This window comes from Aquarana catesbeiana, unplaced genomic scaffold, assembly GCF_042186555.1.
Source record: "Aquarana catesbeiana isolate 2022-GZ unplaced genomic scaffold, ASM4218655v1 unanchor215, whole genome shotgun sequence".
In the NCBI taxonomy this organism is placed as follows: domain Eukaryota; kingdom Metazoa; phylum Chordata; class Amphibia; order Anura; family Ranidae; genus Aquarana; species Aquarana catesbeiana.
The window spans coordinates 1,587,469-1,731,647 of NW_027362641.1; positions in this window are offsets into that span (position 1 = coordinate 1,587,469).

The following is a 144,179-nucleotide window of genomic DNA, read 5'->3' on the forward strand; positions in this document are numbered from 1 at the left end:
GAAATGGTAAGGGGGTACTTACCCCTACCATTTCACTAAAAAACTGTCAAAATAGTTAAAAATGACAAGAGACAGTTTTTGACAAATCCTTTATTTAAATGCTTCTTCTATCTTCCTTCATCTTCTTCTTCTTCTGGTTCTTCTGGCTCTTCTGGTTCTTCCTCCGGCGTTCTCGTCCAGCATCTTCTCCGCGGCGTCTTCTATCTTCTTCTCCTCGGGCCGCTCCGCACCCATGGCATGAGGAGAGGCTCCCGCTCTTCTCTTCATCTTCTTCTTCATCCTCTTCTCTTCTTCATCTTCTTCATCTTCTTCATCTTCATCTTCTCTTCTTTTCTTCTCCGGGCCGCTCCGCATCCATGCATGAAGGGAGGCTCCCGCTGTGTGACGGCGTCTCCTCGTCTGACGGTTCTTAAATAATGGGGGCGGGGCCACCCGGTGACCCCGCCCCCCTCTGACGCACGGTGACTTGCGGGACTTCCCTGTGACGTCACGGGGAATGCCACAGGGAAGTCCCGTCATGTCCCGTGCGTCAGAGGGGGCCGGGGTCACCGGGTGGCCCCGCCCCCCGTTATTTAAGAACCGTCAGACGAGGAGACGCCGTCACACAGCGGGAGCCTCCCTCCATGCATGGATGCGGAGCGGCCCGCAGAAGAAAAGAAGAGAAGATGAAGATGAAGAAGATGAAGAAGAGAAGAGGATGAAGAAGAAGATGAAGAGAAGAGCGGGAGCCTCCCCTCATGCCATGGGTGCGGAGCGGCCCGAGGAGAAGAAGATAGAAGACGCCGCGGAGAAGATGCTGGACGAGAACGCCGGAGGAAGAACCAGAAGAGCCAGAAGAACCAGAAGAAGAAGAAGATGAAGGAAGATAGAAGAAGCATTTAAATAAAGGAATTGTCAAAAACTGTCTCTTGTCATTTTTAACTATTTTGACAGTTTTTTAGTGAAATGGTAGGGGTAAGTACCCCCTTACCATTTCACACAGGGGGGGGGCCGGGATCTGGGGGTCCCCTTGTTAAAGGGGGCTTCCAGATTCCGATAAGCCCCCCGCCCGCAGACCCCCACAACCACCGGCCACGGTTGTGGGGATGAGGCCCTTGTCCTCATCAACATGGGGACAAGGTGTTTTGGGGGGCTACCCCAAAGCACCCTCCCAATGTTGAGGGCATGTGGCCTGGTACGGTTCAGGGGGGGGGGCGCACTCTCGTCCCCCCCTCTTTTCCTGCGGCCTGCCAGGTTGCGTGCTCGGATAAGGGTCTGGTATGGATTTTTGGGGGAACCCCACGCCGTTTTTTTTTTTTTTTTTTGGCGCAGGGTTCCCCTTAAAATCCATACCAGACCTGAAGGGTCTGGTATGGAATTTAGGGGGAACCCCACGTCATTTTTTTTTTTTTATTTTGGCCGGGGTTCCCCTTAATATCCATACCAGACCTGAAGGGCCTGGTATGGAATTTAGGGGGACCCCCCCACGTCATTTTTTTTTTTTTAATTTTGGTTCGGGGTTTCCCTGGGGGGAATTCCCATGCCGTTTTTATCAATGAACTTCTATGTGTATTGTCGGCAATGCAATAGCCGCGGGTAGTTTTAAATGTGTTTTTTCCTTCCAAATGTCATTTTGCTGTCAGACTGTTCTAAACACGGGAAACATGCGCCCCTTTACAGGCATACTATAGACACCCCCCAGGTACGAAATTTAAAGGGATATTACACTTTTATTGTTTGACTTTAAGCATTATTAAAATCACTGCTCCTGAAAAAACGTCCGTTTTTAAAACTTTTTTTTGCATTGATACATGTCCCCTGGGGCAGGACCCGGGTCCCTAAACACTTTTTATGACAATAACTTGCATATAAGCCTTTAAAATTAGCACTTTTGATTTCTCCCATAGACTTTTAAAGGGTGTTCCGCGGCATTCGAATTTGCCGCGAACACCCCAAATTGTTCGGTGTTCGGCGAACTTGCGAACAGCTAATGTTCGAGTCGAACATGAGTTCGACTCGAACTCGAAGCTCATCCCTATCCAAGAGGACCTTTATGTGTTTTGCACCGAGGAGAGGTTTCCATCTATCCACTAGACATGTGCAATTAATTTATTTATGAATCAAAATTCAGACAAAATTTTCATTAATTGGAGATTCGGATGTATCTAAATTTCCAAATCACAGTTGTAACAAATGTCAACTAATCTGAAATAAATCTAAATAAAATGAATGATACACATTTGCAAATGAATTTGAAATAGAAACATATTGCAATAACTCTGGTCTACAAAGAGTAGAAATGAAATGAAATGAAAGTAGATAAATTGTACCAGAATTGGGTCACTAATAAAGGAAAACTAAATCCTGAGTATTAATTGGCTCCAGTTTTGGATACAGCTTCAGGTCAAAATTGCATCAAAATAATTCAAAATTATGAGGGGATGTGTGATTATGTACCATGGGGTAAAGGATACAGAGTGGATGGAATGTTTGGATATTCCGCTTCTTCTTTTTTGAGAACCCTTTTACAATTGGGGAACCATGCAAAAATAGCAGTCACTACTATAATTGGTGGGTTCCCTCCACACGATTGGGACTGTGAAAGGTATGGACTTTTTTTTCTTGTTTAGCCAATGACGTAAATAAGTTGCACAGGTAATGCAACAATAATAAGGGGCCTGACTCTTGTCCTGATCCCCTATTTTGCCTCCAAAATAAACGTGGTGTGCCTTTTTTTTACCACTGCTGTCCCTTTTGGGGTACAAATGTAACATTGCCACAAATGTATCAGAAGTTATCTGCGTTGTTTACACAGTTTGGAGGCATCTTGGCAAGACATGTGCACTGCCGAAAAATTTGTTGACATTCATTTTCGTTTCATTCACTTTTTTTCTGTGTCATTTATTATGATCGCAATTCGTAAATTTTGAAATTCAAAAATTCATAAATTCGTAAGTTTGAAAATTCGTAAATTTGAAAATTTTTAAATTCAGAAATTCATAAATTAGAAAATTTGAAAATCCGAACATAAGAAAGAAAATATGAAAATTTTAAAGAATAATAAAATAATAATAATTGTTTTATTATTATTGTTATTTGTTACTATTAATTTGTAATGTTCCATTTGTTTAGATGCAGCATTCATTGTTTCAGATAATTTGTAACTTCGGATAAATTCATATTCACTACGTTCACTAACAGACAAATTTGAAAGGAAATTCCAATACCTATAATATAATAGTTAGTAACAGTTAAGTTAGTATTAGTAAGTAATTATTTCATATTTTAAAATTTTCGGGTTTTCAGATTTTCTAATTTCAAACTTCTGATTTTCCAAATTTACGAATTTACGAATTCTCTAATTTTTGAATTTTGGAATTTATGAATTTTCGAATATTTAAATTTACGAATATTCGGGAAAATTTGTTAAACAGGTTTTCGTTAATTTGGATATTAACAGATTTGTCGAAATTTGTTAAAAAACAACTGCAGAATGAAACAAATTGCACATGTCTAATTTTGGCTTCTGTGGGAAAATATCACACAACTGTATGAGGCGTAGATCTGACCAAGACAAATGTACCTTGTAATAAAAGAACAATAAATTATAGTCAGGTAATAATCTTTAGTCTCACAGTGAAGATACATTTATATACTTCCATGTGGTGACATTTTCATTGTTCTACCGTACTTTGTGGAGAAGTTATGAGACATCATGACCATCAGACACCTCCCTCCCTTGTAGGCAAATATATTCGCCTGTGTATAAATCTTTATTATGAAATATCTTGAAAACTTTATCTAACAAGCATCTTTATCATCTGTTTTCTAATTCATCTAAACAAAATATGTAAGAATTAGCACAAATTTTGATAATCTCCCAAAATTTGAAAACCAAAGTAATTAAATTAAGATTTAAAAGAAAAAACGATGCTGGTTCCTACTTGGGCTGCTTTATAAAAATAGAATAGAGTATAATAGAAATGAATAGAAAATAATAGAGTAAAACATAATAAAATAAAATAGGATATAAAAGAATAGAATATAACAGAATAGAAGAGAATATAACAGAATAGAATGGAAAATAAAAGAATAGAATAGAATATGATAGGATATGATATAATAGAATAAAACGTATATAAATAATAGAATAGAATATAAAAGAATAGCATAAAACAGAATATAATAGAAAATAAAAGAATAAAAAAGAATAGAATAAAATAACAGATTAGAATACATAGGAATATAATAGACAATAGTTTAGAATAGAATAGAATACTCACCTCCTGGGTGGGACTTCCCCCTTCCCTTTTCCACATAACCTCTCCCCCCCCCCTTTTTTGTTATCTCTCTCTCACTTTCTTTCTTTGTCCTCCCTTTTATTTATTTTCTCAATTCTAATTTGAAAATTGCTATGTTTCGACCCCAGTGTGACACCCCGCATAACACTTCCCCCACGTACTAATAACTGTTTTTCAAGAATAATGGGACTTACCTCTATTGAAGTGCAAGTGATTACACAATCCACCTATGCAGATCCCTATTCTTACATATCCTAGGTACTTGGGTTCCCTGCACACCTACAACTTCATTCTCTGGTAATTACCCTGAGTGGCCCTATATTTGGTAGGATGCATTCTGATACTGATCATTTATATGCTATTTTTGTTTGGACCACCTATTCTGTAAAGTTATCTTTTCATTGTTTATGTCACATACCACAAAATAAAAAATGTAAAAAAAAAAGAATAGAATAGAATAAAATGAAAGAATATAACTCTCTTCCAATATTTTAATTTTGAATAGAAAAGAATAAAACAGAAAGAATATAGCCATTTTCTGAAATTTGTATTTCAAATATAAAATAATAAAAAAATCTATGTTCGGAAATTCACATTTTGAAAAAGAATTTTGAATAGAAAAAAAGAGAATTGAATAAAATAGAAAGAATATAACTATCTTCCGAAATTTGAATTTCAAATTTAGAAAAAAAATGACTAGAATAAAATAGAAAGAATACAGCTTTCATTCAAAATTAGAATTTTTGAATTTCAAAGTTTGAATTTTGAATTGAATAGAATAGAGTAAAAGAGAAAAAATATAGCCACCTTCCAAGAATCAAATTTAGAAAATCAGATTTAAAATCAGTTTTCGAATAGAATCAAAAGAATATAGCCTTCTTCCGAAATTCAAATTTCAAATAGAATAGAATAAAATAGAAAAATATATAGGTGACGTTCACGATTTGAATTTAGAAATTCAAATTTAGAATTTTGAATATAATAGAATATAATAAAATAGAAAGAATGTAGATGGTTTCCAAAATTAGTATTTTAAATAGAATAAAAAAATAGAAAAAATTAGATCTGTCTTCCAAAATTCTAATTAAAATTTAAAAATTTGAATTTTGAATAGAAAAAAATGGAATAGAATAAAATAGAATAAATGTAGCTGTCTTCTGAAATGTGAATTTCAAATTTTTATTTGAATAGAACAGAATAAAATATAAAGCATATAGCCCTCTTCGGAAATGCTAATTTTGAACAGAAAAGAATAGAATAGAAAAGAATATATAATTTAATAAAATAAAAAGAATATATCATTCTTCTGAAATTCAAAATTAGAAATTTGAATTTCAAATTTTGAATACTTGATTTGATTGTAGCCGTATTAGTGCAATTGTGACAGAGAAAATTGAGTACTGTCCGTGATACTTTTTTTATTTGCACTAACATACAATTTTTCAGGACAAGCTTTCGGGGTATGTCCCCTTCTTCAAGGTCCAAGCAGTACTGATTTAAAAATTTTTAAGCAGAATCTTAAAGAAGAAGAAAAAAAAAAAAAAGAGAAAACCAAACACATACAAATCAATGGTAATAAAGATAGCAGCAGAGTTAGTGAGATAAGACAGAGGGAGAGCTAGGGGGGAATGCAGGGGGGGATACTAATCACAGAGCGGTCGTAAAACTTTAGCATAATGGGTAAGGAAACCAATATCTAAATTCAGGCCATTATTCTTTGTGTCAAAAAGAAGTATCATTCTTAGTTCAAACGTTTTCCTTTCCTGGATAGTTCTGAAATTCCCTTTAAGAACTAAGACATTGAGGTCTTCTATAGTGTGGTCCGATTGTGAGAAATGATGTCCCACAGGTGTGTATAAACTATCTTCTTTATGTTCTTTGATGGTATGTCTGTGCAAATTCATCCTCACTTGCAACTTCTGTCCTGTTTCACCAACATAAGATCCTTTGCTGCACCTTTTGCATTGGATGAGGTACACAACATTACTTGAGGTACAGCTGTAAGATCCCATGATATTGAAGGTCCCATTTGTGTGTGTAACACTTTTGGATAGATTTATCTGGTTGCATAGTTTGCAGCATTTTTTATTGCAGGGTTTGCTACCATTATTTGTGACTTCATAATCAGAGTGAAGTTTCCTGCTGATTAGTTTGTGTCTGAGGTTGGGCGGTTGTCTGAAAGCCAATAATGGGGGTTGTTGGAATATTCCTTTCAGAGTTTCATCCTCTGTTATAATGGGTTGTAAATCTTTGATTATCTTTTTGATCCCTTCAAGTGCTGGGTTGTATGTGGTGACTAGAGGTACTTGGTTATTTGTTTTTTTCTCTGTGTATTGGAGGAGATTTTCTCTTCGGGTTTTCAAGGCTGTGTTTATGCTGTTGTTGATGGTTTTGTCTTTGTAACCTTTCTTATGGAAGGAGTCTGCCAGTGTTCTGAGATGTTTACCTCTGCTTCTGGGTCTGAACAAATTCGGTGGTATCTGATGGCCTGGCTGTTTATGATGGCCCGTTTGGTGTGTTGGGGGTGAAAACTGGAACTATGAAGATAGCTGCATCGGTCAGTCTGTTTTCTGTATATTGACGTGTGTAGCTTGTCATCCCTGATGTATACTGTAGTGTCCAGGAAGTTGACATGTGTGTTCGAATAGTCCATTTCTAGTTTGATAGATGGGTGAAAAGTGTTGATCAATGAGAAGAATTGGTTTAGATTTTCTTCACCTTCAGTCCATATCATGAATATATCATCAATATAGCGGTAATATCTGTATGGCTTTTGTATGCACATGCACACCTGTGGGACATAATTTCTCACAATCGGACCACACCATAGAAGACCTCAATGTCTTAGTTATTAAAGGGAATTTCAGAACTATCCAGGAAAGGAAAACGTTTGAACTAAGAATGATACTTCTTTTTGGCACGAAGAATAATGGCCTGAATTTAGATATTGGTTTCCTTACCCATTATGCTAAAGTTTTACGACCCCTCTGTGACTAGCATCCCCCCCTGCATTCCCCCCTAGCTCTCCCTCTGTCTTATCTCACTAACTCTGCTGCTATCTTTATTACCATTGATTTGTATGTGTTTGGTTTTCTCTTTTTTTTTTTTTTTCTTCTTCTTTAAGATTCTGCTTAAAAATTTGTAAATCAGTACTGCTTGGACCTTGAAGAAGGGGACATACCCTGAAAGCTTGTCCTGAAAAATTGTATGTTAGTGCAAATAAAAAAAGTATCACGGACAGTACTCAAATTTTGAATACAATGGAATAGAACGTATATAGCCATCTTTAAACTACATAATTTAAAATACAATAGAATAGAATAAAATCTATAGCCAAATTCCAAAATTTGAATTTCAAATTTTAAATAGAATAGAATAAAATTAAAAGAATATAGCTGTCATCCAAAATCCAAATTCAAATATCAAAATTCGAATTTTGAAAAAAATAGACGAAAATAGAAAGAATATAGCTGTTTTCCAAAAATTTAAAGTTGAAAAGATTAAAATAGAATGAAGTTGAATAAAATAAAAAGAATATAGCCGTCTTCCCAAATTTAAAATTTGAAAAGAATAGAATAAAATAGAAAGAATATAGCCATTTTCCAAAATTTGTATTTCAAATATAATAAATTAAAATATAAAAATATATATATCTGTGTTTGGAAATTCAAATTTTGAAATATTAATTTTGAATAGAAACAAATAGAATAGTATAGAAAGATTATAGCCATCTTGCGTAATTTGAATTTCAAATTTAGAATAGAATAGAATAAAATAGAAAGAATATAGCTTTCATCCAAAATTTGAATTTTGAATTTCAAAATTTGAATTAAATAGAATAGAGTAAAAAAGAAGGAAAGCAGTCATCTTCTTAAATTCAAATTTCAAATAGAATATAATAAAATAGAAAAAATCCATAACTAACTTTCAAAATTTGAATTTTCAAGTTCAAATGTTGAATAGAAAAGAATAAAGTATAAAGAATGTAGCCATCTTTTGAAATGTAATCTTCAAATTTTGAATATAATAAAACAAAATAAGATAGAAAGAATATAGCTTTTTTTATAGCAATATAATGCTGCGCTATCCAAATGTAATCATACAGTAATCGTACTAAATCCTAATATTACTGACTGCAGTTAAATATTGGTGTTGAGATATTCCATTCCTATGTAATAAATCTAGTGAACATAATAATGAAATCTTATGTGATTATAAGTTGCGATCATAAACAATAAAAAAATTGCAATCCTATGCAATCCTCCCAATGACAACCTGTGTAGCATACACACCTCTATATCCACATGTAGCATTCATATGCAATAGAGAAATATGCAACCCTGTGCGATAATTGCGATAACTGTGATAATTGCAGTGACAACCTGTAATTTACATCAATCTATATAAAAGTGCATCGATATACAATAATCAAGATAGAAATAAAGTGAACCGTGTTTAAAGTGCTCTTGTGCCAAACTAATTCATGCATTAATCTGTGTCCATAAAATCGCAGCATAAAGTTCATTCATTACTCCTCCATTCTTCTGGTGCTCATTGCAGATGATATAACAGTAAAGTGCTGGTGTCCACTCCTGTGCTCCCCCTTTGGTGTATGCGCTCACCTTAGAGCGTGTGACCTCACACCTAAGCTCGGTCAAAACTCGCTTTTAAACCACCTCTGGGTTTATGATCAGCATTCCGATCCTTGGATGGTTGCTTGAAACAATATTCATATGAAAAACAGAGGAAACTGGATAGTGTATTACCGTTTTAAAAGTTTTATTTAAAATGACAATATTCCCTATATTAGGGTACTCACATTTAACCACTTAAAGAGGAAGTAAACCCTGATGGGTTTTACTCCCTCTTTGTTTCCCTGCAAAGGTAAAGCATAATGGGCTACTATGCATCGTATCGCATCACATAGTAGCCCATTATGTGTCACTTACCTGAAACCCAAGCCTGCAATGTCATCGATTTCCTCACTGGCAGGAAGCGTCCATTCTTCACCCCTCTTCCCTCCGGGGTCGAGAACTCTGGCTTTGTGACTGGCCAGAGTCACGTGACGTCACTCCCACGCATGTGCACGGGAGCCACCAGTTACGGCATGACCCCAGCTTGAAACGGCACAGCGTGCCCTGTCAAGAGTGCGCAAGAGCTGAATACATCGGTGCATGCGCAGAAGACAGCATAGTTCGGGGACATAGTAAATATCTCCTAAACCGTGTAGGTTTAGTTGATATTTCAAGCACCTACAGGTAAGCCTTAATCTAGGCTTACCTGTAGGTGAAAATGGTCTGTAAGGGTTTACAACCACTTTAAGGATGGAGCCTCTTTTTTTTTAGATGTGTTGTTTACAAGATAAAAACAGGAAAATAACCTGTTATCCTGTGGACAGATTCTCCCACCTGAGCTGTGGATCTCTGCAGCTCCTCCAGAGTTACCATGGACCTCTTGGCTCTTCTCTGATGAATGCTCTCCTTGCCCGGCCTGTCAGTTTAGGTGGACGGCCATGTCTTGGTATGATTGCAGTTGTGCCATACTCTTTCCATTTTTCGATGATGGATTGAACAGAGCTACGTGATATGTTCAAAGCCTGGGATATTTTTTTATAACCTAACCCTGCTTTATACTTCTCCACAACTTTATCCCTGACCTGTCTGGTGTGTTCCTTGGCCTGCATGATGCTGTTTGTTCACTAAGGTTCTCTAACAAACCTCTGAGAGCTTCACAGAACAGCTGTATTTATACTGAGATTACATTTCACACTTGTGGACTCTATTTACTAATTAGGTGACTTCTGAAGGCAATTGGTCCACTAGATTTTAGTTGGGGTATCAGAGTAAAGGGGGCTGAATACAAATGCCCCCCACACTTTTCACATATTTATTTGTATCATTTATCATTTTCCTTCCACTTCACAATTATGTGCCACTTTGTGTGGGTCTATCACATACAATCCCAATAAAATACATTTACATGTTTGGTTGTAACATGAATGGGTATGAATACTTTTTCATGGCACCGTACATCTGGTGGCTTGTGAAAGTGTCATTGCCAAGGAACAGTTGTGTGCCTCAAAACTGTGTAAACAATGCAGATAACTTCTGCTACATTTGTGGGGAGGTTATATTTGCACCTCATAAGTGCAGTATGACGGCAGTGGTAAAAAAGACATACCACTTATATTTTGGATACAAAATAGGGGATCAGGATAAGAGTCGGGCCCCTCATTATTGTTGCATTACATGTGCAACTTATCTGCGTCATTGACTAAACAAGAAAAAAAGTCCATGCCTTTTACAGTCATATAAATATAAAATAATAACATAACTTTTAGATAAAAATGAACTTTTTTATTAAATCAGCTGATAATAGGGGGTAAAATAATTTTAATTCATATGCAGTTTTTTTGATAATAAAAAAAAATTGGTATTTTTTAAGATTCCACTTTATTCCAATGTTTGTCACTAGAAGAACATATTTAACTACGTCACCTCTCACACTCATCCCCTATGGACAGAGCATTTCTGCTATGGACCTGTTTATTCCGTGATATTTTTGACATTAATTAAGATAACAAGGTTATACATAAATTGTTGATTTAACCGGTTCCCACCTGACCTATGGGTGAATGACACCGGGCCGGCCTCTTGTTGATCTGGGTGGACGACATATGATGTCCACCTGGATTGTGCCTCGTGCATGGCCACAGTGCCGCACAGCGGCGGGATCTGTCACCAGACACAGCCGATAACTGATCACTGTACTGGCCCTCTGCCGGCACCATGTGACTGCTATAACCAATCACAGCAGGTCACATGACAGTTGTAAATAGAGTTGGGCAAATGGTTCAGGCCAAGCAAACGTTCGGCCTGAACATTACCTGTTCGCTGGTTTAGCAAAATTTAATTTCATTCTATTCAGTAATTTAGGCCAAAATGTATTCTGTTACATGAGGCAAGTGCTGGCAGTGATCAGGGGGATCCTGCTAACACTATACTATTGGGGACACTATACTATTGGGGACACTATACTATTGGGGGACACTATACTATTGGGGACACTATACTATTGGGGGACACTATACTATTGGGGACACTATACTATTGGGGGACACTATACTATTGGGTACATTATACTATTGGGGGACACTATACTATTGGGGACACTAGAATATGTAGTTCTGACCATGACCCGGATATGGACCCGGACAGACACTATGCTAGTAATGGGGGTGATCAGTGACTTATAGAGTGACTGTGATAGTGTGGTGGGCAATCAGGGCCCGGCACTAACTGACACTTTGCTATCTGACATCACTAGTGACGCTAATACAGAGATCAGTGATAATACTCTGCATAGTAACTGTATTAATGGCACTGGCTGGGTGATCAGGAGGACAATCGATGGGGTAACTGTGTGTCTAACAAATGTCTGTGTTCTGATTTTACTCACTTACTAAACATGTGCACTGACAAAAAATGTGTTTTTTTTTGTTTCACTTGTTTTTTTTGCTTTTTTCAGAAATTCAGAAATTTGGAATACGGAAATTCAGAAATCGTTCTTGTGAATGTTCAGATTTTCATTCTTATTTTTGGATTTTTGAATTTCCAAATTTTCGAATTTTCGAATTTCCTAATTTCTTTTATCATGTGTAGAATTAAAGCCCAAGTCCGGTCATTTTTTCCCACGCCTGCATTTTATTGCTTGTTATGTCTAGGGGTGAACACAGAGAGTATCCTCTGGTAAACAGAACTCCCCCACATCCAGTGGTGGACTCTTCCTAATGTTTTCACATCAAGATCTGGTCTATAGACATGAAGACATCAGGAACATTCCACCACACAATGTGGGGGGGGCAGATGGTGCAGGAACCGGTCTTGCACTGTGAGGATTACATGAGTATATCTCGGATGTCTAATCCTCTAGACAAAAACTAGCATATAACCCATGCAGTGCTGGCACAGCTCCACTAAATAGGGAAACACATTGCCCGGAGTTCAACTTTAATTTAAAGAATGGAAACAGAAGATATCGGGATAAAATGCAGCAGAGAATTGTGAAGGAGTCTCCTCCATGTTCATTATGACATCACTGATAATATTCCGTCCACCAGTTCCCTTTTAGTAAAAGAAATGCAAAGATTTTACAACCCAACCCGACCATTTTTATTTCTGGTGGAGGGAATGTCAGGTGAATGTGAAGGGAAGGAGATCTGCTCAGGTGATTCTCATTAAGGCAGAACCTCCCATTCAGGAAACAGTCTGGGATAGAAGGACAGCACACAGCGATATCTTCTCAACAAACAAAGATTTCTGTGGCTGAGGACTGCTGTCTTTGCTGCCTCCACCAACTTCTCCTGCGTCCACTCCGCTGTCCTCGTTCAGAGTCTGCCCACTGTCAGAGAGCTGGGAGAGAGAGACCGGGGGGGAAACAGGCAAGACGGCTGCAGAGACCAAGAACATGTCGGTGAAGGGAATTTGTACAGTACAGAAGAATAACACAGGAATGCACTAATAGTTGCGCCCATCTTCTCTGGAGTCCAAGGGATGCCTTTGGGACCAACATTGCAGACATCTGGTGTACCTGCCAAACAAAGTGTAACTACATGCGTATTACCCCTGCAGGGGTGATTGGATCCGGTGATTAGAGACCCTTGAGGGGGAGCACAAAAGTCACCTGGAGATACTGCAAGCACTCAAGTCACCTGTGATGGTTTTTGTTATATTCATGTACACAACCTGATCAATACCTGTATGTGGACAGTTATTTATCTTTCATTCATCTATCATTTTTTTACTCACATATATAGACGTACATATAGCTGCCTTGATATTGGATATCAGCTCTTCCAAAGATACCGTGTTTCCTGTTTGCATTGAAAATTTGGGTCCACTTTTACAGTTCAAGGTGTTGGAGCCTGATGAGATCATTGTCCAGTGTCTGATCCCGCTGCTATCTGGAATTTTACAGCCCAGTCTGTTGGAGCATGGTGGGATTAATACACAATACTTGAAACTACCGCTATCTGACCAGCTATGGTCCTAAAGGATTTTTTGAGAACTTGGATTAAACACGAGCACCCAGCCAAGAAACTATTTGAAATCAGTGCTAAGGAGTGCTAAGGATGCAGCAGGTTGGGACACCCACATAGGTTTTTGGGAGACCGAATTCCCTGTGCTTGATGAGGCCACTGGTGTGGTCATTTTGTCTGGTAAGGAGACTACATATCCACCTTGGGTGATCAGGTTGTTTGGAAGAAGGGTCCCTCATTTCTTCACAGCTTGGTGCTTTCATCAAATTTCTTTACTTGCATGGACTCTTCTTGAATATACTGGGACTTTATTGACTTCCTTCATAATGTCACAGAATTCTTAACTTATGGTTTCTCACTATTATTTATTGTGTATTTTTATAGATCATTGATATTCAATATCCTTTGTGAATTTTACTTTATTTCTGACATCACAATGTTTATACTGAATTGTTTGTCATTTTTAAAGTTCAATATTGTATTCACAAGCTTTTTATATTTCACACATATTAATGCTTTGCATTTTCAGTCATAGTTTTCCACTATTTTACAGAATTTTCACAATTTCTGAATATTTGAAATGCACTTTTAATTCAAGTAAATTATTTTTGCATTCTTCACATATTATCATTAGCGCTGTACCCACTCCATGTTTTTCATAGATTTGAGTCTTGTACTTAGAACTTTTTGGTGCTGGCAGCTTAATATATTTTTGATTTATTTCAAACTCCCATATCACACACTGTTTTCAAGCGCAGCGTTAAACCGTTTTCTTTTTTTTTCATAGACATACATAAGTCTGTTTTATTGGGACTTTACCACATCTTCAATCCAGTTTTTTGTTTTTTTCTCTTTTTTCATATTGTAACATATTATTTATTTTTCATATGCTGGATACAACACTACTGTATATCTATTTATAGATTTGTTTGATTATATTAGACACTTTATATGCACGTTTGCACAAATGTATCACTATAACTGGTTAGGATGTATATGTTATATGTCTCTTTCATTCATACTGGTATTTACGGTCTTGTGTATACAATACACTACATACCTCCAGGCTAGACCCTGTGGTTACCTCATCAGGGGCCACTCTGCATAGCATTCCATCTATATCATTTTTAAGGATTATGCCTTTTATATTTACACCCCCACACACACTGTTAAGTAATACCCCATATGAGATGTTGGTGTGGAGCTTTGGGCTGGAATATCTGTAGCTGAGTTCTGGTGCACATTGCACACTGAGGGTACAACCTCCTGCCCCCTCTTATATATTCTGTGCCCTTAGATATTAGGTAGCGCCATCCAACCCCAACTCCTTGTTTCTGTAAGGGAAGGGAACGTTCACCTTTCTCACACATCGGGTGAAAGTTACAATAAAGACCTTTTCTATTGAAGAAGAAATGTGACCACATGCCGGGAAATCTGAATCTCACCAGGAGAATGTTGGGGGGTGTCCACCATTTCTGATCGATTAATATGGTGATCGATGATCAATGGATATCGGGCACATTTTGGGCCATTGTCAGATATATTGGATATCAAATTGATTACAGATCCACTTCTGTGACCTTTTTTATTTAATAATCATCTGAAAAAATATATTTATTTCTATTTATTTAGCTTCTTTTGACTTCTAAACAAACAATCTTGTAAGACAATATCACGGAATGAAAGCATTCACCCCAATAACTAAATAATCGATCACCTCACTTCTGTATGATAACTAATAAAAGTGATCGATGAATGGATCGGCCCGGAGCTGGAATGTGAAAATAGATCTGGAGCTGAACTGGTTAATAATAATGATATCAGTTTGATCAGAAATGTCCTTTTCTGTAAACTTTCTCATGTAAAATCACAGAGGGACGTCTCCTGTCTGTCTATCTGTATAATCCGATCCGAGAATAGAATTGTCAGACTGCCCCTCCCCCATCCTCACCGGGATCATTCTATCAGTACACAGGAAGACAGATCACAGCTCCTCCCCCTTCCTCCCTGGGGCCCCTCCCACATAACTCATCATTATTCATTACAATCAATGGCAATGGGATTGTTTTTATTATAACTTTATCTGTACCTTCCCGGGGGACACTGAACAGACTCCCAGCACAGCGAGGAGCAAATGAAAGACACAAGAAAATACTTTCCACTACAGAAACTAGAGATGTGCAATTTGTTTAATTCTGAAGTAGTTTTTTAATAAATTTTGACAAATTTGTAAATTTTCCGAATTTTTCAATTTCCAAAATTTCGAATTTCTACATAGTTACATAGTAGGTGAGGTTGAAAAAAGACACAAGTCCATCAAGTCCAAACCTAAGTGTGTGATTATGTGTCAGTATTACATTGTATATCCCTGTATGTTGCGGTCATTCAGGTGCTTATCTAATAGTTTTTTGAAGCTATCAATGCTCCCCGCTTAGACCACCGCCTGTGGAAGGGAATTCCACATCCTTGCCGCTCTTACAGTAAAGAACCCTCTACGTAGTTTAAGGTTAAACCTCTGTTCTTCTAATTTTAATGAGTGGCCACGAGTCTTGTTAAACTCTCTTCTGCGAAAAAGTTTTATCCCTATTGTGGGGTCACCAGTAGGGATGAGCCGAACACCCCCCTGTTCGGTTCGCACCAGAACATGCGAACAGGAAAAAAGTTCGCTCGAACACGCGAACACCGTTAAAGTCTATGGGACACGAACATGAATAATCAAAAGTGCTAATTTTAAAGGCTTATATGCAAGTTATTGTCATAAAAAGTGTTTGGGGACCTGGGTCCTGCCCCAGGGGACATGGATCAATGCAAAAAAAAGTTTTAAAAACGGTCGTTTTTTCAGGAGCAGTGATTTTAATAATGCTTAAAGTCAAACAATAAAAGTGTAATATCCCTTTAAATTTTGTACCTGGGGGGTGTCTATAGTATGCCTGTAAAGGGGCGCATGTTTCCCGTGTTTAGAACAGCCTGACAGCAAAATGACATTTCGAAGGAAAAAAAGCCATTTAAAACTACCCGCGGCTATTGCATTGCCGACAATACACATAGAAGTTCATTGATAAAAATGGCATGGGAATTCCCCACAGGGAAACCCCGAACCAAAATTAAAAAAAAAAATGATGTGGGGGGTCCCCCTAAATTCCATACCAGGCCCTTCAGGTCTGGTATGGATATTAAGGGGAACCCCGGCCAAAATTTAAAAAAAAAATGACGTGGGGTTCCCCCTAAATTCCATACCAGACCCTTCAGGTCTGGTATGGATTTTAAGGGGAACCCCGCGCCAAAAAAAAAAAAAAAACGGCGTGGGGTTCCCCCAAAAATCCATACCAGACCCTTATCCGAGCACGCAACCTGGCAGGCCGCAGGAAAAGAGGGGGGGACGAGAGTGCGCCCCCCCTCCTGAACCGTACCAGGCCACATGCCCTCAACATTGGGAGGGTGCTTTGGGGTAGCCCCCCAAAACACCTTGTCCCCATGTTGATGAGGACAAGGGCCTCATCCCCACAACCGTGGCCGGTGGTTGTGGGGGTCTGCGGGCGGGGGGCTTATCGGAATATGGAAGCCCCCTTTAACAAGGGGACCCCCAGATCCCGGCCCCCCCCTGTGTGAAATGGTAAGGGGGTACTTACCCCTACCATTTCACTAAAAAAGTGTCAAAATAGTTAAAAATGACAAGAGACAGTTTTTGACAATTCCTTTATTTAAATGCTTCTTCTATCTTCCTTCATCTTCTTCTTCTTCTGGTTCTTCTGGCGCTTCTGGTTCTTCCTCCGCGGCGTTCTCGTCCAGCATCTCCTCCGCGGCGTCTTCTATCTTCTTCTCCTCGGGCCGCTCCGCACCCATGGCATGAGGGGAGGCTCCCGCTCTTCTCTTCATCTTCTTCTTCATCCTCTTCTCTTCTTCATCTTCTTCATCTTCTTCATCTTCATCTTCTCTTCTTAATTTTCTTCTGCGGGCCGCTCCGCATCCATGCATGGAGGGAGGCTCCCGCTGTGTGACGGCGTCTCCTCGTCTGACGGTTCTTAAATAACAGGGGGCGGGGCCACCCGGTGACCCCGCCCCCCTCTGACGCACGGGACATGACTGGACTTCCCTGTGGCATTCCCCGTGACGTCACAGGGAAGTCCCGTCAAGTCACCGTGCGTCAGAGGGGGCGGGGTCACCGGGTGGCCCCGCCCCCCGTTATTTATGAACCGTCAGACGAGGAGACGCCGTCACACAGCGGGAGCCTCCCTCCATGCCAGCATGGATGCGGAGCGGTCCGCAGAAGAAAATTAAGAAGAGAAGATGAAGATGAAGAAGATGAAGAAGATGAAGAAGAGAAGAGGATGAAGAAGAAGATGAAGAGAAGAGCGGGAGCCTCCCCTCATGCCATGGGTGCGGAGCGGCCCGAGGAGAAGAAGATAGAAGACGCCGCGGAGGAGATGCTGGACGAGAACGCCGCGGAGGAAGAACCAGAAGAGCCAGAAGAACCAGAAGAAGAAGAAGATGAAGGAAGATAGAAGAAGCATTTAAATGAAGGAATTGTCAAAAACTGTCTCTTGTCATTTTTAACTATTTTGACACTTTTTTAGTGAAATGGTAGGGGTAAGTACCCCCTTACCATTTCACACAGGGGGGGGGCCAGGATCTGGGGGTCCCCTTGTTAAAGGGGGCTTCCAGATTCCGATAAGCCCCCCGCCCGCAGACCCCCACAACCACCGGCCACGGTTGTGGGGATGAGGCCCTTGTCCTCATCAACATGGGGACAAGGTGTTTTGGGGGGCTACCCCAAAGCACCCTCCCAATGTTGAGGGCATGTGGCCTGGTACGGTTCAGGAGGGGGGGGCCGCATTCTCGTCCCCCCCTCTTTTCCTGCGGCCTGCCAGGTTGCGTGCTCGGATAAGGGTCTGGTATGGATTTTTGGGGGAACCCCACGCCGTTTTTTTTTTTTTTTTTTGGCGCGGGGTTCCCCTTAAAATCCATACCAGACCTGAAGGGTCTGGTATGGAATTTATGGGGAACCCCACGTCATTTTTTTAAAAAATTTTGGCCGGGGTTCCCCTTAATATCCATACCAGACCTGAAGGGCCTGGTATGGAATTTAGGGGGACCCCCCCACGTCATTTTTTTTTTTTTTAATTTTGGTTCGGGGTTTCCCTGTGGGGAATTCCCATGCCGTTTTTATCAATGAACTTCTATGTGTATTGTCGGACCGGCAATTCATTAATAGCCGCGGGTAGTTTTAAATGAGTTTTTTCCTTCAAAATGTCATTTTGCTGTCAGACTGTTCTAAACACGGGAAACATGCGCCCCTTTACAGGCATACTATAGACACCCCCCAGGTACGAAATTTAAAGGGATATTACACTTTTATTGTTTGACTTTAAGCATTATTAAAATCACTGCTCCTGAAAAAACGTCCGTTTTTAAAACTTTTTTTTGCATTGATACATGTCCCCTGGGGCAGGACCCGGGTCCCCAAACACTTTTTATGACAATAACTTGCATATAAGCCTTTAAAATTAGCACTTTTGATTTCTCCCATAGACTTTTAAAGGGTGTTCCGCGGCATTCGAATTTGCCGCGAACACCCCAAATTGTTCGCTGTTCGGCGAACTTGCGAACAGCCAATGTTCGAGTCGAACATGAGTTCGACTCGAACTCGAAGCTCATCCCTAGTCACCAGTACGGTATTACGGTATCTGAATTTCGAATTTCCAAAATTCGAAAATGTGGAAATTCGAAAATGTGGAAATTCGAAAATTTGGAAATTCGAAAATGTGGAAATTTAAAAATTCAGATATTTGGAAATTTGAAAATTCGGAAATTCGAAAATTCGGAAATTTGGAATTCGAAAATTTGAAATTCGAAAACTTGGAAATTTGAAAATTCGGAATTTGTAAATTCGAAATTCAGAAATTTGGAATTTGAACATTTAGAATTAGAAAATTTGGAAATTCGGAATCCGAAAATTCGAAATTTGGAAATTCGAAATTTGGAAATTCGAAAATTCGAAATTTGGAAATTCGGAAATCTGAATTTTCGGATTTCCGAATTTCCGAATTCCAAATTTTCAAATTTCTGAATTTCATATCACTTTTCTGTGTTTTCATATCTGCTTAATTCATACAGTACTAAGGTACTTCTACTCGGCTCTGGTTCTCATCCATTGAGACCGTCTTCCCCTCCCCAGACCCTAAACATCAATAATCTTCTATCTAAGATTAGAAACTTTTGACTTTTACTTGGCCTTCTCGTTTCTTTTTAATCTCCTCTCCTATTTTCCTAGCTCTTTTCTCCCTCCCTTTCCTTTTTTCCTACCCCCTCCCCCCTTTTCCCTCTCCTTCCTTCTTTCCCTCACCTTTCCCCCCTTCTCTTTTTTCTTACCTTTTTCTCCCTGACTTCCCCTCCCCACACCCTATGTCCCCTCCCCCCTCTTCCCTCTTCCCTCCCCCCTCTCTTTTCCCTCCCCTGTGCCCTTGCCCCCTCAGGCCACTTCCCCATCTCAGGCCGATGATCTGTTTGTGTTCTCCCCATTTTAATTGTTTCTTTATGAGTGCAGTTTACTTACCTATCTATATACGATTATTAAATAGTAAATTACTAAATGCCCAAAACAGAAAAAACAGACTATCTTGGTACCGGCATTAACAGCATAAATTCAAAAGCAATAATAAGTAAGTCAATCATTTTATTAATACAAAATTACAATCACATAGTTAGGTACATGAAAACTGCATAGTAACAATCCATATGTATCACCAGCATTATGGTCTCCTAGGTGGGAAGATCACACTGAGATGTGTGTTTACAGATATAATTTCTCAACATGTTTCGCGGCCTTAATACCGCTTCATTACGAGAGTATCTGCAATTAGATTGATAGAATATTAAACAATACGTGTCATAACATTACAATGTGTGAAAAATGTATTTAACAATAAAAGAAAAGGGGGGAATAGAGCAATGTGGCTTACCCGCATCCCAGGTCCAACCAGGGTAAAAAGAGCCACCAGGGTTCCCCCGCGGCAGCTAAGGGGGACGTGCAAACAATTGATGTGTATCTAGGTGTAATAATAATAATAGTATATAGATAGGTACGTAAACTACACTCATAAAGGAACAATTAAAAAGGGGAGAAAACAAACAGATCATCGGCCTGAGATGGGGGAAGTGGCCTGAGACGGTAGCAATGTGAGTGGACGTCTCCAACATACCCACGCTGTGCCGCCATTCCCATCATGAGAGGATGAACACCATTGGAGCACTATTCCTATCCCTACCGTCCTAACCTTCTTAATCATCATCCGAATGATTAGCCGCACTAGGGCACTGGGACCGTTCTGGAGCTATCTGGGAGCAGAGTGGAACGGTAACATACCGGAATGGTAATATACCCGGAATATATCCGGAGCACAGCAGAGCAGAGTGGAGCATATTTAGAGCATATTCAGAGACAGAGCGGAATGGAGTGGAGCGATAATATCTTGATATACTAACTTTGAGCTCCGGGCCCCATGTCCTGTGCTTCCACATCTCCTATACTCTAGACCCTCTACACTCCCATGTCGTGTCTTGGATTTTGAGGTTGGATCCTGAAGCTAGGGAGCGGAGGAGGAGGAGAGGGGAGGAGAGGAGTCACCCGCCTGCCTGCCCGATCTTCTGACAGTGTGGCCAGTGTGAGTGTCAGCCTGTGCTATGATCATAGCAGCGTTTAGAGGACTGGAGTCAGGGAGTGCAGGTCAGTGATATACACTGTACACTACACACTTTATATACTATTATATATACTGCACATTGCATACCAGTGCATCCTGACTATACTGTAAGCCAGCGCTATCCAGGAACCCATAAGTACAGTACTACAGCATTACATTACATAGCAACACTATTAACAAGCCAGCCAGGAGACCTTTTATATACCTGACATCTGCTCTTATTTTATCTGCCTTCCTGCTGGATTGCTGGACTGTGTGGATGATCCCGGGGCTCGGGCTGAGAAGTGGGGGAGTCGCGTACCTGTGTCTTCATACTGCTGTCGCCGCATACCTATAAGAAAGCCAGAAATCAGCCTTTCCATGGCCAGTATGTTAGCAGGCTGTTAGTAGCCGTTTATTTAAACCTGTCTGAATTGATGTAGGTCAGGAGAAAACTCCCAGTGAACTCACCAAAGATCTCCACAGGCCAAGAGAAAACTCCCGGTGAACCCACTGTGAAGATTTACACAGGTAAGAGCCTGTTGGCAATATAAACTGCTGGAGCTGCTGGGAAATTACATTGAATGTACTAAATGCTATGCTGAATATTGAATACTGAACTGGTACTGATACTATACACTGTGCTGAGTGCTGAATACTGAATTGGTACTGATACAAAACACTGTGCTGAGTGCTGAATACTGAATACTGAATCTTTACTATTAGTGAGTGCGGTACTGAGTGCTGAATATTGAATACTGAATACTGAACTGACGTTGTTATCGAGTATTGCACAGAGTACTGAATACTGAACTGATGCTATTTCTGACTACTGTGCTGAGTACTGAATACTGAATGGACACTGTTATTGAATACTGTGCAGAGTACAAAATTATGAATACTGAGTACTAAATACTGAATACTGAATGGACACTGTTTTTGAATACTGTGCAGAGTATCAAATTCTGAATACTGAACGGATACTGATACTGAACATTGTGCTTATTTCTAAATACTGGATTGATAGGGATGGTGAATAATACACTGAGCGCTGAATATTGAACTTAATTTTTTTCTGATTACAGTACAGTACTCCAGGAAAGCGCTGAGAGCACAGCTAAAATACAAACGCAGGATATCCCTAAAAAAGGTGCTGCGGTAGATATGATAAAGTTGATGTCTGAAACCCATAGTATGTCCCGGTGGGAATCCAAGGATAAAAAAGACCCCCAGGTCTCAAAGGAGAACATACAGGAAGATTTTAATAAAATGCAGCAGCCGAGGGTTCCCCAGGTCTTCTGGGGTCTGGAGGGAAGATGTGTATCTGACATGGTATCGGACATTGTATCCAATGGAGACAATATTCAAAATCATGATCAAAAAGAAAGTATTGAGAAATTTGGCCAACAGGGCACAGGTGGGAACAAAGCTGCAGGAAGTTTAAATCAGTATGGTAGCAATGCTGGTAAAACCTTAATAAAGGAACCAACACTGAGTGATGCAGGCATGTAACAGTTCTTTATTATCTCTAACAAGTCAAATGCTGGATTTACAAAAGGATATCACTTTTATAAGGCAGGAACATCAAAACATTTGTGAGTGCACCACGGACCTGGAGAACAGGGTTAGTACAATGGAGGGTGCCTTGCCTTCCATAAAAAGGGAACTCCAACAAACCAAAGTACAAATTAAGGATCAAGCACAGAGACTAGATAATTTGGAAAATAGGCAAAGACATAATAATGTCCACATTCAGGGCTTTCCTGAGCAGGAAGAAGGCCAATCAATGACTGTTTTTTTTTAACCACTTCAATACAGGGCACTTATGCCGCGTACACACGAGCGGATTTTACGGTAGACTTTGTCAGCTCCTTGCGCCGGACTTAAAAACGGACGGACTTGGACACACACGATCACTCCAAAAGTCTGCTGGTTTTGAACGCGGTGACGTACAGCAGTAGAACGGGACTATAAAAAGGAAGTTCAAGCCCCACTACGGCGCCCTTTGGGCTCCTTCTGCTAATCTCGTGCTTATCTCGTGTTAGTAGAAATTTGGTTAGAGACGATTCGCGCTTTTCACACTTCAGCTTATTTTGATCGTTTTCTGCGGTTCAGTTTGTGCTTGTGAGGTTTGTATCTGCTTTTCAGTGCGTGTTGGTCAGTTTGTAACCTGCCTAGCAGGCCATTTTGGTCCGCTCGTTCCTGATTTTCCGGTCGTTCTTCATAGGCCTTGCTGTTCTTCAGTGCGTTTGTTATAAGTTTGTTTGTTTGACCAGCCGACCGTTTTGAAGCCATGTCACGTGGATGTACTTGTTCTCGAGTTCGTGCTGCGTGGGGACTTGGTGTTGGGGTTAATACTTTGACCAGAGTCCAGTCCATGAACAGGGTGAGGAGGAGTTCATGGATGAAAAATTGGTTGCGCCAGCGCGACCAATTCTCGCATATGCCTTTGCTCCGTGAGATCCGTGAGAATAATCCTGAGGATTTCAGGAATTATCTCCGGATGATGGACCCCGGTTTTGAGCGTCTGCTGGCTATGCTGACCCCCTATATCAGCAGGCAGGATACCTGCATGAGGCAAGGCATCAGTGCGGAGCAGAGGCTAGTTGCCACGTTACTTGGCGACTGGGAGAAGTCTTCAGGACTTGAAGTTCTCGACAGGCATCTCCCCCCAGGCTCTGGGGATAATAATCCCAGAGACTTGTTCTGCCATCATTCAGGTCCTACAGAAGGACTATATGAAGGTAAGTTTTATCCTTTAACATTACATGATATGTATTAAATGTTTGCTAAAGTATTGTCTAAATGTCCTCGTTACCTAATTACCATGCTTGGAATATGCTGTGAATGTCCCCTTTATCTTCATGCATGCCTGTTTTTAGACATTAATCATTTTTTGCCCTACATGCATATTTACCTTCAATAACCTCCCCACCATGCAATCCTGGGTCCATTTATATCTCTAGCCTCTAGTCCCTTGAACAATGTATATTGCCAGCTCCATTGTACTGTTTGACCCTCCCCCACCCCCTCAAATGTTTGAAACTGTCAGGTGTGTTTTTAACCCTAATTAGACCCCCCACCCCCTAAAAGGTTTGAAACTGTCAGGTGTGTTTTTGACCCTAATTAGTACCCCTCCCCCACCCCCTCAAATGTTTGAAACTGTCAGGTGTGTTTTGGATCCTAATTAGTACCCCTCCCCCACCCCCTCAAATGTTTGAAACTGTCAGGTGTGTTTATTAACCTAATTAGAACCCCTCCCCCACCCCCTCAAATGTTTGAAACTGTCAGGTGTGTTTTTGACCCTAATTAGAATCCCTCCGCCACCCCCTCAAATGTTTGAAACTGTCAGGTGTGTTTATTAACCTAATTGGAACCCCTCCCCCACCCCCTCAAATGTTTGAAACTGTCAGGTGTGTTTATTAACCTAATTAGAACCCCTCCCCACCCCCTCAAATGTTTGAAACTGTCAGGTGTGTTTTTGACCCTAATTAGAACCCCTCCCCCACCCCCTCAAATGTTTGAAACTGTCAGGTGTGTTTATTAACCTAATTAGAACCCCTCCCCCACCCCCTCAAATGTTTGAAACTGTCAGGTGTGTTTTTGACCCTAATTAGAATCCCTCCCCCACCCCCTCAAATGTTTGAAACTGTCAGGTGTGTTTATTAACCTAATTGGAACCCCTCCCCCACCCCCTCAAATGTTTGAAACTGTCAGGTGTGTTTATTAACCTAATTAGAACCCCTCCCCACCCCCTCAAATGTTTGAAACTGTCAGGTGTGTTTTTGACCCTAATTAGAACCCCTCCCCCACCCCCTCAAATGTTTGAAACTGTCAGGTGTGTTTATTAACCTAATTTGTACCCCTCCCCCCACATTCAAATTGATCAATGGTCCATCAGAGGGGGTGAGTCATCTTATAAGTGGGCCTTATGTTTTTTAGAATTAAAATTACAAACACACATATTAATAATGTTCGACTGCTGTTGTTCAATAATGTTTTTGTGTAATCTGATATCCAAGTTATGTTTAAAAGTACTTATCTTAATTTTTTTTTCACTCCACAGTTTCCTTAAAGTACACAGGAATGGCAGACTGTGGCCTCCCAGTTCGCTGACCGTTGGGACTTTCCCAACTGTGTTGGGGCGATTGATGGGAAGCATGTCCGCATTGTGCCACCACCCCATTCGGGGTCTTATTTCTATAACTACAAGGGGTTCCATAGTGTAGTTTTGATGGCGGTGGTCTCGGCACATTTGGACTTTCTGTTTGTGGACATGGGGAAGAACGGCCGGATGTCTGACGGAGGGGTGTTTGCACAGACCGAGCTGTGCCAGCGTCTCCAGACTGGTGGCCTGGGATTGCCACCTGATGACCAGAATGTGGATGGACTCCCCTCAGTTTTTATCGCTGATGAAGTGTTTGCTCTCGGTGAGCACTTGATGAGGCCGTTCCCCCAAAGGACACTCACCCCTGAGAGAAGGGTATTTAATTACCGACTGGCCAGAGCAAGAAGAGTTGTGGAGAATGCCTTTGGGATTCTGGCCAGCCAGTTCCGTTTGTTCCTCTCAGCCATAAATCTGGCGGACTATAAAATTAATCACTTCATACTGGCTTGCTGCATACTCCATAATTTTTTAAGAAGACATTCGGCTACATATATTACCTCTGTTGGGCCTGAGGCCGGACTTGTACTTGATCATACATTGACAGGCCTGGAAATTGGCTGTATTGGCTTGGCCCCCCAAACCGCACGTCAAGTACGTGACCGATATGTGAATTATTTTAATGGTCGGGGGGCCATTGCTATTCAACAAGAGCTATAATTTTTACAAAAAATAAAGAAAATAAATTTTGGATAAAATATCTTGTTTTTCTTCTTGTTTGCATTTAGTTTTGTCTGTCTCCTAGTGCACTTGTAGTAGTGGCAAGTGCATTTACCTTTAGTTAATAAGGCCCTTTGTTTTTTTTTTTTTGAAGGTTATTAAAGGCATATTTAAACAAAAATAGACCTTGTTTAAAAAAATACAATTAACAACAGTGTTTTTAAAAACATACAAAAAAATGTTAATAACGGTGCTGATGATGTCACCCTTGTAAATCCTAAATTTTTCAAATGCTCAAAATTGTGTATTAAAAAAGGGTCAAGTCAACATGTTCTATCTCCCATCATGGGGGAGCAATGGACGTGTTTTGTGTGTGCAATCCCTTTGTTCCTCTCACCACAAAAAATTTTGAGCATGAAAGGGTTGCAAACACAAAACAATTACATTGATATCCACTGATGGAAGATAGGACACCATGTGCATCAGCAAAAATATTGTTTTTAAGGCAAAAACTTCAAAATTGGAAGAAGAAACAAACTTGACAAAGAAATGAAGAACATGATTGATGTTTTTAGGCAAAACTTTATTATATTCTGCCCAAAACATCAATCAAGTTCTTCATTTCCTGTTGCATGGTGTCCAGCCGATTCCTCATGCTGTCAATTTGGTCACACATTCGATCAATTTGGCCATTCCACAACATTATCTGGCCAATAAGTCTTTGGGCACTGTCTGTGCTGAATGGTTCTGCCGCTTGGCCTTCCACAACCAGAAGCTCACCTAAAATGTGTGTAAAAAAAATGGGTTAAAATATGCACGCCTAAATACATTACCTTAAGCTGGGGTGTCAGTCACTCATTTGGTGGGGTTGAAACCTCGCACACTTCCTCCACCTCTCCTTCCAGCCCGTCGGGTGGGCATGGTCTTGGGCTGGGGCTTGGGGTATCGTCAGCCTCAGGCTGGTGACTTGGGGGGGTCCTGGGATCCTTGGACTGTTGTCTGAGTCTTTTCTCCCCTATGATAATTCAACAAAAGGTATAGTTAAAACACAGTGATATTTTATATCTTTCTAATTAATATGAAACGTTGGTTATGAGTTGTGGACAATAGCCTTTTGTGTCCTAAAAAATTTAGAAGACAGGATGAACATTCCCTCTGAACAACAATTCTAAACAATACACATTTTCGTGCAAGTTTCACAGATGCAGACACCTCAATGATCTCCTATGTGTATTACCCCTCAAAAATTTCTTTATGGTCACATAGTACACTAGTGCTCGTGAGTCCAGATGTGGAACCAGCTGCTGTGTCTTGTCCTTACATTACACTGAAACATTTTTGAAGAAGCATTATATTTTCCAACACATCTACACCACATCAACAAATTTTGGGAATACGACAAATTATCAAGACCTAAATGTCCAACCCTGTACCATCGTATTTAGCGAAAAAATAACATAATTTTCTTTAGTATCATATGTATTTTACAAAGAACGGTCTTTATGAACGATGCTGTATAAATGAAAAAAATATGGATCAGCATGCAAGTTAAGTATCTCAATAGGAACAAGAAACACTCAACAAGTACTTACTTTTGTTAAGCAGCTTCTTTATTCGCCAATATTGTTCTGGTTCCCTACTTTTGATGTCAGAACACCGCTTCCTCAATTGTTCTTTAGAATGTTTAGTGCCAAATTTAGCTTCCAGAGCGGTGATAACTGAGGACATTATTTTGTCCTTACGCATATTCGGTCATGCGTACGGTCCTTTTTTCCCATCGTAGTCCTCCCTTCTCAATATGGACACCATCTCCACCATCTCTTCAAAAGCCATGTTGGTGGCCTTATATCTCCTCCGGGATGTGGATGGTTGTGGCTCCGGGCTTTCCTCCGCACTACTTCCACTGAATCTCTCCGCCATCTTTCTCGATATACTCCCACTGCACAACGAAGAGTGAAGGGGTGGGGACAAATCGTACAAAGAACATCAGGGGCGGGCGACGCAGGCGGAGCATGACACATGCGCAGTGTATATAAAGCTATTACGATGGCCTACGTATGTCCGTGCAGAAGTAGCGAGCGTCAGAAACGAAGGTGAGATTAAACGTGGGGGTGTGTGTGTGTGTGCATATGTGTCCCCTAGATTCTTCACAAAATAATCCTGGGAGTTCTGACTGACATTACAGTTTTGATCTTGTGTCTTGTCTTTCAGCAAAAATGAATCCCTTTAAAGAGGCTGATTTTTTGTCCAGATTTATCGATTTATATCAGGAAAACAAAAACCTGTGGGAGGTCAAACACCCACTATATTACAATAGAGATGTAAGGAAGGCAACACTGGGCACACTTTTAGAATTTGTGAAGACTCGAGTCCCCCAGGCAGACCTCAAGTTTGTGGACAAGAAAATTGGTATCTTGCGAAACATGTATAAGCGGGAACACAATAAAATCCAAGAGTCGCTCAGATCCGGAGCAGCAGCCGACCAAGTTTATGTAGCCAAGTTGTGGTACTACCACAAACTGCGATTCCTGGATGACCAAACCGAAGCCAGGCAATCACTTTCGACCCTTCCCCCCACCCTTCCCCCCACCCTTCCCTCCAGCCTTCCCCCCACTCTTCCCTCCAGCCTTCCATCCACCTCCACCCCAGCTGAGGAGTCCCAGGAAGAACTGGGCCTTTTCATCCTTGATGAAGTGGATGTGCCCAGCTTCAGCCAGGTATCCTTTTTTGTGGAATTTGTGATTGTGTAAATGTTATTAATGATGTTAACGTCTCAAATTTTTAAGTGCTTCATAAAAAATGACTTCATCACAAATATTAATATGTAGACATATCACTAGACAGTAGTGGCCAAAAATATACTTCTGCCTAGGTGTGCGCAGCCTCTTGCATTAGGGTGTGCACCCCAAAGCTCAAATACATATGCATGTGTATATGTACTGATGGTGTCAGTAGGGCAGTGGACAGTGTCAGTAGTTTTATTTTATTTTTAAATAAATTATTTTATTTTGTAACTTTTTTTTGGGGATGAAATATCAGTGGTCTAAACAGGGGGGGATATGCACCACACAAGGTGATTAGGGTGTGCCCAGGCACACCTGGCACACCCTGTGCACACGCCTATGTACTTCAGATATTGTTGATCAGCTGTAATAATGGTGGGGTCAAATAGATAGCCTTTACTTTTTGTTTAGAATTAGATTTGCAAGTCATGAGCTGAAAATTGTGTGTGATTGTGTAACCCAAAATTACAACTATGTCCCTTTTTTTGACACAGGATGACCTCAGCCAGGAGGAGGCCTTGACCAGTGGGAGAGAGGAGGAGGCTGTGGCTGGGCTCAGTAGAAGCCGCACGGAGTGTCAGGTGCCTCCCCTCCGCATTATCACTAAAAGGCCCAGAAGAATGACACAAACTGAGTAGGAATCCCTAGCCCTCATTTGTGAAGCAAGCAAAATAATAAGCATGCCACCCATTGCAGAGGAGGCGTATGGGACATATATGGCCAGCAGATTGCTGGAACTGGAAAAGGGGCAACGCCTCCTCTGCGAGGGTCTGATATTGCAGGCCTATCAGAAGGGCTTGAGAGGGCAGCTTACTGCTACAACCTATCTAGCAGATGAAGCCACTCCTCCTCCTCCTGCCCCAAGTACACCACCAGAGGCACAGCCTCCAAGGAAGGCTGCAGAGAAGCGTGCAGGGAAGGCTCCACGGAAGAGTTAAAAGTGATTGCCTGGCTTCTGTCTGGTCTGACTGTGCTCCCTGTGCTCCCTAGTCGCAAGAGACCAATTTTCTTGTCCTAAAACTTGATGTGTGTCCTGGGGGACGAAAGGCTTCACAGATTCCAAAAGTGTCTCCAGTGTTGCCTTCCTAATTTTTTTTTTACCAAAATAAATGGATTTTTTAGTTACCTTACATTATTGCCTATGTGTTTTGATTCCAAAATGACATTTTGTTTGGGAGTAGGCAGGTACAGGTCAAAAAGACTATGGGGTTCATTTACTAAAAGCAAATAGACTGTGCACTTTGCAGAGTGCAGTTGCCCTCTGCAAGTGCAATTGCTCCAGAGCTTAGTAAATGAGGTAAGGCTTGACTTTGCAAAGAGTACCCAATCCTGTGCAAGGAAACTTCAAAAGTCAGCATTTTTGCTTGCACATGATTGGATGATGGAAGTCAGCAGAGCTTCTGCTCATTTACTAAGCTCTGGAGCAACTGATCTTGCAGAGGGCAACTGCTCTTTGCAAAGTGCACAGTCTTTTTCCCTTTAGTAAATCAACCCCTATGTGTGTTTGTTCCAAAAGGCTAAATCATTTAGAAAATCAAGTGCAAAGTACTAGTGAAAAGTGCACTTTAGAAATTGCACTGCAAGTGCACTTGTTGGAAGTGCAGTCGCTGTAAATCTGAGGGGAAGAGCTGAAATGAGGGGAAGCTCTGCTGATTTTATCATACAATCATGTGCAAGAAAAAGGTTTTTTTTTTTGTGGTTCCTTGCATGTGCCCCTCGGATCCACAGCGAATGCACTTCCAAATGCCCATTCTGTGCAATTCCAAGTACAATTTGCACTTGTAGTGAAAAATGAATTTGCCTTTGGAAAATAAACCCCCCTATGTCTAATTAACAAGGGACACCAACCTCATTAAGGTTCATTAAAACAACACAAAATATTAAGGTTATTGTGGTAACTTGAAACTACAAAAAAAAACAAAAAAAAAAACATTTTGTATAATTTAGCACACATTGTAAAATAGATAGTGTTTAAATGTAAAAAAAAAAAAAAATGAGTCCAAAATCTAATTTAATACTTTATTTATGGAGATCTGGCTTTTTAAAAATATCATATTAGTCATGGCATGAGGATAAATCATGAAGAAAGTAGTTTGTGAGAACTCTGTGTGAATATAAAGCACCAAAACAACTTCATTCCTCTCGCATTATAAAGAAAAAAAAAGCGCTGTATTAAAAGATCACAGAAGAGGAATGTGCTAGCTTCAAGACGAAGGCTAGTTTTACCAGACCGAGCGCTTCCGTCTTGTAATTCCTTCAGAGCATGCGTCAGTTTGAGTCCGTTGGACTAGCACACAGACGACCGGTTTGTCCGCTAGAAAGAAGAGTCCGTCGGATAGATTTAAAACATGTTTCAAATCTAATGCCGCGTACACACGATCGGACTTTCCAGCATACTTGGTCCGGCACACTTTCCGACGGACTTTGTCCGCCAGGTGCGCCGGACTTTAAAACGGACGGACTTGCCCACACACGACCGGACTTTCCGGCAGGCTAAGTCCGCCCGTCTTTCCGATGGACTTTGCCGGAGTTACGGCAGACTTTCAGAATGAACGGACTTGCCCACACACGGACAAGTCCGTTCATTTTGAACGTGACTCATGTGCGACGGGACTAGAAAAGGAAATCAATCTTGCTGCTTTTATCGGCAAGATTGACACCTTGCGAGCCCCGTCGCGGATCATACCAGGCCCTTAGGTCTGGTATGGATTATAAAGCGGAACCCCCTACGCCAAAAAAACGGCGTGGGGTCCCCCCTAACATCCATACCAGACCCCGATCCGAGCACGCAGCCTGGCCGGCCAGGAAAGGGGGTGGGGACGAGCGAGCGCCCCCCCTCCTAAACTGTACCAGGCCACATGCCCTCAACATGGGGGGTGCTTTGGGGGAGGGGGGCGCCCTGCGGGGCCCCCCACCCCAAAGCACCTTGTCCCCATGTTGATGAGGACAAGGGCCTCTTCCCGACAACCCTGGCCGTTGGTTGTCGGGGTCTGCGGGCGGGGGGCTTATCGGAATCTGGGAGCCCCCTTTAATAAGAGGGCCCCCAGATCCCGGCCCCCCACCCTGTGTGAATGAGTATGGGGTACATGGTACCCCTACCCATTCACCTAGGGAAAAAGTGTCAATAATAAAACACACTACACAGGTTTTTAAAATAATTTATTAAACAGCTCCGGGGGGGTCTTCCTCCGGCTTCGGGGGTCCCTCCGGTTCCTCTTCTCCCGGCGTCCGGTTGGTTCTTCTCCGCTCTCTTCTCCCGGTGGTCCAGTTCTTCGGCCGGCTCCTCTGCTGTCTTCAGGTAGCTCTCTTGCCAGCAGAGGTCCGGGCTTCTGGGCTTCTGGGCTTCTTGGCTTCTTCCCTCTTCTCTTCTCCAGATGTTGACACGACGCTCTCTCCGGCTGGACTGCTCTCTGAGGGCTCCGTTGTGACTTATATAGGCGGAGACCCCGCCCCCTAATGAAGTCACAGTCCCTGGGCATGCTGGGACTGTGACGTTTTAGGGGGCGTGGTCACCGGGTGATGTTGACCACGCCCCCTAAAACGTCACAGTCCCAGCATGCCCAGGGACTGTGACATCATTAGGGGGCGGGGTCTCCGCCTATATAAGTCACAACGGAGCCCTCAGAGAGCAGTCCAGCCGGAGAGAGCATCGTGTCAACATCTGGAGAAGAGAAGAGGGAAGAAGCCAAGAAGCCCAGAAGCCCAGAAGCCCGGACCTCTGCTGGCAAGAGAGCTACCTGAAGACAGCAGAGGAGCCGGCCGAAGAACTGGACCACCGGGAGAAGAGAGCGGAGAAGAACCAACCGGACGCCGGGAGAAGAGGAACCGGAGGGACCCCGAAGCCGGAGGAAGACCCCCCCGGAGCTGTTTAATAAATTATTTTAAAAACCTGTGTAGTGTGTTTTATTATTGACACTTTTTCCCTAGGTGAATGGGTAGGGGTACCATGTACCCCATACTCATTCACACAGGGTGGGGGGCCGGGATCTGGGGGCCCTCTTATTAAAGGGGGCTCCCGGATTCCGATAAGCCCCCCGCCCGCAGACCCCGACAACCAACGGCCAGGGTTGTCGGGAAGAGGCCCTTGTCCTCATCAACATGGGGACAAGGTGCTTTGGGGTGGGGGGCCTCACAGGGCGCCCCCCTCCCCCAAAGCACCCCCCATGTTGAGGGCATGCGGCCTGGTATGGTTTAGGAGGGGGGGGCGCTTGCTCGTCCCCACCCCCTTTCCTGGCCAGCCGGGCTGCGTGCTTGGATCGGGGTCTGGTATGGATTTTAGGGGGGACCCCACGCCGTTTTTTCGGCGTAGGGGGTTCCCCTTTATAATCCATACCAGACCTAAGGGCCTGATATGCCCCGCGCTCGCCGCAATAGGAAAATGTGTTTTTCCTATTGCAGCGAGCGTGAGATGCAATACCCTGCCCTCGCGTCGTATCTGGTCCGTTGGACCAGCATACACACGAGCGGACTTTCCGTCGGACCAGCACACAGACGAGCGGACTTTCTGCCCGAAACTGAGTCCGTCAGATAAATTTAAAACATGTTTCAAATCTTGGTCCGGCGGACTTTGGGGAAAAAGTCCGCCGGAAAAGTCCGCCGGCGCCTACACACGGGCGGATTGTCCGGCAGACTCTGGTCCACCGGACCAAGTATGCCGGAAAGTCCGCTCGTGTGTACGCGGCATAAGTCCGTCCAACTTTTTAGCAAACAAAGTCTGCTGGAGCCCACACACGATCGAATTGTCCGACGAAATCCAGTCCACCGGGCAAAGTCTGCTGTAAAGTCCGCTCGTGTGTACGCGGCATAAGACCTCTGAATAGGCAGCATAGAAATCAAGGGGAAGGCAGTCTCGCCCAGGGGCTTTAGCATGGGCAAGGGTGGCAGTTGCAGTGGTATTTTCATCTGCAGAGAGGGGGCCTCAGGGGCAGAGTGTCCAAAGTAGTACCAGTCACTTGCGAGGAGCATAAGGATTTATAATATAAACAAAATTATGCGGCAATCAGCGATAGGCCAGTAATTTGGGTGCCCTGCATGTGCAACAAAGTAACAACCACCAGAGGCCTACAGTCTTGGTGGGCTAAGTGATCTAGCAATTTACCAACCCTGCTGAAAAATCGCCTACAAAAGAAAAGCTTTTGTTTAGCTTTCTCATAGTGCAGTTGGTCAGTGGCTTGTTGCAGAACAATTTTGTAGGAGGCTTTCAGCCCTTTTATGCACCTAGATAATAGAGTGCTGGACATGTAATTTGAACGCCTCCCATACCAACCCCACCTAGGTTGTATCGCTGTTAGAGTTATACAGTTAAAGTAAAATTCTCATTCTTGCTGAATGTCCTCTTGATCCAGCAGGGCGGTCAGCCAAAAAAGGGTGTATTCACTAAGGATGAGGCATAACCTGAGGAGCAAGGTGAAGAGTTATCCAGTAGGGGTCCAGGGTCCGAAAGTATTCTAGGGTGAAATCCTACTTCCTCAATCAGAGGTAGCAGGGTAGTGGACACCACTATAAAAGAGGATGAGTGCAGGCGATCTAGTGCTAGATTAAGAACCATATAAAAATTTCCCAGCCAAATAGCTGGCAATGCTGGAAATTGGACCATAAATAGAAAACCTTCACTAACCACCTCATAACTGTAAGGGGAAGGAATGTAACAGGCCAAAATTAGATAAGGGCTCCCATACAATACCACATGCATAAAAATGAATCTGCCCTGAGGGTCCAAGACTACTGATAGAATCTCAAACTAGACCATTTTGGCAATGAGAACAGAAACTCCCCGGGACAAAGGGGTGTGCGTGGCATGGTAAGCCCAGCCAATCCAGGGGAGCTTGATAGCAATATGAAGTTTTCCAGTAATGTATGTTTCAGCTAGGACCACAATGTCATTTGAGGTAATTAGAGACAGCATGTAGGCTTACCACAGATTCCACAAACATTCCACATGAGATACTTTATGGGGTCATGGGATAAACAAGATCAAGACCACCCTGCCAAAGGTAGTCATCAGGAGATTCTGCAGAAAAGTAGCAGGGTCAGGACTTTCTGAGCCCTCAGGGAGGCCGATACAATAAAGATTGCAGCAACGGGCTCGATTCTCCAGGTCAACTATTTTCTAGGTGAGTTGTTGGATCTGACGCTGCATGGCTTCCGAGGTGTGCTGCTGGGGGTGTCCTCAGTTCCACTGATCCTAGCCTACACCTCTGTGATATGATCCCGCAGTTTGTGCATATCCTGTCTTATGAGGGAAATGTCCACTTTCACCTCCTCTATCTTAGTCATCAGGGTCACCTGGCAGGTGGAAATAGCCTCCAGCACTTTAGCTATGTCAGACGTGGCAGGATCCAGAGCAGGTGAAGCAGCGCTGTCATCTACCTTTGAGGGATTACGCTCTTGCCTCTGATATTTGTCCAGAGAAGGCATAGCCGTAGCGGCTTTATAGGGCGGGGACATGTGGAGAAGGTTGACTGTACACGAAACGAAAATAAAAATACCAAAAGTGGGCACTCAGGATCTCAGGAATAGGATAGATCGGAAGCAGAGCCCAGCAAACATGTACCCTACACCATTGCCGTCCAGCCCATGCCCCTCAGCCACCCCCCCCCTGTGTTTATAATAGACCCATTTAAATTATTTTGTATCTCAGTAACTGAAGCATGCTGAAATGTTTTAAAATATTTTTTAAAAAATGTTGCAGGTCCACCAACAAAAATAAGGGGGAACCTATAATGCAGTGCTTACTTATTGCCCCTAGTCATCTGAGTCACAAGAGTCAATAATGTATAGGAATGGATAACCTAGACCTCTTCTTATATAAGGGTGGCCTTACAGCAGCCATATTGTCAATGTGTGTTGGAATTGTTAGGGATGTCTGACAATTATGTGTAGGGGGAGATTTTTTATTTTGTCATTGGTACATCCTTTGACTTCTGCAGCAGAAAATTTCAGCTTGTAGGCCTTGGCTTGTCCTACTACACAATGTGATATCAAATAAAAAAACAGGTCTACAATACCATCTGCTGGATCACAGATTTATTGTCAAAGTAGAAGGCACAAAACAGTCAGATATCAATATAGAGACCTTGGCTTTTATACTGATTTCAAATTGTCAAATTCTCATTAGGAATTAGGATACTGCACAGCAAACAGCAATGGAAAATTGTTCAGCAGCAGGATAGTTTTAATCAGGGATAATAGACCTAACTGGTGTATGCCTAACTTTTATCAGTTGGGATAGGGGGGTTGGTGAATGATGGGCGGTGGTTTAGATGCACACTGTTCTTGCACTAAAGCCTCGTACACACGATCGGATTTTCCGACGGGAAAATGGCTTTTGGCGGAAAATCTGACCGTTTGTATGCTCCATTGTTCAATTGTTGTCGGATTTTCCGCAGACAACTGTTGGATGGCAGGCTTTAAAATTTTCTCACGGACAAATGTCTGTTGTCTGTTGTCTGATTTTCCGAGCGTGTGTACACAAGTTTGCCGGACAAATGTCCAAAGCGCATGCTCGGAAGCAAGGACGAGGCAGAAGCGGTCAGTCTTCTAAACTATTGTTCTTAATGGAGAATTAACATTTGTGACGTGGCAAATTATGAAATTTTGAAATGCAGCGCACATTCTCTTCTTCTTTATTGGGATAATAATGAAGCTGCTTTGCTGGTGATACTAATGGAGTTATTGCACACAAATTTTCAAAGGCTTTTTTTTCTAGTGGTATCAAGAATAATATTATTATGCTTGTTATTTTTTTTTTTTGGTGCAAGTTACCACAACACCATTATCACATAGTTTTTAAGATCAAAGATACAACTATGTTGGTGTCCCTTGTTAATTTTACATTGTATTTTTTAAAATGTAACTGCCTACTTCCAAACTGTCATTTGAAGTAAAACACATAGCCAAGTATTATTTTCCGCATTTTTTTTTTATTGTGCATTAAAAAAGAACACAAGTAGTGGCGTGGTTTGCCTTGGAGGAAGATGGCTGCCTAGACCTCGAGCTCAGTCAGACATCAGCCACATCTAAGCTATAAAGGAGGACCCACACAGCGATCTAGGCTCCAAAAATGGGTACTTCACCCCGTGGGAACTCAGCCACCAGGTCCCGCTCACCTCAAGACATGAGCGGCCCTATCAGCCAGAATATCCTGGAGATTTTCCGAATGCATTCAAGCAACATGACGGCGCCTTCACGACACATGCTTCTGCACCAAGCCACTCCATTACCAACCCGACTCTTGCTAGTCCGCCTCCCTCCCTCACTGAAGGACACATGCCATATCTACAGCAGCCGAGCCTAAGCGACTTCCGCACCATAGCGGCAGACATCAAGAAAGTGCTGTCTGTGGCCATCACTGACCTCCGCCACCATATCCAGATGCTGGCGGGCAGGGCACATGAAGTGGAGCAAACGGCTGCCCACCAACATAAGGAGATGCAGAAGATCCGCCACGGCATGGACACACATACCCTGCAATTAAGAGACCTCCAAAGACATGTCAAGGACTTAGACATCTGAGGGAGGCACCACGACTTGAGGGTAAGAGGCCTACCCAAAACAGTTGAAACTGAGCAAATTCTCCCTACTGTGGTTGGTCTGTTTAACCACCTTCTGGATAGGCCTCCAACTACCCCCATTATCATGGAATGTATCCATAGAGCCCTCAGGCCATGAGGCAGGGATACAGACCCACTGCGAGACATAGTCTGCTGCCTGACCGACTTTAAACTAAAAGAGGAAATCCTCAGGAAGGCCCGCAACAAGATACAACTATCGAATGAGGGGAATGACATCCACATCTTTCAAAGACCCCTCAACAATCACCCTGAAGCATCGTAAGGATCTCCGACCTCTCCTGGACGTCCTGAGAATTAGAGGAGTCCACCGGTGGAATTTTCCATTCAGTCTCTCTGACACCCACCAAGATCGCACAGCTCTACTGAAAGTTCCAGAGGAACTAGAAGCTTTCTGCGCAATGCTCAACATACCGAGGGTTGAGGCCCCAAATTGGTTTGCTGACTTCCAGACCTCCGGATTGCGGCACTCTCCAGAAAGAACAGAACCAATGGAAGCGCAAGATATGAGCTATCGGAGACACCGCTCACCGTCAGACGTGAGACCAAGTCCTGCACCGCTGGCTCATCACCAATACCTGAGCCTCTACCTCGCAGGGCACGCCAAGATAAGTAAAACAGCTTCCGTAACCAACATGCATGACATGAACCCTTTATTCTTTTTTTTTGTTCTTTTTGTGATTTTTTTTATGTGTTTTAAAGGCTACACTGATGCACCCATAAGTTGCGATGCTTGTTGCCGCACTGTTACCACCTCCAATATTTGTACCTACCTTCGCAGAAAGACATGCATACCAAGCAGAGCCCTACCTGCCACCTGCTGTTACTCATCTTAAGGCCAGCCTTGTCTACACATCTCACTGCACCCTAATGGTTGAACTGCGGTGGAGTAGCCCCTCCATACCCCAGCCACATGCCTTCCACCTTTCACCAGAGGAAGACATATGACTAATATCCAGGACCCAGTTCCCTTTCTCCTGGAACTGACGCTGCACACCACTGCATGCAAATTCTGGACATGCACCTGCCCTGAGCTACACCTCTCAGCAAACCAGACACACTGCCGGTTCTGTGCATACACAATATTGCAAGAGCACGCAATCCTATTTGAACAAGATGCATTATGGCACCAATTATACCACCACTAACCCTGACATTGCTGCCAACCCCGGCGCTTCCAGAGGGAGACCCATCTGGGTTGAGAGATGCCAGGCAGATCCGCTGGTCAGTTTGCCCCATTATCCAAAATGGCATAAGGTAATAGATGCAAATCTTCCCCGGAGAAGGACCAGCCCACCGCTCCATCATTCCACTACCCATGCCTCACATCTAAATGTGACTATGGCAGCCCTACCCAATTCAAATATAGGCCTTTGCCCAGCCTCGAAGCCTTGCAGATCAGCCTGACAGCCGAGAGTTTGGACAAAGCATAATAAGAAAACTTGCTCTACATGTAGTCAATTCTTGTACTTGCACACCAGGCGCAATAGAGGAGAATGTATAAGGCTCAGATTTCAACCGCCCAATACTCCTTCTCTGCTGCGATAACAGATAATAGCACTCAGATGTATTGCTCTCTATTTGTGCTACAACAGCCTCAACAACACTCGCCTTAACTGGTATAGTATAGCTGGTTGCACACTAGCATACTCCTACCCAGTTACATATGCACGTCGACCCGATGGTGTCATCCGACGATGCCCCCCATTGAAACGCTAAATTCTATACCCCAGCTAATTATAAATTTTAATAACCACATTATTTTATGTTGACAAGATGAGGGTTAGCCAAATGTGAGCAATTTACATCTGGTCTACCAAATGTGCAATGTACCATACATCCAAGAGTTGCTAATCTGTACTATATCTCTGGCTTAGAACCTACCTATCAGTGCAATGCAACCCTGAAAGGGATAACTACCAATATTTAAACATTTATGTTTGCAATATCTTTTGGGTAGTTAATGCTAGACTAACACATGCATTATAATTCTTTCTCCCCTAGACGAGTGGACGGAGTAGGCCTCCGAAAACCTTGAGTACGGCTCACTCCCTTCAGCCGCATTATCAGAACACGAGCCGGCAAAAACCACGTTACAGAGGATACACCTCAGGCGGAAAGCCCGAGGTAAGAAGCTACCACATGCACCATAAACAAGTGCTGATTACCCGCCCCTAACTGGGTAACCAGGTACATTTGTACTGACATCTCTACCCTGACTATACACTCGGGGAGCCCTCCTCTCCAATAGGTTTCTCTACACAATCGCCTCACCCACCCTCTGACTGCGGAACAGCTACTTTCCACGTTTCTAGAAACCAGAGATATAACACTGACGTCTCTTAATGGCAGGATTCTGATAATGCAACACTTGAAGGCCAAGAGGACCTCACCAGGGAATTCCCTTTGCTTTCTACATTTTCTACATTCTATACCTTTTATATCTGAAACTTGTGTTACTGTTAAGAATAGATTTTGTGTATGTAGTTTAGTTTAATTTTGTTTTCTACCACATATCTTTTCCACATGGTTCACAAGCAATTGGTTGTAAACACATGAGTGCAATCACCTGGTGAAAGGTGTAAAGAGCTATGTTCAGATTATAGGAAAACACTATAGGACTACACATGAAATTTCAGTGACTGACTCACACTGCGCAGGCGCGGGACTCCCAAGATGGCCGCGTAAGCCGGGAGCTCCGCTCTACCCAGCCCAGCAAGCCACCCGAGCGCTGGATTAAGGCCGCCTTTTCGCCCACCACTAGCGAAATCGGACCCGGGAACACCCGCTGCTTCGACCCATGCCAAACAGCACGGTCCGCAGGGACCTGGGACCGCAGTTCTCAGCAGAGGATTCCCGGGCCTTATCCAAGATGGCGGCCGCAACTCAGTACAAGGAGCAGCATGCAGGGGGACACGTAGAAACCAGGCAAGTGATTGCTCCAGTCACTCTGACCTACACACCCTTACCTGCTTCCCATAACCAGCCTATGGGGACCCCATCCCCAGCCTCCACAGTATCCCTCCTAGAGCGCACCTTTGAAAATTACTCCCTGTCCCCACCGAACGCCACACCACCACATCAGGGAGCTGGAAATTCCATAGGAGATCCGGAGGCTGCCATACCCCTCAACACAGGAGATTTATTCCTCAAACTGTCAGATTTACTAGACAGAGGTTTAGCAAACACAGCCACAAAAATCACGAACGAGATAAGAGCAGACTTTCAAAACTTGGGAGCAAGGATGGAAGCCATAGAACACAAATTAGACATTACAGTGTCCAGAGCTAACCAGAACACTGAGCACATTCATATGGTCCAAGAGCAATTAGAGGTGGCACTGAACAGAATCGATGACCTGGAGAACAGGTCGAGAAGGGACAATTTCAGAGTAAGAGGTATCCCCGAATCAATCACAGACGTCCCCAAAGCTATCCAGGACTTAATCAAATCCCTCATCCCTGAGCTTCCCCCCATCAAGTTGGAGCTGGACAGGGCTCATAGGTCCCTGGGTCCCCCCAGAAAAGACGGATCCCCCAGAGATGTGGTAGTGAAGCCACACTTCTATAGTGTAAAGGAAGAAATAATGAAAATTTCACGCCAGCAATCCCGCATCCTTTTTCAAGGTCAGGAAGTGCAAATTTTCGCGGACATTTCCCCCATGACCATCCAGAAACGCAGAGCCCTCAAGCCCCTTCTGCTCGTCCTCTCCCAGAAGGAGATCAAATATTGGTGGGCATTCCCTTTCGCCCTAAAATTTTCCCTTAAAGGCAGAACCCACTCATTCACCACGTTCACTGAAGGCGAACGAATCCTCCTCTCACTCAAGCTCATATCCCTAGATTCGGAAATGGACATAACCAACACTCAAACGGGCTCCTCTAAACGCCAAACTCCCAACAGCCCCATCTCTCCAGCCTGGAAAGCTAATAAAAGCAGGCGACTGAAAGATCAATTACCAACCTGAGGAGGTCTTATACAAGACCCCGGCAACACCTTTCTTCCTCTTTGTGATCCACTGTCCCCAATCCATCTCATACCAGAGGTTCTCCACCTTCCTTGGATCCACCACAAAGAGGCCTTGTCCCCGCAAGGGGAAATTTTTCCATCCACCCCTAACTCTCAAGTCTGCATCCCAACGCCCCAGCGGGGCCACGCATTCAGTTTCCCAAGAACTACTATTGCACCTATCTCTCACTTACGCCTCAAGGAGGTTTAAAGATCTAGCCCGTTGATCTCCACAAGAATGGCCTCATCGGTTATTGTACATCATTCCCTCATCGTCCATCTGGGCTCCACCAGTGCCAGCAGGAAGTTCTGGTCCATCCCCACAACCTCACTCCCTCACAACGGACTGGCTAAGTCCACAGTGGGACTTGGACTTTCCACACCTCCTTCCTTCTCCTTCCCCACAGAGGATTCCAGTATGTCTACCAGGAAGATTCTACCTGTACTTCAAACCAGAGCGGTCCCAAGTTAAAAACATTTCAGTTTTTTTTTTTTTTTTCCAGATTCTGATAATCCTTTTTGTCCCCCGTATGCTTCTTATTATCTTTATTGTCACAAAGCTTATTTTTCTATGCAAGGTTTCAAGGGTGGCTTGGGTTGCGGTAGCTGCCCTGCGACTCCTTCCATCCTACGAAAATGGAATTTTCATTCTCGTTCGATGGACTGGTGGTCCGATCCCAGGACCACCTTTTTCTGTTATTGGAGTTCGGAAAGGGGAATACCTTCCCCCCTCTCTGCCTCCGGCCTTTTTCAGGTCATTTTGTACATATACTCTTTTTCCTTTTGTCTCTATGTTTTAACCCACCTGTGCTTTTTTCTCCCTTACCCCTTCCTGTCAGGGTTGACGGATTGTCTGCAGATCCTTCTCGTCCAGCATCTCCAGGTTCCAGACCTCGCTCCGCAGTCGCCTCCTGCCCACCCCTCTTCAACTGGATCAGGGTAAGTGTTCCTTCATCAATAGCACACTCTTCACTCAAAAAACATGCCTAACACCACCCCATCTCGCCCCCAGATAAAAATTATTTCCCACAACGTCCAAGGCTTCAATTCCCCAATTAAAAGAAGGAAAATTTTCCAATCATATCATAAACAAAGGGCTTCAATACTAATGCTCCAGGAAACGCATTTCCCTTCTCGATTCTCCCCCTCATTCCTACATGCGCGCTTCCCCTCGTTTTATTTGGCAAACGCTGTGAGGATAAAACCAGGGGAGTCGCGATCCTATTCGCTAAGGATTGCCAATTCAAAGTTAGCCAGACTCTTTGTGACCCCGAAGGCAGGTACATACTAGTTAAAGGTCAGATCGCAGACCAAACATTCTCTTTGATATCCTATTATGCCCCAAACAAGGGACAGAATGTATTCTTCACTTCGCTTTTCCAAACACTAGGCCCCCTCCTGGAAGGAACAGTAATCTTTGGGGGAGACTCGAATGTCGCCTTTGATCAGAGCCTAGATAAATCTAAACCCCCGGCTAAACAGCTCTCCAGGCCAACAAAAATCAGCTCCAAAATTGCTAAACTGATTCACCAACAGGGCCTCACAGACATATGGAGAGAACTCAACCCCACTTCAAGGGACTACACCCACTTTTCAATACCCCACCAAGTATACTCTAGAATCGACCATATCCTGATCTCCTCCATGCATATCCCCGCCGCTATCTCAGCTAAAATTAAGGATACTCCCCTCTCCGACCACTCTATGATCTCCCTATCTATCCAAGGCTCGCTTCTCAGACCCTCATCCCCCATCTGGCGTATTAAAGAACACATCATTAAAGACCCCATCCAGATTTCGGAACTTACCAAGACACTAAAAGAATATTTTCTCCTGAACAATGTAGACGACATCTCAGCCGAGACCCTCTGGGCAGCCCACAAAGCCGTGATTCGAGGCAAACTGATCCAAATATCCTCCCAACTCAAAAAGGAGAGAACCATGGACATTGCAAAATTGGAGAGAGATTTCCTCCTCTTACGCAAAAACCATAAAGCTAACCCATCCCTGGTTCAATCTGACCAGCTGGATGCTGCCCGGATCAAACTAAACCTGGCGCTCACGGTTAAAGCTGAGGATTCTCTGCGTTGGAATGGGGTGAAATTCTACCTGAACCAGGATAAAATGAGCACGATGCTGGCCTCCAAGTTATCCCCTAGGTCCCGTCTCTTCGCCCTCCCCAAAATAAAACTACAGGATGGGACGTCTTCCCAAAATCCACATAGAATCCTGGAATCTTTCCAAGCCTTCTACTCACAACTTTACAAAGCAAATGAATCCAATGATTCACGAGCTATAGAAGCATTTTTAGAGCACATCCCTATCCCCACTATACAAAAATCCCACAAAGAAATTATGGAGGCTCAGATCTCAGTGGAGGAGACCTTGGAGGTCATAAAAAACCTGAAAGGGGGCTCGGCCCCAGGTCCAGATGGTCTTTCCAATCTTTACTACAAGACTTTTGCCGTGAATTTAGCGCCACATCTAACTAAAATGTTCAATTACAAACGAAAGGGAGACCCCATAGACCCCCAGATGAATGCTGCCTTCATTACAGTCATCCCTAAACCCGACAAAAATCCGGATCAGGTAGAAAATTACAGACCAATATCACTAATAAATAACGATCTAAAAATCCTAACGAAAATTTACGCCAATAGATTAAATACATTCATCAACACTTATATCCACAAGGATCAGGTGGGATTTATCCCCGGCAGACAGGGCCCTGACCAGGTCAGAAGGGCCATAGACATAGCCTCAATTTTGCACTCGGGATGGGACGGAGGCCCAAAGCAGGAGGGTCTCTTCCTCTCCCTAGATCTTCAAAAGGCCTTCGATTCTGTGTCCTGGCCCTTCATATTCGCCTCCCTTAGATTCTGGGGATTCGGAGAACATTTTATCGGAATCCTCAAATCTCTTTATTCAGAACCGGAAGCGAGAGTCAAACTACAGGGCTTCCTCTCATCCCCAATCAAAATTGCTAGGGGCACAAGACAGGGCTGTCCCCTTTCCCCACTCATTTTCGCTCTAATAATAGAAACACTAGCTATTGCAATCAGGTCAGACCCAAACATCAAAGGGGTCAACTGCGGCTTGAACACCCATAAATGCGCCCTCTTTGCAGACGACCTTCTTCTATTCGTCACATCTCCAATTACCACTCTCCCCAACATTAACAGACTACTTCAGACATTTGGCGAAGTCTCAGGCCTTCGGGTAAACATGACCAAATCTCAAGCTTTAAACATCTCCCTTAATCCAGCCCTAGTTGAGAGGTTAAAACTGTCCTTTAATTTTAACTGGAGTGACTCCTCAATCAGATACCTAGGTATAAACCTCACACCCAGCATAGACTCCCTCTACCAAGCTAATTTCCCTCCTATGTATCGTAGATTGGAGGAAGACATACGAACCTGGTCTTTCCACAAATTATCATGGCTGGGGAGAATCCATGCCATCAAAATGACCCTGTTCCCCAGAATTTTGTACTTATTTAGAGCCCTCCCAATCGCGATTAACAGAAATCACCTCAAACACTTCCAGGGGAAGATCATAAAATTTATCTGGGGGGGGAAAGGTTATAGATTTTCGAGAAACACCCTTTATGCCCCAAAGTCTAAGGGAGGACTGGGTCTCCCCGAACTATTCAAATACTACCAAGCAGCCAGACTGGCCCAACTCTCCACCTTATATTTCAGAGGTGAAAAGCCCGACTGGATACAAATAGAACGCCAGGCGGTCCCTTCCCACACTCTAGACTATCTACTCTGGACCCCCAGCAAATCTAGACCGCCCATCATGGCACCCACACTCTCACACTCCTTCAAACTTTGGGACACCCTGATTCAAAACTCAGCTCTGACCTCACAGCTCCGCCCTCTCTCACACATTTTTCGCAACCCCCTCTTCAAGCCAGGCTTAGACATCAAATCCTTTCAATGGTGGCTTGATAAGGGAATGTACCGTATCGGACATTACCTCCTCGCCTCCGGTCCTATCTCCATGAAAATGTGCATTGATAAACTAGAACTCCCAGATTCCGAGAAATTTAGATTTCATCAAATCTCCCATTTCCTTCACACCATTTGGAAAGTCAAATCAGTCCCCCCAGTGTGCACACCTTACGAACAATGGTGTGGACAAGCAACAGAGCAAAAAGGAGGCATATCCCTGATTTATGAAGCACTGTCAACTCCCACATCCAAACTTACATACATGACAGAATGGGAGAGGGACTTGGGCGAGTCTTGGGACCTGGTGATCTGGAATAGAATGAGCACAAGAGCCTACAAAGGTATAGTTAATATTGCACTAATAGAAGCTAACATGAAAGTCCTTACGAGATGGTATCTGGTTCCTTCCAAACTTGCACTGATGTTCCCCTCCTCGTCTCCTTTATGTTTTAGAAACTGCCAAGCCCAGGGTTCCATGTTACACATTTGGTGGGAATGTCCGAAAATCAGGGGGTTCTGGAACGGGATCTTTCACTTGATCAGGAAAATCACGGACACTCCCATTCCAAAATCCCCCCAAATAGCTCTATTAAATGGTAATATTCCCAAAATTTCCAAAACAACTGCTAAACTTATCGCTTTTATTCTGACAGGCGCCAAGATTTCCATAGCAAAGGCTTTTAAACAACCAGGGGTCTCTCTGGCGTCTGCCAAGAGAAAGATCTCATGGATCATGTCTCAGGAAAATTTAGTTAGTACCATAGCAGACTCAAATAAAGCATTTTTGGCGGTTTGGGAACCCTGGGCTCGGCATGTAGGCATCTCTCTTATACCGGGAGTTGAAGTTTGACCTGGTGCTATTGTGTTCTTGCAGTCTGTCAACACACCCCACCCCCATCCTCTCTTCTCCTCTGTCTTCCTTCCCACCTTTCCTTTCTCTCCTTCTTCTTAAATCTCAGGAAGTTGTTAGTAAACTTTTACTGTTAATATATGGTTTCGCACGGTTCCTTCCAGTCTTATATGCACTTGTTTGTACTTAGACGGTACCTCGATCCATTCCCCATGGATCGATCTTCTAAGCTGGAACCCTCAGGATTTCTCTATGGCTCCCCTAGCCCCTTGGGCCCTCTGGCCAGAGAGAGCTTGGGAAGGATCCCTCACGCAGTCTGGGACATTTAATCTCCCGGAAAGTGCGACGGGCCTTAACATATTGGCCACTCACCTTATGGTTATCGAAGGCCACTCCCCGGTGCTCGACACAGTTTGTTCCCGTTAGGGGTGTCGAGTCCACATGCAGCACCAGGTCTTGCCTTGCCATTCCTGAGGGTGCCTTTTTTTTTTTTTTTTTTTTTTCCCCATCACTTCGTATTACCCTACGTTATTGATCAACTTCTCTGTTTATGTTCATTATTTGAGCCTGTACACAGATGTGGGCTGCGCCCCACAGCATTGTCAATCTATGAAGTGTAATGTACTGTTTTTCAATAAAACCTCTTTAAGATAAAAAAAAAAAAAAAAAAAAAAAGAAATTTCAGTGACTGCAGATGGTCTTACTGCTACTACTATATACAGTCCAACTCACCCTCCTCTCTAGAAGATACCCCTTCCTCAATACCTCTAACTTCCTCACGCTACACACTCCCACGCCAGCTATATCACATTTAGGAACCCCTTCAGCCATCCTCCTTACCCATCTGCAAATGAGCTCAATTTGGTATTCTGTCTGACGGGCTATTTGGAAATACCCCTTTCTCTCCAAACAAACCAACTCCCACACAGTGGTAGCCCACCTAGCAAGCACTCTAAGACCCCATCAGCCTCTAATACCACTGACCCCCTCCAGCCATACCGGATCTACAGTATAATCCACACCCACCAGACCTCCCTCCTCTGTAGGCCCCCCTTCTCCCTTTCCAACTCTTGTCCTCTCTCCTCACCCCCCACCCTACCCTTCCCTTATCCCTTCGCCCCCTCCCCAAAAGCAACCCAAACCCAACTCCCAGCTCAGACCTTACCTCCTCACCTGCTACAACCCCCAAAAGGCACGTCACTGGATTACTGAGGCCTCGATTACATAAACCCTTGGGTACAAACGTACTACACCCAAACCATGGCCTTGATACTTCCCAACAAAAACAAAACTCTTATCAAGATCATCTCACTTAATGTCAGAGGACTCAATACTCCAGAAAAGCGCTCCCAGCTCCTCCTTACAATTCAACAGAATAAAGCGCATATAGTATTTCTGCAGGAAACGCACTTTCGCACTGACGCTATATCAAAACTGAGGAATAAATTACACCCTGCAGTCTACCACGCAACAAACTACACATCCAAAGCTAAAGGGGTCTCCACACTCATAGCAAAATTTTGCCACTTCAAAATTACTGACAAGCTTATGGATGAGGAAGGCAGGTTCATCTTTCTGAAGGGGACATGCCATGGCCAATTGATAACCCTAGCAAACATATATGCCCCGAACAACCACCATGTCACCTTCTTTCGCAGACTAACCAATACACTCACCTTATTCCAGAAAGGCTCCCTGATTCTAGGTGGCGACTTTAATGTCTCCCTGAACCCCCTCAAGGACACCTCTAATGGTGCCTCTTCGCTACCCTACAAAGCCTTACGCTCCATTAAGTCACAATTACAGGATCTTCTACTACATGATTCTTGGCGCACACTGAACCCTAACGGCAGAGACTTCACCTTTTTCTCAAACCCTCACCAATGATACTCACGGATTGACTACCGCTTTATATCTTAGAAAGACCTATCTTATATCTCACAAAGACCCTCTCGGACCACCACCCTATATCCATGTCTCTATTGATCCCATAGATACATAATCACCCCCTGACTTGGAGATTAGACCCTTTCCTGCTCACACACCCTTCCATCGCAGCGGAAGTCAAAACACACATAAAACAATATATTTCTAAAGAAAAAAATGTGCGCTAGGTGAACAAATAATTGAGTGATAAATAAGTGAAACAACCTGTAAAAGGTGTCCTGCAGCTGAACACTGTAACCCTGATAGGGGGCACAAATAAACATATACAGAAAAAAGTGCAGCGCTGGATAAATATATTGTGACAAACTTAATTATAAATATTTACAAAAAATGCAAATAAATATATATAGATATGTAGCACTAACTCTCGGTGGAGCTGCTGGTTTATTGCGGGCTGTTACCGTCACCTTCGCTATCTCTATTTCACCAGAACTGGGTTTAGGGTCCCGTTGAGTTTATCACCACATGATGTAGGCACTGGACACTTGAGTATCTTTTCCAATGCTTTAATAAACAAAAGTTGAAGGAAGTAGCAGGAAAGAGGTAGAAGGAGAGTTGCAGGGAAGTTCAAATACCATTTCTTGGTGTAGTATTTGGAATTTAGACTTGTAGATGAATGTACTATCTCTTTAGAGTTGAAACTTTGCTCACCTGGATAGGTTTCTCTCACTAACCTAGCAGCCAGTACGCAGCACGAACAAAAGTCTCTGCCACAGACTTGATTGGAACAAAACCGGTACGATCCTCTGCCACAGGATGTAATGGTTTACGATGAATAGCAAACACTGCACTAGAACCTTTAAGCCGACCCGGCAGTACTATGCGGTAGGGTTACTTTAGGATACGTCCTCCAACTGAGTCACCAGGCCCCTCTCCAGACCAGCACTCTGCATTATCCTTCCATGACGGTCCTCCCCTGGGATCTTCTCAGTTGTCCAGCTTCTTCCCTCTAGGACAGACAGCCCAGGACCATTCCTCTGCTGCCGTGGTAGGCCCCAGACAGGCTTCTGGGCCCACAAACACGCTGCAGCTACGTGGGCCTCCCGGACGGAGGACCACGAGGTAGTACTCCTAGCACATACCTGTCGGCCAGGAGGGCCAGCAGGTGGAACAAAACGAACCCTAAAACATGGCGTCTGACCCATAAATACCCTCTCCCAGAATGCAACTCGGAGGACCTCCTCCACCGAGTTATCTCCGGGACAGAGGAGCACTCATACACTTTAGCGTGTTGCCTTTCCAACACCGACCCATGGTGACAACGACACCCACAGGCACAGTGCGAAACTACATGCAACTCAGCCAAGCTGGAACAGAGGCAAATCTGACTATGTATGAACAGATAACCCACTAAATTTACCTATAAGTGGTAGATTGAAAATGTACCAGTGCTACAGATAAGTGATAAAAAATAAATAAGTGACCTTGAATTTGTATCAAAAATTGTGAACAAAAGTAAATATTTTTAAATATTTTAAAATATTTTTAGTGTCATATATTGTTAAACAATAAGAAGTGATGAAATGGTGACTTCACTACAAAGGTATATGTGTGACTTCCACCGCAATATAACGCCTGTCACCTTGAGAAGACTAAAGACTTACCAGAAAGCCCTTTGTAAAGGCATAATGACACCAACACTGAGATCCTTAGGTGCTTCCTCCAGCAGGCAAACCTCATCCGTCATAAGGATATCCCCCTCACAGATGTCCGAGCAATGCTCCAAAGTACTCACCTCCAGGGTGGTGAGTACACATCAGCAGTGTTCACTTCGTAAAGATCATATACATCCACTGGAGACCTGATGAAAGGAGACCGCATATAACTGGTCAGAATTTTCAAGGACAGTCCCAATTCTTGGGCTTCCTCTCCCGTCTCGATATTATAGGAATTACAATAGCTGACCACACCTACAAACTAGCCGCATTTGCGGATGATATCCTCCTTTTTCTCTCAGATCCGTACATAACAATCCCGAACCTACTCAAACACTTCAACATTTTTAAATCTCTAACTAACCTACAAATCAACTTTTCTAAATCGAACACATTGAATGTCTCACTTCCCATAGACACATGCCAGCAATGCCAAATGAATTTCCCATTCAAATGGAATAAATACACGATTACCTACGTAGGCATCCAAATACCCTCATCCCTTACAGACCTATATTCCAAGAACTACCCACCGATACTGAAGAACATAACAGACAATTTGAAGTCATGGCCCTCTGGCCTCTTTTCACGGTTTGGCAGGGCTGCAATTATTAAAATGAACATCCTACCTTGAATATTGTACCTATTACAAACCATCCCGATAAAACGTCCTCCCACCTTATTTTCCACATACTGTACCAAAAAGCTTGCACAAACTTCATATGGGGCACCAAACATCCATGACTTAACTATTCCAGACTGACAATCCCTAACATAAAGGAGGCATAGGCTTGTCAGAACTCCAAAATATCATAAAGCCTGCCACTTAGCCAGGATCATAGATTGGAATATCCATTGGAGGGTTAAAGATTGGGTTCAGTGAGAACATGCCATGTCCCCCTCCCTACTATTCCAAATTCCCTGGATTGCCCCAAAACACATCCCTCCATCCTGCTAACGCACTAATTCTTCCAACTCTAACCTCCTTCTGAGAAACTTGCCAGAAACACGACATCTCCTCGATCCTAGGCCCAATGACCCCACTTTTTCAAAACCCGGACTTGCCCCAGGAACCTCCACTTCCTTTCTCTCAGACACTTGGCCACACACCACCATCAAAGCGGAGTAATTATATGAGAGAGGCCACCTTCTTACTCAATCCCAGCTCACCACCCAGATGACTAACCACACATTCCCATTCTGGACGTACATACAGATTCGACACTTCCTCGAAAAACCTAACCCCTGTGTCAAAGAACTCACACAGCAAGCACCTGTCTCCATGCAGCAGCTGCCAATCCTCGTTCTGCTAATGCCAAGGTGCATGCACGGAACCATAGCCAGAGACAAATGAGATCCAGGGTGGGCATGCACAATGGCACCTCTATGCGAACGTGCACATGCGCTAACGCGTGCCCGCGAGTGCCAAAGCGCTAATGAGCTAACGCGCATTCGCCAATGTGCCAAAAGCGCTAATGTGCTAACGTGTATGCGCCAAGTTGCCAAGGTGCTAATGTGCTAACGCGCATGTGACAATGTGCTAAGTTGCTGATGCGCATGCACGTACGCACGTACGCTGGCGCGAATCCTGGCACACAGCACCCTATATAAACAGAGAGTCTGCCTAGCATCAGTGCTGGATTGTCTTCAGCTTGTTCCTGTGTTCCTGTTGTTACTCTGCCTGATTGACCTTGTTCCTGAAAACCCGGCTATCTTCTGACCATTCTCTTGGATCTCCCCTGCCTGCTGAACCTGCCTCTACCTGCAATACTGACCTTGGCTCGAACTTATGATTACGGCTCTGCCTCCTGATTCTGTACCCTGCTGCCCATCTGTTGCCAGCCCCTGCCTGTTCCTGACTACGGTTTTGCCTTCTAACTTGGTACCCCGCTGCCAGCCTGTTGCCGACTCCTGCCTGTTCCTGATTCTGCAGTTGATCCTGATCTGGCTCCCGCTGAACAAGTTTGGTGATCAGTTTCCACATCTCCTCAGCAGAGGTTCCTATATTCCAAGTTCCAGCCTCCTGCCTGCAGGCACCTGCACCCTTTCGTTGCCCTCGCACTCCCTGTACCCACCACCAGGGGTGCTTGGACCGGAACCATGCAAGAGGCCACCCTCATCATTTCGGGCTCCGCTGTAAGGTACATGACACCCTGACCTGATTGGTCCTGCCAGACCACCCCCTTTGAGTCGCTATGCCTGAAATCGGAACCCCAAGCTCACCTAATCTCTTACACATACGCCTTACTATTTGACAACCATAACCCCAAATCTAACTTGGCTAGCCGCCAGTGAGAACAAGAACTCTCCATTGACCTCTCAGACCAAGAATGGGAAAATATCTACACATGTATCCACAAGGGGACAGTAAACGTCTATGCACAAGAGAATGCATTCAAAATATTTTCTAGATGGTACAGAACCCCCTTAGGCTACACAAAATATTACCATCACTCTCCTCTCAATGCTGGAGGTGTGAGGGGGAGCTGGGATCGCTTCTTCATATCTGGTGGAACTGCCCTAAAATACAACCCTTCTGGAAGGAAGTGCACTGACTCACGAAGCAAATTACCACTTTCACTCTTGAATTTTTCCCAACGCAGTTTCTGCTACACCATTCCTCGATACCGAAAAATGCATACTTTCACTCACTCGCAATGCACATGGTGAATGCAGCTAAGATGTGCATCCCAGCCAGCTGGCACTCCCCAGAGCCACCATCTGTAGCCAATTGGTTCACACAAATACAGAAAATTATGGACATGGAGGAGCTTATACACCAAGTCACCAAGTGAGAGACACCCCCTCCAAATTTGGAAAAGTATGGTCATGTTGGCGACACTTCATCACAACAGACGAATACAAGCAACTTAAGATCAGGAACAAACACAAAGTTGCGGCAGGTGAGTGAGGAAAGACCGCTGAATCCCGAGACCCCCCCTGTCTAGTACCTATCACCTAGGGATGCCTAATGCCGCGTACGCACGAGTGGACTTTACGGCAGACTTGATCTAGCGGACCGGAGTCCGTCGGATAATTCAATCAGGTGTGGGCTCCAGCGAACTTTTTTTTCCCAAAAGTTCGACGGACCTAGAAATGAAACATGTTTCAAATCTTTCTGACGGACTCGAGTCTGGTCGAAAAGAACGCTCGTCTGTATGCTAGTCCGACGGACAAAAACCGACGCTAGGGCAGCTATTGGCTACTGGCTATGAACTTCCTTGTTTTAGTCCGGTGTACGTCATCACGTCTGACTTTGGTTGATCGTGTGTAGGCAAGTCCGTTCATTTGGTAAGTCCGTCGGAAAGTCTGTCGAAAAGTCCGCCAGACCTAGTCCGTCGAAAAGTCCGCCCGTGTGTATGCGGCATAACTCATCCCCCAACCCTCTAAAATACCCCTAGTCACCTCCTGGGACCCCTACCCTCACATTAACAATCTCTTGTTTCAGTTATCCGTAATCCAAAGTCACCACATGGGCACTTATAACATTTAACATAACACTATCAGACAGTCTCTGAAAAGAATAGAAGGAATAGAGACTTAACAGATAATAAGCATTACCAATCCAAAGATATGCTACATCTAAAATTACTGGAAGCTAATAAAACATAACCTTAACAGCCTAAGTGACCAGGGGTTTAATGTCATGCTATGAAAATGTTGTCATATACAACCCTTGTAGGGCAGTTACATTTCTTTATATATGTATAATTTTGCTATTGCGGATGCAACCGTACATGTATATGTAAATGTTATATCTTTAATAACTAAATAAAGAAGGTATTCATTAAAAAAAAAAAAAATTAGACATGCTATCTGCCAATAGAACTTAACCAAAAAGTGCATTTTATGCATCCAAAAATATAGAAAATATACCAAATCAAATCATTATTTAACCAAAAAATAAAATAAAAGCCTCAAGCATGTGTCCTGCTTCTTAATATAGGGGTCAACAATGCCAAGAGTTGGTGAAAGCAGAGGTCCGTCGTCCGGAAATAATTCCGAAAATCATCTGGATTATTCTCCTGGAGCTCCCGCAGCAAAGGCATATGACATAATTGGTCACAATTAATAAAGCAACCAATTTTTGGTCCAAGAAATCCTCCTCCTCCTGTTCTTGGACTGGACTTGGGTCAAAGCAATAACTCCAAGGCCAATAATAAATAACACATTATCTCCTCTGATTCCGCAACATGACTGGTTGACGAACGTCCGTTCAGAAACAAACCGAAAAGCGCAAAATGCAAAGCGTAAAATGAAAAGTGCAAAATGAAAAACGCAAAATGAAAAGCGCGAATCAACACTCACTAAACTTCTACTAACATGAAATTAGCAGAGGGAGCCCAAAAGGTGGCGCTAAAGAGCTGAAAAACCACATAGTATGTCACTACGTTCGTGTTTATTGGCCAACAATTCCCTGCTGTTTGTATGCAAGACAAGTTCCTGGCCAATGCCCTTCGGACAAAAGTCAGCGGTTTTGTCTGCGGAAAATCCGATCGTTTGTACGGGGCTTTAGTCTTTTAAATGATCCAGTGGCATACTTCAAACAAAAGGCAGCTTGAAGAGCAGATTGGCAGTAACATGCTAATATTCTGAAATATGTACGTCAATGAGGGACATGTATCAATTGAAAAAAAAATAATAATAATATTAATCTCTCTCTACACAGGATTGTCAGCTGAACCTAACAACACGGATAATAAAGCTGCTGTGACCCAACCCGTCCATCGATAGGTCATCCATTCCTTCATCCATTCCTTGTGTGCCGCATTAGAGGTTGTTCTCTATTTTGGTGGTGAACCTGCAAACTTTTCAGCCAAAAGTAACAAACTTTACAAATCCCAGAGATTCACCCCAAATCTATATTAACTGCTGAACCTTATCCCTACACCTGTATTTATACATAATAATAATAATGTAATTCTTGGCCATCAAACTTCTCAGTTTTACTGTTTCATATACAATATCTCATATTGGTATTTTTATAACCTTCACTTTCTATAGTGCTGACAAAGATGGATTCTGTGTATTTTAGGTTTGGCCTTTTTTTTCCTACTCTATAAGTAGATTCATATTCCAGTCTATCAGTAATAAATAACAGAATTATTCTTTATAAACCTGACACTCTCACAGCCTTCAGCTGAGCCATGAAGTCAGTGTCAGGATCCTGGGCTGATGTCAGTGATGATGAGGTCAGGAGAAGAGGAAGAAGTCATTGGAGTCTATCAGAGACTCGGCCATGTTGTCTTCAGATATCCACTTAGAATATTGTGGTTGTTGTCTTTGTGGGTCCCTGCACATCTGACATCTGACACCCAGAGTTCTGCTCACAGCTGTGATATGACTATGAGGAAATATACATTTGAGTACAAGTATTCTCAGGATGGAGACATCATTATAGGAGGGATATTCACTGTACACTCTGTAGTGACACGTTGGAGTCAGAAGGGAAGTCTTATTGAAAATCTCATGTGTTCATCGTAAGTGAAATATGAAGAGCAAATCTTCCAATCTGATCTACAGAGCTGTGTCTTTAGGAGATATGTGTGATATTGTGCAGGACTCATTCAGTCTGTTACACTGCATTTATATCAAATCAAAGTATATCCTTGAATGTGTTAGTGAAAACCACGTATGGCCCATTCTATTGCCGGGTGTTAATGCTCACATTTATTTATTATGAATAGCTACCAATGTACAACAATAGATGAAAAACCCCCATGATACTTTTTTTAAAAAAAAGACAGCACACCGCAGTGCTGGGTATGTGTATTATGGTGCTTTGAGGTGCGTTGTGTGTTGGGATCTACTTACTGTACTGGTAAAACTGTTATCTGCAGGACCGGAAGTGAGGGAAAATCTCTCTAATGGAGCCCTGGACAGTGGCTGTCCAAAAGAAAAAAGGTTTTGGTTGGACATGAATTTTAAGGCACCACAATAACATTATATAGTATTTCTATTTCTGATGTCCGGCATTGCATTTACCTTTTCACCGACATGCACAATTTTAAGGCTTTAAATGTTGGGTTTCTATTAACTTGGAACAACTTCATATTTGATATTTTACCAAAAAGTTGGGTAATGCATCTCATTTGTGTGCAGTAACATTATTTTTAGTGTATTTTTTACTGAAAATATTTATTTGATAACCAGCTCCTCTAATATCATAAACAATTCAAACGACCACCATTGTATTCTGCAGGATCTTTACTTTCAGAAAATGTATAATGTTTGGGGGGTTTTAACTAATTTTCACTCATTTTAATATTTCACACAAAAGTGGCTCTGACAGGGAAAGGATTAAAGACAATGCAGTCACAGAAAAATTCCCATAGATCTGTTCTTGTTGTGGGCTGACAACACTATGCTATTTGGTAAATGAAATAACAAGGAATGGTGTCAGCCCTGCCAAGTTTCTTTTGGTAAACTAGAGAATGTCTCCCCTTCTCAACTCTACAACATGGGAGGGTTTTTTTGCTGTCAAAGATGAAAACCAAAAAACTGTGCGCAGGGGGGGTTAATTAGACCCCTTGAGTACATTGGCAGAGTGAACAGGAATAAAAAAAATAACTAACATCCCTTGGGGTGTCTTGATCCTGCTGGTGAAGTGGTGCATCTGCATGATGTATACAACCTACTACAGCAACATTAACATTTACGAATGAAAAAAAATCTGTTTAAATTGACGAAAAATTACAGCTTCAGCCACCTACCAAACAGTTGAGGGTTCACCTAATCTATAGCAGACTCTTGTCCCAGGTGAGGGGATCTGGTATAGATGTTAATGGTGGACCCCACACAAAACAAAAAAGTGTATAATTCCCCCTAAGGACGCATAAATTACCCTTATAATTTGAGGGTCTGATTAAGATGTCAAGGGGTACTCAGAAATGGCATATGGCCTCCCCATAAATATTCATACCAGACCAGTAGGGTCTGGTACAAATTTTAAAATGATATTTCAGGCAAAAAAAAAGCATGTGGTTTCAGCCAAAATCCACATTTGCCACTTACTGTATATGATCATGCCCCCTGTCAGGCCAGGAAAAGTGAAGTGAGATTTCAGCCTCCCCACCTGAACCATACCAGGCCACATACCGTCAGCATTGGGGGTACCTTGCCAGGAGGGCCCTACTGACAAGCACCATAATGATGAAGACAAGAGCCTCTTTCCCACAAGCCTGGTCTGGTGGTTGTTGGGGTCTGCATGCTGGAGGGCTTATTGTAAACTGGAAACCCGAGATACAGGCCTTACCGCCTATGTGAATGAGTAAGAGGTACACAGTAGCCCTACTCATTCATAGAATATGTGAAAAAATAAACACACCACAGTTTTTGACAAGTCCTTTTAAAAAAAGAAAAATTCCTCAACGTAAATCCATCATTAATCAGTTTTTCCAACATTTCTGATCCAAACCGCCAACACAATGAGCGATGGAGCAGATTATGTTGGTGGCTTCCGGTTTCCTAAGAACCAGTCAGAAGGGAAGTGGTCACATTTAGTATTACTGATGCCAAATGTATCACTTCCAGATGGTGCCAGAGGTTTGACCAGGCCACATTCAAAATTAGTTCAGCTGTTTGCCTAACCTTCAAAAAAAATTTGGTCCAAACCTGGGTTCAGACCAAACCAAAACCTCATTTTTAGTCATTACCCTGGTCACAAGAGCCAATAATATACAGGAGTAAATAACCCAACCCAGATTCTGAAAAAAAAGGTGAGCTTACATCAGTCATATTGTTAATGTGTGGGATCTGTTATGGAGAGCTGAAAATACTGTGTAGGGAGAGACAATTTTTTATTATTATGGTATTGGTACATGTCCCGTCCCCCATCATGGCAGTGCCCAGCTCCCATGCATTTTGTTTGACAATAGTTTGCCTATTAGCTCTAGAAATAGACAGAACTAAAAAACAAGATTCACCCCCATAGACTTCAGGGGATTTGCTGACAGTTCACAAACTTCAGAATTTAAGCAAGATTTTAGAAACATTTCACAAACTAAACCCAGGAAGATTGTCTTATCTCTGGTCCTGACAGTCTCCTATGGCATGTCTGTAGGCTCCAACCAGCCTTGTAGCAAGTTTGAAGTCTCTGACCCTTTCCTCTAGTAAGTCTGCATTCTCTGACCTTCTTCTGTAGCATTACATATACTGAATATAATGTTCGGCTACTTGGTGATATCAGGGGCTACAGCTGAGGTCCTCTATACCTCCTAAATTGCCAACCACTGCTATAACTCATATAAGAAGTGCAGGAAATGATTGAATTTCAATCCCACCATAGATCTCTAGTTGAAATGTATTATCCATTTGGCATAAAGAATTTCTGCTTGAATCCTTCTACTGTAGACCAATGCTAAACTATCCATTTTCTGCAGTGTTTATGACAGAGAATACAGACATCTCCTGGCTTTTATATTTGCTATTGATGAGATAAATCACAGTCTAGATATTCTGCCCAACATAACTCTGGGATACCATGTGTATGATTCTTGTGGACATGTGAATAAAGCTATAAAAGACGTTCTACAGATATTGTCTGGACATACAAAGGAAGCTCCAAATTATTCCTGTATGGAGCAGGGTGCCCTCGCTGGTTTCATTGGAGATCTCAATTCTGACACCAGCCTCCAAATGGCCCAGCTGCTGAATCTATATGGTTACACCCAGGTAAGAAAAGCTGAATTTCCTATATTAAATAACGTTAGGACTGCTAGTCATCTTATGGTGAGGTGGGTCAAAAGGGTACAAATAATCCTTGTGGCAAAGCATTGTAAAGTATAACATTGTTCTAAAAAAAAAGAAGGCAGTGCTGTGTAGGGATGGGCCAATGGTTCAGTCCAATCTTTAGCTGTTATTGTATTTCGACAAATGCCTGAACTTTTGCCCATTCAGTCCCCTGCAGATCATACCCTATATTACCAAAAGTATTGGGACACCTGTCTTTACACCCACATGAACTTTAACGGCATCCATACTTCATCCGTAGGGTTCAATATTGTGTTTGCCCACCCTTTGCAGCTATAACAGCTATAACCTTTTTGGGAAGGCTGTCCACAAGGTTTAGGAGTGTGTCTATGGGAATGTTTGACCAGTCTTCCTTAAGAGCATTTTTAAATTCAGGCACTGATGTTGGACGAGAAGACCTGGCTCACATTCTCTGCTCTAATTCATCCCAAAGGTGTTCTATCAGGTTGAGGTCAGGACTCTGTGTAGGCCAGTCAAGTTCCTCCACCCCAAAACTCGTGCTTCCATGTCTTTATGGACCTTGCTTTGTGCACTGGTACGCAGTCATGTTGGAACAGAAAGGGGCCATCCCCAAACTGTTCCCAAAAATTTGGGAGCATGAAATTGTCCAAAATGTCTTGGTGTACTGATGCCTTAAGAGTTTCCTTCACTGGAAATAAGGGGCCAAGCCCAACCCCTGAAAAACAACCTCACACCATAATCCCCCCTCCACCAAATGATTTGGACCAGTGCACAAAGCAAGGTCCATAAAGACATGGATGAGGATGACCTCAACCCAAAAGAACACCTTTGGGGTGAAATAGAGCTGAGACTGCGAGCCAGGCCTTCTCGTCCAACATTAGTGCCTGACCTCCCAAATGTGCTTCTGGAAGAATGGTCAAACATTCCCATAGACACACTCCTAAACCTTGTGGACAGCATTCCCAGAAGAGTTGAAGCTGTTATAGCTGGAAAGGGTGGGCCAACTAAATATTGAACCCTGTGGACTAAGACTGGGATGCCATTAAAGTTCATGTGCGTGTAAAGACAAACATCCCAATACTTTTAGAAGAGAACAAGAAGACCTGGACAGCCGCACACCTGAATGGATAAATTCATCTTGTTTTATTCAAAATACAGGATCATGTGGTATACAAAACACGACTGTGGGGTGGTACAAAAATAGCTGACACGTTCCGCACTTACATCAACTTACATCAAGTGCTTACTCATAGCTCCCAATACTTTTGGTAACATAGTGTATATAGAAGTTATATTTCAGGAAACGAGGAGCCACAAAGTTACCAATGTCATTGGGTTACATGGCCATTAATCCCTGGCCATGGCCATATTTGGTCAATGATGTCATTACTATTCCCATCCCTTCCCTGTCATGTGTACCGGGTCTGTTGGGTTTTTAGTGTTGACAGGTTGGCAGGCGGTAGACATAAATAATGATAAATTTACAATGAGGGGCTTTTATTTAATTACATTTATTATTTAAATGTACATAATATAACTGGGTACTGACATTTATAGGTAAAATTGATCCAGGGAAAATCCGATTGCCTCTCTGGGATCAGGAAGGAATTTTTTCCCCTGCTGTAGCAAATTGGAGCATGCTCTGCTGGGGTTTTTTGCCTTCCTCTGGATCAACTGTGGGTATAGTATTGGGTATATTGGATTGTACGTTTTTTTTTTTTTTTTTTTTTTTTATGGTTGGACTGGATGGACTTGTGTCTTTTTTCAACCTGACTAACTATGTAACTATGTAACTATGTAACTATTGGGTGCTTTTTTTTTAAATAAAGGACTTGTAAAATTGGTGTGTCTTTATCTATAGGTTACTTTTTTAGGAGTACTATGTCCCTCTTGCTCATTCATTAGTGGGGTCAGTATCTGGAGGCCCCCTTATTTTTAAAAGCCTCCCGCCTGCAGACCCCCACAACAACCAGGCCAGGGTTGTGGGGAGAAGGACTATCTCTCGGTTGATCTTGGATCCCACATATAATTGAAAGAGGACATTTAACACAAGTTTGTTTTGTTATTGAATTATTGTATTATTTCATATTCCATTGAGCAGTCGGGGAGATTACTGTGCCCATGGTGGTGGGATGGATATATTGTAAATGTAGAAGCACTACATAATTCTAGCATGTATACTGTATACAGTATATAGAGTATCAAGCCTTGTAGGTCTGAATATTATATGTATTGTAGTTGCTGTCAAAGTAGTTTTTAGGGATTGATGCAATGGGGGTTATTTACTAAAGGAAAATCCACTTGATCCACTTGAAAGTAAAGTAGCTGTAGATCTGAGGGGGACATGCAAGGAAAATAAAAAACAGCATTTTAGCTTGCACATGATTGGATGATAAAAACAGCAGATCTTCCACTCATTTCAGATCTACCCCTTCGATTTATAGCTACTGCACTTCCAAGTGCACTTCGGGTGCAAAGTGGATTTGCCTTTCGAAAATAACCCGCCATGGGGTTGATTTAATAAAGGCAAATAGAATGTGCACTTTGCAGTAACTCTCTGCAAGCGCAGTTGCTCCAGAGCTCAGTAAATGAGGTAAACTTTCACTTTGCAAAGAATACCCAATCACATGCAAGGAAAAAAAAAAATGCATTTTTGCTTGCACATGATTGAATGATAAAAGTCAGCAGAGCTTCTTCTCATTTACTAAGCTCTGGAGCAACTGAACTTTGCAAAGTGCACAATGTTTTTGCCTTTAGTAAATGAACCCAAATGTTTGTACACAGTACAAAGAAGGTATTGAAAAGACCGATCAAAGTAGACGGACGTGTGTGTTTTAGTTTTGTCTAGAACTTGAATCAAATATATTATATATATAATATATATATACACACACACACACACTATATACAGTCAAACAAAAAATATAAAGTAGGCACAAATTAACCCCAGAAGAGCCAAATATAGAAGAAAACTGCAAAAAATGTTTTCACCTTTTAGATATTGTTGTAGGAGGCCTCTAATGCAGAAATCAATGGGTTTTAACATTTTTTAATTCTAGAACATTTTTAGGCGAACGTTGTAATTTTGCAACATTGGGACTGTTTGGTAGCAGAATTTCAGTAATTTTACTCAGAACAAATGTAGAGACCAACAAAGAATTTATTTTAAGGGGTTTCTGCCTATTAAGTCCTTCAACAGTAGCCTATACACTAATTATCATAAAATAATAATAATACAAGTCATATTTTTTATTAAAAGAGAAGTATGTTTTTTTTCCTATTCATACTTACCTAGGTGGATGCAGCATCAGACCGATGCTGCAGCTGTCCCCCGGCGTCTCTGCACTGAGAACCGAGCCACCAAACGCCGCTGATGGTTTGGTTCTCACTCCTTCCCGAGAGGAGAGCTGCTGACTGTCAGTCAGCGGCTCTCCTCTCTGCTCCTCCACGCTCAATGGAGTGCTGAGCTGTAGAGCGGGGGGAAGCGGCCATCTCAGCGGCTCGCTGAGAGGCTGAGACAGGCATCAGACAAGGCAGCTGGTGGATCCAGACTTCAGAAGTTGGGATGACGCGGGGCCTCGACTGATTGCAGTGACGTCACAAGCGAATTGCACTCCTGTGACCCATAGGAGAAGCCCAGCCTAAAAAGCTCAGGCTGGACTTCTCCTATAATAATCATTTATTATAAAACTATTTTCAAACTGTTTTTACAAAACCTACTCCATTGAATGAAAACTTTGACATTTATTATGTTTATCTATCTTTATTGTCATGCTCAGTTATGATAGCCCCAAAGGCAGTTCTTTTCCTCTGAGAAGCAGAGGTGGACATTGCACTTGCTACAAAGTATGTTGGTATATCCTTTACCACAGTGTCTGCAGCGTCCTCTATGTGTTTTTATAGAGAAATGTCCATACATGTCCTTGCAAATGTCTTTTGGTGGATGTACTAATGACCTTTTGGCTGGGGTGCCATTTGAAGGACTTCCTTTTTCATTGGATGGTCTTTTCCTGTTATTTAGGGGCTCCCTGTCTGTGGTATTGGGCTACCATGGCTTAAACCGGGTCGCCCCCTCTTTGGTTTTATGACAGTTGTGCCAACTGGAATGAGAGAGGATGCTAACTTGGCTTGAAACAGCCTCCTGTTTAGTATCTTTTTCTTGGGAGCATTCATTGCTTTGCAGTTCCCTTTGTACAGCAGCCATGCATTGATCACAGCTAGGATGATGGTGCGCCAGAAGAAGTAAATATACCAGCGGCAGGATTTTAAAGGAAACTTATATTTTGCTGCAAAGGAGTCCAACATATCCACACCACCCATAAATTTGTTATAGAAACCCACAATGTAAGGCCTCTCAACATCAACATATCTTTTGGTGGCTTTGTCCATCATTGAATCTTCTCCACCAGTTCTGGACCAGCAAAGGATTTATATTTTTCTTTTCCAGTTTACAGGCAATTTCACATTCTTCTTCATTGCTTATATCCATGTCCTCTGAGTCCATCTCAAAGTCACAGTCCCCATTTTGGATGGCATCAATGACATGAAAGACATTGTGGACATTGCCCTTGGCTGGTGGCATTCTGAGATGGAAACACCTATTATTTTCCAGGCTAAACATTCTCAATGTAAATTAATCAAAGTCAATCCTAAACATTCAAAAGAATTAAAGCGGAGTTCCACCCAGAAATGTAACTTCCACATATCTGGTTCCTCCCCCCTCCGGTGTCACATTTGACACCTTTCAGGGGGGAGGGGGAAGCAGATACCTGTCTAATACGGGTATTTGCTCCCTCTTCTGGCGAAAGATCGCCACAGTATCCGCGGAGATCGATGCTATGGCCGGTCCCTTCTCCGTCCCCCCTACTGTCTTCTGGGAGACACACAGGTCCCAGAAGACAGCAGTGACCACACAGAACATGCAGCACAACTCGTGCATGCACAGTAAGGAAATGGGCTGTGAAGCTGCAAGGCTAGACTTCCTGATGCCGGTGCCTCCACCTGGAGCTGAGGGACACCTGCAAAAAATGGTTTTTTTGCAGGCAGGACTCCGCTTTAACACATTCCAATCAATTAACATAATCCACAGAGGGCAAACAATACTGTCTGGCTAGACTATTGTGCCCTCTACTTAATATGGGATTAGCACCTATACCCCATGCACATAACAGAACATTATCACCTGTCCCTCATTTAGTAAGCAGATATTTAGGCAATGGTCAGAAAACACAGCATGACCAGTTAAGTATATACATGCATGAAAAGATAAATACTAAATAATTAATTTCTTAATTTAAACTTGAATTTTTCAAGCAGTAACCATTACATTTTAATCTAATATCCAACTGGTATTGTGAATGTTCAAAAACAGTATTTCTATGGCTTTTTTACTACATGGAACAGGTGAAAACTGCAAGGTGCACAGACAAATTCTGCCACTCCTTTAACCCAACGTTGTAAAATTACAACACAAACATAACAAGCTCAAAAATTAATATGATCAATGCATTCAACAGTATCTTGATATATGCATGATCTAGACATGTTATTAATCACAGAAAAAAATATTTCAGGGAGTTTTCTTAATTTAATCTTCCTTCATCAAGTCCACTTGTGTGCTTCAAGGCAAGTTCACAGGTTAAAAGTGAAAAAGTGTCCGCTTTATTTGGAATAATGCCTCCCACAGGCTGGCAGGGTCAGTGGTCCTGGCCCGGAAGAGTAGGGGGTGGGATTGGGAGGCCCAGACTTCATCAAATACTACTATGCCTCACACCTGAGAGTTCTTGCCTCCTGGACTTCCTGGAAGGCCCCAAATAGGTGGGTGGAAATAGAAATGAGTGTCACGGCCCCGGTCCATCCTTGCAATATGCTCTGGCCTTCTTCTGCCCTTCATGTGCCCCAATTACGGAAAATCTGTTTAGCTCCAATGTTGTTCACGTTGTCTATATGGAAAAGATGCTTTGAGCGTTATTCCCTGTCCTCATCGTGCCAACCACTCTTGAATATCCTATTCAACCCAGACATACCAGATAGCCTTTCTTATAAACGTATGCTACCATGGACCCAGGCAGGATTCTTCCAACTACGACATTTTGTTAACCCAGTGACACAACATTTATTGACCTTTCCTGATTTGCAAAGTTCTCATCAGATTCCCCAAAAGCTTTTACATTCATACTTACAGATTAGACAATTTTTCTCCACTAGATCCCCTTCTTTGACCTTGGAGAAGCCAACAGACTTTGAGGCCCTATGCGCTAATGAGCCCCAAATGATTTCTACCATATATAAAATATTGCACAAGGCTGTTCCTATGATGGTTGACTGCCACCATTACATGAGAAAATGGTCTTAGATCTTGCAACATCATATCTCCTTGTTGGACTGGGGGAGCATCTGAGAGCACACTTCCAGGATTTCTTGATGTGTGACCCATAAGGAAACTGCATACAAAGTCCTGATACATTGGTATAGGACCCCAGATATATTGCACGCTCGCAATCGAGCAATCTCAAAATAATGTTGGAGATGTAATAATGCTGTAGGTTCTCACTACCATATTTTCTGGGAATGTCCCCCAGTTCACCAATTTTGGCTCCGAGTCCAGAAACTACTAGAAACACTGGTTGGTAGCCCCGTTCCTCTGACGCCCATGCACTATTTGTTAGGTCTCCCTTTCCCTGGTGTCTCTAAAGCTCTGCACAGACTGATGTCTTTCATTTTACTAGCTGCCAAACGGGTCATCCCTAGGGTATGGTTATCTACTCCCCCAACTCTCCCACAACTGCTCACAACCGTGGCTGACATACGTAGAATGGAACATTTGACGGCTGTAGTGGAGGGCACGGAGCAGAAATTTTCTAAAACGTGGTCAGCATGGGACGAGTCTATGTATGGTTCTGAAGGTAATGAACCTAGTTAGTTAATCTCAGTTACGTGCATATGCTTGTGTGATGACACGCTAATTACTTATCTTTTTATATACAGTGCCTTGAAAAAGTATTCACACCCTTTGAAATTTTCCACATTTTGTCACGTTACAACCAAAAACATAAAAAGTATTTAATTTGTATTTTATGTGATAGGCCAACACAAAGTGGTGCATAATTGTGAAGTGGAAGGAATATGATAAATGGTTTTCAATATTTTTTACAAGTAAATATGTGAAAAGTGTGGCGTGCATTGTTATTCAGCCCCCTTTACTCTGATAAACCTAACTAAAGTCTAGTGGAACCGATTGCCTTCAGAAGTCACCTAATTAGTAAGTAGAGTCCACCTGTGTGTAATTTAATCTGAGTATAAATACAGCTGTTCTGTGAAGCCCTTAGAGGTTTGTTAGAGAACCTTAGTGATCAAACAGTATCACGAAGGCCAAGGAACACACCAGACAGGTCAGGGATAAAGCTGTGGAGAAGTTTAAAGCAGGGTTGGGTTATAACAAAAAATCCCAAGCTTTGGACATCTCACGGAGCTCTGTTCAATCAATTTTCTGAAAATGGAAAGAGTATGGCACAACTGCAAACCTACCAAGAGACATTGCCGTCCACCTAAACTGAGAGGCCGGGCAAGGAGAGTATTAATCAGAGAAGCAGCCAAGAGGCCCATTGTAACTCTGGAGGAGCTGCAGAGATCCACAGCTCAGGTGGGAGAATCTGTCCACAGGATAACTATTAGTTATGCACTCCACATATCTGGCCTTTATGGAAGAGTAGCAAGAAGAAAGCCATTGTTGAAAGAAAGTCATTAGAAGTCCCATTTGCAGTTTGCGCAAAGGCATGCAGGGGACACAGCAAACATGTGGAAGAAGGTGCTCTGGTCAGAGGAGACCAAAACTGAACTTCCTGGCCTATAAGCAAAATGCAATGTTTGGCGGAAAACTAACCTTGCACAAGACCCTGAACACACCATCCCCACCGTGAAACATGGTGGTTTCAGCATCATGTGGTGGGGATGCTTTTCTTCAGCAGGGACAGGGAAGCTGGTTAGAGTTGATAGGAAGATGGATGGAGCCAAATACAGGGCAATCTTTGAAGAAAACCTGTTAGAGTCTGCAAAAGACTTGAGACTGGGGTGGAAGTTCACCTTCCAGCAAGACAACGACCCGAAACATCCAGCCAGAGCTACAATGGAATGGTTTAGATCAAAGTATATTCATGTGTTAGAATGGCCCAGTCAAAGTCCAGACCTAAATCCAATTGAGAATCTGTGGCAAGACTTGAAATTTGCTGTTCATAGACACTCACCATCCAATCTGACAGAGCTTGAGCTATTTTGTAAAGAAGAATCGGCAAAATGTCAGTCTGTGCAAAGCTGGCAGAGACATCCCCAAAAAGACTTGCAGCTGTAATTGCAGCAAAAGGTGGTTCTACAAAGTATTGACTCAGGGGGGCGCCATACAAATGCACGCCATACTTTTCATATATTTATTTGTAAAAAAATGTTTAAAACCATTTATCATTTTCCTTCCACTTCACAATTATGTGCCACTTTGTGTTGGTCTATCACATAAAATCCCAATAAAACACATTTACGTTTTTGGTTGTAACATGACAAAAAGTGGAAAGTTTCAAGGGGTATGAATACTTTTTCAAGGCACTGTAGTTCTTTATGTGACTCCTTCACAGATAGGGTAGGAGAATGTTTCAACTTTTCTTTTTATGGGTTTGAATATCGCTCCCCCACTCAAGTTAACAGTTTAATCACATCGCTATTCCTTTATCTGTACAATTTATGTGTGCCTTGTAGTTCTCAAAGACAATATATACCTGCATTACTTCAAAATGATAATGTTTTACATGTATCTTCTTTTGTATGACTTGCAAAAACTTATAAATAAACAATTATAAAAAAAAAAAAAAAAAAAAAAAAGTGAAAAAGTGTGTCACCGGCGCAAAAATTATAATAATATTTAAAATTAAAATTAAGGTATGATCTGCTGCAGTTAAAAGTCCTATACCATAGGTTAGGGGAAAATTAATATTGCATGAAATGTAACTGCGCTGATCCAAAAGTGCTTATACAATATTACCACTAAAACGGTGTCTGCAAAATGTGCACAAACATCAAAGCTGTATAACTGTAAAGTGCAAAGTAACAATGTATCAATCTATAGTGCAAGTTATCAAGTGCAGAATATCAAAACCCCAGGACATAGGTTTTTTACAATAATCTCCAAAGTCCACTTCACAATTTTATAATTTAAATCCCATGTGCATAGTGTACTCAATTTCACATCCGTGCTTTTTAAGAGCCCTTTCACCATTTCGTGTATCACCACCGCCTTCTGAAATGGGCACTCACCAGAACCTAGAAAAAACTTTGCCTTTGGTTTATATTGGGATAACCACTCCACTTTCCTGGCGTTTCGCCAACTAGGTTGGCACTAGTTACTCCTAATATCTCCATATCAATCTCATAAGAAGTAAACATCCATCATTGTGCCTTGGATTCTTCTGGGTAATTGCCAACGTCACTTCCTGTCCCAACCCGTACCAGATCGAGGCTTGGAACACACGCCGATCTCGGGAGATGAAGCGGTGGAGCTAAACCCAAAATATACACTGCTGGAAAGACTCAGTGCCGGTCTTAAGGCACCTGAATTGTGAGTGCACATTTTATACATTTTGGATGTTTACCTTATTGGTTTCAAATACATTTTATAAAAGCATGTTGCGCAATGATGTTTACTTCTTATGAGATATCAAGATTGACATGGAAGTATAAGGAGTAACTAGTGGCAACCTAGTTGGAGAAATGCCAGGAAAGTGGAGTGGTTATCCCAATCCCACTGGGTCCCCCGCTGTGCAGGGTGCGCCTGCTATAGCTCTTAAAGGAGCCCACGTATGGGTACATCGATTCACGAGAACGAACCACTTTACCGATGTATAAGTGAGTGAGCGGGTCAGCAAGTGGTTAATTAGCGTCTACTTTATATTTTTTGTTTGATTTATTAGTGTGATTCACACTTAAAGCGGCAGCTGTCACATGTATCCACATAGGGTTGGCATCTTTTTATATTTTGAGAACATTAAGGATATACAGGTTCAGGAGCTGAGCTGGTAATTGTGTTTATACTCGGTTGTCCACCTCCAGCTAAAGACAAAATCAGTCTTGCAGTGGGAGTGTCTGGCCAGTAAACTGGTGATCAGGAGACCCCTAGGTGGGATTACAGGAGGAAGAACTCTTAGAGGGGAATTTATCAAAACTGGAGCAGCCAGAATCTGGGGCAGTTGTTAATGACAACCAATCAGCTTCTATCTTTCATCTTCAAAGCTTAACTAAACAAACTGAAGATAGAGGCTGATTTCTTTCTCCAGATTCTGGCTCATCCAGTTTTGATAAATCCCCCCTTAATATCATATTATCAGCTTTCACTGATGGCTGTAATCATTTATGAAATAATGCATTTATTATTACATCTTTATCTGATTGGTCCAGTGAAATAAAAGCACCACTAAAATCTGCTTATAGATCTCTTGTAGACAGCTCAGATGACATGTTTGTTGCTCTCTAAAAACCATTAAAACATTTTCTAAGGTTCTCTTCTGTTCATTTGGATATTAAGAGTTCCAGATTATTTATACAGAATGTTTTCTTTCTTTCTAGATTAGTTATGGAGCTAGGGATACTTTATTAAGTAATAGAAAGATGTATCCAAACTTTTTCCGGACAGTTCCGGATGATGAGATGCAATATGTGGCCATAGCAAAGTTACTGGAAAGGTTGAAGTGGAACTGGGTCGGGATCCTTACATCTGATGATGAATACGGAGAGAGGGAGATCCGACAACTCAGCAAACATTTATCTAATCATGGAATTTGTATTGAATTCAAGATTCTGGTGTCTAGAAAGAATTATAATAAAATTCCTCCAGAGCTGCGGACCTCAACTACGGAAGTTCTTATTATTTGTGGCTCAGTTAGTATGACTTATTACAAGTTTTTGTATAATAATGTCCCTTATTACACGGAGAAAACATTTATTGTACCAGATTCTTGGTCAATGAGTGAAATGTTTTTTGATTTCAGTAACTGCAGCTTGGTGTTTACGTACTCCTATCTCTACATAAAGGGATTGCAGGAATATTTGTATAGTATTCAGCCATCCAGCCGCCCAAATGACCCCCTTATGGAGGATATTCTCATAACTGAATATAAATGCTTTTCAAAAAACCGAGTGAAAAACTTCCTTATTCCACTCACAATTAGACATCCTCTTAGGAACTGCAATTTGGAGACACTTCTATTTGATTTATATTATCCTGATGAGAAAACATCCTATAAAGTATATATTGCAGTCTACATTTTAGCTCAAGCATTACATGACATGGATTTCTCTTTTAAAATAAATAACAAAAAATCTGAAATAAATCCACACACACTAAAGTATAAGGTGAGAGCGTCCAATGAAAGTTTACTCGTATCTTTTTATACTCAGTCAGTTCAGTACTGAAACACAAAAATTACACCCAGTTTAGGTTCATGTTTAGTTTAGAGGTATTTAACCCTTTCACTTCTGGAGCTGTTTTTTTCAATTTTTGCACCCATGTTAAAAATAATCATTTTAGGCCTGAAGATGATATAAAACCCCCAAACAGTATACAGTATATTTTCTGAAAGCAGAGACCCTGGAGAAACAATGCTTGCTGTATCATCCTTTTCTGTCATATGATATTAGTGCAATGATTTACCAAATGTCATCTTTTGTTTTCAGTAAAAGATACACTAAGTTAATTTTAGGGCATACAAATCTAATATTTGTAGCCTGGGGTTTGCTTCTATAGTCATTATTGTTGAACAGTTCGTTGTTGTTTGCAAATGAGTTTGGCTCCCTCTAGTGTCTGCTGGACTCTGTTAGGATTTTTCCTCACTCTTTGAGAAGGAATGCAGCAAAGTATTGTGGGAGATGTAGTTTGGAGGAGGAAGTGACTCTGTTAGCTGGATCAGCCCTGAACTACAGGACAAACAATGCAAAGCGCGCAGAACTGCCTGCTGGGAGGAGTAATAAAAGGACATGCGCGGCCTGCTTTCAGCCTCTCTGGACACTATTCAACACCTGGCAGCCAGATCGCCTGCCTCTGAGGGATCTTGGAGGAAGGCCCTGCTATTCTAGCAAGCTGATCGGCCTGCGCTTCAGAGCAACTGGAAGCCAGCTGCACTTCAGTCTATCGGGAGTTGCAGCATGGCGTGGCGGTGCCATCTTCACCAGATGAAAAAAAACAGGAGGGGATTCCGGACGGAGCCTCACAGCTATTGGGGTCTATTGTGGTGAGAGGATACCTGCCCATTTCAGTAGAGATTACAGTATTGTTGAGTGAGTTTTTTCTACAGACTGCTGGTGAGACTTGTAGTTCCACGAAGGTGAATCTACTTCTTCAAAGGCATCATACAGCTGGACTTTGGGGCCTTGTTTTTCTTCCCCTGTGCTATAAGGTCAGTACTGTATTGCACTCACAAGTGGTTATATTTCTTCAGTTAAGCCATCATCCGCACATCTTTTGTTCTACAGTCATTTATCTCCCTTTGTCTCTGTGGATTACAAATTACAACATTATACTGCAGTTTTAACCATAGCTGAAGATATCTAGCTGAAGATATCTGGAGTTAAAAGAACTTTCACCATCTTCTTCTTTTATTAAGCATTGCTGCCCTACTCACGAGTTGATCTTTAAATTATAGCCTAGGGGGAGCCATTTGTGTATGTTAGACTTTACACTGTGTTCCTGATTGTAAAGATTATATACCATTTTGGTCTGTGTGTTGAGGCCTTAGTGGGAAGGTATTTAATATATGTCTTGAAGATATTGAGTACCTATCCCTCTGTGCACCTGTGCAAATATACTCCTTAAGGTGATTATAAGGTTATAAGTTCTGTATACATGCATTAAGTGATAACTGTTGTCAATCATAACTTGCGTTCATTCATGTTCTTTATTGTGTTCCGTTACTTATCTCAGTAAACCTTTCTGAGTGGTTCAGTGATATTATGTGAGTTTCTTATTATTAACGTCACATTTCAGAATGGAACCCAAGATGTCAGAGGTAAGAGAGGATTTGCAGAGTCGGGGTAGCCAGTGGGGTATAGAGTCAATCAGCAGCCCTCACGGGGGTACCGCTACATTTGGAGGTCCCACCGAGATATCCCATCTGGGGTACCCGAGCAGATCAGTTGACATGTCCAGGGTGGAAGAAGTTATGGACTCAGCCACTGCCACTGAGTGGAGCCAGAGTGGAGCCGGAGCAGGAGAATGGGAGTCGGTTGGAACAAACTACAGTTCTGAGGCTACCAGGAGTCCAGTGGTTTAAAGAGAGAGAAAGCAGTTGATGAGAAAGGCTGTCCCAGAACAGGGGTCCTACCTCTTGGACCTGAAACATGAATTGGAGGAAGATTGTACCTATGTCCTTCTGGAATGGAAAGAGAGTATTCTGGAAGAGTTTCAGAAGAGGGTTGTGAGCCTAGAAGAAGGCCTGGATGGCCATGTCATCCCAGTACAGTTGCCGGAGGAGACTGGTGAGAAGTCCCCTGGGTCACCACCAGGGAGCCCCATTGCAGGCAGCCCAACTGCCAGTAGTCTAACTGCCACCGGTTCAGCAGTAGGAAGCCCAATGGGGGGATGCCTCCCGCCTCATTCTATCTAGACATGAGTCGCCTAGTTGATAGCCTGATACAGAGTCACAACAAGTCCACCAATCAGGGATATCGAAGGCTACTGACCTTCTCAGGCCATGTCCCCAGACCAGAGGGGGAAGAAGAATTTGATAGCTGGATGGATCAGGCCATGCAAGCAATAGAGGAGTGGAATGTGTCGGGAACAGTGAAAAGACAGCGAATCAGTGAGAGTCTCCGCAGTCCAGCAGCAGATGTTATCAGGAGCTTAAAGAGGGGGAAACTGGATTGTGAGGCCATAGACTATATCAAGGCTCTGTATGCAGTTTATGGAAGGTTAGAGAAGCTACCGGACCTGATGTACAAGTTTGAGCATACCCACTAGCGGAGGGGAGAGAAGTTGTCTGAATATGTCATCCGGGTGGATCAGATCCTGCACCAGATTATCTTAGAGAAGGGGATCGACCCCCGGGAGGCGGACAAAGTCAGGTTGGATTGGACCATACAAGGAGCCAGGCCAAACCATCCTGTTGTGCTCCGATTACTCTTGAATGGCACCCGAGAGGCCCCTTCTTACCCAGAGTTGATGGAGTTGGTGAGAAAAGAGGAGGCTCTCCTGGATGAAAAGAATCAGGAGGCTCGACTCGCAGTAAAGATGCCCTAGAAGAGTGAGAAGGTAGCCGCACAATCAGTTCAGGTGGAGAGTGATGAAGAGTTTGAGTGGGGGGAGTGCACCAAGACTCCTGTAGTTCAATCCACTCCAAAAGTTACTCCCGTCAAGTCACCGGAAGGTGGAGTGCAAGTTCAAGAGCAGGTACAACAAGCTTTGTTACATGTGATGGAAGCTCAGGCCAAAGCTCAGGCTGAGCGGACGGGCATTTGGAAGTGCTACAAATGCGATCCAAGGCACTGCGAGGCCCAGTGTCCACAGAAGGAAGTAAATGCTGAACTGTTGGCGGAGTTGGTGAAGATACAGTATTACAGAAATTGCTAGCGGAAAACTCCAGGGGTCTCAGTGAGGGATCCAACTGAGAACCCGATGAGAAACAGAGCTCCAGAATACAAAGGAAGAGAAAGGCCAGAGTGAGGCTGCAGAAGAAAAGAGTCAAGTAACCCGGCTCCGGGGTCGGGGAGCCAGGCACAGAGGGTCAATGTTTTACTGTCACCTAGGGCCACAGTTATGTCCTATCAGAACACCCCTAACAGCCCAAACAAAAGCGGCCTGGCGACACCACCTAAGGTCACTGTTAGGTCCCCACAGAGTGCATTAAAGGAAAGGAACTGTAATCTTAACCGCACTCAGGATAATGCTGACAGTTTCTTGGAAAAGTTAGTGGGGCCATCCCCGATCGTGCCTGTGCAAATAGAAGGCGTATACACCAGAGCTTTACTAGACACTAGGGCCCAGGTCACGCTACTATACCGGGATTTCTACAACAACCACCTGAGCCACATTCCCTTACACAAATTGGAAGAACTTAAGATCTGGGGAATTGGACCTGCTAGATGCCCATATCTATATAGCTACATACCTATCCTGATATTCTTTGGGCCAGCAGCTGTCGGGAAAGAAGAGGCTTTCGACACCTTGGCTGTCATGTGTCCCAGACCACCTGGGGCCAGGCAAAATTCCATACTAGTAGGAACCAATACCAACTTAGTGAGAACACTGTTATCATCAGTATTGAGCGAAGATGGATACACCAAAAATAAAATTCACCCGCAGTTACTAAAGGCTTGTCGGCGGGTGGCAAGAGAGAAGAAGGCTCCTGAAGGAGGAGTGGGGCAGTTGTGGAAGTTGGAGACCAAAGAGGGTACTACAGCTGGGGGAAGTTGCTCATGTGAAGGCCACCATCAAGTTGACTTGGGACCAACCAGGCCCTTTTGTGGTGCTAGAGATGGATGAGCAAGCCAGGGCGGCCAGACTGGAAATGATCCCTGAGTTGGTTCCTACCCGAGACCTGTCCAGAACAGGAAGAAAGTGCCCATCAGCTTGAAGAATGTGACTGATCAGTCTATTACGTTGATAGCCCATATGTTGGTGGGGCAGGTGAATGCCGCCACCCCTGTACTCCCTGAAGAGGCCAAGTATTTGAAGAATGGCCAGCAGTTACAGATGTTTCAGGATGTGCGGAAGTGTTGTCCCCTGCCTGGCAGAAAAGGGTGAAGTCTCAACTGATGAGATGGGAAAAGCTGTTTTCCAAAGACGATTTCGATGTGGGATGTGCAAAAAGTGCCCAACATAAAATTCAGCTTCAGGAAGACAAAACCTTCCGAGAGCGGGCCAGAATACTTCTCAGTGACCTGGAAGACTTAAGAGAGCAGCTGGCGGAAAGGTCAGGAGTCATTCAGGAGTCTTGGAGTCCTAATGCATCCCCCATCGTGGTAGTAAGGAAGAAAGATGGGTTGTTACGCATGTGTATTGATTACCGGACCTTGAATTGCCGCACCATTCCGGACCAGTACACCACACCCCATATCGAAGATGCTTTGCAGTGCCTCACTGGAGCTAAGTGGTTTAGTGTGCTTGACTTGAAAAGTGGGTATTATCAGATTCCCATGCACCCGGAAGATCAGGAGAAAACGGCATTCATTTTCCTGTTAGGATTCTACAAGTTTATTCGGATGCCTCAGGGCCTATCGGTGGCTACTGCAACCTTTCAACGTCTGATGGAAAGGACAGTAAGAGACATGAATCTCGTAAAGGTACTGGTGTATTTGGATGACATCTTCATGTTTGGAAGGACACTTGAAGAATACAAAACTCAACTAGAAAAGGTATTCTCCCGCCTCCATGAGGAAGGACTGAAGTTGTCACTGGAAAAAATGGCAGTTCTATGAACCTCTGTCACCTATTTGGGCCATGTTGTCTCTGCAGTAGATGCAGTAGAGTCGCCACAGATCCACAGAAGCTGGAGGCTGTCACCACCTGGCCTAGATCAAGAACTGTAACCGAGTTGAGATCTTTCCTGGGATTCTGCTCCTACTACTGACGATTTGTGGCCAACTTTGCCAAGATTGCTGGACCCCTTAATGAGCTGTTGCAAGTGCTCACGGGAGAAGGAGAAGATGGAACCAGAGCCAAGAAGAGTGGTGCTCACAAGAAAGGAGAGTACGTCCAAAGCCAATGCACCTCTCCATGTGAAAAAGTGTTTTGGCAGTTGAAGAAGAGTCTCATAGAGGCCCCGGTTTTGGCCTAGGCTTACCCTGGCCTGCCTTATGAGCTGCATGTGGATGCTAGTAGAGAAGGATTGGGAGGAGTACTGTACCAGGAACAAAATGGAGGATTGAGATCTATGGCCTATGTAAGTAGGAGCCTTACCCCATCAGAGAAGAATTACCCTGTCCATAAATTGGAATTTTTGGCACTCAAGTGGACTGTGGTGTATAAGCTGAAAGACTATCTGTATGGAGCTGAGTTCATTGTCAAGACTGACAACAATCCCTTACTTACATCTTGACCTCGGCAAAACTGCATGCCACAGAACACAGGTGGAGCAGCTTTTGCCAGGTTTAGTCTGAAGTATCAGGCCAGGAGTTGGGAACCGAGATGTTGATGCTTTGTCCCACAGGCCTCATAGTTAGGAGGAAGACCCAGAGGGATGGACTTATGTAACTGAAGAAGGAGTGCAAGCTTTGTGTCAGGGCTTGGACCAAAAGATGAAAGGAGGAGTGGCTGCTGAATTCATTGGGGTTCATCCCTCTGGAATACCAAGATGCTACTGCGGATTGACAAAGGTGAGAGGAGAAGGTCTACCCCAACTGACAAAGAAAGATTTGAAGAGAGACCAAGAGCAGGACCCATTGGGTCATTTGGTGGTGCAGGCTTTGAATAATTAGGATCCCGGACTGTTGCTGAAAAGACTCATAAAGGGAGCAAAGGCTTTGCACAGAGAATGAGACTGATTACAAATCAGAGACGGAGTGTTATACAGGCATCTCCATCTGGAGACAAGGAGGAGAAGTGGCAGTTGTTCCTCCCAGAAAAACATTGTCCTACTGTCCTAATGTCCTTACACGATGACCATGGCCACTTGGGAACAGAAATGACATTTCGCTTGATTAGAGATAGATGTTATTGGCCCAATATGAGAGGAGAGGTAGAGAGTTACTGTCATTCTTGTCTGACTTGTATCCAGCGGAAAACTTTGCCGGTTAGGGCCGCCCCAATGGGTCACTTACAGAGTCAGGAGCCATTGGATCTGGTTTGCATTGACTTTCTGTGCTTGGAACCCGATACAGGTGGAAGAAACAGCATCTTGGTTGTGACCGATTACTTCACCCGCTTTGCACAGGCCTATCCTACTAAAGATCAGAAGGCCAGCACTGTGGCTAAGGTGCTCGTGGAGAAGTTTTTTGTGCACTATGGGTTACCTGTACAAATTCATTCAGACCAAGGAAGAGACTTTGAGAGTCGACTAGTTCATCAGTTGTGTGCCCTATTGGGTATCAAGAAGTCTCATACTACACTGTATCACCCTCAAGGGGACCCTCAACCTGAACGATTTAATCTGACTTTGCTAAACATGTTGGTAACTTTGTCCCCAGAGAAGAAACAGCATTGGGGCAATCATATAGCAGCACTGGTGCATGCTTACAATAGCACAGAGAATGATGGTACTGGTTACTCCCCCTATCGCTCATGTTTGGGAGAGAAGCTCGTCTTCCTGCTGACTTGGCTTTTGGCACTTTTCTGGATGACATCCCTTTAATGTCACATAAGGGCTATGTGGACAGATTATGGAAGAACTTACGACAAGCCTATGAGAAAGCTATGGAACATGCTTCTACCAGAGAATCTCGGAATAAGCGAAACTTTGATTTGAAAGTAAAGATACAGGATTTGCAACCAGGTGACCAAGTGTCACTGAAAAATCTAGGGGTACCAGGATCGTTGGAGGCCACAGCCCTTTGTGTGTAAACAACTCCCTGGCCTACCCGTGTATCAGATCAGACCTGATGAAGATGTGGCACAGAAATCACAATCAGATGCAGTGAGGGTGCCTCAAGCACTTCTACAGCCTTCCCCAAAGCCAACTCGGATGAAGAAGATGAGAAATTTGGAGAAGATTATCTGTTTTCCCAAGTTTCTAGTCCAGTATCCTCACCAGGAAGAAGGAGGATTGTAGTAGAAGAAGTGGAGGAGGATGAGATGGTGAATGTGCCTTTCTGGTTGTGGTCTGCCGAAGAGGATGGAAAAAGAGATGGAAGCTATTAAAACATTGCCACCACAGCAAAAAGAAACAGCTAGGATGGTACCTCAACAGCCAAAAGAAACTGCTAGGATGGTACCTCAACGGCCAATGTAGACAAATAAGATGGTCTGTAGATCCCTTGGACCAGAAAGTAGCTAAATGAAAGGGGGGGATGGTGCTGCGCTAATCCTGGTGTAAATGTATCACGACGATAAAATAATAATGATGGAGTGGCGTGCTGCCTATTTTCAAAGAGTAAATAATAAAGGTATGATCATGCGTTGCTAAAATTCCGTGCTGTGTTCATTTAAAAATTGCAAATAAGAGCTACGTATGAATAAAATACTTAGTTGAAAATGCAAACACTTCACCTGTGGTGTAAAGAGCAATAAAGATATGTATAGAAAGTGAAAACACATATGGAATAAAAATCAGAATAAAAATAAAATAAAGCACACACAGGTGCAAGGTTACTATGGATGTCCTAAGAGATCACAATACAGGTGATAAATGAAAAAATCTGAAAAAGTGCAACATGAAAACTATGCATGAATAAATATAAGCATATGGATATACGTGGAACAAATATAAATCCTTCACTTATAGTGGAAACGACCATAGAGATATATTTAAAGCATAAATGCATACAAATATAAAATAATAAAATAAACCGCACTCCGGTGCAATGTTACTATGAATGTCCTAAGAGATCCTAATATAGGTGATAATAAAGTGTCCAGTGTCAGCAATCCGTGCTCACAATATGATATAAAAAATGTTCAAAATACAAAGAAAAAGGTGACTTTGTGCAGCAACAAACAGTTCCAAAGTTTCTTTAAACGTGCTTAATGAAAATCGTGAAGGCAGCAGCTAGATTCTAGCATCGCTTTCCTCAAATGGGTGAAGAATGTGAAGTGAAAACACCAATCCTCTTCATGCAGCAATCCTACAATAGAGGGCAATGGCCCCTTACCTCACTGCGCTGAGGTTACAGCATGAATCAATCAGTATGTATGATGTCTCCTATGGGGATCAATCTTGGGTCCTAAGCTGTCATTCAATATACCTCAGATAATGCAGGGGGCATAGCGACCAAAGGAAAAACAAAGGTGCCACATAGTGTAGTAATTTTTTAAGGTTATAGGCTTTATTCAAAAATCACATAGGGTACTCACATGGTGATGCAACAGGGAATGAGTGGTATCCGGACGAGCGGCCACGTGAAGCCACGTGACCCGTGACGCCACGTGTAGGGACTGGCACCCTCCACTGTAATAATATACAAGCTCGCCGCTCGTATAAAACCTCCTTAACCAAGGCTTACTTGCTAAGGTTGGATGTGTTGATGGTGTGGTGGCAAGGCACCACATGCGGTCCGGGGGGATCTCCAACCGCAAGCTGAGGCGGACAGCCCCCCTCCTTCCCACCCTTCCCTCCCCCTTCCCCACTCCCCTCTTCTTTCCCCCTTCACTCCCCCAGCTCACTATCTGTTTACTTCCTACCCCGAAGGTCCCCGCTGCCGTGCCTGTCCTGGGTATTGCCCCTTCTATCCCTGTGGGGCTGTCCACCTCAGCTACTGGTTGGAGATCCCCTGGACCGCATGTGGTGCCTTGCCACCACACCATCAACACATCCAACCTTAGACAGTAAGCCTTGGTTAAGGAGGTTGTAAATTCTACCCCCAACCTTGTCTTTCTATACTTTGTTTATCTTTTTGCTCATTTTTACAATAATCTATCTACAGATCCCACACGCGCTTGCTCCTGACGAGTGGCACCAAAGCCACAAAAAGCATAGAGCTACTGGGTGCCGTGTCTTTATCAATTTTACCATGATTATCGATGTTACCATGTACTATGTACCCCCACAGGTTCAGTGAGGCCATAGGTAATGCAGGCAATACCCATTAATCATCATTATATTTAAAAAAAAAAACCCTTGTGGTGAACCAGGGAATTTTGTATGTTTTTTCAATGAGAGATTACTACCAATTCCATTGTTATTATCCTACCTATTGTATACCATTGTTATTAGTGTTGCATGTATGTATGTACTGTGCTAATTGCCTAAATACATTATGTATGTTACCATATACCTTTGTTACTGGAATTATGTATGTTTACAATACAGCTCTCAATAAAAATTATTTTATGTTCACCTAATTATTTTTCTTGCTGCCACGTGCTTCAAGTCCCACCCTCCTTGTAAATAAACTCCTTTCTCTAGATGCAAATGGGATGGATATCCATGACCTTACCAGAACATGATGTCATTTAAAGTCCCTAGGGATGGAAATACATGACCTTACCAGGCCACGGCTTCCTGAAAGTCCCTACCCTCAAAAAACCCCTCTACTTTATTGAATATAATTAGGGATGGAAGCACGCGGTAATGCTCTACTGGTTTAGCTCCATTACCCTTTCTGCACCTAATGACCTATGTTTAGTCTCCCCTGTTTTATCTGAGTAGTTTCATACCTCAATTAACTCCCTATTCATTTATGTGTTTTATAACTAATATCGTTTTAATTGGACAACTTTGGACAGGTTTGATGATCTTTGATGGTGGACTTGGTTGGGCTGCCTTCACCGTCTGGCTGTTTTCTCTTATTCTGGGAGCTCGGATGAGCCTTGTGGGCCTCCCCCCTCCCCTGCCTCCTTTGCTGCCTGGGAGGGCGGATGCGCCCTCAATGCGCGTCGATGTCACACACCTTACGCTGTGCGTGTGGCGTCACTTTGATGCCATTACGCACAGGCTGTTCCATACTTGTGGACAACAGGGGAATCAGCTGTATGTTGGTTGGCTGAAGTTCCTCCCCCTGTCACACGGCATGACATTGGTGAACCAACCCGCAGTTGGCTAATTTAGGGGCATTCCCCGGGGGGTCCAGCATTCAGGACTCTTCACACACTGGTCCCCAAGCTATTTTGTTCTTCCTGGTTCCCATGTTGGGTTCCTCATTCTCACGAGGTAACGTTGTTTGGATTATCACTACTAATTTGGCTCCTTCACCCTCACTAACCATGGCCTCACTCCTTGCTTTCACCCTCCTTTCACCTTCACTCCTGTCATTTTACTTTCCATAATTCCACTCCTGTGTCACTATTTCTTTCCACCCCAACTCAGGCAGCCCTTTTGTTGTCTGTTTTTTCTTTATCAGTATGGCTCTTTGCCCTTTACCCCAATCCCCCCATTCCCCCCCTCCTATTCCCCCACTGTTCTTTCTCCCCTCATTCTTCCCCCCTTTCCCCTCCCCCTTCCCCCCTTTCCCCCTCCTATCCCCCCTCCCCCCCTTCCTCCCTCCCTTCCTTTCCCATCCCCCCTCTCTCTCCCCTCTCTCCCCCCTCCTTCCCACCCTTCCCTCCCCCTCCCCCCCTTCTTTCCCCCTTTACTCCCCTCGCTCACTATTTGTTTACTTCCTACCCCAAAGGTCCCCGCTGCCATGCCTGTCCTGGGTATCGCCCCTTCTATCCCCGCGGGGCTGTCCGCCTCAGCTTCTGGTTGGAGATACCCCCGGACCACATGTGGTGCCTTGCCACTACTTCATCTACACATCCAACCTTAGCAAGTAAGCCTTGGTTAAGGAGGTTTTACATTCTACCCCCAACCTTCATTTTCTATACTTTTTTTATCTTTTTGCTAATTTTTACAATAATCTATCTACAGATCCCACACGCGCTTGCTCCTGACGAGTGGCACCAAAGCCACGAAATGTGTAGGGCTACTGGTTGCCGTGTATTTATCAATTTTACCCAGATTATCAAAGTTTCCATGTACTATGTACCCCCACAGGTCCAGTGAGGCCAAGGGTCCTGCAGGCAATACCCATAAATCATCATTATATTTAAACAAAAAACCCTTGTGGTGAACCAGGGAATTTTGTGTGGTTTTTCCATGAGAGATTACTACCAATTCCATTGTTATTATCCTACCTATAGTACACCATTGTTATTAGTGTTGCATGTATGTATATACTGTGCTAATTGCCTAAATACATTATGTATGTTACCATATACCTTTGTTACTGGAATTATGTATGTTTCCAATTCAGCTCTCAATAAAAATTATTTTATGTTCACCTAATTATTTTTCTTGCTGCCACGTGCTTCACACAAAGTCCCACCCTCCTTGTAAAAAATATCCTTTCTCTAGATGCAAATGGGATGGATATCCATGACTAGGAATGAGCCGAACACCCCCCCGGTTCGGTTCGCACCAGAACCTGCAAACGGACTGAAAATTCACACAAACGTTAGAACCCCATTGATGTTTATGGGACTCGAACGTTCAAAATCAGAAGTGCTCATTTTAAAGGCTAATTTACATGGTATTGTCCTAAAAAGGGTTTGGGGACCCGGGTCCTACCCCAGGGGACATGTATCAATGCAAAAAAAAGTTTTAAAAACGGCCATTTTTTCGGGAGCAGTGATTTTTAATGCTTAAAGTAAAAAAAAAAAAGTGAAATATTCCTTTAAATATCGTACCTGGGGGTGTCTATAGAATGCCTGTAAAGTGGCGCGTGTTTCCCGTGTTTAGAACAGTCCCTGCACAAAATGACATTTTTAAAGGAATAAAAGTCATTTAAAACTGCTTGCGGTATTAATGTAATGTCGAGTCCTGGCAATATGGATGAAAAGCAGTGAGACAAACGGCATGGGTACCCCCCAGTCCATTACCAGGCCCTTTGGGTCTTGTACGGATAATAAGGGGAACCCCGCACCTAAATTAAAATAAGGAAAGGTGTGGGGCCACCAGACCCTATATACTCTGAACAGCAGTATACAGGCGGTGCAAACATGACAGGGACTGTAGGTTTGTTGTTAAGTAGAATCTGTTTGTAATTTTGAACTGGTACATTTTTAACATGTTTAGCTCCAGCCAAAAAAAATCTATTTTAAGCTTTTTTGAAAACATAGGGAAGGGTTATCACTCCTGTGACATTTGTTTTGCTGTCTGTGCTCCTCTTCAGAAGATTTCACCTCACTTTTTGTCCCAATGACAAATGTTTCTTGAAAATTTGGGGTTTTTAGTGAAACAAGGTTTGGTGATAAAGCATCAGTGGAAAGGAGAAAAGTTTTTCCCATATTAACTCTTACAAGAGAGAATTTCCCTTCCTAGGGGTAGATTTCATCTCACTTCCTGTTGTCTCCTTCCGTTTGCAAGTAGGAGTCATTTGTAAGTTGGATGTTTGAAAGTAGGGTCCTGCCCTATATACTCAGCAGAAATTTGGGCCTTAGGTGTTGTTGTGGCCACAACACTGTAAGCTCTCACAGGGCCCTGCTGTGAAATATTAGATCAAGAATTGTAATTACATGCCCCTGTTGAACAGGGGCAGAAAAATTGGGCCTTTGGTGGTGGTGGTGGCGGCGCTGGTGCCACAACACTGTAATGCCCCGTACACACAGTCCGATTTTCCGACGGAAAATGTGCGATTGGAGCGTGTTTTATCGGAAATTTAGACCGTGTGTGGCTCCATCTGACTTTTTCCATCGGAATTTCCGACACACAAAGTTTGAGAGCAGGCTATAAAATTTTCCGACAACAAAATCCGTCAATTGCGTCAATTCCGACCGTGTGTGGACAATTCCGACGCACAAAGTGCCACGCATGCCGAGAAGAAATTCCGAGACGGGAACAGCTCGGTCTGGTAAAATTAGCGTTCAGAATGGATACAGCACTTTTGTCACGCTGCAATGTTTTAAATTGTTTAATACAGCGCACTCTCTTCTTCTTTATAATGCTAGAAGAATGAAGTAGTTTTGCTGCTCATATTCACACAGACTTCTCACAAACTTCTTTCTTTATTATTTATCGGGATTCCCTCAATATATTTTGATTTGTCACATCTGACCAAATTTCTTTTTGGTTATTGGTAAATATTATTTTTTTTTTCAAGGCTGTTTTTTTATTTGTGTTTTTTTTGTGTTTTACTAATATTTTTGTGTGTGTTTTGTGTGTCAAGTTACCACAACACCATTGATATCTTGTATTATTTAATCTCAAGAAGATTGTTTGGTGTTGGTGTCCCTTGTTAATTTCACATTGTATTTTTTAAATGTACCTGCCTACTCACCAACAAACTGTCCTTTTTGAAGGAAAACACACATAGGCAAGTATAATTGAACCCAAAATTCCTTTATTAAGGGCTCAGAACCAAACAAAGAGGGAGGCAACGCTGGAGAAACAGCAGAAATTGGTGAAGCCTTTGACCCCCAGGGCAGACATCAATTCTTTTACAGCAAAATTGGTGGCCTAAGGAGTCCATATATAAGGGAGTGCAGTCTGGTCCAGAAGTCCCAGAGATCATGAAAGCAGCAGCTGACATCTATGTCCCCAGGCTGTGGTCCTACAAGAGGCTGCATATTTTGCCAGACCAGACTGAACCCAGGGTCATCACTCTCTGGTATTCCTTCCACGCTTCCTTCCCGGCTGTGGCTCTGGTGTTGGAGATGTGGCAGGAGGAGGAGTAGGACCTGGAGGAGGAGGAGGAGGAGTAGGACCTGGAGGAGGAGGAGGAGGAGGACCATGTGTGAGGTCACAAATGTGGGTAGCACATGTTATTTGGCCCCTCAAATCCTTATTGAGAACTTCCAAAATTAGGAACTCACACAGGAGTCGTTGTTCCCTCCTCCATCTGCATAATTTTGCAGGCAGTTATGCCAGCAAAGTCCTCCTCCACAGTGTGGGGGGTTCTCAGGGCCTCTGTAGCCTTCCAAAAGAGGCCTATGGCAGCCTCCTCCAGGTTACTCCTCTTCCTGCCACTTTGTCTTTGAAGGTGTAGGGGAGGGACCTGGATATCAGGCAGCCTGCTTGGCCCGGCCACCTCCTGGCTGAGACTTCCCTGTGTATGAAAAAGGGACATGGTTTTAGTTTTGGCTTCATCAATCACAATCATAAATTAGTACTCCAAACTAACATCTAGTTAACATCATTGATTGGACAACCAGAAATATTTAGAAGAATGCTATACCTGGCTCAAGCTGGGCTCCTCCACATGTTGCTGTCTGGAAGGCCCAGGTTGGGCGTCAGAAGCCTCAGCCGGGGGGAAGGAAGCGTGGAAGGAAGAGTGGAGAGTGCTGGCCTGGGTTCAGTCTGACCTGCCAGAAAATGCAGCCTGTCATAGTACCACAGCTTGGGGACATAAATGTCATCTGCAGCTCCTGATCTCTGGGAATCCTGGACCTTCTTGTGCTCCCTTAGATATGTGCTCCTCAGGCCACCAATTAGGATCTTCAAATAGGTGATGTCTGCCGTGGGGATCACCGTCTTCACAAGTTCCAACAAATTATCCAGCGCTGCCTTCCTCTTTGTTTTGTTCTTATATTTAGGGTGGTTTATCTCTCATAGACAGGGCAGCTCCCTGAACATATCTATGAAGATTGGCATAAAGTCCTCATCTTTCAAGATATCCATTTTCACTGCAAGACACAACACGAGACAAACCCTAATGTCAGCCTAAAGTCTTCTAAACTTGTGCGAATACAGGCCTCAATCTAGAAGCAGTATAGGCCCAATGTTAAATCTTACCTTCGCTATCACGATCGGCGCCTCCGTTACTCCTTCCTCCGCTCACAGATTGTACGTACTATGCATGCGTGTTACGCTTTATAGACACTGCGCATGCGTGAAACTCCGCCCGCCCCTGACGTTCTTTCCAGTCTATTCCATGCCCCTTCTCGTTTGTCACAGTGGAGAAGAGCACATGGCAGAGTCAGAGCAGGTGTCTGATAATTACACCAACGAGGAGGAGGGGGAGGAAAGCCCGGAGCCTGAAACGTCCCGATCCAGAAGGAGACGATATAAGGCATCAAATATGTCCTTTGGGGAGATGTTGGAGATGGTCGACATAATGAAAAGGGCCGACTATGATGGGAAGTATGGACCTTACCCCAACCCCAATGTCTGAAAGGCCAAGATCATGGCGAAAGTGGTCAAATGTCTGCACCGGAATTTTGGGGTAGGACGATCGAAAGATCAGCTCAGGAAGCGGTGGTCGGACCTGAAATTAAGAGAGCACGAGCAGTACAGAAAGATCCGGAGAGTGCTGAAAAAAAGTAAGTAGTTGTCCTGTGTTCCTATTCTTTTTATGTTTATTACGTTTGTGCTGCTCCATGTGCTTTTCTTAACTGTTGTACAGTTTAAAATGGAAACTTTTATGTTCATGGGCACATTATTCGTTCGTATCAAACATTTTTCGCGCGGCCTAGAAAATACCATTGTTTTGGCCATATGCATTTGCCCACATTTTTTATTGCCTACTTATCTGAAACTGATTTGGTTGTGCAGATGGGTTTGTAACTAGAATGAAATGCAAACTAGATTCTGTGTAAGGAGAGGACACTCAGCAGCAGTTTTCACATCTGGACGCTGGAGCACTAGTGTGGGACACATGAACACCCTTTTTATTAGGGGGCCCACACAGGTGCTCCAGTGTATACTGTATGGGTGTCTCCATCTGTGAAGCTTGTACAAAACAGGTAAAGTATTGAAGCTTGACAAAGGACACTAAAAATTCTACATCTTGGAACTTTGCCAAAATAGACAATTGTACCCCACTTCCAAGCAATGTTTCATATTTATAGTTCTGACATCAAATATTTGTGTGCTAAGTATACCAATTTTTTGTTACATAGAGGAGAAAAGACTCGGAGGACACCCCTCATCCAAGGAGACCACAGACCCCCCACCTCTGGAAGAAGGGGAAATCCACCCAAGCAACGCAGAGCAGGAGGAGGAAGACGTGGTGGAAATTGGCACCACAACAGGTGAGTGTCTGCGACCACAGGCTCAGGTAAGAGATGGATGCCGGCATATTTATAATACATGGTGTTTTTTTGTTTCTACCTTTTTAGGTGATCGTGATGTTGTGGATCAAGATCCTTTCACCTCAGAAAGTGCACAGATCCTGATTGGGGAGATCATGGGGTGTAATAGGGACTTGGAAAACATCAAGAAAAACATCAATGATGTTCTTCAAAAAATGAAGAACAACATTGATGTTTTAGGGAGAGTTTAAAACCCCTCCAAATCCCTTTGTTTTTTTGTGTGCTACAAATTTTTGACATTTTTTGACAAATTGGAGAAAAGCCAAATTTTGAAGAGGCACACAGTGTGTCAACATGTGCTATCTGCCATTACAGGAGATCAATGGACGCATTTTGGGGATGCAACCCCTTCCTCACTAATAAAGTAGCTGTGAGGAAGGGGTTGCACCCCCAAAACATGTCCCTTGATCCCCCGTGATGGCAGGTAGCACATGTTGACATTCGTAAATTTGTGTGCATCTTCAAAATTTGGCTTTTCCTGGGGTGACTTCACCCCATCTGGACGCAATATCAAACACAGTTTGTAAATACTCATGTCTGATATTGCCTTCAAGTTCTACCAAATGTGAACTTTGTAAGTCTAAGATTTGTGTCTTTCTTGTTGGTTTTAAACATGCCTGTTTTATCTTAAATGGACATTTCTACTTTTTCTAATTTGACCCCAAAAATTGTTATACAATAAACATGTATGGCAGTAATTCCACGCTTAGGAAGAGAAGGGACTGCTGCCCCCCTACAAATGAATATCACCTAGGTGATATCCAAAAAATGGGTAATGATCTAGACAGGGGTGTTGGCGCTGTCCGGCTATATGCACATAAAGGTATATAAAAAACTTCTCAGATAAATAAAGCAGAAATACTTGTAAAGAAGGTGATGCGTGTAAACAATACGTAACAGGGCTAGGGTGTATTAAATGCAAAGAATACCCTAGGCAGATAATAATACTAATAAAGTGCTGCGTGCTCCTAAAAGTGAAAAATGTGCCTTAGTTCCAATTAATCAAATGTCCATATGTGTGTAAAGGAATATACCACTAATGCAAAGTGTGTAAAATACAAACAGTCTCCCAGGCACACAATTTGTGGCATAAAAATGAAAAAAATATTAATTTAGAAGATATCCCCAACAAGCGTGCATAAAAATATATATAAATATATAGAAAGGTATATATATTATATTATATACCTTTCTATATATTTTTATGCACGCTTGTTGGGGATATCTTCTAAATTAATATTTTTTTCATTTTTATGCCACAAATTGTGTGCCTGATTTGCAAAATTACTGTTTTGATTGCCACTATTGTTTATTCACCTGCGGGTACACTTTTAATTTTTATGGTATTTGATGCATTGAGGTTAAGACACATTTGTTCAGGAGCACTTTGCACTTTACTGCATTTTTATGCCAGGGAGACCGTTTGTATTTTACACACTTTGCATTAGTGGTATATTCCTTTACACACATATGGACATTTGATTAATTGGAAATAAGGCACATTTTTCACTTTTAGGAGCACGCAGCACTTTATTAGTATTATTATCTGCCTAGGGTATTCTTTGCATTTAATACACCCTAGCCCTGTTACATATTGTTTACACGCATCACCTTCTTTACAAGTATTTCTGCTTTATTTATCTGAGAAGTTTTTTATATACCTTTATGTGCATATAGCCGGACAGCGCCAACACCCCTGTCTAGATCATTATACAATAAACATGTTGGTTTGTTTTAAAAACCTTTTCTAAATGCACATGTGATTGTTCTGGTATTAAAAAGATTGTTAATCAAGAATGTGTGGATTATTGTCTCAATGCTACAACACTTTTGTGGTGCTCTAATTGCTGTTTTCTGTGACAATGGGTGTTATTTCCTAAGGGCAAATCCACTTTGCACTACAAGTGCAGTTTCAGTGCAGTTTCAAGTGCACTTGTAGTGCAAAGTGTCTTTGCCTTTAGTAAATAACACCCAACAGTGCTTTGTAAGGTTACACAATCACGCCATTTTCAGGACTCACCACATTTCTGTCAGGGTCAGCTAAAACAAACACAAGCAGTAAATGTCACCAAAGATTTGAGTATTTTTTTTTTATTTGAAAAAGGTTTTAGACATTGTCTGGCATATTGATAGCCCCCCTACCCACAAAGAATTCAAGGTATCTTAGCCGGACATCACGGGCACTCAGGGGGGGCAAGGCAGGACGGCCACTTTCAAGCACCGTCATTGTTGGTACATTTGGAATTGCAGCCTCAGGCCCAACTGAGCCAGCATAGTTGGCAGAATGTTGCCATAAAAAGTTGTGTAGAACACAGCACACCAGGATTATATGATTCAGTTTATACTCCGCCATATGTATGGATGTAAGAAATAGGCGGAACCGGCTGGCCATGATTCCAAACATGTTCTCCACCACTCTTCTGGCTCTGGCCAGCCGGTAATTAAAAACCCTCTGGTCCGGGGTGAGGGTCCTCATCGGGAATGGCTGCATAAGATGGTCCCCCAGCGCAAATGCTTCATCCGCAACGAAGATGAATGGGAGTCCTTCCACATTGTCTTCTGGAGGTGGCAAGTCCAAGCTGTCATTCTGGAGACGCCTGTAGAACTCCGTCTGGGTGATGACTCCACCATCGGACATCCGGCCATTCTTCCCCACGGCCACATACAGGAACTCATAAGTAGCCGACACCACCGCCAATATCACAATACTATTGAACCCCTTATAATTATAATAGTACAACCCCGAGTTGGGTGGTGGGACAATGTGGACGTGTTTCCCATCAATTGCCCCTCCGCAGTTAGGAAAGTCCCACCGCTGGGCAAAGTGGGAAGCCACAGTCTGCCATTCCTGTGGCGTGGAAGGAAACTGTGGAGTCAAAACAAATAAACAACATTAGTCATTTTGCACATAAACAGGGAAAGCAGATTAGACACAAACATTCTTGGCCAACATCAAGATAACATTTATTTGAGGGAGTTTTGAAAGACCAAAGTATAAGGTATACCTATCATATTCCCCCTCCCCCCCTCTCATGGGCCATTTCTAACATTATAGGGGGGGGCTCTTGGACAGGTAACCCTCTCCACTTCATTGAGAGATGAATGCCTGAATAATGGGTATTACTTTGGCCAGCCTCTCCTTAGTTACACTATTGACAGCCCACTGGACAGGTAAGAAGTGTCATAATACAAAGATATAAATACACACTGTACACATTTGGAAATTCTGCTATTACCTATCAAGATAATAATAGTATACAAAAACTTTAAACAGTACCATTTGAAAGTATACAAGCAGGCCCTTGCACTACATGCTTTGGGGAATTCATCCATAAATCTGACCACTAAAGAGATGGGTATAGTGTGTATGGGCTTGGCAAAGTCAGCAGATAGATGATTGAGGATAGATAGAGAATTGTTATCAGCTGACTTAGCAGTTGGGGGAGGGAGGGTTCCAAATGATTTGGGGAACCCCAAAAAAAGCCTCTGGCACTCTGCCTGAATTTAAAGCACAAATCACATTTAAAAACATTTTAGGGGGTGTTTGGGGCAAAGCACTACTATGGAGCTGACAAAATACATTGTTAAGTGACTACATGAGGTGAATATAGGGCCAGGAGACCATGCTGCGGAGGTAAGTGAAGGCAAATATGTATGAAGGACAAAAAAATAATTACATAAAAATCCAGCATGAATGAGGACAAAGGGGACATTCACAGCATATTACAATCATGGTAATTAGGGAATGAGTAAAGAAATACAAAATATTAGCAAACATTATATACAATAAAATGTGATATTAAACGATAAAAATCTTACCTTAATATACTCCTTCTGCAGGACCTGTATGATGGCAGAACAGGTCTCCGGGATAATGATCCCCAGAGCCTGGGGGGAGATGCCTGTCGAGAACTTCAAGTCCTGCAGGCTTCTCTCCGTCGCCAAGTACCGCAGGGTGGCGACTAGCCTCTGCTTTGGAGTGATGGCTTGCCTCATGCAGGTATCCTGCCTACTAATATAAGGGGTCAGCAAAGCCAACAAACGGTGAAATACAGGGTCCGTCATCCGGAGAAAGTTCCTGAAATCACCAGGATTATTCTCACGGATCTCACGGAGCAAAGGCATATGACAGAACTAGTCACGCTGAAGCAAACAATTATTGGTCCATGAACTCCTCCCCACCCTGTTCATGGACTGGACTTGTGTTAAGGTAAGGACCCCAATACCAAGCCCCCGCACAGCATGAACTCTACGAGGAGTATGTATACGCAACATGGCTAGAAAACGGTCGGCTGCTCAGAACAAAGTAACAGAACGCACTGAAGAACAGCAAGGCCTGTGAAGAGCGGCCTGAAAAACAATAACGAACAAACAAGAACACAATGACTGAGTCACGTGAAGCTTGCTGCACGCACTGAAGAGCAGATACAAACCCACAAGCACAAACTGAACAGCAGAAAACGATCTGAAAACCACGAGTCTGACTTCCGGCCGGATGTGATCAGGGCAGCACACCTCCCTCCACAGCTCCGTTACTCCTGACAAATATCCGGGACTTTGGAGCACTTTTCACCGGCCTGAGCTGCACAAAACCACTACAGGTACACAGGGGAAGGTGCGCTGAATCCAGGGATGCCATCATCCGCTCAAAAGAAGCCAGCTAAGCCTCCCACGGATCATAGACAGACTCGCTCCGTAAAGGACACATCTCCTGGCCCCGCCCCCGCCATCTTGCCTTCTTCTTCACAGAAGCAACGTGCTAAAGCCACAGCAGATAAGATGGCACAGGCCAAAAAAGCAGAGGAGACAGCCCCGGCGCCCGATCTGAACCCTGCAGTGGACGCAGAAGCGATCACACGGCCGATTCTGGAGGCGATCAGCACTAGCAAGGCAGAACTCATGGGAAGGATAGACCATCTCTCCTCTGAGTGTAATTTAATAAGGCATGATTTGGAGGTAGAAGACACGTCCCAAGATCATGGTGCTCAGCTTGCTGAATTGAGAGATCAGGTCAGGGCACTGCAACATAAAGCCACAGATGCTGAAGACCGTCAGAGACGGAACAACATCAGGGTGGTGGGCCTTCCGGAAGGATCTGAAGGAGACAAGCCGGCGCAATTCGCTGAACTTTTCTTTAAACAGCTGCTGTCCATACAAGAAATGCCCCCCACATATGTTGTGGAACGAGCCCACAGGGTTCCTACTGGTAACAGACCCCCTGGTGCCTTTCCTCGGCCTTTCCTGGTCAGATTCCTGAACTTCCGTGACCGAGACATGCTCCTGACACAGGCCAGGAAACTACAGGATCTGCGACATGAAAACACCAGGGTGATGCTATTTCCTGATTTTTCAGCAGCTACGCAACAGAAAAGGCGATCCTTCAATGAAGTCCGAAGGCGACTCAGAGAAAAAGAAGTCAAGTACAGCATGCTCTACCCCAGCAAGCTTCGAGTTCAACACAAGGGGATGGTAAAGTTTTTTGAGCACCCGGATGAAGCGTGTGACTGGATGGACAAGGAACTTTGAATTTCTACAGCATGTCCGCAGATCAGTACTGGAGGCTGGTAAACTTTATATTTCCCTTTTTTTTGTTTTTTTTTTCCCTGTTTTTTACTATTCTTTTTTCATGACTAATTCTGATGAGCTGCTCTAGGAATATGGGCATGTGCTGCAGTGTGTCGGGAATTTCACCCTGAATTTTTTTCCGTTATGGGTTCTCAATGTTTTTCTTCCTTGGATGAGGGGGGAGTTTTTCTTTTCTTTTCTTTTTTTTTTTTTACTGTTCATTACTTACCGACACGCTACAAGGCTCCCTGCGGAGCAAAAGCAGAATTTCCCTATACTCAATTAATGGCTACAAGCCCCTGATACTTGAACCCTGCCTTTCAGAGTTAACTAAGGGTGCAGCTCTCTTTCACAGGTCATGTGATGCTCCACGGTTTTTTTTATTTTTACAATTGGAGCTAAAGGAGGTGCAAAGAAGATACAAGGAACTGCCGAACTTTAGATTACAGCGGCGGGAATTCGCCACAATTTTTTTGTTGTTCTGTTTAGGGCTGAAGCTACATACCAATCGTTTTTTGTTTGTTTTTGGTATGAAGGCAAGGGTGGGGAGTTCTGGAACCACAGCTCGACCTAGGGTTTTTCATATAGTAATTGTTATTGCAGTAGCTAAGATTTGCATAGTCTATAGGGTTGACTACTCATTACGGAAATGCAGATAGTTTAAATTCAAATATATAGAGAATGATGGCTAATGATATAAGGATTGTGTCTTGGAATGTTCGAGGCCTTAATCACAAATTAAAAAGGGCCTCAGTATTCCAATACCTTAAGCACACCCGACCGCATGTGATACTCCTACAGGAGACACACCTGGATGGCAGTAGAATACTTTCACTGCGAAAACCGTGGATCCAAAGGGCCTTTCATTCGCCATATTCCACCTTTGCAAGAGGTGTGTCTATCCTAATCAGTAAATCTATACCTTGCACGATCCACCAGGTGATCTCTGATTCAGGAGGAAGATATGTGGCGGTTGTATTAGATCTGTGTCAAAAAACCATTGTACTGGTGAATATATATGTACCTCCTCCATTTCAGGCCAAAATGTTATATGATCTTTTAAATAAAATAGCACCATTTGCTCATCTCCCTATGGTATTGTTGGGGGACTTCAACGCAGTTCTTGATGCGGCGTTGGATACTTCCAACCCAGCTAGGCGAAGCTTTGTTGATCTTAATGGCTGGAAATCGGTAGCAGACCTCACGGAACTGTGGCGCTGGAAACATCCAACTGTCACTAGCTTTTCGCATGTGTCGATAACCCACAAGTCCTCGGCCAGGATTGACCTGGCATTTGGAAATAACCTAATGCTGCCATTTGTGAAAGACATATCATATTTAGCAGGAGGCCTGACCGATCACAACCTTCTTGAGGTAATTCTGACCTTTGTATCAGGGAAAACAGGGGAGGGAATATGGCGCATGTCACCTGGTTGGCTGCAAAATGAACAAGTGGCTGCTCAACTGACAGGAGCCATGCAGTCATATTGGTCGCTTAATGTTGACTCGGCAGACCCTCCACTGGTATGGGACGCCTTCAAGGCAGTGACCCGGGGGGAATGCATATCAGCAGTAAAGGCGGCACGGAAACATGACAGGGAAGAGATTGAGCTTCTACACCTTAGAGAACGGGACTGTGCGAAAGCCCATGCAGAGGACCCTACTGGGGCCTCGTATGAAGCCCTGTTGGAGGCGAGACGCTCCTTATCTATCTTTTTCACAGGTCAAGCTCGTGCAGACATGACAAAGAAGGCTCGAACTGTTTTTACAGAGGGAGACAAAAATGGCAAATTACTGGCCATGTTAGTCGCTGACTATCACCCAATTACAAATATCCCGATTATTAGAAACCAGAGAGGAGACCTAATTAGTGAACCCAAGTGTATTATGCAGGAATTTGTCAATTTTTTTGCATCTCTTTACTCCCCAATACCTTCTTATGAAACTGCAGACTTAGATTCCCTTCTAGGGGATTTATCTATACCTAGACTTTTGGACGATGACAAAAATAACCTTGAGGGGAAAATCACAACCAAAGAAATTGAGAAAGCGATTTACTCATTCCCCCCCAACAAAGCTCCTGGACCTGACGGTTTCCCTGCCGATTCTTAAGGCAAATGTTGAAGTCTTGGCCCCTAGAATTAACCTACTCCTGGATTATTGCCATGAACACGATACTTTACCTGATTCTATGTTAGCATATATGGTTCTCCTTTTGAAACCAGGGAAAGACCCGAAGGACTGTGCATCATACCGACCCATAGCTTTACTAAATACCGACTTGAAAATTCTGACTAAGATTTTGGCCCTTAGACTATCTACTGTACTCCCATCTATTGTAAACATAGACCAGACAGGTTTTATGCCGGGGAAATCAACTGACACGAATCTAAGAAGACTATTCACCCATTTACAATTGCAGTCGAGGAACACTAACTCCAGAGTTGTGGTCTCTATCGATTTTGAAAAGGCCTTTGACTCTGTAGATTGGAGGTTTATGTTTAAGGTCTTGGAGGTTATGGGGTTTGGCCCAAACTTTAGGAAATGGGTTGCCATGTTATACAGAAATCCGAAAGCGGCTGTTCGGCTGGGATCATCCATTTCGGATTTCTTTGTGGTGGGAAGGGGGACCCGCCAAGGGTGCCCGCTTTCACCTTTTTTGTTTGCTCTCGCCCTGGAGCCTCTGGCAGTAGCGCTTAGATCCTCAAATCGTATCAAATCTATAAGGGTGGGAACGATAGATGAGTCTCTGGCGTTAAACGCTGATGATATGCTATTGTTCCTAGATGACCCGGAAGAATCCCTAAGAGCAGCATTGGAAATCATAAATCTTTTTGCTACTTTCTCCGGGTTAAGAGTAAACTGGAGTAAATCGTCCATTTTACCAATTGATGACGGGGCCAAGGCAAGGGTTGATCCTAGTTTACCGCTGCAGTGGGTAACGACTATCAAATATTTAGGGGTACAGATTACAGCGAATGTTCAGGAATATGTATCCCTGAACTTACTGCCATTGTTAACATCCCTACAGCAAAAGATTCGGGCATGGACCAAACTCCCACTATCCCTTATAGGTCGCATTAGTTTAATCAAAATGAAATTCCTCCCTGTCATTTTATATTTTCTGCGGCATGCACCTATTTGGATTCCGAAGACGTATTTTCGGAAGCTGGACAGCATCATCTCATCCTTTATATGGGCTCCGAAGCCTCCAAGAATAGGCCTTAGAGTCCTGCAGGAACCGGGGGATCAAGGGGGTCTGGTACTGCCTGATTGGCAAAAATACTACTTAGCAGGACAAATGGTGTTCGCTCGTAGATGGTTGATAGCTGAGGATGGGGATGCTGCCACAGTGTTGGAAGCGGCCCAACTCGGTTCGTATGAAAGTCTTAGGTTTGCCCTGTTTAGAGGTTTCAGGTCTGAACTGCCCCTGACGCTGACAATGAAGGCCACTATTAAAGCATGGACGACCGCAGTGAAACTAGCATGCCCTAGTTATGGGGGGTTTTTGCCTTCAACCCCGATTTGGATGAATCCAACTCTACCACAATTTTACAACTTACCAGATCCTATGATTTGGGCGGTAAAAGGAATAAAGACCTTGAGAGACATAACATATTTTGGAGAGTTACAGACCTTTTCCCAACTACAGTCGAGACATGATCTTCCAAATACATACCTATTTAGATTTTTACAAGTTAGACATGCATTTCAGGAGCAATTTAGAGAACTGAAGGTAGAATCCTTGCCCTCGTCCCTTGAATCGCTATTGGCGGATGGGGACCTGGTCAAACCTCTTTCAGTGGCCTATAAAGAATTCTTTAAGTCAACCCCACCAGCAATTACCAAATGCAGAGAGAAATGGGAGATGGAGGTTCCAGAAATACAAGGGGAAGACTGGGATGAATTATGGATTCAACCATTTAGGCACCTGGTATCTGCCAGAGATAGGCTGATCCAGTTCAAATTCCTGCACAGAAGCTATCTTACTCCAGCTAGGTTGCATAAGATCTTCCCACGGTTTCGGCAGAATGTTGGAGATGCTCTCATGTAGCTGCAGATACAGATCACATTTTTTGGCGCTGTCCAAAGATTCAGGAATTTTGGACGGATGTTACTTCCTGTATCACGGAATTGATATCAGTACCAATACCGATGAATATTAAGGTATGTCTGCTGGGACTAGTGGATGACAAAGTACCAACACGTGCCATGCGAACACTACTGAATATACTCATGTTTTACGGAAGAAAAGCTATCTTGCTGGCCTGGAAAAAGCCAGAAGCACCGACTATTTCAGCCTGGAAGGGCCTGGTGAACTCCATGCTTCCCTTTTACAAGGCTACATATGAATCTAGGGGGTGTGTAAAGAAATTCGATAGAGTGTGGCAAGCATGGTATAAGTCTAACACCACGGTGGGATAAGGGAGGAGGTAATGTGTTGATAAAAAGTGAACATATTTGGAGGAAGACACTTCTCATAGACATCTCAATGAGTAGCGACAATAAATTCAGAAGGTAGAGGGTCATGATACTTGCAAAAAAGTAATATATCACAAGCTTTTGATATAGGCTACACCAGTGATCCGGTAATTCTTGGCGAGCTGTGGTTCATGGGTGGGGGGAGGGGGGAACCAGGGAGGTACGGGGAATGTAGTTAGTAGATCTTTGTTAGATAAGCACAAGGCCACGTTTGGCCTATTGGGGACGTTGTCTTATCGGACACGTCCTTAATGTTGTATGATTTATTATGTCGATAAAATTAATAAAAAGAATTTAAAAAAAAAAAAAAAAACACGAGTCTGAAAAAGCGCAAATCGTTTCTCACCAAACTTTTACAAACACGAGATTAGCAAAAGGAGCCCAAAGGGTGCCGCGCTTGGTTCTGAAATGGCCTTTTCTAGTCTCGTCATACGTGGTGTACGTCACCGTGTTCTTTGCGAGCGGAAATTCCGACAACTTTGTGCGACCGTGTGTACGCAAAACAAGTTTGAGCCAACATGTCGGAAAAAATCCATGGATTTTGTTGTTGGAATGTCCGATTAATGTCTGATCGTGTGTACGGGGCATAAGTCCTCACAGTTACTCTTGGTGGACGTAGAAACGGGCCCTGCTGTGAAATATTAGATCAAGAATTCTAATTACATGTCCCTTTTGAACAGGAGCTGAAAAATTGGGCCTTAGGCACTGGTGCTGGTGCCACAACACTGCAACCCCTCACAGATACTCTAGTTGGAGCGCAGGAACTAGCCCTGCTGCAAAGAATTGCATCAAAAATTTTAATTACACGCCCCTGTTAAACAGGGGCTGAAAAATTGGGCCTTAGGCACTGGTGGCGGCGCCCAGAACCAAAAATGTTCTTACAAGCTATCAGCATGATCATTGAGGAGGAAGAGAATAATTACTCAGCATAACAGGATAGTCACTCAGCATCAGCATAGGCAGTCTTTGAATTGATTTGACATTTCAAAAAAAAATATTTGGTTACATCAGCATCAGGTGCTTGGTAGCTGGTGGTGATCCAAGACTGATTCATTTTTATGAAGGTCAGTCGATCGACCGAGTCGGTGGACAGACGCACCCTGTGATCAGTTACAAAGCCTCCAACAGCACTGATTGTGCGTTCCGAAAGAACACTGGATGCAGGACAGGCCAGTAGCTCAATTGCATACTGTTCAAGCTCTGGCCAGTGATTTATCCTCAAGACCCAGTAACCCAGAGGATTTTCGGTGGGAAAGGTGTCCAAGTCAGATCTTGCCCCTAGGTATTCCTGCACCATGTAAAACAGACACTGGCGATGGTTGCTGGAACCGATCATACCTTGGGGCTGCGAACTAAAAAATTGTCTGAACGCATCGGTCAGACGGCCACCTTCTCCACCGCTCCTTCTTTGACTGACCGAAGCCTCAGCAACATATTGTCCAGAAACAGGAGTTTGTAACCTCCCAGTCTCTGGGAACGCGTTGCACAGACCTTTCTGTAAGGCCTCCCAAAGATGTTTCATCCTCTGCTCCCTCTGCGATGGCAAGATAAGGTCCACAACCTTACCCTTGTAACGTGGATTAAGGAGGGTTGCCAACCAGTATTGTTCCTTCTCCTTGATACCACAAATACGAGGATCCTTCCACAGGCTTTGCAGGATCAGGGAGGCCATGCAGCGTAGGTTTGCTGAGGCATTCGGTCCGGAGTCTTCTGGGTCACTAAGAACGACATGATCCGCAGCCACCTGCTCCCAGCCACGTTCAAGTCCATGTGTTTCTTGGGACTGTAAATGATCCCTTAAAGACTGCTGCTGATGCTGAGTGCCAGGCTCCACCTCCATACTGACACAATCCTCCTCCTCCTCGTCCTCTTCCTGTGTGATCAGCGGGTACGCAGGAACACTGTCTGGATAAAGGGGGCCCTCAGAGCTAAGGAAATCCTCCTTTTCCTGCCTCTGTTCTGCCTCAAGTGCCCTGTCCATTATTCCATGCAGCGTGTGCTCCAACAGGTGGACAAGGGGGACAGTGTCACTAATGCTTGCACTGTCACTGCTCACCATTCTCGTGGCCTCCTCAAATGGTGACAGGACAGTGCATGCATCCTTTATAATGGCCAACTTTCGTGGGGAAAAAAAAAACTCACCCTGTCCTGGTGCCATAGTCGCACAGGTACTCATTGATGGCCCTCTGCTGCATGTGCAGCCGCTGCAGCATGGTCAACGTTGAGTTCCACCTGGTGGGCATGTCACAGATTAGGCAGTTCTTGGGCAGGTTAAATTCCTTTTGGAGGTCTGCCAGCCGAGCACTGGCATTATATGACCGGCAGAAATGCACACAGACTTTCCTGGCCTGCCTCAGGTCATCCTGTAAGCCCGGGTACCTGCCCAAGAACCGCTGCACCACCAAGTTAAGAACATGAGCCAAACAGGGCACATGGGTCATTTGTCCCTGTCGGAGGGCGGAGAGGAGGTTGGTGCCATTGTCGCAAACCACCATTCCTGCCTTAAGTTGGCATGGTGTCAACCATCTCTGAACCTGCCCCTGCAGAGCTGACAGAATCTCTGCCCCAGTTTGGCTCCTGTCCCCCAAGCACACTAGCTCAAGCACCGCATGGCATCTTTTGGCCTGCGTACTTGCGTAGCCCCTTGAACGACTATGGAGCACCACTGGTTCCGAGGACAAAGCACAGGAAGAGGCCATGGAGGAAGAAGAAGAGGAGGGGGTGGAGGAGAGAGGTGTGTCAGAATCACTAGTAGTGGCATTTTGGAGGCGTGGTGGCGGAACAACCTACAACACTACTGCACCTTGTCCTGCATCCTTCCCAGCTGCCAGAAGAGTCACCCAATGCGCCATGAAACTTAGGTAACGTCCCTGTCCATGCTAGCTGGACCATGAGTCAGCGGTAATATGCACCTTACCACTGACCGCCCTGTCCAGCGAGGCATGGACATTGCCTTCCACATGCTGGTAGAGAGCCGGAATTGCCTTCTGTGAGAAAAAGTGGCGTTTGGGAACCTGCCATTGAGGAACCGCACATTCCACAAACTCACGGAAGGGGGCAGAGTCTACCAACTGAAAAGATAGCAGTTGAAGTGCTAGCAATTTTGCCAAGCTAGCATTCAACCGCTGGGCATGTGGATGGCTGGGAGCGAACTTCTTTTTGTGGTGCAGCAGCTGGGGCAGGGAAATTTGCCTGGTACAATCTGACGTCGGTGTACCGATAGCAGATTGCCCGCAAGTACTTGGCTTTGACACACCGAATTCTACACCTTCATTCCTCTCAGTGCAGGTCTCAGAGAGGACTGAAGGTATAGTGGGGTTGGAGATCCCAGCCGATGAGGAGCAAGGAGAGGTCCTCTTTGTTTTTTGGTGTGGGTCTTTTAGGTACGCTTGCCAACAAACTGCATGGCAGGTCAACATATGTCTGGACAAGCATGTGGTGCCCAAGTGGGAGATGTTTTGGCCACGCGAGATACGCTTGAGACATATGTTGCAAATAGCAGCGGTGCCATCTGATGCACTTGTCTCAAAAAAGGCCCACACCAAAGAACTTTTGGAATAACGAGCAGAGACAGCAGCGCCCTGCACATGCGGAACTCTGAGGTGTAATGCAGTCAGTGTGCTGCCCTTAGGCTGGCCCCTGGAGGGCATCCTGCCTCATTGGTGATGTGCCTCCTCCTCCTCCTCTCTCCTATCAGGCACCCACGTGGAGTCAGTGACCTCATCATCCCCTCCCTCCTCATCACTGGAGCAAACCTGGCAGTATGCTGCAGCAGGGGGAACATGACTGCCAGATTGCTGTCCTTCTTGGGCACCCCCTCTGTCCGTGCTCACATTACTGGCTTCATCTAGCTCAGTATCATCATCAGAGCCTTCTAAATGCTGGGCATCCTCCTGGAGCATGTACCAAACACTGTGGTCAAACAGTTCGAGGGACTCCTCAGGAGGACATGGTGTGGCTAGGGAAGGAGTCACTGATGCCATTGAGCCAAGGGAAGAAGCCGCGTTGGCAGCTGCTTTGCCAAATTACCCTGAGCATGGGTGAGAGAGGATGAGGAGGATGAGGACGGCTTGGTCATCCACTCGACCAAGTCTTCCGCATGTTGCGGCTCAACACGGCCAGCTGCCAAAAAAAGGCCAAGTGTGTCCAACAGCCACGTGCTAATGAGGATGCACCATGTCCACGACCAGCACTGTTGCCTCTAGACACAGAGCCTGCTTGCCCGATGTGACGGGAGGGCCCGTGGAACTCAGAATACATCTTATGTCTAAGTCACCCTGTGCCATCCTGGCACAGGGTGAGTGAGAAATATATCTTGGACTACTTAAAATGGGACAGTAATATTTGTCCACAATATCTCCCAGGATGTATGTAGAGACTATTCTTGGTTTGATTGATTCTGAACTCAACCTGTTAATTAAGTGAGCTGATCACATTAGCCTCCAGGACTGGCTGGGAGACGAACTGTTGATGAATAGGCTGAGGAGGGGGGGGGATTTTTGTTTATGTTGTTAATTGTAATTAGCTCCAGCTATTGTGTTTATAATAATGTGTGAAGCTCGGTGCCCACAAGTCTGTCATCTGGTCTGGGTAAATTTAATAGTAAATTAGCTCATGTTAATTAGGTTAGCTTTGAGTCATCCTGGTGTATAAATGTGTGTGAGATCTCAAATAAAGAGTTAGTCCTGATGTACTCCAAGACTGGTGTTGTCTAGTTCTTGGGGTTCCTATAGCCAGATCCATTGGACTTGTGTTCCAGAACTTAGGAAGCGGTATATGACGGAAGCACTCAAGCGGAGTGTGGGACGTTCCGTGACATTGGTGGCAGCAGTGGGATAGCTTCCAGGCAGTCTGGGAAATCTAAACCTCCACCTGGATCCAAGATCAGGATAGCAGACTTCAGTCACCCCAGCGGAGATATGGACCTGGCATCAGAGTTCCCGGGGCTGCTGCGGATCATCCTTTCAACATACACCAGGACTGTGTCTGAGGATGAATACCTGGAGCTCAGGCAGCATATTCGGGTGGGGCTCTGGATCGGAGCCCTCCAGCTCGCTGGTATAAAACAGGGCAAGTGCTTTCCAACCCAAGAGCAACGGGCCAGTGACCAACGGGCATTACGGATGACATTCCTGGGAGAGCGGCCCCAGGAGCAATGGGTGACTGAGTTGGACAGGCTGGTCCAGCAGGAGATAGAGCTGGACAATCGTTATCGGGCTCTGCAATGGCACGCAGAGGAGGGATATTTAGGGGAGACAACAGAATGCTCTCCGGAGGGATATGACTTTGGAGGCCCTGGATTGCTGTGGGAGAGCCTTACAGATTGTTTTATGTTTGGCGATGAAGGGGAGCCTGACCTTGAGGACCTGCGAGAATATAGAGAGGCTATGCTCGGTCTTGCAGGGGTCTCAGAGCTCAAACCTGATCTGGACCATTTGCTAAGGAAGGAACAGCATCTGGAAAGGGCATACAGGAAACTGCTAGAACATGTTCAGCACCATGCCAGAGAATCGGCAGTGAAAAATCTGAAGATTGCCGTCCCCAAACCTGAAGTGCTGACAACAGGGCAGAGCTCTGCTAACCTCTGTCCAGCACTGATAACATCTTCTGGGTTCCATGGACAGGAGATGGTGAACCTCTATCCCCAGACACCAGTTATAGAGATAGGGGATTTAATAGACTTTTCTGCTGAGGAAGAACAACCTGATGAGCCTCCAGCAGAAGAGCTGGGATTAGGGCCAAACTTCACTGTGCTCTGCCCAGCACCAACAGCAGTATCTGTGGAGTTACAACAAACTTCTCCAGCTGAAGATCTGGCAACCTGACAGAGGGTCCAAGACCTCTGCCCCACACCTGTGGCAGTCACTCTGACATTCCATGGCACCCTCTTTTATTGACTTGTGACTGTCTGCCTCTCCTTGTTGGCCTTCCAGACTAATGGCCTGCAGTGAGATGTAGCTGCACTAAGCTGGGATATATGATACTGATACTGCAGCTAGCAAAATCAACTGCCTGCCTGTAGTATTATTAGTATGAGAACACCACCAATCTTCTTCAAGTAGCTTTAGCTGAACACTGTACAGAGGTCGTACTACACTAACTTGTAGTTTTAGCTGAACACTGTGCAGAGGTCGCACTACACTAAAAACAAATAATGTAGCTGACTGCGGTAGTGATAGGATCAGAAAAACACAACCAACCTTCTACAGGTAGCTTTAGCTGAACACTGTGCAGAGGTAGCACTACACTAACTGTAAATACTGTAGCTAATAGGACTAATAGGATCAGAAGAACACCAACAATTTTCTTCAGGTAGCTGTAAATACTGTAAAAACATCTGCCTGCCTGTCAATAGTAGGAAGAGACTGACAGGAACGTGTCTAGCTAAACTGAATACAGTGTATATATATATATATATATATATATATATATATACACAACACCTAGGATGTATATATATATACACAATACACTGTAAGTGCAGCTAACTGACTCACCTGCCTACTCTATCTAACTTAAATCAAATGACACTGTCTCTCTGTCTCTGTCTCTCAATCCCAGAACACACTACACAGGGCCGACGTGCAGGCGGCCTTATATAGTGTGGGGCGTGTACTAAACCCCACAGCTCTCTGTACAGACGGTGCTGTGATTGGCCAAGCATGCGGGTCATAGTGCATGCTTGGCCAATCATCAGCCAGCAGTGCACTGCGATGCCACTGTGAATTATGGACCATAACGCGCCACTCGAATTTGGTGCGAACAGCCCATATCGTTCGCAATTCGGCGAAAGGTCAAACAGACGATGTTCGAGTCGAACATGGGTTCAACTCGAACACGAAGCTCATCCCTATCCATGACCTTACCAGGCCATGAGGTCATTTAAAGTCCCTAGGGATGGAAATACATGATCTTACCAGGCCATAGCTTCCTGAAAGTCCCTACCCTCAAAAAAAACCCTCTACTTTAGCTTTTTGAAGATAAAATGTTTTCCCCTTATTTTTAAATCCCTGGAATCCCTGTCTGGCAGCTGAATGTGCTGGGAGGGATGAGTCACTGGTTGTTAGGATACCAACAGGTACCAGTTCCCTAACAATCAGGAGCAAGCTGTCACATTTAGCAGTGGTAATAAAAGGGATCTGCTCCTATTGGGACTAGCACCTGTATCAGAGGTAGAAGCTGATTGGACACATAGTAGTGGTGTGGTGCTGTCAGTGGTCTGGTGCTGTCAGAACTACATGTCCTTGGGTTCTGTTTGAGCGTTGTTCAGCTAACAAATTAAAAATGCCAATTTTCTAGACTACTAGGCAAAGAGATGTAAAAATAGCATGGTGGGTGGGCACTGCCCTGGGGAACATGTACTAATACAAAAACATTTTTAAAAAATCCATTTGACCAGGAGCAGTGATTTTTTTAAAAGTGCTTAAAGTGAAACAGTAAATATGCAAAATTCCTTTAAATAACATGCTGGGGGAGGGGGTATCCTAATCTTACCTTTAAAGGGGTGCATCTCTATCATGTTCAGAAAGTGCTGAAAGTTTCTGTTTGTTTTTTTGTTTTTTTAAGAAGCTGGCAGTGAAATGTCACGTGCTGGCAATTTAACCTTTTTGTGTTTGTAAAAGTCACTTTTCTTGTAGTTATATTCTGAAAAAATTGGAATTTAAGAAAGAACTCAAGAAAACAAAAAATGTGGGAGGTCTCCCTAACAATCCATACTAGACCCTTAATCTAAACATGCAGCCTGGCTGGCCAGGAAAGGGGAGGGATGAGCAGGCACCTCCCCCTGAACCATACCAGGCCACATGCCTTCAACATGGGGGGAAATGTCTTGTTGATAAGGACAAGAGCCTCTTCCCCACATCCCTGGTCGATGATTGTGGGGGTCTATTGGTGGGTTGGCTTATCATAATCAGAGTGGCCATTTTCTTGTAAATGAAAAATGCCTAAATATGGCCAGTGACCCTATTTGGGCAGTGATGTCACTGCTATCCCCACCCCTTTTCTTATCTGGCCGAGATTTCAAGTGATGTCATTGGTTCCTAGGGATGCCTCGGGAGCAAGCATACACTGCTTCCTTAGGAATCACTGACAGCAGGAGGTTGTCATATATAGAAGCTATAGAAATATTGCTTCCATATTTGATTATCAACAATCCAAAAGAAGGTCTGATGGGCAAAAGTTTGGCCACTTGTCTGAATGCCCAGCAACCAATGTTTATACCAGACCATTGTCTCATCCTGACTGAAAATCCATTTGTTTTTCCATTCACACAGGATTCTCCATGGACTGTACACAGTGCAGAGGTCTTCCTCATATTATTTCCTCTGCTGGTCCAATGTTCTTAGCCTATAATGTTAGGCCATTTTCTCTATTGGTGAATGGTAACTTTCATGGTCAAATGTTCTCATGGCTATTTTTCACAAATGTTAGAGAATGTTACATTTGCCCGGTGAAAAGCAACAAAGATACCATTACACACATATTACAAACATTATGGTATTATTCATTATACTTGCACAAATTTTAAGACATTCATAGTTTATATGGTTTAAAAGATTGAAAAAAAGACACAGGTCCATCCATTTCATCCTGTGTGTGTATGTGTGTGATTTTTATTCTTTGAAAGTTCCCATAGCCCCATATATTCTGCTTTCTGAGGAAGACATCTAAAAGGTTTTTAAAGTTGTCAGCACTCTCAGCTTGTACCACTTCCTAGGGAAGGGAATTTCACATTTTTACTTCTCTAGCAGTAAAGGACTCTTTCCACAATCTAAGGTTAAGCCTCCTTTCTAACCTCAAATCATGGCCACATGTTCTCTTCGGGGACTTTACAGTAAACAGTTTATCACAGTAGAATAGATGTAGACTCCTCAAGGATTAGTGTGAAAAGGTTGCCATCATCCCTAAGCAATATACAATAGGAACCTCATTTGATTGGGATTTTTAAGGCAACAAAAGAAGGAAGTATTTAAAAATTAGATAAATTTTATTTATACAAAAATTATTAAAAATTGATTAAACATATGAAGATAATACATTTACAGAAATTTTTTTTATATAAAATACACTACAGAAGTGGCAAAAAATCATGTAATCCGACGCGTTTCAAAATGATTAAATTTCTTCTTCAGGGATAAATTTTTGCCATTATCTGAAAGGCACAGAAATAACATAAATATACATACATATATGTTTGAAATACCAGCAAGAAATATGTGTAAGAAAGCTTACAGTGATCATGATTGACCCAGCGGATTCTCAGTGTAACACTCCACAAACCCCCATCCAGCCAGTAACGGTCTTTTATCGTGCAAAGAAGCCCCCAGATATTGAGATCCAATGAGAGACGCCAAGTTGTCCCAAGCAAAAAGAAGACGCTGGGGGGGAAAAAAGGGGATGTAAAATCTGAAGGAATATATATATATATATATATATATATATATATATATATATATATATATATATGTATATATATATATATATATATATATATACACACACACATCATCTGTAGGGGAGATAATACATCTGTGGAAAAAAAAAAAAAAAAAAAAACCAACAGCAACAGGAACCAACCTTTTATGAAGGATGCGGGTTTGTATGCCTTCAAACGCGAAAAAATTCCATATGCAGTAAAGAGGAAAAAATTCCCCTTCCTGGAAAGAGGAGGAAGAGGAGTGAGAATGAAAAAATAAAAAATATATAATATATAAAAATTGAAAAAATAAAAAAGACAAAATAAATGAAAAATAGTACCAGTTGTATCCTGATATTTTGGTGAACATGACCCAAAAAAAAGGGACTGAATCTGGTGTATGGGAGTATATGTATAGCTAATAAAAAATAATAATGAATAAAAAGAAAAGGGTACTGTAAAAATATCGGTAAAAAAAGTCGTATGGAGGCACTGAAGCCTGAAAGTGCAATGAAGAAGTGGGATTGGCCTCAAAGGGGGGAAGTTCCACTCTTCAATAATTGAAAAAATTATATATGATAAGTGAAAACCAAAAAAAAAAAAAAAAAAAAAAAAAAAACGAGAGCCTGTTGGCCATGCATCTATGGCCAAGAAGTAGCCATATAGGAATGACCCCATAGAAAGTAACTAAAGAATATATATATCTCACTCCCCAGATAATGTCCACAAGTGGGGAAAAAAGTCTGGAGAGGAGAAGTAATGGAGAATGGAATATATCAATCAAAAAAAAAAATTATGATAGAAGCTTACCACAGCTTTATAGCATATCTCCCCCAGATGAGTACAAGTGAATCCAGAGTCCGAACGGGGTCCAGGAGGGACAAAAATCCACCCCGAGCCCAAGCACAAAACCACGAGTGTCTAATCTCAGCAACAAACAGCAGAGAAATGGCGCTGGCGACTCAGGGGCTCCCGGCGTTCTCCTTATAAGCCGGTGCTGATGGATTGATTAACGAGTGCGAGGAGATGACGCCGCCCCGAGAGATGGAGGCGACGTCACTTCCTCCGCTCACATTACCTATCAAAACAAGCGCCCATGTATCCGGACGTAAGGGGAGACAGGGCGACATCCCGTCCCGCCCCCCCCTGACATCAGTGCCCGGAAGGACGCAGGGAAAGACATTCATTGCTGACACTGATAGAACGCCCGTGGGTCAGGACGTAGGGGGAGACAGGGCGGCACTCCGCCCCGCCCCCCCGATCGCTCATGACCAGCAGGACGCACAGAGAGACATGGACTATTAGCAATACTGAAAAGAAGTCCAAAGCCAGATCTCGGAGGAGGCAAAAACGCCCCCCACCAGATCCGCGCATACAAGAGGGCACGTCCAAAGACAGTTCCCACCCCTGTAAATTAAAGGATGAAAATAAGGTGTGCAGCAAGGTCTCTAATAAGAATAAATTTTAACTAATAACTCAAAAATTGCCATAAATGGCTGGACATGTGGGAAAAATACCCCATATCCAGTGTTGAAGCAGAGACTCATTTAGAGGAAAAAAATCCAAAAAGGATAAATCCTCAGAGGGAGAACAAAAGCCCCCGACACAGGAAAATCCATCAAATGCCAGAGGATGGCGTCGGATAGACGTCTCGAATGGCAATGGAAAAAACAGGGGCCCCCAAACTGGAGTTGGGGCCCCCCCCGTGCCGGGTGCACGATATGACCCCGGACCCGAAGGGGGCGATTGGAGGACCACCCGAGAAAAAGTCAAATCACGAAAACTGAAGCAAAAAAATACATACAAATGAATAAATGGACAAATCATAAAAAAATATATATCATGGACAGGACAAGTGGAACTCGAGATTCTCTCAGCCAGCCCATGAACTATCATCATGCAACACACAAAAATTCATCAACCATATATAGATAAATAGAAATATACCCCTAATAGACATTATCATTCCTAAAGCTGATCCATAGGCTATAAACAGTGTGAAAAAGAATGGGTAGAAAAGGGGAAAAAAAAGGGAAAGGGAGGAAAAGGAAAAAGGTTTATACCATAAAGAAGAGTGAAAGGCAGGGGGGATTATATTCAGTCTGTTTTGCCAGAACTAAAACCTTCAAGAAAGGGTCTGAAACTTTCTGCCTCATTTAGGCCTGGTGGGGTGGTGGCATCCAGATGTCTTATCCAACGCATTTCGCGTTGTAAAAGGATTTTGTTCCAGTCACCTCCTCGCAAAGGGACATGGACACGATCTACCACCGTGAAATTCACAGATGGCATCCTGTTTCCATGTCCCTTGGCTACATGTCTGCCGAGGGGAAGATACAAGTTGCCAATCTGCATACTCAGCAGGTGTTTGCTGACGCGTTGTCTAAATTCTTGGCGGGTTTTGCCAATGTAGAAGGCCCCGCATTGGCACTGTACCAGGTATACTACCCCTCGGGTTTGGCAGTTCGCAAAATGCTTTAATTGAAAACGTTCCCCATTGGGTAGTAGGAATGAAGTCCTCTTCCCAATAACATTGCAAAAAGAACAATTGCCACAGGGGAAAGTCCCCCATGTTTTGCAGGGGTTCCCTCTTTCATTCCCCTTGTATTCGCTTTGGGTTAGCAAATCAGCCAGGGAACCTGCCTTCCGGAAGGTAATTTGTGGTTTTGAGGTTAATAGACTTCCCAAAACTGGGTCGTCGGTCAAAATTGGCCAGTGTTTTGTAAGAATTCTTCTTATAGTACTATGCTCATTGGAATAGCGTAGAATAATCCTTATTGTGTCATCAGATTTACGAGTTTTGGTCCCAGAAATTAAAGCATGTCTATCTTGATTTTTGACACGATTAAAGGCTTTTTTCAAAGAGGATTTGGTGTATCCCCTTATAAGCAGTCTTTTGCTGAGTTTGTCTGCTTCACATTGGAAAGTTTCCATAGTGGTACAGTTGCGTTTTAATCTTAAGAACTGACTGAAGGGTATAGATTTCTTCAAAGGTTCTGGGTGGAAACTGTTAGCATGCAAGAGGGTATTGCCGGCAGTTTCCTTCCTGTACAATTTGCTAGCCACTTGACCATTTTTGTCCTTATAGATGGTAACGTCTAAAAAGTTGATCTGTTGATGGTCATAGGACATGGTGAAGAAAAGATTCATGGTATTGTGATTCATTGCTTTAAGGCAGCTTTTTAAAATATCTTCTGGGCCATTCCATATCAAGAAGATGTCGTCTATGTATCTTTGCCATAAAATGACATGTTCAGTATACATAGTCAACTCGTCACTGGTCAGAAATCCCTTTTCCCACTCCCCCAGGTACAGGTTTGCGTATGAGGGGGTGCAACAGGTCCCCATTTCTTTTTTTTTTTTCCACAGATGTATTATCTCCCCTACAGATGATGTGTGTGTGTATATATATATATATATATATATATATATATATATATATATTCCTTCAGATTTTACATCCCCTTTTTTCCCCCCAGCGTCTTCTTTTTGCTTGGGACAACTTGGCGTCTCTCATTGAATCTCAATATCTGGGGGCTTCTTTGCACGATAAAAGACCGTTACTGGCTGGATGGGGGTTTGTGGAGTGTTACATTGAGAATCCGCTGGGTCAATCATGATCACTGTAAGCTTTCTTACACATATTTCTTGCTGGTATTTCAAACATATATGTATGTATATTTATGTTATTTCTGTGCCTTTCAGATCATGGCAAAAATTTATCCCTGAAGAAGAAATTTAATCATTTTGAAACGTGTCGGATTACATGATTTTTTGCCACTTCTGTAGTGTATTTTATATAAAAAAAATTTCTGTAAATGTATTATCTTCATATGTTTAATCAATTTTTAATAATTTTTGTATAAATAAAATTTATCTAATTTTTAAATACTTCCTTCTTTTGTTGCCTTAAAAATCCCAATCAAATGAGGTTCCTATTGTATACAGTTTATCACAGTTACTGAAGTCACTTTTAAATATATTTGTACATTGTAATCATGTCCTCTCTTAATTGCTTCAGCCCCGGAAGATTTTACCCCCTTCCTGACAAGAGCAATTTTTACAATTTAGCACTGCGTTGCTTTAACTGACAATTGTGCGGCCGTGCGACGCTGTACCCAAAACAAAATTTTCCTCCTTTTTTTTCCCACAAATAGAGCTTTCTTTTGGTGGTATTTGATCACCTCTTCAGTTTTTATTTTTTGCGCTATAAACAAAAGAACAGCAACAATTTTGAAAAAAACACAACATCTTTTACTTTTTGCTATAATAAATATCCCACGTTTAAAAAAAAAAAAAAAACTATTTTTTTTCCTCAGTTTAGGCCAATATATATTCTTCTACATATTTTTGGTAAAAGAAATTGCAATAAGCATATATTGATTGGTTGGTGCAAAAGTTATAGTGTCTACAAAATAGTGGATAAATTTATGGCATTTTTATTATTATTTATTTTTTTACTAGTAATAGCTGCGATCTGCGATTTTAATCGGGACTGCGATATTGCGGCGGACAAATTGGACACTTTTGACACATTTTTGGGATTGACAATTATACAGCGATCAGTGCTATAAAATGCACTGATTACTGTAAAAATGTTGCTGGCAGGGAAGGGGTTAACACTAGGGGCGATCAAGGGGTTAACTGTGTTGCCTCTCTGTGTTCTAATTGTAGGGGGGTGGGACTTGCTAGGGGAAGAGAGAGATCGGTGTTCATACTTTGTATGAACACACAATCATTCTCTTCTCCCCTCAGAGAACCGGGATCTGTGTGTTTACACACACAGATCCCGATTCTTGCTGTGTCACGAGCGATCGCGGGTGCCCGGCGGTCATCGCACCCGCCGGGCACTCACATCAGCTCCGGGGATGAGCGGCAGGCCCTGACCAATCCCCAACAGATGGGTTGGCAGGGGGAAGGTCCCCTCAAATACTCTGCGTGAGCCCAGTTGGGGCAGAGAAGTTCAGGGGAAGCTGGAGATGAAATGTTTGGCTGTCGGTGGACCTTGAGGATGCCCCCTAATTTGGGGGGTGACCTCGGGCCTTGGCTCATGTGTGAAAGGGATTCTCTTCACAACACACAGGGGTGTACTTACCGGAGACACGGGAGCAAGTGGAGGACAGCAGGGGAACACTGCCGGGCAAATCTACAGGGAGGAAGACAGCCAGGTGGACGGGTGAGTTTTACAGTTGGAGAGGACTGAGAGGCATGCCTGAGAGGACTGGGAGAGAGCAGTCTGGGATGGATGCAGAGTCAGTCTGGGAGGACTGTGGAGTTTTGGCCAGAAGGACTGGAGAAAGGGGCAGCTACAGCCAGGTGGGCTGGCAGTGCCTGAAGAGGTGGTGCTGGGATCAGTAGCCACAGGAGGAGGACATGCAAGATTTGTGCTGGAGGTAGAAGAGAGGTGTATATACAGACTGTATATAGTTGTGTCTCTGAAGAGTTCTACTGCTTTGATCAAGTGAGCATCCCATAATATCCTTATCCAAGTTTATTCCCCTTAATAAAACATAAAACAAAGCACTGGACTGTTCTTCAGACTTAAGTGTTCTGTGAAGATGTGGTGTGCCTGGCTGTGCAGGGTGGGGGATCCCTTTACACTTGCGGCTCCTTAGGGGTGCGCTAGATAATTGTCAATCATCTGCTGTACCTGCAGGGCTTTAATGGGGAAAGTGACAGGGTCTGCATACCTTTAGATGTGATTTCCCTTTGGGAGCATCTTACCAAAAATTACATTTTTGTTGCAGGGGAACGCACAAAATCTGATTTGTATCTTACTTGTGTCTGACTGATTTGTGTTTTACTTCTGGAAAATCAGTGCGCCAATCAAACAGGCAGGAAATTACATTTCAGGGGGGAGGGGCGTTCCGTACACCATCTGTGTAAAGAATGCCTCCAGGTGGCCATATTGCATTTTACAGAACATTATAGAGCTGCAGATTGAAAGAAAAGTCATTTTTAATAACATTCAATTACAATATGACATGAGCAATTGTATACACTATATATTTTTTTATTTGCTAATTTTTTTCTCATGAAAGTGGAATTGCCCTTTAAGTGTCTCTTCTCTGGAGTGAATACCTGTAATCTATCAGTCCTCATAGCTGAGATCCTCTGTCCTCCTTTTTAATTTTGTTGCCATTTTCTGAACTCTTTCTAATTCATCGACATCTTTCCTGAGGATTGGTGACCAAAACTGAACTGTATATTCAAGATGAGGCTGAGCCAGTGTATTGTAAAGAGGTAGAACTATTGATTTAACTCTGGAAAATCGCATACGCAAAGCAAATTGTTTATAAATAGTCCCAATAAAATGTATTATAAGTGCTCAGCAAACAGGTCATCTCATCCCGATGGAATTCTGTAAATGAGATATAACTAGATAAACAATCTATAATCAATAAATTATTAAACGTTCTATATGCTTGTTACCTATAATCATTTCTGTCATTTTTTAAGCTGTCCCGCTATGTAAAAGAAGTCCAGTACAAGGATCCGAATGGCAAGGTCATGGTTTTTAATGATAAAGGAGAACTGCCGAGCCCATTGGAAATTGTAAATTGGATTACAAGAATTAAAGATAGAAATATCACTGATTGGAAGAATGTGGGCCACTTTGATGGGTCCCTTTTAGAGGGTCAGCAACTTACACTAGAACCAGAGCAAATATCATGGAAAGGAGACAAGGTGAGTTACACCGGTGAAGCTGATCCAGAACTTATACAAGAAACATACTAGTTTTGACCCTAAAGCCCATCTCCAGACAAAACCTAACCCCCTCCCCCCATCCTATTTATAGACAGCCAACATCTTCCCTGACTCATTCCATGGTGATTAGATGAAGGTTTCAGGTCTAGATGTGTGGATATAAATGCCGGGATATATTCCCATCATTCATTATAACTGAAGAAGTAGATAAACTGCAAAACATCTTCTACATTACAGAACAAGTCCAGCTGAACGTGACTGACTACTATTACCTCCCCCCTCCTCATCACATAGACCAGGACATAGACACTCATAGAAGGACCCTGACACCTGTGTACAGAAGAAGATAAAAGACTTTGGAGTGGAATGACCGCCAGTATTATCCATGGCCATATTCTACGCAGGGCTTCTGAATTAATCTGACTGTAAAAAGAAAAAAAAAACAGTTTTGAGTCGTCATTCTTCTGATCAGAAATTTGCAGTTACTGTATATACATTAAAAAACAAAAAAAACATGGAGCTACCTGGATTTCTGTATGAGTGACTCCTAAAATGTGGTCAAAAGAAAAATAATTAATTAAAAAAAAATCTAGGAACAAAATATCACACACAGCTTTTTACATGGTCATATATACTGGTAACCAACTAGTTGAAGCAATCAAAGTCCTTCATAGAAATTAGGGATGAGCTTTGTGTTCGAATCGAACGCATGTTCGACTTGAACATTGCCTGTTCAGTCGTTTGCCGAATTGCGAACGATATGGGCCGTTCGCGCCAAATTCGAGTGGCGCGTCACGGCCCATAATTCACTGCGGCATCGCTTTGCTGGCTGATGATTGGCCAAGCATGCACTATGACCCGCATGCTTGGCCAATCACAGCACCGTCTGTGGGTGGCTTTGGCCAATTATGGCTCAGGGGGTTTAGTACACGCCCCACACTATATAAGGCCGCCTGCACGGCGGTCCTGTGTAGTGTGTTCCGGCGTTGAGAGAGAGATAGATGGACAGAGAGACAGTGTCATTTGATTTAAGTTAGATAGAGTAGGCAGGTGAGTCAGTTAGCTGCACTTACAGTGTATTGTGTATATATATATACATCCTAGGTGTTGTATATATATATATATATATATATATATATATATATATATATATACACTGTATTCAGTTTAGCTAGATACGTTCCTGTTATTCTCTTCCTACTACTGACAGGCAGGCAGGTGTTTTTACAGTATTTACAGCTACCTGAAGAAAATTGCTGGTGTTCTTCTGATCCTATTAGTCCTATTAGGTACAGTATTTACAGTTAGTGTAGTGCATCCTCTGCACAGTGTGCACCTAAAGCTACCTGAAGAAAATTAGTGTTCTTCTGATCCTATTAGTACAGTACCGCAGGCAGCTACAGTATTTACAACTTAGTGTAGTGCGTCCTCTGCACGGTGTGCACCTAAAGCTACCTGAAGAAAATTAGTGGTGTTCTTCTGATCCTATTAGTACAGTACCGCAGGCAGCTGCAGTATTTACAAGTTAGTTTAGTGTAGGGATCCTCAAACTATGGCCCTCCAGCTGTTGCAGAACTACACATCCCATGAGGCATTGTAGAATTCTATCATTCACAGACATGACTAGGCATGATGGGAATTGTAGTTTCTGAACATCTGGAGGGCCATAGTTTGAAGACCCCTGGTTTAGTGCGTCCTCTGCACAGTGTGCACCTAAAGCTACCTAAACAAAATTAGTGGTGTTCTTCTCATCCTATAAGTACAGTACCGCAGGCAGCTGCAGTATTTACAGTTAGTGTACTGTGTCCTCTGCAGTCTGCACAGTGTGCACCTAAAGCTACCTGAAGAAAATTAGTGGTGTTCTTCTGATCCTATTAATACCACAGGCAGACAGCTACAGTATTTACAGTTAGTGTAGTGCGTCCTCTGCACAGTGCACCTAAAGCTACCTGAAGACAATTGCTGTTGTTCTGCTCCTATTAATACCACAGGCAGGCAGTTACAGTATTTACAGTTAGTGTACTGCGTCCTCTGCACAGTGTGCACCTAAAGCTACCTGAAGACAATTGCTGGTGTTCTCATACTAATAATACTACAGGCAGGCAGTTGATTCTGCTAGCTGCAGTATCAGTATATATATACATCCCAGCTTTGTGCAGCTACACCTTACTGCAGACCACTAGTATGTCTGGAAGGCCAACAAGGAGAGGCAGACAGTCACAAGCCAATAAAAGAGGGAAAGCAGGCTCTGTGTCTAGAGGCAACAGTGCTGGTCATGGAGACGGTGCATCCTCATCAGCATGTGGCCGTGGGACACTCTTGTCCTTTTTTTTGGCAGCTGGCCATGTTGAGCCGCAACATGCGGAAGAATTGGTAGAGTGGATGACCAAGCCGTCCTCATCCTTATCATCCTCTCTCACCCAGGCTCAGGGTACTTTGTCTGGCAAAGCAGCTGCCAATGCGGCCTCTTCCCTCAGCTCAATGGCATCAGTCACTCCTTCCCTAGCCCCACCATGTCCTCCTGAGGAGTCCCCCAAACTGTTTGACCACAGTGTTGGGTACATGTTCCAGGAGGATGCCCAGCATTTTGAAGGCTCCGATGATGGTACCCAGCTAGAGGAAGGCAGTAACGTGAGCCCAGAGAGAGGGGGTGCCCAAGAAGGACAGCAATCTGGCAGTCATGTTCCCCCAGCTGCAGCATACTGCCAGGTTTGCTCCAGTGATGAGGAGGGAGGGGATGATGGGGTCACTGACTCCACGTGGGTGTCTGATAGGAGAGAGGAAGAGGAGGAGGCACATCACCAATGAGGCAGGATGCCCTCTAGGGGCCAAATTAAGGGCAGCACACTGACTGCATCACACCGCAGAGCTCCGCATGTGCAGATCACTGCTGTATCTGCGCGTTATTCCAAAAGTTCTTTGGTGTGGGCCTTTTTTGAGACGAGTGCATCAGATCCCACCGCTTCTTTTTGCAACATATGTCTCAAGTGTATCTCTCTTGGCCAAAACATCACCCGCTTGGGCACCACATGCTTGACCAGACATATTTTGAACTGCCATGCAGTTCGTTGGCAAGCATACCTAAAAGACCCACACCAAAGAACAAAGAGGACCTCTCCTTGCTCCTCATCAGCTGGGATCTCAAACCCCACTATACCTTCAGTCCTCTCTGAGACCTGCACTGAGAAGAATGAAGGTGTAGAATTAGGTGTGTCACAGCCAAGTACTTGCGGGCAACCTGCTATCGGTACACTATCGTCAGATTGTACCAGGTAAATTTCCCTGCCCCAGCTGCTGCACCACCGAAAGAAGTTCGCTCCCAGCTATCCACATGCCCAGTGTTTGAATGCTAGCTTGGCTAAATTGCTAGCACTTCAACTGCTGCCTTTTCAGTTGGTAGACTCTGCCCCCTTCTGTGAGTTTGTGGAATGTGCGGTTCCTGAGTGGCAGGTTCCCAAAGGCCACTTTTTCTCACGGAAGGCGATTCCGGCTCTCTACCGGCATGTGGAAGACAATGTCTTGGCCTCGCTGAACAGGGCGGTCAGCGGTAAGGTGCATATTACCGCTGACTCATGGTCCAGCAGGCATGGACAGGGACGTTACCTATCTTTCACCGCGCACTGTGTGACTCTTCTGGCAGCTGGGAAGGATGCAGGACTGGGTGCAGTAGTGTTGGAGGTTGTTCTGCCACCACGCCTCCAAAATACTACTAGTGGTGATTCTGCCACACCTCTCCTCCACCCCCTCCTCTTATTCTTCCTCCATGGCCTCTTCCTGTGCCGATTTGACTTCGGAACCAGTGGTGCACCATAGGCGTTCAAGGGGCTACGCAAGCACACAGCCAAAAGATGCCATGCAGTGCTTGAGCTGGTGTGCTTGGGGGAAAGGAGCCACACTGGGGCAAAGATTCTGTCAGCTATGCAGGGGCAGGTTCAGAAGTGGTTGACGCCACGGCAGCTTAAGGCAGGTATGGTGGTTTGCGACAATGGCACCAACTTCCTCTCCGCCCTCCTACAGGGACAACTGACCCATGTTCCCTGTTTGTCTCACATCCTTAACTTGGTGGTGCAGTGGTTCTTGGGCAGGTACCCGGGCTTACAGGATGTCCTGAGGCAGGCCAGGAAAGTCTTTGTGCATTTCTGTCAGTCATATAATGCCAGTGCTTGGCTGGCTGACCTCCAAAAGGAATTTAACCTGCCCAAGAACCGCCTAATCTGTGACATGCCCACCAGGTGGAACTCAACGTTGGCCATGCTGCAGTGGCTGCACATGCAGCAGAGGGCCATCAATGAGTACCTGTGCGACTATGGCACCAGGACAGGGTCAGGGGAGCTTGTTTTTTTTTCCCCACACCAGTGGGCCATGATCAGTTATGCATGCACTGTCCTGTCACCATTTGAGGAGGCCACGAGGATGGTGAGCAATGACAGTGCATGCATCAGTGACACTGTCCCCCTTGTCCACCTGTTGGAGCACACGCTGCGTGGAATAATGGACAGGGCACTTGAGGCAGAACAGAGGCAGGAAGAGGAGGACTTCCTTAGCTCTCAAGGCCCCCTTTTTCCGGACAGTGTTCCTGCGTGCCCACCGATCACACAGGAAGAGGTTGAGGAGGAGGAGGAGGAAGAGGAGGATTGTGTCAGCATGGAGGAGGAGCCTGGCACTCAGCATCAGCAGCAGTCTTTAAGGGATCATTTACAGTCCCAAGAAACCCATGGACTTATACGTGGCTGGGAGGAGGTGGCTGCAGATCATGTCGTCCTTAGTGACCCAGAGGACTCTGGACCGAATGCCTCAGCAAACTTACGCTGCATGGCCTCCCTGATCCTGTAAAGCCTGCGGAAGGATCCTTGTATTCTTGGTATCAAGGAGAGGGATCATTAATGGCTGGCAACCCTCTTTGATCCACATTACAAGGGTAAGGTTGCGGACCTTATCTTGCAGTCGCAGAAGGAGCAGAGGATGAAACATCTTCGGAAGGCCTTGCAGAAAGGTCTGTGCAACGCGTTCCCAGAGACTTGGAGGTTAGAAACTCCTGTTCCTGGACAACGTGTTGCTGAGGCTTCGGTCAGTCAAAGAAGGAGCGGTGGAGAAGGTGCCCGTCTGACCGATGTGTTCAGACAATTTTTTAGTCCGCAGCCCCAAGGTATGATCGGTTCCAGCAACCGTCACCAGCATCTGTTTTGCATGATGCAGGAATACCTAGGGACAAGATCTGACTTGGACACCTTTCCCACCGAAAATCCTCTGGGTTACTGGGTCTTGAGGATGGATCACTGGCCAGAGCTTGCACAGTATGCAATTGAGCTACTGGCCTTTCCTGCATCCAGCGTTCTTTCGGAACGCACATTCAGTGCTGCTGGAGGTTTTCTAACCGATCACAGGGTGGGCCTGTCCACCGACTCGGTCGATCGACTGACCTTCATAAAAATGAATCAGTCTTGGATCACCACCAGCTACCAAGCACCTGATGCTGATGTAACAGAATATTTTTTTTTGAAATGTCAGATACCTTCAAGACTGCCTATGCTGATGCTGAGTGACTATCCTGTTATGCTGAGTGACTATCCTCTTCCTCCTCAATGATCATGCTGATAGCTTGTAAGAATATTTTTGGTTCTGGGCGCCGCCACCAGTGGCTAAGGCCCAATTTTTCAGCCCCTGTTTAACAGGGGCGTGTAATTACAATTTTTGATGCAATATTTTGCAAGGAGGGTTCGTTGCTGCACTCAACTAGAGTATTTGTGAGGGGTTGCAGTGTTGTGGCACCAGCACCAGTGCCTAAGGCCCAATTTTTCAGCCCCTGTTTAACAGGGGCATGTAATTACAATTTTTGATGCAATACTTTGCAGCAGGGCTTGTTCCTGCGCTCCAACTAGAGTATCTGTGAGGGGTTGCAGTGTTGTGGCACCAGCAGCAGTGCCTAAGGCCCAGTTTTTCAGCCCCTCTTTAACAGGGGCATGTAATTACAATTTTTGATGCAATACTTTGCAGCAGGGCTCGTTCCTGCGCTCCAACTAGCGTATCTGTGAGGGGTTGCAGTGTTGTTGCCCCAGTGCCTAAGGCCCAATTTTTCTACCCCTGTTCAACAGGGACATGTAATTACAATTCTTGATCTAATATCTCACAGCAGGGCCCGTTTCTGCACCCACCAAGAGTAACTGTGAGGACTTACAGTGTTGTGGCACCAGCACCACCACTACCAAAGGCCCAATTTTTCTGCCCCTGTTCAACAGGTGCATGTAATTACAATTCTTGATCTAATATTTCACAGCAGGGCCCGTTCTAGCTCACACCAAGAGTAACTGTGAGGACTTACAGTGTTGTGGCACCAGCACCACCAAAGACCCAATTTTTCTGCCCCTGTTCAACAGGTTCATGTAATTACATTTCTTGATCCAATATTTCACAGCAGGGCCCGTTCCAGCGCCCACCAAGAGTAACTGTGAGGACTTACAGTGTTGTGGCACCAGCACCACCACCATCACCAAAGGCCCAATTTTTCTGCCCCTGTTCAACAGGGGCATGTAAATACAATTCTTGATCTAATATTTCACAGCAGGGCCCTGTGAGGGCTTACAGTGTTGTGGCAACACCAACACCTAAGGCCACAATTTCTGCAGAGTATATAGGGCAGGCCCCTAATTTAAAACATCCAACTTACAAACGACTCCTACTTGCAAACTGAAGGAGACAACAGGAAGTGATATGAAATCTACCCCTAGGAAGGGAAATTCTCTCCTGTTAGAGTTAATATGGGAAAAACGTGTCTCCTTTCCACTGATGTTTTATCACCAATCCTTGTTTCACTAAAAACCAAATTGTCAAAAAACATTTGTCATTGAGACAGAAAGTGAGGTAAAATCTTCTGAGGAGGTGCACAGATAGCAAAACAAATGTCACAGGGGTGATAAACCTTCCCTATGTTTTCCAAAAAGCTTAAAAATATATTTTTTGGCTGGAGCTACACTTTAAAAAATGTACAAATTCAAAATTACAAACAGATTCTATTTAACAACAAACCTACAGGCCCTGTCTTTTTTGTACCACCTGTATACTGCTGTTCAGAGTGCCTGGGGCCCCACGCCTTTCCTTTTTTTAACTTGGGTGCGGGGTTCCCCTTAATATCCATACAAGACCCAAAGGGCCTGGTAATGAACTGGGGGTACCCATGCCGTTTCTCTCACTGATTTTCATCCATATTACCGGGACCGGACATTACATTAAAGCCGTAAGCAGTTTTAAATTACTTTCATTCCTTTAAAAATGTCATTTTGTGCAGGGACTGTTCTAAGCATGGAAAACACGCGCCACTTTACAGGCATACTATAGACACCCCCCAGGTACAATATTTAAAGGAATATTTCACTTTTTTTCACTTTGAGCATCATTAAAATCACTGCTCCCGAAAAAACGGCCGTTTTTAACACTTTTTTTGTATTGATACATGTTCCCTGGGGCAGGACCCGGGTCCCCAAACCCTTTTTAGGACAATACCATGCAAATTAGCCTTTAAAATTCACTTTTGATTTCGAATGTTCGAGTCCCATAGACTTCAATAGGGTTCTAATGTTCGTGCGAATTTTCGGTCCGTTCGCAGGTTCTGGTGTGAACCGAACCGGGGGTGTTCTGCTCATCCCTAATAGAAATACATTCGGTATGTCTGAACCTCTTAGATAGTAATTAGACTCCATTACCCCAATGATTGAGAAGCTGGAGAAGTGGCTTAATGCTGTGCTGCCCAATTAAAAAGACCAATCAATGTCTGGTAGTCTATTCTACTAAAGAAGGTTCTGTTCATGTGACTCAAGCCATAATCAAAGGACGTAGGAGAGGATTTTGGATGAAGAATTGCAAAGATACATGAAGACTAGGGATGAGCTTTCAGTTTGAGTCAAACTCGAACAGCAAACAATTTGGGGTGTTCGCGGCAAATTCGAATGCCGCGGCACACCCTTTAAAAGTCTATGGGAGAAAACAAAAGTGCTAATTTTAAAGGCTTATATTCATGGTATTGTCATAAAAAGTATTTGGGGACCTGGGCCCTGCCCCAGGGGACATGGATCAATGCAAAAAAGTTTTAAAAACTGAAGTTTTTTCAGGAACAGTGATTTTAATAAAGCTTAAAGTGAAACAATAAAAGTGTAATATCCCTTTAAATTTCGTAGCTAGGGGGTGTCTATAGTATGCCTGTAAAGGGGCGCATGTTTCCCGTGTTTAGAACAGTCTGACAGCAAAATGACATTTCAAAGGAAAAAAAGTAATTTAAACTACTCGCGGCTATTAATAAATTGCCGGTCCAACAATACACATAAAAGTTCATTGATAAAAACGGCATGGGAATTCTCCACAGGGGAACCCCGAACCAAAATTTAAAAAAATAAATGACGTTGAGGGTCCCCCTAAATTCCATACCAGGCGCTTCAGGTCTGGTATGGATATTAAGGGGGACCCCGGCCAAAATTTTTAAAAAAATGGCGTGGGGTCCCCCTCAAAATCTATACCAGACCCTTCAGGTCTGGTATGGATTTTAAGGGGAACCCCGCGCCAAAATAAAAAAAAAAAAACGGCGTAGGGTCCCCCCAAAAATCCATACCACACCCATATCCGAGCACACAACCTGGCAGGCCGCAGGAAAAGAGGGGGGGACGAGAGAGAGCGCCCCCCCCTGAACTGTACCAGGCCACATGCTCTCAACATTGGGAGGGTGCTTTGGGGTAGCCCCCCCAAAACACCTTGTCCCCATGTTGATGAGGACAAGGGCCTCATCCCCACAACCCTGGCTGGTGGTTGTGGGGATCTGCGGGCGGGGGGCTTATCAGAATCTGGACGCCCTCTTTAACAAGGCCCCACCCCCCCATTATTTAAGAACCGTCAGAAGAGGAGAAGCGTCACACAGCGGGAGCCTCCCTCCATGTCATCATGGATGCGGAGCGGCCCAAAAAAAAGATGAAGACAAGAAGATGAAGAGAAGAAGATGAAGAGAAGAAGATGAAGAGAAGAGCGGGAGCCTCCCTCCATGCCATCATGAATGCGGAGCGGCCTGAGGAGAAGAAGGGAAGAAGACGCCGATGCCGCGGAGGAAGATGCCGGATGAGAACACTGGAGGAAGAACCAGAAGAACCAGAAGAACCAGAAGAAGAAGAAGATGGAGGAAGAAACCGAAGGAAGATAGAAGATAGAAGAAAGAAGAAGCATTTAAATAAAGGAATTGTCAAAAACTGTCTCTTGTCATTTTTAACATTTTTGACAGATTTTTAGTGCGTCAGAGGGGGGCGGGGTCACCGGGTAGCCCCGCCCTCCGTTATATAAGAACCGTCAGAAGAGGAGAAGCGTCACACAGCGGGAGCCTTCCATCCAATCGTGGATGTGTAGCGGCCCGAGAAGAAGATGAAGAAAAGAAGATAAAGACAAGGAGGCGCCGCGGAGGAAGATGCTGGACGAGAACACCAGAAGAACCATAACAACCAGAAGAACCAGAAGAGGAAGAAGATGGAGGAAGAAACCGAAGCATGAAGGAAGAAAGAAGTTAGAAGAAAGAAGATAGAAGAAATAATTGAATTGTCAAAAACTGTCTCTTGTCATTTTTAACATTTTTGACAGATTTTTAGTGAAATGGTAGGGGTACTTTTGTACCCCCTTACCATTTCACACAGAGGGGAGGGCTGGGATCTGGGGGTCCCCTTGTTAAAGGGAGCTTCCAGATTCCGATAAGTGCCCCACCGGCAGACCCCCACAACCACCGGCCAGGGTTGTGGGGATGAGGCCCTTGCCTTAAACACAATGGGGACAAGGTGTTTTGGGGGGGCTACCCCAAAGCACCCTCCCAATGTTAGGGGGGGACCCCCACGTCATTTTTTTTTAAATTTTGGTTCGGGGTTCCCCTGTGGGGAATTCCCATGCCGTTTTTATCAATGAACTTCTATGTGTATTGTCGGACCGGCAATTCATTAATAGCCGTGAGTAGTTTTAAATAACTTTTTTTCCTTTGAAATGTCATTTTGCTGTCAGACTGTTCTAAACACGGGAAACATGCGCCCCTTTACAGGCATACTATAGACACCCCCCAGGTACGAAATTTAAAGGGATAATACACTTTTATTGTTTCACTTTAAGCATTATTAAAATCACTGCTCCCGAAAAAACTGCCGTTCTTAAAACTTTTTTTTGCATTGATCCATGTCCCCTGGGGCAGGACCCAGGTCCCCAAACACTTTTTATGACAATAACTTGCATATAAGCCTTTAAAATTAGCACTTTTGATTATTCATTTTCGTGTCCCATAGACTTTAACGGTGTTCGCGTGTTCGAACTAATTTTTTGCCTGTTCGCATGTTCTGGTGCGAACCGAACAGGGGGTGTTCGGCTCATCCCTAATGAAGACAAAAGAGCCACAAACGCATTTCTAAAGTCCTTGATGTTAAAATAAAGATAAAGGAAATTTGGTGCAAAGCTCCGAGCAAAACATAGGATGTCAGTTAAAGACCTGTAGATATGTCTTAACCGGTTCCGGACTAGCTGCCACAGTTATACTGTGGCAGGTTGGCCCGGCTGCGCAATTGTCATAGCTATACGACACGTAGGGATGAGCCGAACACCCCCCTGTTCAGTTCGCACCAGAACATGCGAACAGGAAAAAAGTTCGCTCGAACACGCGAACACCGTTAAAGTCTATGGGACACGAACATGAATAATCAAAAGTGCTAATTTTAAAGGCTTATATGCAAGTTATTGTCATAAAAAGTGTTTGGGGACCTGGGTCCTGCCCCAGGGGACATGGATCAATGCAAAAAAAAGTTTTAAAAACGGCCGTTTTTTCAGGAGCAGTGATTTTAATAATGCTTAAAGTCAAACAATAAAAGTGTAATATCCCTTTAAATTTCGTACCTGGGGGGTGTCTATAGTATGCCTGTAAAGGGGCGCATGTTTCCTGTGTTTAGAACAGTCTGACAGCAAAATGACATTTGGAAGGAAAAAACTCATTTAAAACTACCCGCGGCTATTGCATTGCCGACAATACACATAGAAGTTCATTGATAAAAACGGCATGGGAATTCCCCCCAGGGAAACCCCGAACCAAAATTAAAAAAAAAAAAAATGACGTGGGGGGTCCCCCTAAATTCCATACCAGGCCCTTCAGGTCTGGTATGGATATTAAGGGGAACCCCGGCCAAAATTAAAAAAAAAAATGACGTGGGGTTCCCCCTAAATTCCATACCAGACCCTTCAGGTCTGGTATGGATTTTAAGGGGAACCCCACGCCAAAAAAAAAAAAAAAAAACGGCGTGGGGTTCCCCCAAAAATCCATACCAGACCCTTATCCGTGCACGCAACCTGGCAGGCCGCAGGAAAAGAGGGGGGGACGAGAGTGCGGCCCCCCCCTCCTGAACCGTACCAGGCCACATGCCCTCAACATTGGGAGGGTGCTTTGGGGTAGCCCCCCAAAACACCTTGTCCCCATGTTGATGAGGACAAGGGCCTCATCCCCACAACCGTGGCCGGTGGTTGTGGGGGTCTGCGGGCGGGGGCTTATCGGAATCTGGAAGCCCCCTTTAACAAGGGGACCCCCAGATCCCGGCCCCCCCCCGTGTGAAATGGTAAGGGGGTACTTACCCCTACCATTTCACTAAAAAACTGTCAAAATAGTTAAAAATGACAAGAGACAGTTTTTGACAATTCCTTTATTTAAATGCTTCTTCTATCTTCCTTCATCTTCTTCTTCTTCTGGTTCTTCTGACTCTTCTGGTTCTTCCTCCGGCGTTCTCGTCCAGCATCTTCTCCGCGGCGTCTTCTATCTTCTTCTCCTCGGGCCGCTCCGCACCCATGGCATGAGGGGAGGCTCCCGCTCTTCTCTTCATCTTCTTCTTCATCCTCTTCTCTTCTTCATCTTCTTCATCTTCATCTTCTCTTCTTTTCTTCTGCGGGCCACTCCGCATCCATGCATGGAGGGAGGCTCCCGCTGTGTGACGGCGTCTCCTCGCCTGACGGTTCTTAAATAACGGGGGGCGGGGCCACCCGGTGACCCCGCCCCCCTCTGACGCACGGTGACTTGACGGGACTTCCCTGTGACGTCACGGGGAATGCCACAGGGAAGTCCCGTCATGTCCCGTGCGTCAGAGGGGGGCGGGGTCACCGGGTGGCCCCGCCCCCCGTTATTTAAGAACCGTCAGACGAGGAGACGCCGTCACACAGCGGGAGCCTCCCTCCATGCATGGATGCGGAGCGGCCCGCAGAAGAAAAGAAGAGAAGATGAAGATGAAGAAGATGAAGAAGAGAAGAGGATGAAGAAGAAGATGAAGAGAAGAGCGGGAGCCTCCCCTCATGCCATGGGTGCGGAGCGGCCCGAGGAGAAGAAGATAGAAGACGCCGCGGAGAAGATGCTGGACGAGAACGCCGGAGGAACTCTCGTCCCCCCCTCTTTTCCTGCGGCCTGCCAGGTTGCGTGCTCGGATAAGGGTCTGGTATGGATGTTTGGGGGAACCCCACGCCGTTTTTTTTTTTTTTTTTGGCGCGGGGTTCCCCTTAAAATCCATACCAGACCTGAAGGGTCTGGTATGGAATTTAGGGGGAACCCCACGTCATTTTTTTTTTTAAATTTTGGCCGGGGTTCCCCTTAATATCCATACCAGACCTGAAGGGCCTGGTATGGAATTTAGGGGGACCCCCCCACGTCATTTTTTTTTTTTTTAATTTTGGTTCGGGGTTTCCCTGGGGGGAATTCCCATGCCGTTTTTATCAATGAACTTCTATGTGTATTGTCGGCAATGCAATAGCCGCGGGTAGTTTTAAATGTGTTTTTTCCTTCCAAATGTCATTTTGCTGTCAGACTGTTCTAAACACGGGAAACATGCGCCCCTTTACAGGCATACTATAGACACCCCCCAGGTACGAAATTTAAAGGGATATTACACTTTTATTGTTTGACTTTAAGCATTATTAAAATCACTGCTCCTGAAAAAACGTCCGTTTTTAAAACTTTTTTTTGCATTGATACATGTCCCCTGGGGCAGGACCCGGGTCCCCAAACACTTTTTATGACAATAACTTGCATATAAGCCTTTAAAATTAGCACTTTTGATTTCTCCCATAGACTTTTAAAGGGTGTTCCGCGGCATTCGAATTTGCCGCGAACACCCCAAATTGTTCGGTGTTCGGCGAACTTGCGAACAGCTAATGTTCGAGTCGAACATGAGTTCGACTCGAACTCGAAGCTCATCCCTAACGACACGCGTGTGGCCGCCCAGGGGGCGCACATGCACGTCCCCTCAGAGGCTGCGACGATCGGATTCGATCTAGAACCAATCAATCCTGAGGCCAATGGTATCTGGCCTGGACCTGGTTATCGCTCCTGGCGAATGAGATCCTTCTAAGTAAGTGTATACACAGCAGGGGGAGTGATGTCATCTCTCCTTGTGAAAGTCTTTTTGTTCCAGAGAGAGTAGAGAAGACATCTAAGTGTAAGTGCACCAACACTACACTGACACCAGTTCACGTAGGTAAACTTGCCACCCCCCGATCACCCCCCGATCACCCCCCGATCACCCCCCCAGTAAACCCCTTCACCCCCTGTCACTGCGTCACCCAGTGCAGTGTTCATGTTTTTTTGATCCCTGTACCATGTCATTAGTGTCATTAGTGACAAAAATCAGCATTAGGGTTCTTAGTGTAGGACCAGATAGGTCTAGGAACCCCCCCAATCCCTTCTAATAAATGTTTAAACCTATGATCACTGTATTAGTGTCTCGGGTGATGCTGGTTAGCTAGTTTATTTTTTATAGCATCAGTGCACCCGCAGTATACTACCGAAATAAAAGTTTAACCTCCTGATCACCCGACGGATGATATCGTTAGGTTTTAGCATCAGTCAGGGTCTGCGTCACCCCAGGCAGCATCAGATTAGTGCCAGTAGCGCTAACACACACGCACGCACCATACACCTCCCTTAGTAGTATAGTGTCTGAACAGATCAATATCTGATCTGATCAGATCTATACTAGCATCCCCAGCCATTTAGGGTTTCCAGCATTTGCGGGATCAGCCCAGATACCTGCTAGCACCTGCATTTAGCCCCTCCTCCCAGCCCAGCCCACCCAAGTGCAGTATCAATCACTGTCATTTACAAAACACAACACACATAACTGCAGCATTTGCAGAGTCAGGCCTGATCCCTGCGAACGCTAACAGTTTTTTTTGTAGCATTATAAGCAGTCACTGACAGTCATGAGCTCTTTTTTTCCTGTGAGTCTCACTACTGTGCCAGTAAATTTAGATACCAAAATGTCAAATCAAAGGTACAGTAGTGAAGAGTCCTACACGTTTCTGAGAATGACAGATAGTGAAGAGGAAGACACTCATCTCTCAGATTCAGGCTCAGAATACAAACCGGTAGACAGATAGCTCTGACGATAGAGTTGTGGTCCCTGTCAAGGTCAGGTGCAAGAACCGCAGGGCTCTTGTATAGAGCAGAGAGCCAGTACTAGTGCTGCTCATCCTTCTGGTGAACTGGCAAGCACCAGTGGCCTAGTACATCCTGGTCGTACATCCAGCACTGCAGTAACACATGGTGACGTGGTGAGTCCCATATGTGCAGTTCAAGCTGGCAAGGTGGCTAGCACGTGTAGTGTCCCGCTGCCACCAAGAAGAAGACAAACACAGGCCCATCTAGCCAAAAGTGCCCTTCCTGCTGCATTCACCAATCCTAATTGGGAGCCCACCACTTCTGCAGCACCCATACTTCCCCCATTCACCGGCCAACCAGGAATTCAGGTAGAAACAGTTGATTTTACGTCACTTGATTTTTATTCGCTGTTTTTCACAGAAGATCTCTTTAGATCTATTGTGGACCAAAACAATTTGTATGCTGGTCAATTCATCACCGCTAATCCCCAGTTGACCCTTGCCAGAGATTGGAGAACTATTATGGTCTCCGAATTTAAGACCTTCCTGGGCCTATCCCTCCTCATGGGCATAACTAAAAAGAGTGAGTTGCGGTCATATTGGTCCACTGACCCAATTCACCATATTCCCATGCTCTCTGCCTCCATGACCAGGACGCGATACGAGCAGATCTTCCGATTCATGCACTTCAATGATAATGAACTCTGACGTCTTCGGGGTGACCCTGGATTTGATCAGCTCCACAAAATTCGGCCCCTCGTAAACCACTAAAACCAACCGTTTGCAGCCTTGTTTACTCCCGTTTAAGTTGTCTGTGTTGATGAGTCCCCGATTAAGTTTTCTTGCCACTTGTCTATCAAACAGTATCTTCCCAGCAAGCGTGCCAGATATGGGGTCAAGATGTATAAGCTCTGTGACAGGGCAACAAGCTATATATATAGTTTTATGGTTTACAATGGAAAAGATAGTCACGTAGAGCCGGAGAACTGCCCAGACTACATAGGGAGCACTGGTTAGATTGTGTGGGACTTTGTGTCACCCTTATTTGGAAAGGGGTACCACTTGTACGTGGACAATTATTACACAAGCGTGACACTTTTTAGTCACCTTTTTGATAATGGAATTGGCGCATGTGGCACTGTGCGATCTAATCCCTGGGGCTCCCCCCAATGGCTTGTAGAATCCCGACTTAGACGGGGACAGAGCCTGCTTGAAGTGTAATAGTTTGTTAGCAGTGAAGTAGAGGGATTCACTGAATGTTTTCGTTCTGTCCTCCCTTCACGCAGATACGACAGTCTGAATTTCTACGGAAACTGGTGTTGTGGAGAAACCCCTCTGTGTCCACGAATACAACCTTAATATGAGAGGGGTGGACCTCAATGACCAGTTGTTGGCGCCATACTTGATTGCCTGTAAGGCCAGACGCTGGTACAAAAAAGTGTCTGTATACTTATTTCTAATGGCTCTGCTGAACGCTTTTGTGCTATACAAAGCTTCAGGATGGACTGGATCCTTCCTCAAATTCCAGGAAGAAATCGTCACAGCCCATCTGTTTCCAGATGGTGCTATGGCCCACCTTCCCATTGCAAATGCAGTGAGCCGGCTGCATGAGAGGCATTTTCCCTATGTCCTCCCTGGTACCCCTACCCAAAGAACACCCCAAATAAGTTGTAGTGTCTGCAGAAAATGCGGATTTAGGTGCGACACAGCCTTTTATTGTCTCTCCTGTCCTGAACAACCTGGTCTCTGCATTGGTGACTGTTTCAAATGCTACCACACACTAGTGGAGTATTAGCATAGGGTACAGCACTACACAGTCCTAGGGCACACTAACACAGTGTCTCGAAAGATGTGATGGCCATCACATTTTGAGAGACCCTAATCTATAACGTTCAGTTTACAGTTTTTATAAAAGTGAAAAAAGTGAAAAAAAAACACACAAAAACACAAAAAAAATATAAAATAAAAAAGCCAAAAATAGTTGCAGTTTTATTTTTCTTCTCTCTCTCTATTGTTTACTCTCTTATGTTCGCTCTTTTCTGTCCGCTATATTGTTCGCACACTATTGTTCTATATCTATTGTTCTCTCTCTGTTTTATTTTTACTATGTTTTATTGTATTTGCTTTGCAGGTATGGTATGTTATACTGTAATGTTACTTTGTTTCATTGTTAACCATCATTTGCTTAGCAGGTACGCCATTCAGCTGCAGCACTGATTTATTCATTCTGACAGCAACAGCGTTTGCTCCCACGATACGTAAAGCCATGACTCCAGCGCTGTCGGAGGTGATTTCATCACCACAATTTAAAAAAAGAGCATATATGCCGAAGCATGGGGGCAAGGGTGGAGGTGCGATTTGCTCATAACATTAGGGGTGGATTGCCCCCATGCTTCGGCATATATTTTTTAGGCACAGATTGCAATGTTTTATTTTTACTATGTTTTATTGTATTTGATTTGCAGGTATGGTAGGTCTTATGCCCCGTATTTTCCGACGGAAAATGTGTGATAGGACCTTGTTGTGGGAAATTCCAACCGTGTGTAGGCTCCATCACACATTTTCCATCGGATTTTCCGACACACAAAGTATGAGAGCAGGCTATAAAATTTTCCGACAACAAAATCCATTGTCGGAATTTCCGATCGTGTGTACACAAATCCGACGCACAAAGTGCCACGCATGCTCAGAATAAATAAAGAGATGAAAGCTATTGGCTACTGCCCCGTTTATAGTCCCGACGTACCTGTTTTACGTCACCGCGTTCAGAATGATTGGATTTTCCGACACCTTTGTGTGACCATGTGTATGCAAGGCAAGTTTGAGCCAACATCCGTCGGAAAAAATCCTAGGATTTTGTTGTCGGAATGTCCGATCAATGTCCGACCGTGTGTACGGGGCATTACTGTTATACTGTAATGTTACTTTGTTTTATTGTTAACCATCATTTGCTTAGCAAGTACGCCATTCAGCTGCAGCACCGTTTTATTTATCTTGACAGCAACAGTGTTTGCTCCCACGATACGTAAAGCCGTGACTCCAGCGCTGTAGGAGATGATTTCACCACCACAGTTAAAAAAAGAGCATACATGCTGAAGCATGGGAGCAGGGGTGGAGGAGCGATTTGCTCCTAACATTAGGGGCGAATTGCCCACATGCCTCGGCATATACTTTTTAGGCACAGATTGCAATGTTTTATTTTTCCTATGTTTTATTGTATTTGCTTTGCCGTGACTCCAGCGCTGTAGGAGGTGATTTCACCACCACAGTTGCAAAAAAAAAATGGTGCATGTATGCCCATCATTAGAACTGGGTGAATGAAGGGCAGTATTCTAATGGTGGGCATACCCACCGATCAATCTCATTTTTTGTTCAGCCCACAGGCTGCATGGAATAAAGAACAATACAATGTATGCACAAAAAGGACCAGCGACGTACTGGTATGTTGCTGGACTTTGAGTGGTTATACCAGAATGATGCCTGCAGGTTTAGGTATCATCTTGGTATCATTCTTTTCAGCCAGTGGTCGGCTTTCATGTGAAAGCAATCTTAGCAGCTAATTAGCCTCTAGACTGCTTTTATAATCAGTGGGAAGTAACATTCCCCCCACTGTCTTCCATGGTTTTCTCGGGCTCTCCTGTCCCAACAGGGAACCCGAGAATGCAGCCGGTGGTTCCGCCAGCTGACCATAGAGCTGATCAAAGACCAGAATGGCTCCAATCATCTCTATGGCCTATGAAACCAGAAGTTACAAGCATTTTATTACTTAGGTTTTGCCGGATATAAACAGCGCCTGTGGGAAATTGGCAAAGCATTTTATCACACCGATCTTGGTGTGGTCAGATGCTTTGAGGGCAGAGAAGAGATCTAGGATCTAATAGACCCCATTTTTTTCAAAAAAGAGTACTGTAACTGTCACTAACTATTGCTGTCATAGGGGATATTTACATTCCCTGAGATAACAATAAAAATGATTAAAAAAAATGAAAGGAACAGTTTAAAGTTAAAATAAAAAAGCAAAGTAATAATTAAAAAGCACCCCTGTCCTCCCACGCAAAGACGAATGCACGCGTCGGTCTGGTGTCATATGTAAACAGCAATTGCACCATGCATGTGAGGTATCGAGCGAAGGTCAGATCGAGGGCAGTAATTGTAGCAGTAGACCTCCTCTGTAAATCTGTAAAGGCTTATAAAGGCTTTTAAAAATGTATGTAGTTTGTCACCGCTGTATTAAATGAAAAAAGTGTGTTTTTTCCAAAAAAAATGTGTTTGAAAAATCGCTGCGCAAATACTGTGTGGAAAAAAAAATTGCAACACCCACCATTTTAATCTGTAGGGCCTTTGCTTTGAAAAAATATATAATGTTTGGGGGTTCAAAGTAATTTTCTTGCAAAAAATAAAAAATAAAATTCATGTAAATAAAAAGTGTCAGAAAGGGCTTTGTCTTCAAGTGGTTAGAAAAGTGGGTGATATAAGCTTCTAAATGTTCTGCATAAAATGCCAGGACAGTTCAACCCCCCCCCCCCCAAATGACCCCTTTTTGGAAAGTAGACACCCCAAGCTATTTGCTGATAGGTATGTTGAGTCCATGGAATATTTTATATTTTGCCACAAGATGCAGGAAAATTACAATTTATTTTTTTTGCACAAAGTCGTCATTAAATTATATATTGCTCAAACATGTGTGAAATTACACCCCAAAATACATTCTGCTGCTTCTCCTGAGTACGGGGATATCACATGTGTGAGACTTTTTGGGAGGCTTTCTAAGGGTGTAAAATGGTGATTTTACTTCCTAACTACCTATCACAGTTTCAGAGGCCATGAAATGTCAAGATAGCACAAACCCCCCTAAATGACCCAATTTTGGAAAGAATGCACTTAAAGCTATCTACTGAGAGGCATGTTGAGTCCATGGAATATTTTATATTTTGCCACAAGTTTCGGGAATTTTTTTTTTTTCTTTCAAAATATTTTATTGATTTTCCAAAAAATATAAACAATATAAAATAACGTGAAGTAAAGCTAAACATTACATTACGTTCCCTGTGGGGGGTACAAGATAAGCCTAAAACAAAAAGTAAGAATCAAGCACACATCATACACATTGACAGGTACCTTAGAAGCTACTGTAACTCTTCCAATTATGTGTAATACGCCCGGCCTGCGGCCAATAATGGGGAGGGGCAAGGAGAGGTTCTGCTGGCACCCCAAAAGGTATCAAGCTGTGCCGAAGCCGAATCTCAACGAGCCACCCATATCAAATCTTCGCCAGATAGGCCTGGGATCTAGGATAAACAATAAGGTTGCTGTGACCTGTTTTGCTAGCCCCAAAGGGTGAGACCTCCCACTGCAGAATTGATTGCACTAAAGTCGGGGAACTTTCCTAGTACCTTAGAGGGTTCAGCAGAAGGTGGGTGTAAAGAGGGGAGGGGAGAGGAAAAGAGAGGGGGTGGAGAAGAGAGGGAAAAAGTAGAGGGCCTATCAACAGTAAACTGAAGGATTTTACAGTTGAACTCCTGGTATAAGAGAAATGCCCATATACTGTGCCCAAGGTACCCATATAGCTTCAAATTGTGTTTTGGTGTTGTGGAGAATACTGGAGAGTTTCTCTTGGGACATAATCCAAGATATTTTACATGTGGCAGCCTTGACGGAGACCTTGGGTTGTTTCCAAGCTTTGGCAATGGTGAGCTTGGCACCAAGGAGGATGAAATGTATTAATTTACGCGTCTGTTATGGTGTTTTGGGTAAGTTTGCATTAAGGAGGGCTATGGCTGGGGTTTTCAGGATTTGAACTTTCGTAACTTTTCGAATCAGGGAGAAAATCTTGCTCCAGTAGGGCCTTAATCTCGGACATTCCCACCAAATGTGGGCCATGGAGCCTGAGAGTTGACACCCTCGGAAGCACCTGGGGTCTGCTGCCGAGAAAATTTTGGCCAATCTGTCCGGGGTAAGGTACCATCTAGTAATGACCTTGAGGCTGGATTCTATCAGGGAGATATTCTTAATGCCCTTAAAGCAGTTGTCTACCCGCTGACATTTTTTTTTACCCCTGTAAGGCAAAAGGCATAATGAGCTAGTATGCACCGCATACTAGCTCATTATGAAATACTTACCTTAGAACGAGGCGTCGGTATCTTACCTGGTCCACGCCGAGGTAGCTGACATGTTGCCTCGGCGTGTCTTCCGGGTATCGCGGCTCCAGCGCTATGAGTGGCTGGAGCCGCGATATCGTCACTCCCGCGCATGCGCGCGGGAGATTTCTTTCCCGGCAAGGTCCGGCGGCTGCCGGGCCTTCAGCCGAGAATCCCCTGTGCGCATGCGCCGCTGCAGTCAGTGGCTCATAGCAAGGGGAATATCTCCTAAACCGTACAGGTTTAGGAGATATTTTTTTTACCTACAGGTAAGCCTTATTATAGGCTTACCTGTAGGTAAAAGTTAAAAAATAGACTATACAACCACTTTAAAGGATATATTAAAGGATATATTATATTATATTAAAGGAGACCCTCCATCTTTCTATGTCCCAGTGGAGGGAGAGGTCGCTTCCCCAAGCGAGCATGTATGGGGTCTTTAAGGATTGATGAGATAGTGATAGATGATGGAGATTCCGCCCCTCTGTTCTGAGGATTGCCCACACCATAATTCGTATGGTGTGAATTTGGGAGGTGAGGTTTTCTCCCCCCAAATGTGACGGAGGAAGTGTCTTATTTGGTACAATCTATAACGTTCTGAATTAGGGATTTCTAGATGATTAACACAAAATTCAAGGGAAATAGGGTCATCGGAAGTGAAGAAGTGTCCGATTCGATACAACCCCTTGTCCAACCACCATCTAAAGGCTTTAATGTCCAGGCCCGGAGTAAAGTCGGGATTGTTGAAAGTGTGCGCCAGAGGGCGGCAACTCGAGGTTAATGCAGGGTTGTTTCTCAAATTGTCCCAGATTTTGAAGGCTTGAGAGTGAGACGGGGAGAGGATTGGGGACGCTGTCTTGGGGGAACCCAGAGTAGGAAGTCTAGGGTGTAGGATGGAGCAGCCTGTCTCTCTATTTGAATCCAGTCTGGTTTCTCAGCCTTAGAGTAGACTGCGGAGAGCTGGGCCTGCCTGGCAGCTTGATAATACCAGAATAGCTGGGGCAGCCCTAAACCCCCTTGTGGTCTGGGTAGGAATAGGGTTCTTTGCTGGATTCTATGTCCTCTACCCCCATATGAATTTGTTGACTTTTCTTTGAAATTAGGTCAAATGGTCTTTAATAATGTTTATTGGAAGGGCCCTGAAGAGGTAGAGGAGTCTTGGTAGTAAAGTCATCTTAATAGCGTGGATTCTCCCGAGCCAGGATACCTCGCCCTTCGTCCAGTTTCCTAAGTCAGCTTCAAGCTTACGGTATGTTTGAGGGAAGTTAGCAGTGCATAATTGTTCCGTTTTCACTGTGAGTTTAATCCCTAGGTAATCAATGGAGTAGTCGCTCCACTTAAAGTCAAAGGAACTTTGAAGTGCGACTACTGTGTCTGTCTTGAGGGAAATGTTTAAGGCAGATGACTTAGAGTAGTTAACCTTTAACCCTGAAATCGTGGAGAACTCCTTCAGGAGTTTGCAAAGGTTTGGGAGGGAGGTTATCGGGGATGTGATGAAAAGGAGCATATCGTCCGCAAATAGTCCGCATTTGTGGACTTGGTTCCCACAGGACACACCCTGGATTAGATCTTATTGCTATTGCCAGTGTTTCGATCGCCGTGGCAAAAATTAGAGGGGAGAGAGGGCAGCCCTGTCTAGTGCCTCTTGCTATATTAAGGGGTTTGCAATGCTGGCCTTTGTAGGCGGATCACCGCCTTTGGGTTGGAGTACAAGGATCGAAGGACCCCTAAAAAACTGGTCCCAAAACCCCACTTCTCCAGTAGGGAGAAAAGATAAGGCCATTTGATCGAAACGAAGGCCTTTTGTAAGTCCAGTAATAGGATCAATCCTTCTTGCTTGGGGCCCCCTACCCAATTAGATTGGAGAATGGAAACAATGTCGACCGCTCTCCTAATTTGGTCTGGCCCTTGCCTGCCCGGAATGAAACCCACCTGGTCTCTACGGACATAAAGTTTAATAAAGGATGTTAGACGGTTGGCGAGAATTTTTGTCAAAATTTTTAGGTCATTATTAATTAGGGAGATGGGTCTGTAATTTTCAACTTCCTCGTGGTTTTTGTTGGGTTTGGGGATTACTGAGATGAACGCAGTGTTCAAGTGCGGATCTAGTGGGGAGCCTGAGCTTTTAGAATTAAAAAAATTTGCCATATGGGGGGCCAAAATTTTGCCGAATGTCTTGTAGTAGGGGACTGATAGTCCATCAGGACCTGGAGCTGAGCCAGTCTTAAGACCTTTGATAACATCCCTAATCTCCTCCGCGGAGAAGGCTTCGTCCATTAAATCTTTGTGTTCTATGGAGATGGAGGGCAACTGGAGGTTCTGAAGAAAAGAGTTGGTCAAGGGGCCTCTCTCTGCTTGGGTAGAATTATAAAGTTTGGAGAAAAATTCGTGGAAGGCAGTCATGATTTTATTTGGGTTGGCTGTTGGAGGCTGACCTGCTATAGGCAATTTGGGGAAAGTATGAGAGTGGTATTTGGGAGTAAGCTTTGCGGCTAACATCGGTCCAATTTTATCTTTTTGGCAGTAATATTTGGCACCGGTCCAACGGATGTGTTTCTCCGCTTTAGCTGTTAAAGCTAGATTGAGCTTGAGCCTAATCGCGTCTAGACGGTCTGTTAAAACCTTAGATGGGTGTTTCTTGTGGTCGGCTTTTAAGGTTATAAAGGATTTTTCCAACCTTTGGATGTCAATCAGATGCTCCTTCTTGACCTGGGTCGCTATCCGGATGAGCTCACCTCGGATGGTAGCCTTGTGGGCAGCCCAGAGTGTCTCGGGGGAGATGTTGTCTACATCCTTTAGACGAAAGTATTCTTTAATGGCGTCAGCTATCACCTTGGTATGGATTGGGTCGCTAAGGAGCGACTCATTTAATCACCAGTATGAGTCCCGTTTCCCTGTAAGAATATTTCTCAGGGAAAGGAGGACCAATAAATGGTCCGACCATGCTGTGTCCAAAATAGAAACCTTATTAGTCAGAGGAATGATATTTGTAGGAATGAGTATGTGGTCAATCCTGGCGTATGATTGGTGGGGAGAGAAGAAGTGTGTAAAGTCTCTACTTTTGGGGTTCAGTTCCCTCCAAATGTCAACTAAGCCGTGGGTGTTTAGTATTTTGGCTTAGTTTCGTGGGGCGTGTAAGTTGGTCTTTAGGGGGCCTCGTTTTATCTACTGTAGACCTTGGTCAAAAGCCACATTGGAGTCTCCCCCTAAGATGACCTTGCCCTCCAGGAGGGGGTTTAGAGTTGTAAAGAGGATCTGGAAAAAAGTGGCTTGACCCTTATTAGGGGCGTAGTAAGAAATTATAGAGTATAGTACTCCCACTAGAGTGCCATTTACAAGAATAAACCTGCCCTCTGGATCTCTAAAGTCAGAAATGTGGGAAAATTTGCTGTTTTTTGAGAAAAGAATTGCTACCCCTTTCGTCTTGTTTGGTGCATTGGTGAGGTAAAAGGATGGATAGTATGAGTGGAGGAACTTGGGGTTGTACCGAATCGGAAAGTGCGTCTCCTGTAGTAGCACTACATCCAGTTTAAGGGATCTGTAGTGATCAAATGCTACTCTCCTTTTCCTAAGAGAATTCAGGCCCTGAATGTTATGAGATGCCACCTTGAATTTCACTCCCTTCGATATCTTGTCAGCCATGGGAACAGAGGAGGGGGGGGGGCCATCAAACTGGCAGCCACTTACCTTTTGACGACTTCTACCTTCAGCAAGGGGATGATTGGTATTGAGACAACCGTAGTCTGTTTGGAGATTGAATGGGGTCGTCTCCTGTTGACAGGCTAGAAGAGAGGAGAAGAGTGAATGGGGGGGAAAAGGAGGGGAAAGAATCAAACAAAACCAGGAACAATGACAAAGACAAGGGTCTTCTAACAAGACCCGTGGAGAGTGGCAGAGTGGATGTCCGCCAAAACCCCACTCTTAAACGTCGGCCGCCCTTGAAGGTCGACCGAAGCCCCATACCAAGAGAACACACTCGGTTCTCTGGGTATGAGTGGAGGCGCAAGGGGACCACCCCGGACCCTTGCAACAACATGTGTCTGAAACATGAACTTTGCACATCTAAAATATGTTCAACTGCAGTGAAATCAACCCGTTTCATAAAACAGAGAGTACAACAAAAAAAAAAAACGTAGTAACTGTAAAACAAGCCACCATCACCCGACCCCCCGTCCCAACCAGCCCCCCCCCGGCCTAGCAGAGGGGAAGGGCTGGAGAGGCCGGGAGCGTCGAGGGAAAAAAGGGACCAGGCCCTAACAAAATGAGATGGGGGTAAGGGTTCTTTGGAAAAAAAAAAATTAAAATAAAATTAGAAGGAGATAGGCCCTTAAAATAGTTGGACCCATTTGTTCAAGTCCCAATAGAACAGTCCTGGAGGGGAGAGAACCCCCATCTCCTAGGTGTAGCAGATCCCCTAAGATTCGAATCCTCGGCAGGAAGGGAGAGGGTTCCGAAATCCTGCTTCTGAAGAGTCTGGATTGCAGTTGGGCTGGAAGTCGCTGAAGTCTCTCCTCTCTGAACATTGGGAAGTTGTGGTAGAGGGGCCTTTAGTGACCAAATATGTCCTGAAACAGGGGACCGAACCGGTACAAAATTTGGGGGGTTGGAGCTCCAGCTCCGTCAACAGAAGGAACTACTGTCCCAAAGGAGGTGCCCATGAAAGGACATTGGAGTGTGGAGATTCAAACGATCTCTTATGGTGGTCTTCCGTCCTTGCTCTTCTTAGAGGGACCCTTGTTCCAAAGGGGAGAGACAGGACTGGCAGCAGGGGGACATTTGGATGACGCCGATGACGATGTGGAGAAGTTCATTGGTGCCTCCTGAGAGAATAATTTCAGGGACAAGAACAGTCTTTCACCATCAGGGAGGTTGGAAAATAAGTGGGTCTTACCCTGAATTGAGAACTTCACAGCAAAGGGGAAGGACCAGCAGTACTTAATGTCCCGTTGTGTTAGGACCGTAAGGAGAGGTTTAAGCAATCGTCTTCTGTGGATGGTGGATGGAGCCAAATCTGCAAAAATCTGCATCTGGTGCCCCTGGTGCTGTAGTTTAGGCTTCAGACGAGATTGACCCATGACCTCCTCCTTAACAGCATAAAAGTGCGGTTTTACTATAATATCTCTGGGAGTTCCATATTTTCTGGGGGGTCCTAGTGCTCTGTGTGCTCTGTCTAGTTCTAGACGATGCGGCAGGATATTTGGAATGAGCTCTGAGATAATGTCCCGGACCGTGAGGGAAATATCTGTGAAGGATTCTGGGAGGCCTCTAATTCTGAAATTATACCTCCTGGACCTATTTTCAAGTTTGTCGATCCTGGAGAGGGCTGTATCAAGTTGTTCTTGGATGGTCTGAATGTGCGCTGCATTTTGGTTGGTTCTGGAGACTGTACTTTCGATTTTGTCCTCCATGGCTTCTATTCTGGAACCCAAACTAGAGAGGTCCTATTTAATGTGGATTAAGTATTGGTGATTTGGATTGCTGTGTTGGCCAGTCCTCTCTCTAACAGAGTAGAGAATTTAGCAAAAAGGTCTTCCTGAAGTGTGGTGATGTCCCTGACTGAAAAGCCAGGGGACGGGTTAGCAGATGGGTGAAGTTGAGAAGGCATGGATGGGGATAGGGCATATTCCTCCAGATGCATGCCAATCAAGGGCTCCGTGGAGGCCGTGGAGGGAGCCTGGTGCTTGTGAAGGCCATGAGGGGCTGCCTGGGACATGCTGGGGGGGCCCTGTGCTGCTTGGGCGTAAGTCAGAGTCGCAGGGGTGAGTACTGGCCTGTTTTCTGGTGCCTTGGCTTGTGAGGCTGAATGAGGCAGGATAGATTCCGTGCTGGCGGCCATCTTGGTACTCCCGTCCTCCCCCGCTGACTTGAATTGCGGGCCGAGGTCCCGTCGTACTGAGGGACTGGACATCTCCGAGTGCTCCCCAGAGGTTCCCGAACCCGGACGGGCAGACAGGAAACTCCTCCGTGGGCTGTAGCAGTGGTAGTGCGGCTTGTTGGTCCGGGGTGGTGCGGAGCTCACGGCTCGGGCAGCCATGTCGGAGCTTTTGCGGATGCGCACAATTGAATTTTTTTTTTTACAAAGTCATCACTAAATGATATACTGCTCAAACATTCCATGGGCATATGTGAAATTGCACTCCAAAATACATTCTGTTGCTCCTCCTGAGTACGGGGATACCACATGTGTGAGACTTTTTGGGAGCCTAACCATGTCCTGGACCCCGAAAACCAATCACCGCCTTAAGGCTTTCTAAGGGCGTAAATTTTTTATTGCACTCCTCACTGCCTATCACAGTTTAGGAGGCCATGAAATGCCCACAACCCCCCCCCCCCCAAATAACCCCATTTTGGAAAGTAGACACCTCAAGCTATTTGCTGAGATAAAGAGAAAAAGTTTTGCTTATCGTTCTACTTTAAGAGTCACTTAACAACTGTTCCTAAAGTCACAATGACCACAGAGCACTATTCTATGAATGAATGTAATAAAAGACAGTACAATAGAACATGAAATGCTATTCAAAAACTAAAGCGTATCACTACCAAAATGTTCCCCCTCTGTGAAGCATGGTGAAGGTAATATCTTGGTTTGGGGCTTCTTTCCTGTCTCTGGACTTGGACACAGAGAGCCAAATAGGATGATGAAACCATTTAATCAACAACACCAGAATCCCCACCAACTTGTTTACAATCTAAGACAACCAGTCAAACGTTTATCATCTAGTGGTGGTAGTGATACTACCACTAATTCTGTATGTGGTGGTGGAGGGGGAGGCAATGTTTCCACAGATGGTGAAACTGAGCTATTGTAGACAGAATTGGGCAGGATAGTGGTGAGATTTGGCCATAAAGGTATTCGGTTGCAGAGTAGATAAGAGAAGGGCTAAAGTGGATTTCTATGGGTTTGCTGGTAGTAGGGATGGGGGGTGTACAGGACACTGGGATGGTGTCATGGATGGCAGGTATATTCCCCCAGTATTTGAGTTGTGGTCCCTTTAAAAGGGACAGTTTGAAGACATTGTTGAGTACTCAGGGGTTCTCATCCATGTTGGGTGAGGTGTTTCAGGGTAATCTGGCTAGAGAGGACTGACTTTCAGTACTCTCTGGATTGATAAATTCAATTTGGGTTATACAAGTGGTCTGTTGCATTGTAGATAAGAGAGGGGCTAAAGTGGTGAAGATTTTTGCAGGTTTGCTTCTAGGAGGGATAGGGGGTAAAGATTATGGCCAGAAAGAGGTAAATGTGTGTTTGGGAAGTTGCACGGAGTGCAGAAGTGTGTGTCTATTGCGTTAGTCCAAAGGCAGAGGTCGGGTTGAGGAGTTGGGAGGTAGCTGGGGTATAAACATCATTAGGGATGTTACAGTCACCAAGAATGATATTGGACATTTCAAAGAAAAGAAAATAAGGTAGCCGGTCAGGAAACTCATCAAGGAAGAGTGACACCAGTCTCAGAAGAAGATAAATCACAGTGCAGAGAACCTGGAGAAAAGAGAGGAATACAGTGAGCTTTAAAAGAGGAGAGGTATAGAGATGGTGATGCAAAAAGAGCTTGAAAAGTGTTTTATGGGAGAGAAGCTGAAGGTTATTGTAGCCATATTAGTGCACTTGCAACAACACAGTAGAGTACATTTTATTTAGTTTTTTTTGCACAACAGTTACATTTTCAGGACAAGCTATTGGGGGAGCAGTGGAAAAATCATGACAATGAGAATTGTCATAAAACTGTGTGGTAGAGATTTATAATACTGTGCTCCACATTCAGACCATCACCTTTTTCTCATACGGAATTATTATTCACAGTTTAAAGGTTTTCATTTCCTAAGTATTTTTTTAAAAGTCCCTTTAGGAACCAAAACTTCAGTGTCTTCCATAGAATGGTCTGGTTGTGGGAAATGATGTCCCACGGGTGTACAGTAGTCCTCTTATTTATGTTCTTTTATTGTGTATATAAACATTTATTCTGTTTTTGTAATAACTGTCCTGTCTCACCAATGTATGATCCATGATTGCACATGCTGCATTGAATGAAGGACATCCCATTACTGGAGCCCAAGCTGTATGATCATGTAATACTGAAGGCTCCATTGTTTGTGTGACAATGTTTAATACATTTATGTAGATGCACAGTTTGCAGCATTTATTGTTGCAAGGTTTTGTTCCCTTTTTTGATTCCCCGTCCTCAGAATGAAGCCTCCTGCTGATTAATGCATGTCTGAGGTTGGGTGCCTTAAGGTCAGCACAGGGGGTTGTTGGAATATTCCTTTCAGGGTTCTGTCCTCTGTTATGGTGGGTTCTATCTATTTCATTATCTCTCTCATCCCTTCTAGTGCTGGATTGTATGTGATTACTAGAGGTGATTTTTACTTTCAAAGATTTTTATTTGTTAAAAACAAGAATACATGAAATACACTATTTCCAGCGAGGCATTATAAGAACCAATATGATTACAAGTATGAGCAATTGTTGAGGTAAGGTAAGGCCGATATCTTTGGGTTAGCACTGTATTCCCTGCGTGACACTCATGCTTTTTGGAATCTGTAGCCGGGTACTTGGTGAAGCTCTCCCGGCACCCCTAATGGGTTCACACTGTGCCCAGAGAGCCACCCCCAAATAACCAAAAAATAACAATCACCATGGTCAAGCACTGAGCTTTGCGTATGGAGAAGGGGTTCAGGTGCCTAGCCTTTATGCCCCAAGGGAAGGGCCCTTTGTCCAATAGTCCTAGAGGTGCTTAGTCCAAAGGGTCACTTCGGTTGTCGTAGAGGGCCATAGTGTAGAAGATAAGGGAGGGAAGAGGAGCCAATCAACAGTGAGTGAGGTGAAGGTGAAGTGAAAATGAATATTTGTTATGTCAGTACCCCAGGAATGAAAAAGATGCCCATGTATAGGGCCCAGGGTTCCCAGATCGATTCAAACTGAGCTGTTGAATTTAATAAGATGCTGGTCAACTTCTCCTGGGACATAATCCACAATATTTTACGTTTGGCAGCCAAGAACGAGACCCTGGGTTGTTTCCATGCTTTGGCTATTGTCAGCTTGGCACCTAGTAAAATAAAGTGGATCAATTTGCGGTTGGTTTTGGAAGTCTTGGGGAGGTTTGTGTTAAGGAGGGCAGTGGCTGGGGTTCTTGGGATCTGGAGGTCCATCCCTTTTTGGATCAGGGCAAACATCTTGTTCCAGAATGACCTTATTCTGGGACATTCCCACTAAATGTGGGCCATTGAGCCTATAAGATGACACCCTCTGAAGCACTGAGGGTTTGCTGTGGGATACATGGAAGACAATTTGGCAGGGGTGAGGTACCATCTGGTCATGACTTTAAGGCTAGATTCAATGAGGGAAATATTCCTTATCCCCTTAAAGAAAAAGGATGCCTGCCACTTCTCCAAGTCCCAATGTATTTGAAGATCATTTTCCCATGCGGCCATATACGGAGCTTTGCACGACTGGTGGGCCAGTGACTGGTAAATAACGGTGATTCCACCCCTCTGTTCTGTGGTCTGTCCACACCATATTTCGTAGGGTGTTAATCTTGGTGGGGCGGGTTTACCCTTCCAGATTTTATGCAGAAAGTGTTGTATCTGTTGAAATCTGAAATGTTCCGAAGTCGGGCTCTCCAGTTGCTGCGCACAGAATTTCAGAGAAATTGGTCCCGAGGAAGTGAAGAAGTGTCTGATTCAATACAACCCCTTGTCCAACCACCATTTAAATGATTTGATCTTGGCCAGGGGTGAAGTCTGGATTGTTAAAGACATGGGCTAGGGGCCGGCATTCAGAGGTCAGGGAGGTCTCGGTTCTCATTCTATCTCATAGAGTCAGGGATTGTGAGAGGATAGGTGAGAGTATTGGGGGTCGCTCCTTGGAGGAGACCCATAGTACAGTAGGTGACCGTGATATTGTGTCAATCTCGCCACTGTTATCGGCGAGATTTGACACCTGCGAGCCCCGTCGTGGGAGCCAGCGCCGAGCTGGCTCGCTAGTCGGGAAAGGAAGACGGTTTTTTCCTTCCGCGATGAGCGACAGGCAGTGCTGAAAGCTGTCTGGTATTAATCATGAGGGGGAACGCCGTGCCAAATTTTAAATCAAAAACTGGCATGGGTTCCCCCCAGGGGCATACCAGGCCCTTAGGTCTGGTATGGATAAAAGACAAAAAGCACTCACATGAGTGTAGACGGGTAGGCCGCACACCCCATAAAGTGCATGAAAAAATACAAGAACCCCCTATCGGGCTTTAAAGCAGCCAATGAAGTGCAGTATAGGTAGTTGAAAAAATTCAATTTTATTGGTACAAAAATTATAAATAGCATATTAAAAAAAATTCACTGAAAATGAATACTGACTGTTAGAGTCAGGGCATGAACTGGATATGGCGTACAATTGCAGCAGACAAAGTATACAATTAAAACCAATGCAACACACAATGTGTCAAAGGGCAACCAAAGTTTTCTAAAGTGTTGAAACCTTAAAATTAGATAACAACAGACAATGCCTATAGAATAGGGACAATATACAATATGGTGTATGTGGAACAACGAAGGTTGTGTATGTGACGCGTTTCGACCCTTCCCGGGTCTTCTTCAGAGGATTGTTGTCCACTGTAAAAAGGTCAACATGTATCAAACATAGCATCAAATTCAACAGTACCAAACCTATACATGTATACCATATAATGTAGCTGCCTGGGCTGTATAGTTACCTATTGCAGGATTTATGGCGTTATAAGGTCAGTTCTAACATTGTAGAGTGTTTAGGGTGGTGCGATTTCTCCTCTGCTCCCTTGTCTCCCCCGTGTCGGACCAACTCCCAAGGGAGCGGGCGGTGGACCGAATGTGTCTTGCGAAGGATCACGTCTACCAGGCCCCCATATAGGAGAGGGAAGGAAAGGAAGGGGCAATGGGCAATCCGAACTGCACCCGGATAGGTTCACATTAATGCTAAAAATAAAAAATGAAAAAATAAAGAAAGAGCGAGGGGTCAATTTGTTCATCCACATAGATTGGGAAATTCCCCAACTATGGAGTTCTATAGGATTATTGGATTATAAATCCATGGGTGTGCAGAAGGGCGTTGCTAGAAAAAAGAAGAAAAGAAAAAGAAGGGGAGTGGGGGGGGAAAGAGGGGAGGAGGGGGGAGGAAGAGAGCATGTGAAGGAAAGGTGAAAAAGAAAAGAAAGGAAGTGAACAAAAGTGTGTGAGTGAGACAGGAATGAACTAAAGAATAGCAAATGCCCTGCTGCAAATCAATACCCATGCGACATAGGGATGTATGGAAAAAACAATAGGGTAACGGTACCGACAAACCACCAGTGGATAAACCAAGTGAAAAAATGGGGGGGGGAGAGGGGGACCAGACAAGCTGGATAAGAAATGGTGGGAAAAAAGGGGGGGAATGGGAAAATAGAAAAAGGGGGGAGAAAAAGGGGGGAGGGAAAAAAGGGGGGGGAAGAGAGAAGGGGGAGACCAAAAGAAAGAAAAAAAAAAGAAAAAAGGGGGGGAAGAGTAAAGAGAGGGAGAGGGGAAAGAGGAAAGAAGGGGGGGGGAGAGGGGGGGAAAG